Source organism: Saimiri boliviensis, chromosome 2, assembly GCF_048565385.1.
Source record: "Saimiri boliviensis isolate mSaiBol1 chromosome 2, mSaiBol1.pri, whole genome shotgun sequence".
NCBI classification, from domain to species: domain Eukaryota; kingdom Metazoa; phylum Chordata; class Mammalia; order Primates; family Cebidae; genus Saimiri; species Saimiri boliviensis.
Genome location: NC_133450.1, coordinates 98,310,563 through 98,422,765, shown reverse-complemented (window position 1 = coordinate 98,422,765; position 112,203 = coordinate 98,310,563). Strand labels below are relative to the sequence as shown.

General features: G+C 41.5%; 1 protein-coding gene and 1 pseudogene across 8 annotated transcripts; one reads left to right on the top strand and one right to left on the bottom strand.

The window, feature by feature from the left end:
• Window positions 1-201: 201 nt before the first annotated feature.
• Window positions 202-111,898, bottom strand: NIN (ninein). Of its 8 annotated transcripts, none has more exons than XM_074393943.1 (31): window positions 111,883-111,898; window positions 110,892-110,945; window positions 102,459-102,662; window positions 87,385-87,466; window positions 73,673-73,842; window positions 59,728-59,767; window positions 57,600-57,790; window positions 51,931-52,077; window positions 51,293-51,460; window positions 50,361-50,497; window positions 49,857-49,997; window positions 49,409-49,583; window positions 45,059-45,169; window positions 44,581-44,670; window positions 42,206-42,344; window positions 40,248-40,369; window positions 38,329-38,831; window positions 35,275-37,416; window positions 33,549-33,674; window positions 33,371-33,440; window positions 31,337-31,552; window positions 27,946-28,059; window positions 23,485-23,607; window positions 22,390-22,503; window positions 20,855-21,001; window positions 18,875-19,054; window positions 17,730-17,873; window positions 15,772-15,873; window positions 10,573-10,773; window positions 7,004-7,117; window positions 202-4,077 (listed from the first exon to the last, which is right to left on the bottom strand). In XM_074393943.1, the coding sequence occupies exons 1-31, from the start codon at window positions 111,886-111,888 to the stop codon at window positions 3,868-3,870; spliced, it is 6,483 nt and encodes a 2,160-aa protein (XP_074250044.1). In that variant the 5' UTR covers window positions 111,889-111,898; the 3' UTR covers window positions 202-3,867. The 8 variants fall into 8 exon arrangements, with proteins under 8 accessions (XP_074250044.1, XP_039324920.1, XP_074250045.1 ...); XM_039468986.2 differs by lacking the exon at window positions 111,883-111,898 and adding an exon at window positions 111,427-111,443; XM_074393944.1 differs by lacking the exon at window positions 20,855-21,001.
• On the top strand, window positions 93,925-94,431 carry LOC120363948 (non-histone chromosomal protein HMG-17 pseudogene; annotated as a pseudogene).
• Window positions 111,899-112,203: the final 305 nt, after the last annotated feature.

The window sequence follows — 112,203 nt, the reverse complement described above, 5'->3', positions numbered from 1 at the left end:
CTCTAAATCCTACACAAATCACTTGAGGAATCTCTCCAAAATGAAGACTCTGATTTAGTAGGTCTGGAGTGTGGGCTGAGATTCTGCATTTGCAGAATGTGTTCAGTGAAATATTTTGATGCTATCATTCTAAAGACCAATGATAAATACTCTGAAACTTCATTAAAATGTCAGTGTAGGTATATATAGAAAACAAAAGGCTTGTTTGCAAAATTATTTATTTACATTTTAAGCTCACATTCAAATCTTGCTAGGATAGAATGGCTAAGATGAAATATACAAAGCTGATATAAACACATACTCATTAGTCTTTATCTGAACAGAAATATAGAGATGGCTTTAGATAATCTGTTTTTCCTTCACACACCAATGTTCCCTTAAGTCATGCCATGATAATGTCTCCCCATTAAGAACTTAACTTGTATTGTCCAAAAAAGCTGAAAAGCAAAAAGCTAACTTTGATTTGTTAAACAACTATTCATATGCCACAAAACCAAAACTACAGTGCTGAAAGGTCCAGATAGGTCCAAACATGATGATTTTAAAATGAGTGCTTTGGTTAATTAGGCTTTGACTTGGGTTTTAGCATTACTTGTATAATTACATCATTCCAATGAGTCATTACAGGTAATCCATTCAAAACATGACTCGCTTAATACTATCACAAAGCACTTAGCCTTGCCTTGATTGTAAATACCTTTAAGATGCTGACAATAGCAACAATTTATCTTTTCCTTCACTCAGCAAAAAAGAAAATCATATAAATCACAAAATAAAAAATTCATTTCTCACATGTTAAAAAAACACAGTTTGCCATAAACCCTTATTTTTGAGAGAATAAATAGTTTGTCACATCTGCCCTGGGTATTAGTGCATTATTAAAATACTAGACCCGTACTAGCTCTTCCTATGCCTTGAAAGCCTATGACTTCGTGATCTACTTATGTAAAATACGCTGAAGGCTAAATAGGCAACGGATTGAAGTTTCTGGGAAGAATTCACACCTAAAACAGTTTTAAAAATCTGGATTTAATAATAATTTTAGAAAAATAAATAAAACACTGTGGTTGGTTCTACTCTCCCCTTCTACTCTTCCCTCCACAAATCTGAGCTAAAGTGCAGGCTTCTAAAAAGCAGAAGAGAGCAAAATAGGATGACAGGTGGATTTTGCTATCCACATTTCTTTTTTCTTAGTGTAATGTATTATGACAAAGGCAAACTTGATTCCCTTTTCATGAAATGAAGAACCCATCTTTTAAGACTATCTTAAATAATTGTTCTTAAATCAAGAAGCTTAAAAATCAGTGTTTTTAATACACAAGCAACTAAATGCCTATAAAATACATAACTTAATATTTTGAAGAGTGCTATTGTAAAGTTTGAAACATCTAAATATAATTTTCAGTTTACATTTAATGTCTTTAAAAGGTCTTTTAAAAGCTGTAAGCTCTACTATAAATTGTGAACTAAATTATAAATTGCCACTCAACTTCTCAAAAATGGTTGCATAAATGTATACATTTAAGGTATCTGTATATTTCTCATATTGACACTTTTCCCAACCTCGTAAGTCAGGTAAAATGAGAAATTAAGCACCTATATGTTGGTTAAATTCACTTTTGAGCAGCATTTTGATTTTGAATAGAGACTCTAAATGTAGTCTAAACTTTCCAGAAAGTCATATTTACATTCATTGTACATTTTATATACACATAAATACAAATTTATAGGAAATAAACAAATTAACCTACACCTCTCATAGTATAAAAGACAAAAATTAAAAATACAACAAATGTGATCACATGCTAAGGCCAGCTATCTGGGAAATATTGTTCAGTTCCAACAGCAATAACCTGGAGTAACTTGACACATTATCACATAAATACACTACAGGTACTTAGTTAATTTTTGTCCTTAGCCTAAGGCCAATTCAGAGTTTTAAGTGAAAGCTTATGCCATACAAGTAGTTAAACACCTACTAGGAATGTTTGCATCGCAGAAGAAAGATCTAAAGAAGGCATGAGAGCAGATGTGCAAGATTTTGAAGTGTAATTATAGGGCAGGATGAAAATGACCTCTTTATCTAGGGGAAAGTCAGGGCTTTCTGACGAGAGCTGCGCAAAAACTGAAAAGTCTGCTTCATCAGTGTGAACTCCCAGTCCCACAAAAAACAGTGCCTTGTCAAGGCTCTTGTACTGTGAGGTCTCCTGGACTGACTGGTGAGACTGAGAAGCCCCAAGAAACCCTGAAGTTCCCTGATGGAAATTACTTTGTTGAGATTCAGTTTCTGACATTATGACCTCTTGGGCGGTCTGCTTTCTGTTGTGTCCTGCCCGTAAAAGCAGTGCCTGATTTTGCTGTTAAACCTTTTGTAAACAGATGGGCTTGGCCCTCCAGGAATATATCAAAGAGAATTTTTCTGTCTCATGAAGACAAGCAGGTTGTTGTGATGAGCCTGAATAGTGCCCCTGCACCTAGTGAGTCTTCCACCGACTGCTGGCGGAAGTGGATAGAAGCAGAGACTGTAACTGCAAGAAAAAGAAGGTTACCGAATCTAAAGTGGTTACTCTTCTATAAAGTTTTGATCTTGAGCATGAGTGAGAAGTCCTATTGGGCACTCCTTCACCTAAGATGGCATGCCAATGCTTATGAAAGTAAGAAATTCTTCGAATCAGAGTTGAGGTTTAGAAGGAATAAGAAACATGGAAAATTTTGACCTATATTAAATAAACAAACTCTTCCATAAATCAGGTTTTTTAACACTAAAATCAAGGCCTTTTCCCCCAGAATATTAAATTTACTAAAAATGTAGAAATAAAAATTCTACTATGGCTGTGAATATATAACACAAATAAATGAGGTCACATGGTTTATACTTTTCAAATTCTTAGAGAGGCCCTACAGTAGTTCAGGAAGACCGTTTAGAATATTGTTCCCTGAGTTCTTGAGGCAACCACAAGTAAGTTCATGAACTCCAAGATTTCAGAGACGGAAAACCTACATGGTCTGCTTAACCGTCTTTTCTAAGAGTAGCTATTTACTCCAAAGTGGTTTGTTCAGTGCTTTCCCTACAGTTGAAATGCTTTAATTATGTGGCTTTATCCATTTCTTAGAAGACCAGCTCCCAAATGAAACTTCTAAGAGAAAGAAGAAAAGGCTGTTTAAAGCAAGTAAAGCTTTAACATCAGTTAAGAGTGCAATTGAGTAAATCAGTTCTAAGTTTATAATACAAAAAGAGTGGCAATACTGTCACAGGCGTTAGAAAGTTAGAATTCTACAGATTTGGGCTTGTCTGACTTCAGTGGCTAATAACCACTTAAGAAGCCCTGCCTCCTAAGCAAACAATTATATTTTACCAATCAATTCAGTCTACCAATTAATTCAAAGAACCAAAACTATTACAATGACTTTCCAGTATTTAAATGTGTAAGAACACCTAGATTTGGTTTTAAAATAAAGTTCATAACAACCATTCTCAACAGATCTCAAACCTTAAATACCTAGACTTTACACACAGATTTGTAATCATGATTAAAAAAAAACCCAAAAAACAAAAACTCATTCAAAACTGGAATTGTAAGGTGATTGAATTATGTCCACATTCTTGGTGGCTATTAGAATTCTAAAATAAATTCATATCTTGGGAATAATTTACGCAGTGAAGTATGTGAGTGTTTATTTTCAAACTCCCATAAGGGTCTATTTAGAAAAACTATTCTAAATGGAAACTCCAGTTCTGTTGCTGGCAGTTGAGGTTAGGCTTAATTTTAACTTTAAGCCAATAAAGGTTACAAAAGTTGAGAATCTACTGAAATGTCCCATCTATTTCAGCAAAGTGCACAAATATGAGTGTACCCTTTGGTTTGGCTATGACCTCAAAGGAGGTGTAGAAGTCAGTGGCGCTGGTGTCAGATTCCTAACTATATTACTGAGGCTGGCAATCTTCTCTTCCAGGAGGTAGTTTTTCTTCTCGGCTGTTTTCTGTCGCTGTTCAGTCATTTCCAAAGCTTTCAACAACTGGGCATTTTCAACATACAAATCCTTCACCATCGCGTCTGCCTTAGTGTTCTTGCAGAGCTAGAAACAGAACCAGAAACATCTTGACTCCATTTCTGTATCTCTTCTTAGTTGAAGGTCTGACATAAGGACAGTTATTTCATAAAGGCAGAACACTTCTTCTAATTATATTCTTTTATTTTACAATATAGCTTTATCATCAGACATGGCATCAGGGATGCCACTGGAGCAAATCCACTTTTTCCAAGCTATTTCTTTGCATGTTTATGTAAGTTACCAATAAAAAGAACAGATTGATATCAGAGAGCTCCAAAGGTTTTCTTCTACCTAAATAGGCATTATTCCTTTATTCATTCTTTAAAAATATGAAATACTTTTATAACTTAAATTCCTGAGGTGTCAGGTGTGGACTGTAACTCTGCTTGTAACTGAAGATGCTTGAACTTCCCCCATTCATAACTACAACCCACTGATTATTTTAAAATTTAGCTCATATAACAGAGGTAAGATTTGGGCAGTTACTTTTCCTGAAATTTTTTTTTTTTTTTTTTTTTTTTTGCATGGGGCTTTGTTTAGTCTAATCTTTATAGTAAGAATAAATAGTCTAGGCCAGGCACAGTGGCTCATGCCTCTAATCCCAGCACTTTGGGAGGCCAAGGCGGGCAGATCACCTCAGGTCGGCAGTTTGACACCAGCCTGAGCAACGTGCAGAAACTCCATCTCTACCAAAAATACAAAAAATTAGTTGAGTGTGGTGGCGTGTGCCTGTAATCCCAGCTACTGGGGAGGCTGAGGCAGGAGATGGCTTGAACCTGGGAGGATGAGATTGCGGTGAGCCGAGATTGCCCCATTACACTCCAGCCTGGGCAACAAGATCTCTGTTTAAAGAAAAAAAACCCGAAAGAATATGTAGTCTAGGTTGAGGTGGGAAAACTTGATAGCAGCGCCTTGGGATAATTTCATTGTCATTCTGGTTAATATTTTCCAGTCTCCCTTCCCACGTTACATCTTTTAACTGTTCATTTTATACCCAATTTCAAGTAGGGCATCTAAAACTATAAAGGTTTATGAGAGTAAAAAGCAACTAAAAGAGTGGCTTAACAACTTATTAGCAAGGATAAGGATAACAGCACTCAGCACCTACATGACAGGCAGCTATCACTAATATTTCAGAACCTAGTCTCTGTTGAACTTCCTGAATACAACTTTTTTTTTCCTTCCTCTCTCCCTCCCTTTTCCTTTCCAAAAATAAAAATAAAAAACAAAACAAAAACCACTGTGATGGCTCTTCATCACCGACAGAATAAAACTGAAGCTCCTTGGCTCAGCACTGGAGGCCAACTGTCCTGTTCCTCCTTCCTCTCTAGTCTCCCCTCCTGCCTCTCCCAGGACAATGTGAACTGTCAACGCAGACGTGATGATACATGCCCACACCCAACATGTGCCACAACTCCATGATGTTCCCACAGCCTTGGATGCCCTTCCCACAATTTCTTTTTTTTTCTTTTTTTTTTTTTTTTGAGACGGAGTTTCGCCCTTGTTACCCAGGCTGGAGTGCAATGGCACGATCTCGGCTCACCGCAACCTCCGCCTCCTGGGTTCAGGCAATTCTCCTGCCTCAGCCTCCTGAGTAGCTGGGATTACAGGCACGTGCCACCATGCCCAGCTAATTTTTTGCACTTTTAGTAGAGACGGGGTTTCACCATGTTGACCAGGATGGTCTCGATCTCTCGACCTCGTGATCCACCCGCCTCGGCCTCCCAAAGTGCTGGGATTACAGGCTTGAGCCACCGCGCCCGGCCCCACAATTTCTTAACCGCTGAAATCTTACTCAACCCTCAAGATGCAGCTTAAGAGGCCTTCAGGAAGCTTTCTTTACTGGGCTGGATCAAAATCTCTTCTCTTGTGTTCCCGTCTACTGAAAACTGACGGATCCTATTTATTTCTGAACCTACCGTTTGGCCAAGCTGGGCAGGGACTTTGTTCACTGCCATATCCATGTGTGTACAGCAGGACCTGGCCCACAGTAACTATGTGTTGAATGCTTGAATATGTAAAGAACTGAATGGATAAATGCTCACTCAGCAGGACTTTTTCTTCTCTGTGTATTAAGATACAGGTCAACAGAAAGTTCCTGTCTACAAATGAATTCAGACCCTCTCTTGGGAGGATTATTCTTAGGTCTTAAGTATCTAAAGAACTAGGTTGGGCAATTTCTGCCCCCTCTACCTGTCTGTCTCAGTCTCAGTCTCCAGAGAGGCTACAACACTCTCCCAGAGGGTAGTACTTTCTGCATGTCTCTTCAGGGGATGTGCAACTAATTTCTAAACACCAAGGCCACATCTGCCAGCAGCGGATGAAAAGGAACAGACCGATTAGTGGTCCTCTAATTCAAAGTATGTCTTTCTGGAGTCTGGTTGTAGCAGTAAGATACTTTTTTGAGGTTTTCCAGAAGCTTTTGGGAACAGGAAAGCTAAAGTTCTATTTATTCCCTCCCCGCTTTTAAACCTATGTCATTTTTTTCTTTTTTCTTTTTTTTTTTTTTTCCAGTCTTCAGCCCCTCATACCTATGTCATTTTTTTCTGATTTAAATAGGAATATATTTCCTGTCTTGGGCAGAAGAAAATCTATTGGTTCACATGGACCTAAAACATAGCCATTCACATGCTTTAGGTCCATATGAATCGACAGTTTTTTTTTTTTTTTTTTGATCTGTAAAATCTTAGGTCCATGTGAATGTTAGCAAAGATTTACACTTTTAAATTGTGAACAAACATGCCTTAAACAGAGCTTTGGAAAAAAGAGTTCATACTTTTGGGGTGATATGAGGGAGAGCAAATCCTAAGTTCTTGTAGACACTTAAAAAAATAGAATTTGCCTTTATTAGACAACATAAGTTAACGAGTTAATAGCAATAGAGGGATGTAAAACTGGAGTTAAAGCTGGAATGTGAGGTGAGTGAAGAGAGATGACCGGGGAGGCTCACTTGTTCTTTGAGCTGATTCACTTTCTCTTGAAGAAGCCTTTTCACTAGTTTCAGTTTCTGTTCAACTTCTATCATTCGTTCTTCCATGACAGTTACCAGTTGTTCCTGGTTTCCCTGAAGGGAAAAAAAGTGCATTATCATTTGAAAATCACGTCACACTGAAAAGAAAACACTGGTTTATTTTCCCCACAAGATGCCTAGAGAAAGGGCAGCAAATGTTTTGCCTTTGTAACAGGAAGGATGGATTTCTAATAAAATGGGAGTTGTGAGCCCTGCATGGATTGCATATGTAAGAAAAGTAACCCTATCAGACAAAGAATCAGATTAAAAAAAAAAAAGAATCTTACCTGTGTTACCATCGTCCCCCTGATAGAAACCAAAATTATTTAAAACCCATAATTTAATACCTGTGTGTACTTCTAGTAAAATGGACATCCAAGATAAAAGAGTTAGCACCTCCCATCTGTGATTTGGGTCTTTGCAATGTTGTGGGCCTCTCAACAACAAAACAAGCACTGACTGTATTCAGGGTTTCCTAACGTTCCCAGTCAGCTTGCAATAGGCATGTCTGTTTCTCCTCTGAAGCAGCTGATGGCTGTGAGGGTGTTAGAGTTTCTTTCTTCATCATAAGCAGCCTCTTCCTGCCAATTTTTCTAGTCATCTGTTTCCCACTTGTAAATGTGAAACACACATCTGGATTGGAGGATGGGTTTATTACCAAAGCGACTGAAAATTAAAAATCTCCTCTTCTCTTCTCACACAATAGTGATAGGTTAAGGAGTAAGTGGGTCTTGGAGAGCAGCAAGACCTAGAGAGACCAGAATGCAGCCAACCGCCTCCCACCCCCCATCCCTCTGCAGTCCACCAAAAATGTCCCCATGAGGAATTTCAGATTTCAAAAAGGTGTTAACGGGTGATGGCAGTTAAGACATACTTTAAAAGCCATGCAGAATGACCAAGTTTAAGTCAAAGACAACCATCTGTTTGGATATTATTAATCACACTTCATCATCAAACCCTAAATCATGTAGGTAGCTATCCTGAGGATAGAAACTGTAAGCAAAGGTCTAATGCAGGAAGTAAATTATAAGAAATTGGGCCTGGAGAACATCTAGCTTTTGAAAAGGCTGACATTTAAAAAAAAATAGCTTTTTAAAGTTCAAACATAAATACTGTAAGTCTGATAACTACTTGCCCAACAAAGCAAAACAAATAAGAGAATTCACAGAACAGAGAGTTGGCAAAAGAGTGGAAAAACAGGAAAAACAAAGGCAGTCATATACTTAAAATTTATTTTATTTCATCAAAATTTTCCTGTCAAAAAGTTTCATACATCTTATACAAAACAGTATAAATACCCCTGATTTTCTTCAAATTCCATATATAAAAGTAGTACCTTTCGTTAAAAATAGTTACAACATATGGAATGAGAAAATAGATAGACTACATCCTTTCAAGAATCTTAAATTCACACTCTTTAAAGGGTAGAAATGATTTGTAACAAGCTGATGTTTGTGAATTTGATTCACAAGATCTGTCATTTCTACATAAATAAATAAGAGACATAATACTGCAAAGGTTTAACAGTAAAAATAAATAATTTAAAAGAGCACTTGATTCCAACATAGCTTAGCTTATGCCTCTGTGTGTGGTGTGTGTGCATGGGTGGGTGTGTGCGTCTGTCTGCCATGGTAAGAAATGTCATCCATAGCAGCCCAGTTTTCACAGGTGCCCAATCCTTCTGTAGGAATCTGCATGCACTGCTCGCTGCTCCGGTAGCAAGGCCTAGAGAAAGAAGGCAAGTGGTACACTTCACCCTCATGTCAGGATGAGTTTTTAGAGGGAGTCTAAATTCACACATTTATGATGCAAACACTTTTTAAAAGCACACACATCAACACTACATAGGCAAGCAAAGCAACACAAACGCAGAAGAGATCACATCACTCCACACACACAAACATGCAGATTCTAATAATCTATATTCTTAAAATTAGTGTCAGCTCAGCAGCAGGAAATGGGAGAGCCTGCAATAGCATGCTGGTGAGACTAATAGGCAGTCTACCCTTGTCAGCTGGTTGGAGGATTTTTCTTTTTTTCCAAAAATCTTAACTGTTTTTCCTCCGATTCCTTCAGGATTAGATAAAAGGATCCTTTTTAACATAGGTGGGTGGGTTGGGAAGAGCATGCTTTGAAAATAGTGTGTAAGAGAGTAATGAGTAGAATCTTGGCAGGATCATTCGGTTAGAAGGTCCACTAAAAACTGAGATCAAAGTTTTGTAGTTCAATTACTTAATGAAGAGTTAAAGCATCTAACACTCTACCATCACAATTTAAGACCTTTAATATTGGGAAGTTGAAGAGATATGTATAAAGCTTTCAAAAACAGATTTTGAAGCTCATAAGACAAAAAACCTTCTAAAGCTGATTAGAAATAAAGGTATGCATGTAGAGGGAAAAGTTGATTAGAACTGACAGGTGATAGGAGTACTTCATAATAAAGCATAGATACCAGTAGAAGAAATAGAACTGCTCCTATGTATAGTTCCAGGGCTAACATGACTTTGCAAAGCCACTCTGAGGGGATTTAAAAGGAGATGGGAAATTCCTTATCAAGTATTAACTGAGAGGAAAGGTATCTGAAAACACAGTGCATGCAAACCAGAAAAAATTAAGGTAGAATCCCACAAAGAAGGAGTTTGTTTCTTTATTCCTAATTCTGAATTAACGAAATGGGCGAGTCCTGAGAGTTAAACTTCTGAGAAAGGATGATGAATGCACTAAAGAGAAATAAACCTAACACAAGATTGGATGTGGTGGTAAGCTGGGATCATGCTGATGGAAACAATGAGAAGATCTTGATCTTCTTAGTTTTTTGAACTGGGTAACTTAAATGAAGTATGTCAACTAGAACGATGTCACAGACTACACTATTTGTTGTGAAAAGTCCTCGCTTGGAATTTCATGGAATGCAGCAGGCTGCAGGGCTCTGGCACAGGAAAGCTCAGCGTACTTTGTTAGTAGCGCGTATCCTAGCCACATTTAAACTTTGTAATATTTATTTTCGGCATGGGATGGGAACATTAGGCCAATTGTGCACTATGTTTAAGTGATCCTGATACTTCATCGTCTATTACAAATGGGCAAAGGAGTCTCAGAACACTAAATGACTCAGCTTAGACGCTGAGAGCTCAAAAGTGGCACTGCACAACCCAAAAAAACGCACTGCAATTCTATGGATTTGTCATACAGGTAAAATATAACTCTCCGAAAGAAGATTTCGGGTCACGATTTAATTTTGTTTTTTAAGTTTAAGAGATGGAGTTTTGCTACAACGCCTAGGCTAGAGCGTAGTGGTTATTCACAGGCATGATCGTAGCTCACTGCAGCCTTGAACCTCTGGCCTCAAGTGATCCTCCTGTCTCAGTCTCCCAGTAGCTGGGACTACAGGTGTGTCCCACCAGATTTAGGTTCTTTCTCTCCACCTTTGAACTGGTATAACTTTCAAATAATCGGGTAAAATTAACAGATGATCTGAGTTTACTACTAGAGAAGAGAGAGCTTCATACCTGTGGTGTGTTGGTTTCGGAGATCCTGTTTTCAAGTTCCTCCTGCAGGTGCTGGTTTATCCTTTCTGCCTGCAGCAGCTGGTGTTGAAGCTGCAGAAACTGCTCCCTGGGCACCATCGGACAGGCTTGCTGCTGGAGCAGCTGCAAATCCCAAGCGTGAGGGGAAGGGCTAGGCATCGCAGTGGACCTCAGGTGCTGCATCTGAAGGACAACGGCAAAGCGCCGGTCAGCTGAGGGCCTTCAATCCCAGAGCTGCCCTGGATGGTGTCCGGCAGTGAGGAATGAAGGCTACAAATTCATTCACAACCTCGGACCCACTGAAACTTAGAAACAGGACAGTACTTGGGCCTGAGGAAGATGGAAATGAGAAGAGCTATTTTGCTTAGTAGAGAATATGCTTAATAAGTAGACTTTCTTAAAAGTTTTAGACTTAAAAAAAAAAAAAGCACTTCCCGACAAGGGCATGATGTACATAATACATCTGAATTCCATCCCTTTTTTTTTTTACATTGGAAAAATTACCTCCCTCCTTTTTAAAACTGGGGTTGGAGTAAGGAAATCGAGGGAGAAAGTGGTTATGCTTTAGAGTTTTACCACTTCATTTACCATTCATAAAGATGCTTAAAGATAAATGTTCAATGACTACATTTGTTCCAACCCCGAGTTAGCAAGTTTTCTGAAGAACTTCATCTTGGATCTAAAATTATTTTAACCTACCTTTAGTTTATCAATATGCAGTTACACCCTTAGGTGAAACGGCACAACAAGACAGACAATTCTGATGCATAGAGCAATAATATCCTAGAGCATCTGGGAACCGGACAACATGGAATGGGAGTATTCAAGACCGTGAGGAAATGTGCATCAACATGCCAGTCCAAGTCAGGGAGAGGAAAGGGAGGAGGATACGCGGCATTTGGGTCAGTGAGGCAGGCCACCTCACGCCTGTAAACTCGCTGAGCATGCAACAAACATGATCAAGGACTAAGCTCAAGAAGCGGCACCTCCAGGCTTGTGAGAAGGTGAAAAAGGACCTCTAAGACTGGGCTGTAATGAAATGTCGTGAAACTGCAGAGCCACTATCCATTTCCTTAGAGCGAAATTTCTAGGTGGGGGTAGGGGCATGGCCCACTTCCCACTTTGAAAATACTTTATTTTCATGATAAAAATTATGGAGAATTATCCCAAAATTTTATAGCAGTGGGATAATTTTCTTCATACATAATGCTTTAAATACGGAGGAAAAGTCTGAGGCAAACAGACATATTATACCATTAAAACAAAATGAATACTGGCTCTTATCTTAAATTCTTAGTAACTGTTATGAGCAACAGAAAGGATAACATGAGCAAGGGGTTGAATGAGATGGCTCCATGCTATGAAAGTTCATTGAAAGAGAAAGGTCTACCTTCACACACTATCTCAGGCAGAGAACTGCACCCTTCTCTGCTACTTCCAACCACTGAGTTCTAGGTACAGGTTAGCCACAGACAAAACAAGAAGAAAAGAAAATTATAGGAGTTATAAAAAGAGAAAAGTATGAGTTATAAAAGGAAAGAACAGTACTAATTAGGTATATACATGAACAGGAGCATATGAAAGACCACCATTTACATTTTTTCGTGTATAAATTTTAGACACTAAAATGTCCTACAGCTCTAATTCTGCAAGTGCGTCTGCACTTACTATATCCTCTTTGTACTCCTCTCAGTATAATGAATTAGAAGATTCCAGATCCAGGCCGGGCGCAGTGGTTCATATCTGTAATCCCAGCACTTTGGGAGGCCAAGGTGGGCAGATCACTTGAGGTCAGGAGTTCAAGACCAGCCTGGCCAACATAGTAAAACCCCATCTCTCCCAAAAATAGAAAAATTATCCAGGCATGGTGGCATGTGGGCCTTTAGTTCTGGCTACTTGGGAGCTGAGCAGGAGAATCGCTTGAACCCATGAGGCAGAGGTTGCAGTGAGCCGAGATCCGCACCACTGCACTGCACCCTGGGTGACAGAGTGAGACTTTGTCTCAAAAATAAATAAAGATAATTCCAGGTCCAGTATGGAATGGATCTGATGTTAAATCTTTTGCCACTTGGAGGTGCAGAATACAGTATAAACCATAAGTCATTTTTCTTGTTCAAGTGTCTGAACTGTTGGCTATCACAGAGGTACACAGCAGACCTAGGAACTGCTGATATAGCCTGTAACCCTTTTGTTGAATGTTTAGAACAAACTGTTTATTGAACTGCTCACAGTAGAAAAAGCCCTGAAGTAGGAGTCAAATACTAGCCCTATTTTTTCATTTTCCTAGTCGAGTAATTTGTGATCTTTAATTATAGTGGGGGATATGTTACATTAGAACTGTGACTGTTAAACTAGTATATACAGATGAGGAGAGCCTACTTCCCACAAGGGAGTGCGTATGTCAAATCAGAATCATGAAGAGAGCTTTGCTTAAATTCCCTGATTCCAGTTCTGATGCAGAAACTTGTCCCCACCCAGCTTACCACCCGCTGCCCCAATGAGGTAAGAATCCCTGCCAGAGTGAGAAGCAATGTACCTATCCCTCTGGTGAGCTAGGGCACAAAAGAAGGTATGAAAACCACTGTGCATCCCCCAAATTAACCTACTCTATAGGTATCATAATATAAGTAAAAAGCCAGTTTGTAGGGCTGGAGAGGGGGAATGGTTAATGCTTAATGGTTACAGCTTCTGTTTGGAGTGATGAAAAGGTTTTGGAAGTAGTGGTAATGGTTGTAGGATGTTGTGAATTTAATGAATGCCACTGAATTGTACATTTTTAAATGGTTAAAATGGCAATTATATGTTAGGTATGTATTTATCACAGGTTAAAAATTAATACACAAAAAAATCATTGAATTGTACACCTGAAATACGTGAAATATATACTATGTAAATGATACCGCAATAACGCTGTTTTTAAAAACTCCAATCTGGAGTAATGCAGGAGGGATGAGGGAACTCCCAATACTTTGGGAGTCGGAGGTGGAAGGATTGTTTGAACCCAAGAATTCAAGGCTGCAGTGAGCTGTGATCATGGCACTGTACTCTAGCTTGAGTGACAGAATCTCAAAAAAATAACCAGTTTGTATAAATAAAGCATAATAATTCATTTTTAAAAAAAAATAGTCTCGCTCTGTCACCCAGGCTGGAGTGCAGTGGCACAATCTCTGCTCACTGCAACCTCTGCCTCCCGAGCTCAAGCGATTCTCCTGCATCAGCCTCCTGAGTGGCTGGGATTGCAGGCGCACACCATCATGCCTGGCTAATTTTTGTATTTTTAGTAGAGACGATGTTTTACCATGTTAGTCTGGCTGGTCTCGAACTTGTGACCTCATAATCTGTCCACCTTGGCCTCTCAAAGTGCTAGGATTACAGGCGTGAGTCACTGCATCCGGCCAATAATTCAGTTCTATTTCCTAATGAAAGTTCCATTAGAATTAACAGGTATAAGATTTCACATTAAAAGTCAATACTTGGTTTTTAAAAGCTACCTTTGCATGTGGCCAGCTTCATAAAAGAAAATACTTAAATATTCCAATTTCTTCTTCTTTTTTTTTTTTAGATGGAGTCTCACTTTGTTGTCCACGCTGGAGTGCGATGGCGCGATCTTGGCTCACTGCAATCTCTGCCTCCCAGGCTCAAGCGATTCTCAGCCTTCTGAGTAGCTGGGATTACAGGCACCCAACACCACACCCAGCTATTTTTTTTTTTTTTTTGTATTTTTACTAGAGACAGGGATTCACCATTTTGGCCAGGCTGGTCTCAAACTCCTGACCTCAGGTGATCACCTGCCTCAGCCTCCCAAAGGGCTGGGATTACAGGTGTGAGCCACTGCGCCCAGCCCCATTTCTCATGATTCTGGCTTAAAAACGTGTGTATACATAGTACTTTTTAAGAGCACAAAAAGGCAATTTCTAAATGTTCTTCTCTGCCTTACCTAAGTCTTATAGTTCACTAAGTGTTATGACTAATTTTATCTAAAAGGTCTGTCTATCAATGAAATTCTTATTAAGAAGGATTTTTAGCCTGGCCAATATGATGAAACACCATCTCTACTAAAAATTTAAAAAATTAGCCGGGTTTGGTGGCACATGCCTGTAATCCCACCTACTTGGGAGGCTGAGGCAGGAGAATTGGTTGAACCCAGGAGGTGGTGGTTGCAGTGAGCAGAGATTGTGCCACTGAACTCAGGCCTGAGTGACAGGGCGAGACTCTGTCTCAAAAAATAAAAAGAATTTATACATAAGTTTCTTACATACTATAATTGAACTCATTAATCAGAAAGCAATCTAGAAGACTGGAACCCAACATTCAAGCTAGTAAGTTAGTTTTACAAAGCCTTTTTTTTTTTGAGACAGGGTCTTTCTCTGTCACCCAGGCTGGAATGCAGTGGTATGATCTCGGCTCACTGCTACCTCCAACTCCTGTGCTCAAGCAATCCTCCAGCCTCAGCCTCTTGAGTAGTTGGGACTACAGGTACACACCACCATACCGGGCTAATTTTTATAATTTTTTTTTTTTTTTTTGTAGAGACAGGGTTTTGCCATGTTGCTCAGGCTGGTCTTGAACTTCTGGACTCAAGCCATTTGCCTCCCTCAGCCTCCCAAAGTGCTGGGATTACCGGTAGGAACCACTATGCCACCACAGATACATTTTCATAGTTATCAGCTATGTCTCTCACAAGGCAGTGCTGAGTTTTAAATGTAGTAATGAAGAATAGAAGCACTTGAAATTAAAACTCCTAAATGTCAATGCTCTCAAATTTCCTGCATGGATTTCCCAACTGAAGAAGGTGCTAGACACCAATCATATCTATAAAATCCTGCAATATAGGAGGGATCAGGGAACTGATATAAACACAGTGATGGTAAGGGTGCTCAGCGCTCCTTGGCTAGCATCAGGGAGTCCCTGCCAGCTGCTTTTGCAGAGGTACACAGGTCTTTGCATTTTAGGTCGGTCACCGTTATTACTTCCTCTAAAAAGCAGTATGGCTTCCTATGGCAGTGTAATTAAGCAAAGTTGTCTATTAAACTTAGTAAGACAGACCAAAGAATTCAACTTGGCAGTGTACTGACAGTTTCACAACAGGAATTCAATGCCATGTCTAGTCTCTACCAACAAATGGCTCATTCATGGATTAAAATATTCTTCATAGCTAAGGCCATCTGCTGAGAAACTTACCTCCATGAGCTGCTCATCCAGTTTTACTTGTTTCTTTTTCAGGCCTTCATTCTCCAAATGAATTGTTTCTAATTCTTGCTCAAGGGAATTCATCTGACTGACCTGTTTCCAAAAAACAAAATATTCCCTTTAAACAAAAAAACACTTGAGTTGTTCTATTTTATTCTGACAAATCTGTGCTTGTCAGAAATCTCAACTCTTGAAATGAAACCAAGTTAATTCAGTGACAGAAAACAAATAATACAATCAGTGTATTGCTTATATTGAAGTAATCTAGTTTTAATCACCTGTCTTCACACAGAATGGATTTCTTAAGGCAGCTGGCTTTTAGACTTGGATGCCACCCACTGTAAGAAATGCATTTTATCTTACAACACAGTACACACACCCACACATATGTACAGTAAGTACATGTCACTGAAATACCCTTACCATGGGCCATGTACTCTGATATTTTGTAGTATATTAATAAAAATGCTGGTTTCCATTAAATTGATTTGATAATCTTCTACTATGGATCTGCAGTAGGAAAAACACTGTCTTGAGGCAAAGTTAAAGGCTTAAAATTGAGGGTACATAAAACCTGATTTATATAACTTCTCCATTTTAACGATTTTGAGTACTCATTCTTATATCTCTGTACTACAGGAAGAACCTAGTCAACTAGATGACAAAATATTGCTCAGTTAAAAACATACACCATTATCTTAGAAAGCTGATTGCTTTTATCAAAAAGAGCTGGGAACAGCAAGAATTATGAAACAGAAGTGTAGTCTTCCAGGTCCATTTTAAAATTCAGCGTTATTTAGAAGCGTATCACAGACTTTTTTCCCTGCCTCGTGAGCAGCTAGATAAAACCCATTTTCTTTCTGCAAGTTTACTTGAAAGTTTCTGAAATTTTGGCTTTAGAGCACAACCGACCTTCTTACTGCAAATAGTCATAACTTACACACACAAAAAAATTTGAGTATTTTCTAATGAAATATTTTTCTCAAATTTCTAAGCAAACCATATTTTATATAAAGAGGTAATAGTGAAAACTGAGTTTCAGTGTAGAAAAAGAAAAGTAACTCTGAGAAGTCTGGTCTTGAACTCTAACTTTGTGGGATGAAGTACAGAAAGCAAACTGAGTGGCACTGCAGAGGTGTGACCACGGGGTAGCCAGTCTCCAAGAGGCCCCAAAGAGCCCCACCTCTGGTATTCACACCCTCATACAGTCCCCTCCCACACTAACCTAGGGTTAGTCTGTGTGACAAACAGAATGCAGCAGAAATGTTAGTATGTCAATTGCAGGATTAGATCATACAAGGGACCACAGCTTCAATCTTGGTCTCTTGGCGTCAGTCTCTGTTTCATCACTCCTTCTTGCGGAAGCCAGATGCTATACCCTGAGAAAAGGCCCAGGTAGTGAAGAGCTGAGGTCTCAGGCAAGCAGCCAGCAAGGAACAGAAGCCTCTTGCTAACAGCTGTATGAATGAGCTTGGAAAGTAAATCCTCTAGCCCCAGTGAAGCCTTCAGATAATTGCAGGCCTGGCCAATATCTAGCCTGCGTCCTCAAGAGAGCCCTGAGTCAGATCACCCAGCCAAGCTGCTTCTGACTTTCTGATTTGTAGATAAGACAACAAATGTTTGTTGTTTTGTTATATAACAATAAAAAATACAGCTTATATTAAAATGTTTCTAGTATTAGGGTGATAAATATTTTGCCAACTTATAAAGGTTTATAATATCAGAGATGATTAACTGTCTTTAAGAAAGCTTAATTTGTTCTTCATTCAACCATTATTCAATCAAAAAGAACCATAATGCTGTTTTGACAAGATAACAGCATAAAGAGATAAAAGAGCCAAAATATGCCACTGTCATCATTTCCTTAGAAGTACACTTGAGAAGAAACACCCTTAGTAACACATTATAATGAAAACATAGATGCATGCCATATACTCTCAAAAACTCACCTTCCTGTTAGTAGATCTTTCTTTCTGAAACTGATCACACTCTCTCTTTAAGCTCAATTTTTCTTGCTCTGTGGGTTTCACAGCACCTGATGGATTTAGATGTTTTTGGTGCTTGGGAAGAAGGTTGGATTCCAGTTGACGGACCTAACGAGAACAAATATAAGAGGAAGAAATGCTAATACGTCACCCAGCCAGTAAAAACAACCAACAGGGAAAGTTTTAATTCAGCACTTGGGTCCTGTTGTAACTTCCTGTTCAGTCCAGCCTATAAATACTTGAAGCTTATTCTTCCAGATCTCAAAAGACCATCTGGGTAAATCTGCTTGGGTCTACAAACCCAACACTGTAGGAACGAGACAGGGAAGAGGGGGACTTGTGCATCAGGAGTCAACAGTGTATGTGATGTGACTGCCAGGAAAACAGGCACAGCAGTCCCAGGCCCCTTTTTTCCTGACATGAACATTACTTTTAGGAGAGACTGAGCTAACCGTCCCATCTGCTCTGTATTGGACTTTTCACATCTAAAGCAGCTCTATGAGGACATGAACCATGTCTGTCTTGCTCGCCACTGTCAGCAATAGCAGAGTTTCTGGCATGGAGTAGGTGTTCTGAGTATCTGTGACTCTTGAGAGTTCCTCCTCAAAAGAGGTGTTAAGCGTAAGCTAAATATCATTGGGGACTATGTAGCAGAGGTAAGGAATTCAAGCATCAGGGTGGTGGTTGGAAAAGACCTTTGAAGTTCATTCTAACCTTGAAATGTTGTGTTTTAAAGGAGGCGCCTTTTTCTCTCATAATGAGTTACCCAGACCTGCAAGATCTGAGTCTAGTTTTGCCGTTTCTTACTACTAATCTTAATGGCCAGCCAGTTTGAATGAAGAATTTATGGTTCACATAATTTCCATGAGTCTATATTTTGGATATGAAGATTAAAATCACAAATGTATTTTAATATAAAACTATTTTATAAACATCAGGATAAAATTATATGTGAGCAAATGATAAATCACATGTTCTTAAAATAAGTCTGCCATAGCAAGATACTGAAATTCCTACCTTAGAACCATTCCAATCACATCCAACATTCATTTTCATATCAAGCTGATCATTTGCAAACATACGCCACGACGTGCATCTTCTCAAGTTACCTTCTCCCGGGAGTGCATGAGTTCAGCTTTGGTGTTCTGTACCACGGCCTGGAGCCTCTCATTCTCTTGCCAAAGCAGCTGTTGTTCCTCATTCATCAGATGATCCAACTTGTCCCAGGACAGCCTTTTCTGCTGGTTATGGAGCCCTGATGGATGCGTAGCTATTTCTGGGGCCCAGCTCTTAAGAGAGATTGTAGAGTGTAAGCCTTAAAAACAAGCTGTTGGGTAATTTCTGTGTTGAGACAGGTGTCATAGTTATCCAGTGACTCCTAGTAAGTACTTTCCAATCGTCCCCTTGGTCTTCTAAATGAAAGTATGTGTTTGTATATATAAATATGAACAAAACAATATTCTAGAAGTTTGATTTTTTAAAAAGGTTTCGAGAGTCTGTGTTTAAAACTGTCTTTGACAAAACAGCCATGTCGTGTCCAATAGTGAGTATGTCTGTAGGGCAAGGCCCAGTTCCATAAAGGACTCAAGTGCATAGAGACTGGTGGCTTAAAAGTTGTCTCATTCTTAGGAAGTTATTTTTGAGTCCAGAAGATATTCTTTTGATTCACAAAGGACATAAAGAGAAAGCTGAAACGCACTGCCAACTTGAAAGCTTTCATAAGCTAAACTCTGCTTTCATTTTCACAGATGCAATCATATCCTTTTTTTTAGAATCCAGAGCACATATTGTCCATGTAATTAACATGGGTATTCAGAAATGTGCTTTCAGCTACCAAAGTGATTTTTTGGATCTTGAAAATGATTTTAAAAATGACAAAGATAACACAAATATATAAGCCTCCTGCCTTTTAAAACCGAACATGAAAAAAAAGGATACAATCTCATTTTGAGAAAAAGTCAACACAGAAGTAATTTTAAAAATGGAAACTTTTTTTTTTTTTTTTTTAGACAGTGTCTTGCTCCGTCACCCAGGCTGGAGTGCAGTGGCACGATCCCAGCTCACAGCGACCTCTACCTCCTGGACTCAAGCAATTCTCGCGCCTCAGCCGTTCAAGTAGCTGGGATTACGGGAGTGTGTACCACCACACCTGGCTAATTTTTACATTTTTGGGAGAGGCAGGGTTTAGCCATGTTGGCCAGGCTTAACTCTTGGCCTCCCCAAGTCCTGGAATGACAGGTGTGAGCCACCACGCCCAGCCAGAAACAACTATCTAATTTTTTTTTTTTTTTTCTTCAAAAAGTTCCACCAAGACGTAAGTGAATTAGTGTCTACTTTTACTGTAGGACACAATCTTAACATCTACCCCAAGACTGGCATCTATCACATTGTTCTTAATTTATCTGCACACAGATTAGGCAGCACTGTGATTTATTAAAATGAGACACACTTTCTACCACACCACTATCATGTGTCAGCCAGCGAACACTTTAACCAGCTCTGCCTGGACTTTCTAGTGCCACAGCAACAACTATTTGTAGCAGTGAATTATCTCCTGAAATTGAGTGCTATTGTTTTATGCCGAAGTTGTACTTTTTTGCAAGCTTATGTATCTGTTCCCAGATGAATTTCTTGCCGTGTTTCTCTTCACTTGATTTTTGTAGGGTCACACAAATACTTTTATCTACCATTTTAGAAAATATTTTAGTTTTGTTACTACAAAACTCAATTCAGCCATGGTCTTCTGACTTGCTCAATACAAAAAGAAAAACAGACCTGTCTTATATCACTATGGTTCATTTATGTAAAGTTTAGAAATAAGCATCCTTAACCTACAGTGGCAGAGGGCACAAAAGTGGTTCTCTTGGAGTTACCAACTGGAGGGAACACAAGAGAGCCTGGTGGGTGCTGGCAGTGTTCCGTATTTTTATCTAAGTGGTGGTTATACAAACAAACCTACATAAAGAGATATAAAATATGAATATTTATATATACATACATATACACATAAAAATAATCAAGTTATAGACTTAAGATGTATGTACTTTACCATAAATAACTTATACCTAAATAAAAAAAGAACAAATCACCTTGCCACCAGCATTCTGAAGTTGCTTATGCAAAGACATCACTTCTTGTTTTAAAGCCTCCTTTTCCTGCTGAGTCACTCGTAGGTCAGATTTAACCCAGGACATTTGCAGGTTTACATTCTGCAGGGTGTCTTCTAAATTCTGAACCTGTATCATGAGAACGATCTTTTACCACTACACAAACTCTGGTGGTCTCACCTCTAGCATGTTCAGGAATGAGAAACTTTCACGTCCCTTGGTTTCTCTTTACTAAATCCAGTTTTCTTGTCGGTAGCTTACTGGAAACTCAGGATAGTATGTATATTTACAGGATGTGAAATTATATATAGGACAATGTTGAGCCATGCCTGGAGCAAGGTACTACTGAGGGTCATCTGGTAGATTACTAAATGGTATCTTACAGAACCGATGGGTGCCAATTGGCATCACAAAAGATGGTTTCACTAAATTTTGAAGAAATTATGTTTTAGCCTGTGGTGTTGGATTGTAAAGGACCCTCTTAATTGAAAATAAAAATATGTGTTTGTAGAATCCTATTCTAGGCTAGGCATGGTGGCTCACACCTGGAATCCCAGCACTTTGGGAGTCCAAGACAGGAGGATCGCTTGAGCCAAGGAGTTTGAAACTAGCCTGGGCAAGACGGCAAGACCCCCATCTCTACAAAAAATGAAAAATTAGCCGAGTGTGGTGGTGTGTGCCTATAGTCCCAGCTACCTAGAAGGCTGAGGTGGTAGAATCCCTTGTGCCCAAGAGTTTGAGGCGGCAGTGAGTGGTGATCCAGCCTGGGCTACACAGGGAGACCTCACCTCTTAAAGAGGAATCCTATTCTATGCTAATATCTCATATAAATTCCAATTTAAAAAATTTAAATTTATAAACGGAATGTTGATATAGATCTTTAAAACAGGGCACAAACCTGCCTTAGAAGTCCTGTTTATACATTAGGAAGAAGCAGTCATTTGTATGCACTCTTCTCAAGCCTTCATAATTAATAAACTTTGAGGGAAATAATAAATTATTTTGCTACAATATATTTGAAATATTATTTAAATAATTTTGTCACACTATATTTACTTTTTTTCTTGAGATGGAGTCTTGCTCTGTCGTGCAGGCTGGAACGTACTAGCGTGATCTCAGCTCACCACAGCCTCTGCCTCCTGGGTTCAAGCTATTCTCCTGCCTCAGCCTTCTGAGTAGCTGGGACTACAGGCACATGCTACCACACCCAGCATTTTTTTTTTTTTTTTTTTTTTTTTTAATTTTCAGTAGAGACGGGGTTTCACCATGTTGGCTGGTATGGTCTCGAATTCCTGACCTCAAGCATCTGCCCACCTTGGTCTCCCAAAGTGCTGGGATTACAGGCGTGAGCCACCACACATTGCCATGCTATAAATACACATCAATTATTGGTCAAATTGAATCATTTGGAACCCTCTTATGCTACTTCCACCTGGAACATTCTTTTTACTGGGATTTCTGGTGGAAGATCTAGGAGAATACTAACTGTGAAGATGAAACTAGAATTGTCCACATACCTTTTCCTGAGAAGCCACCAGCTGTGACTTTAAGCTCGCACTTTGATGTTCCCATGATTTCTGTTCCTGCTTCATTGTCTCGATTCTCTGCTCTAAAAGACTTGATTTTGCCAACTGTTTCAGGAAGGGAAAAGAGGTAAAAGGGATTTTTTGCAATATTATCTAGCCTTAATTTATATGCCTGCACTTACATTGTCAAGAGCAAGTACCATCTATTTATGTGGGGGAGCAGGGCAAGGTCAAAGAAGGAGATGGTCTTCCTGGCTCCCTGTTATACTCAATTTTGAGGAGTTGCTTCTTTTTGGAAATTGCCTATTTTTCTTTCCTACTGCCTCATGTTTTGAGGGTGGAAGATGGTAAGCTGGAAGGCAATTAAAAATCTCAAAAGCATACCATGGGAAGAAAATACAGAATACCTACTGAGGCAGGTGGGGGGAAAAGGCAGTGTTTTTGGATCTGCTAAAGGTAAAATAGAAACTGTCTATGAAATTGATCTCAGATTATTAAACCCATAATTTATAACAAAATAGCATTATGAAGTTGCACTGTGATATGATGATGAGACAGGCCAGGTGCAGTGGCTCACACCTGTAATCCCACCACTTTGGGAGGCCGCGATGGGTGGATCACAAGGTCAAGAGCTCGAGACCATCCTGGCCAACATGGTGAAACCCTGCCTCTACTAAAAATACAAAAATTAGCTGGGCATGCTGGTGCGCACCTGTAATCCCGGCTACTCAGGAGGCTGAGGCAGGAGAATTGCTTGAACCAGGACCTGGGAGGCAGAGGTTGCAGTGAGCCAAGATAGTGCCACCGTACTCCAGCCTGGGCTACAGAGCGAGACTCCGCCTCACCAAAAATAAAAGACAAATTTTATGTTATTGAGTTTAATATAATTAGTAAACAACTAATTTAGACTTTATCACAGTCTTGGCTGCAGGAAACCTAGGGTCAGGGAATGCCACAGATGCTGCTCCAGGACACTCCTGCAACAACAGACTAACACGGGAGGCCCCTGTGCCACTGTCCACAGAGAAAGGCTCATTACGGGGCACATTCTGTATGATGATGGCAAAGTTCTATTATTTTTACTACCTTATCAACACAGCTATTTAATTCCTCACTTAGAGCCTCCTTTTCTTTCAGCAGTTTTTCGTTGTAGCTTACAACACTCGAGATTTTTTGCTGGAAGTCAGAGAGATCAGGACATCTGTGCAGCTGTAAGAGACAAACAAATGAGTCCTTCCATCACATCTCCTGGCTGGGTAAGTACAAAGGGGTATTTCTAAATAAGGCATTTTTACAAGCTGCTGCTATTTGCCTATCTGTAGGTATTTCAGAAGACAAACTCTAGCAGACTATAGTAAACTTCAAATACTGTCTCTGGCTTCTCTCTGTTCCCCAGTTGACTGCTGAAATGTCTGCTTAGGTAGACTCAACCAGACAGACATTGTTTAATAATGATCCCAGCTCTCCATTTTACCTTCAGGGCAAAATAACATACTGCCATTCTGTCATCAATTTAACACATGTAGCATATTATATTTTCCTCATGCTTTTTAACTAGAAAACTATTTTTCAAAAAATCTCAGTCAAGATTATAGAATTGGGCTAGTTGGGGTGGCTCACTCTCATAATCCCAGCACTTTGGGAGGCTGAGGGTAGGCGGATCACTTGACATCAGGAGTTTGAGGTCAGCCTGGTGAACATGGTGAAACCTTGTCTCTATTAAAAATACAAAAATTAGCCAGGTGTGGTGGTGTGTGCCTGTAATCCCAGCTACTTGGGAGTCTGAGGCAGGAGAATCACTCAAGCCTGGGAGGCTGAGGCTGCAGTGAGCCGAGATGACTGCACTCCAGCCTGATGACAGAAACTCTGTCTTGAAAGAAAAAAAAAAAAAGACTGTAATTGGCATGAACTGAACCACATACAAGGTAACACCCAAAGGCAAGTTTAAAGATAAAATTGTATTTTTCAGCTTGTTCCCTGTGCTCTTCCTTTCAGAAGATGCCTATGCTGGCTGGCCAGTAAAATGTTGTTGGTGTGGACACACTGGCTTTTCCTCTCCATTTTATCAAATCAAGAGAAACCGACGAGTGTTCTTACTCCTCCTCAACATCAATGTGGGTACTAGTCTCATTTTGGGCTGGATAATTCTTTGTCGGGGGTTGGGGGTTATTCTGGACATTCCAGATGTTTCACAGCATCTCTGGCTTTACTCACAAGATGCCAGTAACCACTCCCTCAGTTCCCAGTTGTGAAAATAAATAATGTGCCCAGAAACTGATAAATATTCTGGGGCAGGAGAGCATTCCTCACTCCCTCACCCTGTTGAGAACCCATGCTTTAAAGAGGCTGTTTCTTACACTTCTTAACCCTTTCCCATAATTTATAAGTTTGTAACTTTCCTCTGTTTTCACCTGGCTTTTCAATTCTTTATTATCATTATGATTTCACAACCATCTTTTCTGCTTTGTGAACCTGAAGTTCTTTTACATTTAGCTGTAAGAATAGTAAGACAAAACAGACCTTCAGGGTTGAATCTTGTCTTCAACTGGCAACAAATCCAGCATACCTTACAAATCTGAACAAGTCAGAGGAATATAGGGAAATGTATTTTCAAGTACCTGGGCACTGGTTTAAGAAAGGACTTTCTACTTTATCCACTGTCTTGCCTTCCCACCCTCCAGACACCCAGAAAGCTTGGTACCACTTGGGATGTCAGTAGACTGGTTCCTTTCAGTGCAATAAATAACATGTAAGAGTGCTTTGTGAACTGTGAATCATGCTGCCATACAGAGTAGCACATGCCTCCTGGGCCCATGTTGTATAACAGCAATGATGGGCTGACACTGCCCTCTTGGGATCCAAAAGGGTCCAGGTACCTGATGAAACAACTTTCTACCAAAGGCAGACCAGGCTAGTTCTCCATCACACTATTTATACTGCCTCTGTTTTTTTTCTTAAAACAATATAAGCCGGGCAATGGTGGCTCAAGCCTGTAATCCCAGCACTTTGGGAGGCCGAGGCGGGTGGATCACGAGGTCAGGAGATCGAGACCATCCTGGTCAACATGGTGAAACTCCATCTCTACTAAAAATACAAAAAATTAGCTGGGCATGGTGGCGCGTGCCTGTAATCCCAGCTACTCAGGAGGCTGAAGCAGGAGAATTGCCTGAACCCAGGAGGCGGAGGTTGCGGTGAGCCGAGATCGCGCCATTGCACTCCAGCCTGGGTAATAAGAGCGAAACTCCGTCTCAAAAAAAAAAAAAAAAATTTATATATATATTTACATTTATATATATATAAAGGTGTTGAATGATGTCCTCCTCATGTTATTTTTCTCCTAGCTCTGCTCCTTTCCTTCTGTTCTTTAGCTTAGCAAAGCCACAAAGCACACATTTACAATACTATGAATTTGAAATCAATCATTATCATCCTAAAGGCTTTCAAAAAGTCAAGGAAAAATGGATTCTCAATTTTTTTTTTTTTTTTTTTTTTTTTTTGAGACGAAGTTTCGCTCTTGTTACCCAGGCTGGAGTGCAATGGCGCGATCTCGGCTCACGCAACCTCCGCCTCCTGGGTTCAGGCAATTCTCCTGCCTCAGCCTCCTGAGTAACTGAGATTACAGGCACGCGCCACCATGCCCAGCTAATTTTTTGTATTTTTAGTAGAGACGGGGTTTCACCATGTTGACCAGGATGGTCTCGATCTCTTGACCTCGTGATCCACCCGCCTCGGCCTCCCAAAGTGCTGGGATTACAGGCGTGAGCCACTGCGCCCGGCCAGATTCTCAATTTTTTAAGGATAAAGTTGGTAGTAATAGCCTTGGAATACTTCACTACACCACAGAAAGGCCCTATGAGTTAAGACTTCTGTTATGTTTATTGGGACAGACAACTTCTCAAGTCCCAGCAGAACAAATGCATTCTGCATAGCAGTAGTTGACTTGAAAACGTTCTTAGAAAGCACCTGTTGAGAACCTGTACAGTACTAGGCATTATGAAAGACTTAACAGTCTTGCTATTAAGAAAGCAAGACTCAGGGGTCAATCAGATCAACAGTAATACCAGGTGCTACAGACTGAATGTTTCGGCATTCAGGGAAGGACAACTTTGTGCTTACAGGCTGAAGAGACAGATGTAAGAAAGACAATTTTATAAGATATGAATGCCATAATAATCTGATGCTGAAGCAAACAAGTAAAATGGACAACTAATTTTTCCTACTATGAACCAGGACTGTTCCAATGGAAAGAGTCCTGTAAATAATGAAAATTAAAACAGGACAATATTTAGGACACAATTTTTTTACCCAACAATGCATTTCTCCATGAGAGGACATATTTTTAAGGTGAGACCTCTTTCCTATTTTCATATTTAAAACTAACCCTTTTTTGTTTCTTTCTTTTTTTTGAGACAGAGAATTCTCTGGCCCAGGCTGGAGTACAGTGGCACAGTAGTGCGATCTCGGCTCACTGAAGGCTTGACTTCCTGAGCTCAGGTGATCCTTCCACCTCAGCCTCCCGAGTAGGTGGGACTACAGGTGCACGCCATCATGGCCAGCTAATTTATTTTCGTAGAGATAGGCTTTTGTCCTGTTGCCCAGGCTGGTCTCAAATTCCTGGCCACAGGTAATCTGTCCACCTTGGCCTTCCAAAGTACTGGGATTAAAGGCATGAGCCACTGTGCCTGGCCTAACGTTTTAAGCCTTTGTTTGAAACTTTGAAATAGGCTTCTGAAGGCCAAATTCATAAGTGAGACTGCATGCATGCCGTCATGCTCTAGAACTGATGCCTCATACTTGTTACAGAAAAAGGGAGAAGGACCAGCTACATCAATGTCTCACAAATCAATGTGAACAGAATTATAAAAGTTCTAAGCAAAACAGTCCCCCTCCTTTTAGACAAACATATGTTACTTTATAACCTGGCTAGGTGAAAGTAGAACAATGATTTCTTAAACTGAAATGGTTGGGATTCATTTATGATAACAGAGTTTTAGAGTGGGCCAGGTGCTGGGGCTCACGCCTGAAATCCCAGCATCTTGGGGGGTTGAGGTGGGTGGATTGCTTGAGCCCAGCAGTTTGAGACCAGTCTGGCCAACATGGCAAAACCATGCCTCTACTAAAAATATGAAAGTTAGCTGGGCATGGTGGCAGGCGCATGTAATCCCAGCTACGTGGGAGGCTGAGGCATGAGAACTGCTTGAGCCCAGGAGGTGGAGGTTGCAGTGAGCCAAGATCACACCACTGGACTCCAGCCTGGGCAACAGAGGAAAGAAGGATACTGTCTCCAAAAAAAAAAAAAAAAGACTTCAGTGCGTACAGCATACACGTTACCTAACTAGAACGACACATGGAGAATTAGCAATAGCTTTATGAATAGGTTTTTGCACTTCAGATCCTCAACTATGCCAAGCAGTTAAGTCCTCAGCTACCAAGTTAGTTGACAGGACTCGATCCAAAGGACAACTGGTGGCTAGAAACCCCAGCCCACCAGAAGCCCTCCAGGTACATACTGTTCTGTGAACCCCCATAAGCTGCACACAGCCTCACCTGTTTGATTTTCTCCAGTTCCTCTTTGAGAAGGAGGTTTTCCTGTTCCACAATATGGGTCTGTATTTTGACTTCAGAGAGTTCTGCCTCCAGAGAAGACACTAAAGTGGAGGACTAAGAGAAATATCAAAAAGTCAAGTAATAGACATAAACGTTTAGCCTGGGGGATCTTACTAGGTTCACAAAAAGCCATATTAAAGAAGCAATAATATGAACTCAATGACACACTGTTTTATGACCATTTTTTATCCTTATATGTAAAAGACTTTCCACTTAAATGGCATGAATATGATTTCTAAGGTAGGTTTTGCATGTTTCTCCTCTGTAAAATTACTGTCTTTCTTGGGGGAGATACTTTGAGACTATACAAATCCTGTTTCTCCTCAAACTTCTGCTTATTAATTTTATCATCTATAAATGCATGTTGTCTACAACTGTTATGACTAGGGTGTTTGCCTAATGATGATTTTCTATTTTCTTCTTTTTTTCTTTATTTATTAATTGGAATTCTACTACAAGAAAGGTAACCCCCCCCCCACTTATTTAATTTTTTTACATCAATATGGACTCATGTTTATTTATTCAGTAATTTTGGGAGGGAGACAAAGTCTCTATTGCCAAGGCTGAAGTGCAGTGGTGTAATCTTGGCTTATTGCAGCCTTGACCTCCTGGGCTCAAGCGATTCTCCCATTTCAGCCTCCTGAACACCTGGAACTATAGAGGCATGCCACCATGCATCACTAATTTTTATTTTTGTATTTTTTTTGTAAAGATGGGGTTTCACCATGTTGGCCAGGCTGGTCTTGCACTTGTGGGCTCAAGTGATCCACCTGCCTTGGCCTCCCAAAGTGCTACAACCATAGGCATGAGTCACTAACCCTGGCTGATACTTACTGCAGTCTACGTTTACTTGATAATTATACTTATTTTATTCTATACTATCATTTATTTCGTTGATCAAATTGTTTCACCTTTGGCCATTAGCAGCCCCTTCGACTAGGGGCGTGTGCCATTTTGACATGCCTAATCTTTTTTTTACAATACTTTTTTCTTTTGACTCCATGAGATGTTCCAGGCTTATCCTATATTTTCTCTGCTCCAGACCTAGAATCAATCATTTTTCCAAGGAACCCTGGTTCCTTTTATAGGAGAATGGTGCTTAGTACCAAGATCTGGGCACTCCATGCACAGACACACATCTATGTTTCTGTATCTATCTAGCTTTGCATGTATATTAGAAACCAAGAATTTATATAAATATCTCAGATCTCAATCTAGCATCAGAGGGTTCATCTTAGCATTTCTCATTGCCCCACGGGCCACTTCTTCTCCAACTTTGAGAAATCTAGTTCTTAGTGCTTACAACAAATTTACTTATTTGTTCAATTTTAGTAATACATAGAGTAGTTTCAGAATTACTAACCCATACCTCTCATGAGAATCCTGTTTACTGACTAGATTATCATAGCATGTAGGTACAGTTCATCTTGTCTTTAGCCTGAATAGTATCCACTCAAGATAATAATTTCTGAATTAGTTGTTTTCTTCCCCAGTGTAGTTATATTATCCATTTATAACACAGTTAGGCTCATGTGTTCATGCATGTGTTCCCTTTGGGTTTCTTCCCCCACCATTACCATATTGATTGGTTTTACTTGTGCATTTATTTTGGGGGTAAGTGAACAGTATGTGAAACATTACTACAGTTCTACGAGTCAGAGCGATATGAAAGGATAAACTCGGAGAAGCGTCACTGCCTTCCTTGTCCCTTCTAGCACATTCTCATTTCTCTGTTCCATCCCTTTCCCACCCTCCCTCTTTAGTTTCTGGTTTATCATTCTTGTGTTTCTTTTGCACAAATGAGTGGACATGAATTTTAAATATCCCTTTCTTACATGCACAAAGGCATTCTATACTTTTTTGCACTTTTTTGCTTAACAGTCTATCTTGGAAATCATTTCATATAACTATGGATTTCTTCTTCTCCTTTTTCTTTATCAGCTGCACAGTACTGCTTTGTGGTATGGACGTACCACCACATTTATTCACCTACTCTCCCACATATCGGCATCTAGGTTGTCTCCACAGCTTTGCAAATATAAACAGTGCTGCCGTGAGTAACCCTCTGCATATGAGTTTTCATATTGTTGGGGTGGTATCTTTTGGGCAGACTCCTAAAAGTGAGATTTCCAGAGCAAAACCTAGGTACATATGTAATTTTGTTAGGTATTGTCAAATATACCTGCAAAAAGGCAGGATGAGTTTGCATTCTCCCAGCAAAGTATGAAAGTGTCTGCTTCCCCACAGCCTTGCCAACAGAGTATGCTATCGTATTTTAAAATTGTTGCCAGTCTAATAGGTGAGAAATCATGTAAGTCCTGTTTTAATTTGCATTTCTCTAATTGAGTGATTATGAACATTTTTCTATAAGTTTGAGAGTCATTTTAATAATTCTATTATTTAGAGGTAGGATCTCACCCAGGCTGGAGTATAGTGGTACAACCTCAAGCTCCTGGGCTCAAAGGATCCTCCTGCCTCGGCTTCCTGAGTAGCTAGGACCACAGGTGTGTGTCACTATGCCCAGCCAATTTTTAAACTCTGCAGAGACAGAGTATTGCTATGTTGTCCAGGCTCATCTTGAACTCCTAGGCTCAAGCTCTTCTCCTGCCTTGGCCTCCCAAAATGCTGGGATTACAGGTGAGTCTCCACACCTGGCCCATTTTTATCATTTTTATGTGATTTATTTGTTGGTATGTTTTTCCCATTTTGCTATCAGATTTTTGGTCCCATGTCCCTCCATTTTTAAGAGTTTTTTACTGTTAGGGATTAGACCTTCTCACTGTGGTATGTGTTGTGAATATTTTCTCCTGGTTTGTCAGCTGTCTTCTGACTTTATGATTTTTTTTTTGCCATGTAAAATTTTTAAAAAATATAATCAATTTTTTTTATTGCCTCTGATTTTTGAGTTAAATAGCGTTTCTTTACAACAGGGTTAAAGAAACATTCATTCATATTTTCTTCAAGTATTTGTATAGTTTTATTTTTTATATTTTGCCTCCTAATCCAATTGAAGTTTATTCTTGTGCGTGGAATGAAATATGGGTCTAATTTTATCCATTTTCAAATGTCTACCCTGTTGTTCAGGCATCGTTAATTAAAAAGTCCACCTTTTTACCCCAGTGGTTTGAAAAGGACCTTTGCTGTATACTACGTTTCTATTTGTATTTGGGTCTAATTCTAGCCTTTCTATTCCACTTACCTGCTTTTCATGTGCCAGGACCATACTGTTTTAATTACTAAGACTTTATATTTAAGGAAGTTTATTACAAGGATTTCTTCTATTTCTTGGGATTTCCTCAAAAAAAAGCTGTTGGGTGGCTACAGACCATACCTGGACTTTACAACGCTCCAGCTCTTCTTTCAGATTCAACTTCTCTTGTTCCCATTCCTCCAATGTGCTGCTTTCTGGCTCTTCTTCCTTCTGGCATTGCATTTCTGTTAGGCGTTGATTAAGTTCTTGCAATTTTTCCTGATTTTGAGAATTCTTTTGGCTAAGTTCTGTATTTTCCAAATCCAACTGCTGGTTTTTGATTTTTAATTCTGAAATCTAATTAAAATTGAAAGAAGTTTTTAAAACTTGTTACCCTACTTGTGCTAAAAAACAAAAACAAAAAAAAAACAAATTTGGAGACATAATTGTCTTTTCCCTCTCTATGCAAAGTTTAAAATATACATATTTCATAACAAATACACACTCATTATTACAAATGCAATCAATTCAGAAGTATATGAAGAAGTGAGACCCTCAGTCTACTCCACAGGGGAGCCCAGTTGCCCACAGCTGGATACGTATCCCTCCAGATCATTTTCTGTGTATATACAGAACTCATACACACATACAGATTCTTTTCTTCTCTTCAGTTTGGATGGCTTGCTTTTTCTTCTTTATAGTATCTTAAAGACTTTCCAGGCTTGGCACGGTGGCTCACACCTGTAATCCCAGCACTTCGGGAGGCCAAGGTAAGCAGATCACCTGAGGTCAGGAGTTTGAGACCAACCTGACCAATATGATGAAACCCTGTCTCTACTAAAAATACAAAAATTGGCCAGGGTTGGTGGCATGCGCTTGTAATCCTAGCTACTCAGAAGGCTGAAACAAAAGAATTACTTGAATACAGGAGGCAGAGGTTGCAGTAAGTCAATATCATGCCATTGCACTCCAGCCTGGGCAACAAGAGCAAAACTGTCTTAAAAAAAAAAAAGCAAAAAACAAAACAAAAAAAACGACTCTTCCCAAGTCAGTGGGTTCAGCAAACATCATAGCTCTATTTTTTATTGGCCATAGGATATTCCATGTAAGATATTCCATAATGCATTTATCCATTCCCACATAGACATAAAGGTTTTTTTTTTTTTTTAAATTCTTGTAAATAGATCTTTTAGAAAATCTATTTATACATAGTAGCATTTTGTATTTAGAACTTTTTAGAAGTAGGATTGCTGGGTTAGAAGGTGTGTGTGTGTGTGCACGCACACACACATTACTGTTTCAACAGATATCTCCAATATGTCTTCCTCACAGTGCTACCACCTCATAATCCTAATAACAATGTATGGGCACACTCATTTCCTCACATCCTTTTAAATACTAGATGATATCAATCTTTACTTTTTGCAAATTCAATAGGTTAAAAAAAGAAACATTTAATTTGTACTTCTCTAATCACTAATAAGGCTAACCCTTTTTTGTGTTCTTTTGTTCTGTTACTTGAGCACTCACATAGATTGCCTATATTTCAACTGGGTTTTCCCACTTATATTTAAGAGTCCAAAATACATTTTGGATGTTAACACATTGTCTATTTGAAGTGCTGAAAATACTCTTTCCCAGTATGTCCTTGTCTTTTTACTGCTTCAGACAGATTCTTAAACGGCCTTCCCTTTTTTATAACTACATGTTGTAAGATTATACAAATTGAGCACTGAGCTATCTGAATAAATTGTAATTCTGTGAAATGATATGCTGATTAGCTGGCATTCTGTATATGTGAAATTCTGTCCTTAAGTTTCTGCTTTCAATCATGGTGAGGAAAAAGGGCTAACATTAACTGAAACTGCACAAGGGCTAGAGCTAGTATTTCATAGGTATGGTTTTAGAGGTATCACCTCCTTAATCCTGCTTATTATAAAGCTTTATTAAGCACTTAGGGTCTAGAATAATATATACATTATTTAATATAAAATAGGAAGCTAGTATAGAGTATGAGGTAAGTTTCCATTTTCAAATTCAGAATTTACAGTGCAGTGTAATTTACTGTCATTAGCTATATGCTATTCATTAGCGTGCGCTGTCAATTTACAAATTTCAAAAGAAGGGAAAATTTTGGAATCAAAAAACATTGAGAAATATTAGATATTTCCTTACCTGTTTCTTTAAATTTTCAACCATCATCTGAGCTGCAGCATTTTCTTGTTTTACAGTTTCTGTTTTTTGCCTAAAGGAATGATGAAAATAAAATTCAATGGCAAGGCTTTAAAAGTTGATGTAAAAGAATTTCAGTCTTTGCAAAAATGTCTTAGGAAAATTTAAGTATATGTCTCACCACATTTCTTCCTGAGATCCATTTAATTTCTCTAATTTCAGGTTAGAAACGCTATCTTCTTCACTTAAAGTAGTAATTTCATTTCTCAAAATAGAATTTTCCTCTTGAAGCTTTTCAGATTCATATCTGAAGCACAGAGATTTAAAAAAAATAGTTACAAGGCAGTCATCTGGCATCTTTGGAAAATAGTTTCTAGTAACTTCCAAAAGGATGAGTAAACCATGCCAATTAAAAAGAAAAGTCTAAATTAGTAGTCTCTTAGTACTTGGAAATCAAGTTATGACATATTGACACATTTCTTTTGGGAAGAATTTCACTAAAAGATGTTAGAGAAGTGTAGCTAAAAAAAAAACCTTAAGCCTGGAGAAATGAATCAAGACTCAGTGCTCATTCTGGTTGCTGATTTTTCTCAATGGCAAGCATACTGCTTTGAGCAAATGACTTCATTTATCTCAGTCTCAAGTCCTACCGGTTCTGAATACACATAAGCCACGTTACAAAGCTGTATTAGCTTAGTTTTAGGACCCTGGGTACCTAGAGAAAGAAAATTCTCTACATAAATCAAAGGGCCAAAATGAAATATGTACACTGTTTACTTTGTGATTTTATTCATCTCATTATATTCTAATTTTTAGGACTAAAAATGGTCTGAAGAAGAAGAAAGACTACATTCAGAATTAAATTATTTCAGAGAAGTTTCAGACATGCTGTAATAGTTTACAAGGTGTTTTTTTTGCAAAATCAAATTTGCTAGAAGACTATGCAATTATAGTTTATAATGTCAAGTGGGCAGTGGTTCAAATTAGTTCTACTTTTATCTTTGCTCTTCAAGCATATTTATTAGAATCTGGTAGTTCCTCAATTAAATGTTTTAAGATAAATTTCCACTGTTTTCTCCTTTTTTTTTTTTTTTTTTTTTTTTTGGTGAAGACAGGTTCTCACTCTGTCACCCAAGCTGGAGTGCAATGGCATGATCACAACTCACGGTAGCTTCAACCTCTCAAACTCAAACAACCCTCTCACCTCAGCCTCCCAAGTAGCTGGGACCACAGATGTGCACCACCATGCCCAGGTAACATTTAAAAAATTTTTTTTGTAGAGGCAGTCTCGCTATGTTCCCTAGGCTGATCTGGAAACTCCTGGCCCCAAGAAATCCTCTTGCCTTGCTCTCCCAAGGAGTTGAGATTGCAGGCGTAAGCCATGGCGCCTGGCCACTGCACTGGTTATGGGTTATCAGCATGTACTTCAAGTGATGTGAGTACAAAACTATAAGACACAACATTTTTTCTATGTTAGCATAATAAGTGAGTTCTTATCTACTGAGTTACTAATACACGAAAAGGCAATCATTCTCATACAACATGTTTCCTCAAAATGAGGAAAGTAACACTTAGGAAAAAAAAAATCCCTATCCATCCAAATGAAATAAGTGCTAGAAAAAAGTGAAGGAGGTACATTGAGGATGCACGTGGTTAAACAGCAAACACTCGCCATTGTGAACTTTCATATCCCATATGAACATTTATTTGCTACAGAGGAAGGGAATGCCTCCTAAACAAGGTTATTTTATTTGTTAATACGGCACAGAAGCAAAAGGACATCTAGGGAGTACTGCTCTCTTCTTGAAGGCTAATAGGTTAGTTTCTCTAGGCACAGCAAGCAGCGGAAGTTAGATTTGGTGAGGTGCGCTGCGGGATTCGTGACGCCAACAAGGTACATACATTACCTCAGAAGTTCAACTTTCTGCTGCATCTCACTGCACGTGATCTGCAAGTCATGCATCATTGCCTTCAGCTCTTCTTCCTTTTCTCCTTGAGAAAGTACATCTTTTTGCTTAACTAAAGTAGTGACTCTCTCCTTCAACTTCCTAGTCAGCTCCTGTAGCTTTGTTTTCTCCAGTTCTAATTCTGCTATTGTGGCCTGATGCTGAAAATGTCTGTCTTGAAAACTTAGGAAAGTAGTGTCTTCCGCCAGTATAACTTGATTCTGTACTCTTGGCCTTTCTTGATGTGTCTTAATTGTTCTGTGTAACCAGTCAATTTCATGTGCTTTCACTTTTTCCAAGAGCTGTTTATTTCCCTGCTCAAGGTACTGGTTTTCTTGCTTACTTTCTTCTATGACATGATGTACCCTCCTAACCCTGGGCACATACTCTTCCAGTGTCTGATTGAGCTCAAGTGTATTTCCATCAGGTTCGACTTCCAGGTTCTCTAAACTGGCTTCCCATAAGCAGCTGTCACACTGCTGGACCACACTTTCCTGCAGCTTCTCAATTTTTCCTTGAAGTCTCAAAACCAGAACATTCAGCTCCTCATTCTCTATTCTGACCTCATCATAACTCTTTTCCAGGCTAAGGAATGTTTCAGTCACTTCCTCCATTTTCTTCAGCTCATCCTGCAACCTGAAAACCTCTGCAGTGAGTTCTTTATTATTTTCCAGTGCCTCATCGAAGCGTGTCTCCATTACTCTCAGCTCTTCCTGAAGGCAGTCATTTTCTCGGCTCGCATCTTCATACAACAGCTTATACTTGGGCAAAGCCTCAGGGATTCTCTCAAGCATCTTCAGTCTCTTTTTTAGCACAGAAACATCAAAAAGTAGGTCCTGTTTCTTTTCAGAAGCTCGATCGCAGTCCGCGCATAACATAATCAGCTGTTCCTGAAGCTGACTAATCTGATTCTTCAGCTCCCAGGATTCGGTCCTGGTCTCTTCACTGTTTTCAAGCTCAGAAAAACCCTCTACTGAAGCTTCAGACTCCTCTAGTTTGACTCCCTGTCTCTGAACAGAGCTTGTCCCTGTACTTCCCAGGTCGGGGACCTCATCATCTCCCAGGTCACTTAGGACACACCGCCTGGTCACACCTTCTACTTGCTTCATTTGGTTTTGCTGTAAAAACGGCTCTGTTTGCTCCACAGTATTTCCAAAAAACTCAGTAGTTGGCTCACCTAAGCAGGAAGACATCACTACCCCTGGCTCCAGCTTTTGCAGCCTCTGCTGCAATCTAGAAATTTCAGTAGCCATTTTCACATTTTCCTTCACTGCTCGTTCATGAGCTCTCTGCAGGCTTAAGAGGACGTCTCCATTTTCTTCCAACAGCTGCTCTCCTTGCTGAAGCAGGGACAGGGCTCCATCTCCTTCCACCTCCTCCTCTCCTATCACCTGGCAACCACTATGAAGAGTGGAGAGAGGAGATGCTGCCTGCTGCATTTCCTTTATTTTACTCTGAAGTCTGGAGATTTCTGTGCTCATCTCAGCTCTTTCTCGATCTGCTTTCTCACAGGTTGCTTTGTGAATGTTCTCCATGGCCAGAAGCTTGGATATCATTTCCTGCCTTTCCTGGTCATGTTCCATTTCTAGTCTTTCCAGCCTCTGGCTAGCCAGCTGCTCCGAGGCCCCTGCTTGGCAAAAGACCTCCTCATGCTCCCTCAGTTCTCTTTCGTGACTGCTCTTCAGCTCGAGTATCTTGCTGGACAGCAGGCTTTGCTGGGTTTCAGATACATTTCTTAGGTCTTCCAGGTCTTGGAGTAGCTGCTCTCTCTCGATGACCATGCTGTTCAGATGTTCTTTGTAAGTTTTCTCCAGCATCTCCCTCTCCTGGGTCAGGACCAGAGAATTTGCTTTCTCTCTCTTAAGAGTCTCTTTCAGCAGCTCCTGGGCCTCCGCACACTCCTGGGTGAGCTCGTCCTTCTCAAACTCCCACTGGGATTTCTCCTCGCGCTGCTGTTCTTGGAGGTCCTTCAGCTCTTGGCGGTAGCGCCCCTCCAGGCTTTGCAGAGCGCTTTCACACCTCTCAGTAACTTTCTGACAATCAGACTGAAACTGGGCTTCTATCTGAGAGGTTCTTCTATTACACTCTGTTTCCATTTTTTCCCTAAATGTAGTCAACATACAGCATTATTGAAACTGCCAACTCCAGAAGCAAACAAAAACCATTTTCCCATGCACTGAGAAAGCTGCTAAGCAGACAACTGAAATACTCCCTAAAAATGGTCTTAACTTACTCCTATATGATTTATTTATACTGGAAAGGGATGTCATTTCTGAAAGCTAAGACTGGCAGCCATAATTCACTTAAGAGACTTCTCTCTCTCTGGAGTCAGGGGAAAACCTTAGAAACTAATTTCTCTGGCATACTCCTGGATGTATTTGTTTATGGATTTTTAAACCAAAGACTTAAATGACGAAAGGCACATTAATCTAATCCCTAACTTGGGAAATATATACCATTCCTTCATTTTAATTAAGCATGCATTATAGGGTATCAGTCACATAAACCACACATATTAACAAATTCATTCTGCCTTTGCTTCTTATTTAACCGAGTAGCACCAAGTCAATCAGGGTGTGATGAAACGAAGCCCTGGGATTTCACATGAGGAAGGTAGGCACAAAGTACTGTTTCTTAACTCTGGGAGGAAATGTAATCTTGCCTGGAATCCAGTTTATTAATAGCTTTTCTCGGAAAGCAATAGGATTGAGCGAGGAAGGAACCACTTTTGGGATAATCTCATCCTCCTCTTGAGCCTTGTAAGGTATAATAAATCTTAATACAAGGAATACTTTCCTCTTTTACAAACAGAATGAAACAAAAACAGTTCCAGTCAACCCAAGGTAGGCTCACATTAAAACATTAGCAAAAGCCGTCAAAAATATTTCAAAGAATCTCATCAGTCAATGAGCTACTAGCATGCCTTCTAATTTCTCCAAGTCTCTTAAGCAACTGGCACTTCTAATGCCCCAAGAGATGGCACCCCAGGCAGCTCCATTTCCCCTCACTGCTTACCTTCCCTCCTGAAGCTCCCTCTGGTGCTTTTCCAAGAGCTCTTTTCTCAACTCCTCTTTCTCAAGAGTGTGCCTCTCCCCCAGGCTTGTTAGCTGCTCCCGGTGAAAGCGCTCTAGTTCCTGAGTCAAGCCTCTCACCTTCTCTTCTGTCCAGGCGCTACTCTGAAGGGCTTCCCTCTCCCGCTCAAAGCTGGCCTGAGCCTGCGCCAGTCTAGCCTTGAGCTCCATCTCATGTTCCAGCCTCAGCGTCTCCTGCAGGTGAGCCTTTTCCTCCTCAAGCTTCACTTGCAGCTGTTTTTTCTCCTTCTCATGCCTGCAGGTGGCCTCACGATGTGCCTCCTTGAGCACCTCAGCCTGCCCCTGAAGTTCAGCAATTTCATTTTTAAGGTCACTTATTTGTTTTTCCAAGGTGTGCATTTCGTTCTCATGCCTTTGCTTCATGTTTTCCTGTGCCTTCTCGCAGCTGACCACGGTTTCATCCAGCTGCTTTTCATAATGGCGCACCTGAAAGCAGACAGTGACACCACCACCAGATTACTCAGCTCAGGGCCACTGCAAGGGAGGTAATGAAGCAGCAAGTACTTTTTTTTTTTCCCCCTACAAGACATTTCTCAGTTTCCCCATCTTGTTTTAAAGTAACTGAATTTAACACTTTAAATAAGATATTTAAGTCAAGCATAGCTTACATAACTCTTTTAACTGATTGAATTTTATTAGTCTCTGAACAACTCTATTAAGAACTGAGCAGCCATTACACACAGATACCCACTGTCTTCCCATGCATCCTTTCCAACTGTAAACTTGAGTCGTGAAACATACAAATTTTTTGAGATAGGTTCTTACTCTGTCACCCAAGCTGAAGTGCAGTGGCATGATTATGGCTCACTGCAACCTCCTCCTCCCGGGCTTGAGCAATCCTCCCACCTCCCCCTTCTGAGTAGCTAGAACTACAGGCACACACCACCATGCCCTGCTATTTTTTTTGTGTGTGTGTATTTTTTTGTAGAGATGGGGGTCTCGCCATATTGCCCAGACTGGTCCTGAACTCCTAGGCTCAAGTGATCTGCCCCCCCTTGGCCTCCCAAAGTGTTGGGATTACAGGCATGAGCCTCTGTGCCCTACTGGGTCTTAAAATATTTACTTCAATTAAAATATTTATTGAACACCTATCAGGCACCTGAAGGCCTCAGAACACAACGCTGGGTAAGACGTGGTCCCTGCTATCCAGGAGAAACCAGTCTAGACATGGATATGACAACTATCAGTACAGCAGGAGGCAGAAAATAAAACGTAGAGAAAAAAGAGCTACAATATAACCCAGGGATTCAAAGGAGGGAAAAATCACATCTTTTTTTGGAGAAATTCAAGAATGGCTTCATGCAAGGGGCAGCATTAGCTATAAACCCTGAAGGGTAAGTAGACTTTCAAGAGGCAGAAAGAAACTAATATCAGCATAGTTTGTAATAGCACAAGCAAAAGAGGACACAGTTTGATGGACAACTGGGAACTGTAGCTGGAGGAGAAGGTCACTCAAAAGAATGGTGTCAGAGAAGACTGGAAACGTCAGTTGAAGCCTCCTGGTAAAGAGTTTAGAGGCTAAGGTTCAGAACTTGTACCAAATTTAGTAGGTAATGCAACATGAAAGGGCTTTTTTTTAGTTTCATTGAGATTTTTTTTAGAAATAAATTGGAGCTAATATAATGGCTTTCAAGCTTCACGTTCCATGATTGCCGGGCTGAAGATACATTTTGGAGAAACTCTCTCTCCAGAAAAAATTAACCTACAAAACTATCCTGAGGATGTGGGTTCCCAGCATAAAATATGCTGCTCTGTGAGAAAAAGAACTGGAAATGCTCTCCACACATAAGGTTGTCAGAGCACATAAGAAATTAGAGAAGTGGATTGGTGGGAAGGACTTACTTTATCTTCGAGCTCCAGTTTGAGGCAACATATGTCCCTGTGATGTTGTTCTTTCATCTGTTCAATGACCAGCTCTGCCTCAATGCTCATATTCAATGGGTTGCATTCTTCAGAACCGAGCCCTGAAAACACATGAGACCCATTGATCCTGTGGCAGGTTCTTTCAGTAACACAATGTGGCATCTGAGGAGAGACATCCGATTTAACTAAGGAATAATTTCCAGCCTGAATTGCCACAGATGTGAACTAATAGGAAATAACAGAAGCCAAGAGAAGTCTTTTCTCTTTTCAGGCATTAGGGCAAACAAGAAGAAATGAAGGCTAATGGATTATTTCATGTACAGGCAGTGGATGAAACCTTTAATAGAATCCATCTCTCTGAACAGCAGGTAGTGGTGGTGGTGGAAATTCTTGCTTAAAGGTGACTACCTCCTAAGGAAAATGCTGCAAATTGAGGTAACAGCATGAGGTAGTTTGGTCAAACCAACCAGACTCCTACCCATCCAGCAAATACTGAATGACGATGTGGCAGGAAAATGAATGGCCAGCATACTTGTTGCTGTGCCTTGAGGAGTTACCTTCATGGGTCACGCTATCTACAACCCATCACTCCACATTACAGAAGACTGGCTATTTCCTATGAATTCCCTGGAGTGTGGGTAGATCCCTATTTTAAATTAACAGCTAAATTAAAAAAAAAAATAGGGCATAGGTTAGGAACCAGGATAGAGGCAGTTGTGGGCAGAAATTCTCAACTCATGCATGAGCTCATCTCTGCAACTGCCCATGATAATGACTGAGAGTAACACTGAAAATATAAACCATAAGTTGGGGGCTAAGCTTATACATAGATGCAAAGATTATGTCTAATCTCTTAAGGCAATGGGACCCAAAATAGCTTTGTATGTGGGGCTGCACAGGCAGATGGGAGAAAGGGACTTTTCTTGGGTACAGGTCTAGCAGCTGAGATTGACAAACTTGCTTTGGGCCTTCTCTTCATATTCGATGGTATATTCCCAACTAAGAAAGTAACACCCAGGGTGTGAGCCACACCACGATCGTACAGCTTCTTGTCCCCATGAGGAACAACCCCAACACCTGGCCATCTATGGAAGAGTCCGTAACAGCTGCCAAGATATATCACATTGTGAGAGCCTCAGACTAGAATGAGCTAAGAATCAGGAGAGGTCTTAAGGCCTCTTTGTCTCCTCCCTCCCCAGTCTGTTAATTATTCTACAGTAAGAGGAGGAATAAACTACCCATGTCAGAACAACACTCCTATCCCTAGTAGCACTGAAAAAAGGTACTTATAACAAAATAACTGATTATGGGCGCTCTCTGAAATCTAAATTCAGCACACCAAGAAAAAAGGCAGGCTATCAGGAGAGAGGAAAGGCGCTCATAGTTAATGTGGGAAGCTCCCAAACTCTGCCTTCCAAACTTGCCACTCAAAATCTTCCTCAAAGGCACAGGAGGCCAGCCCTTATTTACCTTCTTTGTTCCGCTGAGGCAATACAGACATTCAGCACAGCCAACATAAGAAAACCAGCTATGGATTCTGTAGTTTCTGGCTGGGCCTGCTCTCTAAAACCATCTTCATACCAGTTAGGCGCGCTCTTTGAAGGGGACAGCAAGAGCTCAGTGCCTGGATTATAATACTCCCAAGGCCTAGATTCTCAGATTTTCAGCCAGTTTTTTGTTTGTTTTGTTAAACAAAGCAAATACCCTTGTGGTTTGATTCTTCCATTCCTTTGTTGAGGCATAACAAAATCAGATGGAAATGTTCTCATAAAAACTTCAAGGACAAATGAAAAACCAGACCACGAGTTATTTAAGAGTATGGCCAAAGTCTTTTTTTTTTTTTTTTCAGGTTGCCAAAATGTTGCAATTTTATACTGAACCATGGTTCTAAAAGCAAAGGTAAAGGCTTAATCTAAAACCTGTCTGAATGTGTTTACCCTGGTTGGGCTCAATGCCACCGCTGTTATCATCAAGTTCTTCTGACAGTGAGTTCTTCAAGGGAAGCCTGAGCACTCTGCCTTGTGCATGATATTCTTCAAGCTCAGACTGGAGTTCATCTACTTGGTCTTGTAATACCTGGGGTTTAAAAACCAACACAGGTCTTACATGTGACACCAAAAGCATGAGCAACAACAATAACAACAACAACAAAAAGGATAAATTGGACATCATCAAAACAAAATCTTTTGTGCTTAAAAGGACACCATCAGGAAAGTAATAATGTTTTGCAAATTATCTATCTGATAAGGGACTTGTGACTAGAAAATATAAAGGCTATTACAACTCAATAATAAGACAATTTTTAGAATGGGCAAATTATTTGAATATTTCTCTAATGAAAAGATACAGATGACTAATATATACATGTACAAGATACTCAATATCAGTATCTATCAGGGAAATACAATTCAAAGCCACAATGAGATAGCATTTCACGCCCATTAGGGTGGCAAGAATCAAAAAGACTTACAATAACGACTGTTGGTGAAGAAGTGGAGAAATGGGAACTATCAAACTAGTGAGAATATAAAATAGTGCAACCACTTTGGAAGAGGTTTAGCAGTTCCTCAAAAGGTTAAACGTAGGGTTACCATATGACCTAGGTGTATGCCCACACAAAAACTTGCACACAAATTTTCATAGCTGCGTTATTCATAATAGCCAAAGACCCCCAAATGTCCATTAACTGGTGAATGGAAAAACAAAATGTGGTCTCCCTACACAATGGAATATTATTCAAGAAATGAAGAACTGATACATGCTACAACATGAACTTTAAAAACATTATGCTAAATGAAGGAAGTCGGTCACAAAGGACTATTAGAAGATTCCATTTCTATGAAACGTATAGAACAGGCAAATCTGCAGAAGTAGATTCGTAGTTGCCTAGGGCTGGGGACATGAGAGAGATTATGGCTAAGTGGAGTAGGGGTTTCTTCCTGGGGTGATGAAAATGTTCTAAAATTGAATGCGGTGATGTTTACAGAATTCTGTCAATACAATAAAAGATTGAATTTATACCTTAAATGGATAAAATATATAGTGTATAAAGCTGTTAAGAAAACAAGTGGATGAGGCTGGGCATGGCGGCTCACACCTGAATCGCAGCCCTTTGGAAGGCAAATCACTTGAGGTCAGGAGTTCAAGACCAGCAGGGCCAACATAGTGAAACCCTGTCTCTACTGAAAAAAAACAACAAAAATCAGCCAGGAGTTGTAGTGGGCACCTGTAATCCTAGCTACTCAGGAGACTGAGGCAAGAGAATCGCTTGAATCCAGGAGGTGGAGGCTGCAGTGAGCCAACATCGGGCCACTGCACTCCAGCCTGGGTGACAGAGCAAGACTCTGTCTCAAAACAAAGAAAGAAAATAAGTAGGGGAACTGGGGGAATTTCTGAAGGTAGAGCTGACAAATTTTACTGATGAATTCATTCAATTTAAAGACATTTAGAAAATACCTTTGATTGGAACCATCAGCAGTTTAATTATGAAAGCAGTAGAAATGTTTCTTAAACATGCACATGTATTTCCTGAAAAGGAGGGCTGCAAGTCACTTCATATTATGATTGTTTTCCTCATCTCTGCACAATTAAAGTTTTTATTGTAGCAGCTGGAACTCAGTTATATTTGTTTTATTAAAATGAACACATGTTTCTGGTTTAAGAAAAATATTCAAATTCCTAACTTTAGGGGAACTTTTTTTAAGTCAAAGATTCTTGTTATTTGTAAAAATGTTTGTGTCTCTCCTGGCAGAAATTGGGAATGGTTGACTAGCTAAGACTTGAGTGGTTTCTGCTTCATTTGCATTTTATAAATAAATGGAGTAAGGAATGTATTCAGAAAAAAAACCCTCAGGACAAACCCAAATCACATCAGATTAGGTCTGCAACAATCAATCGGGAAAGGCTAATTTTTGAATAAGCACATCACCATGCCCACATATTCCTCCATTTGGAGTAAAACCACATTTTCCTCTCAGCACCAGCAATTTCTGACATAGACGAAGCAGACTTAAATGCAGTTTGCATAATTTCCTATAGTTCAGGATATTGAATAATAATGTTAATAGCTAACATTTATGTAAAGGCTTACTCTATCCTTGGTTCTGTTCTAAGCACTTTACCTATACTCACTCATGGAATTTTCACTACAACCTTTTGTGGTGGGTGCTTTTATTTTTACCATTTTATGCATGAGGAATTGAAGTGCCCACAGATTAAGTGACTTGCTTAGGGTCACAGAGCTAGGGAACGGCAAAGCTAGGATCTGAACCCAGGCACTCCCGCACTTACTCGGTGTTCTCTGTCTACCTACCCTGCACTGCTGCTCATACTCATTTCTCATCTGTGTCAGTCTCTCCTCTTGCAGGAAAAACTCGGCACTGCTGGGATCGAGGTCACCAAACTAGAAGGGGAAAAGGGTAAAGCCGTTATTTTTCCCCACCCCAGTGCCCTTCTTTGACCCAGCACAGCAAAGACCCAGTTTCGGGTATTCACCCAGTCTCTTGAGTATGACAGGCATGTGACATTTAAGCAGAAACACCACCAACTGAGTGATGGGGAGAACACACTGAGTGATGTGTTCAATGAAGGCAGGGATCATTTCGCAGTGCCAGGCAATGTTCTCCTTCATAACCAACTTAGTAAATTATATCCCTGCAAAAGTTAGACCTCCCTTTAGCTACTCCAGTAATTCCCTAATAAAAAGTGTTCTGGTGGCATTGTTTCTGTTCTTTTGAGTAAACTACATAAAGTAGGCTGCCTATCAGGAAATTAGATTTCAACAGATTTACCTTTTCTGCTAACACATTTTCCAAATTTCGCTGAAGTTTGTTCGTCAGATTCTCATATTCTGCCAACTTCTCTGCATTTTCCAGAAGCTCATTTTCCAGACGACTGTTTTCCTGAACAAGCATGGGGAAATTTAATGTGGCACAGATTAAGTAATTAGCAAACTGTGGTACCATGTTATATATAGCATAAATCAGTACTGTAAAGATGTTTATCCATCTTAAAGGTTGTACACTACAGGAGGCAAAAGTAAATATAAAAGGTTGATATCTATTTTATAACAAAAAAAGTTTGCCTTTTTGTTTCTGATCACGTAGGACTGTACAGTCCAAAAGAGGTAGCTGCCAGTAGCCACACTGGGTACTAAGCCCCCGAAGTGTGTCTAGGACAGACTGTAAGAGTAAAATACATACCAGACTTTGAATAGTCCCAAAATGTAAAATAGCTTAGTAATAATTTTTGTACACTGATGTGTCAAAGTGATCATCGTTTTGAGATACTGGATTAAACAAGATGATTTGAAATTGGTTTCACCTGTTTCTTTTCACCTTTCAATGTGACTACTTGCAAACTGAAATTACATTTGTGGCTTGCATTATATATCAATTGGACAGCATTGCCATAGAATATAAAAATATTCTCAATAGACAGTATTGATAAATGAAAGAAAATGATAACAAAATACCTTGTTCAGCTGCCAGCAAAAGAGAACTCAGAAAAAGTATAAAAAGTAGAGTAACTCTAAAATAAATTTATTGATATGATTTGGTTTTTATTTAACTTATAAATTTATTTTGGTTTAAAGATGGCAAAACTGCACATATAAATTGCTCATGATTTGTATATGTTTGTTATAATAAAGTAACACAGCAACTAAAACCCACAGAAGTTTTCTTAATTTAAAAGGATCTGTATATATAGTATTCTCAAGAAAGATTTCCAACCACATTTGCTAAAATACACACGCACGCACGCACACACACACACACACACACGCCATTTGACATTTTTCTTTTCCAATGTTAAAGGCTGATTGGAAGAACACCATTTTCAAAGCACATTTTGCCAAAAGAATACAGAGCCAGTATATTTTTAGTATATTCTAGTTCACACCCTCATACACTGACGTAAATAAAATATAATGTACCTGGAGCATTTAAAAAACACTACCTTCCCCTAAAATGCCAATTCTGTAACATCAATCTTTCAAAGTACATCTAAATGTAGAGGCTAGAATAACATGGAGTAATCTTCTTGTATCAGGCAGTGCAGTTTACTTGCTGCTCTGGACATGGACAAATCAGATACTGTGATTATCTTGGGGAGGGAGGTGGATGTGGATACAACTCTATGTGACCAAATGGGAAATGTGCTATCTCTTGGCAAGAAGAAAGTAAATGTAATGGGAATGAAAAAGTAATTTGGACTGCAGTGTTGGGGAAAGCAGTGAAGGTGCATAAATGTGCTCTGCCCTCTGGGGCATGGAGAGAGCTGAGGTAGGTGTAGTGGGGTCGGGGAGGGCATGGCACTGGGACTTGCTGGCAGGAGCTCAAGTTTGAAAGGTATGAGGACCTAATTAAACTCCAGAGCTTCTGCACAGCAAAAGAAACAATCATTAGAGTGAACTGGCAACCAACAGAATGGGAAAAAAATTTTGCGATCTACCCATCTGACAAAGAGCTAATACCCAGAATCTACAAAGAACTAAACAGATTTACAAGAAAAAAAAAAAAACAAATCCATTCAAAAGTGGGCAAAGGATATGAACAGACACTTTTCAAAAGAAGACATATATGAGGCCAACAAACATGAAAAAATGCTCATCATCACTGGTCAGTAGAGAAATGCAAATCAAAACATTGAGATACCACCTCACACCAGTTAGAATGGTGATCATTAAAAAATCTGGAGACAACAGATGCTGGAGACGATGTGGAGAAATAGGAACACTTTTACACCGTTGGTGGGAGTGTAAACTAGTTCAACCATTGTGGAAGACAGTGTGGCACTTCCTAAAGGACCCAGAAATAGAAATTCCATTTGACCCAGCAATCCCATTACTGGGTATATACCCAAAGGTTATAAATCATTCTATTATAAAGACACATGCACATGTATGTTCACAGTGGCACTGTTTACAATAGCAAAGACATGGAACCAACCCAAATGTCCATCAATGATAGACTGTACAAAGAAAATGTGGCAAATATACACCAGGGAATACTATGCAGCCATAAAAAATGATGAGTTTGTAAGTTTGTATCCTTTGTAGAGACATGGATGAATTTGGAAACCATCATTCTGAGCAAACTGACAAGAACAGAAAATCGAACACCGCATGTTCTCACTGATAGCTGGTGTTGAACAATGAAAACACATGGACACAGGGAGGGGTGTATCACACACTGGGGTCTGTTGGGGGGGAATAGCAGAGGGATGGGGGGGTAAGGAGGTTGGGGAGGGATAACATGAGAGAAATGACAGATGCAGGCGATGGAGGGATGGAGGCAGCAAAGCAAACCACATTGCCATGTGTATACTTATGCAACAATCCTGCATGATCTACACATGTACTCCAGAATCTAAAGCACAATTAAACAAAAGAAAAAAAAAGGTATGAGGATGAGCTCCCTTTCAGGAGCCTGGACTGCTGACACATTGTTTTTGTTGTTGTTTTCTGCAAAGGGTGGTAACTGCACGACTATAACTGATCTTTAGTTAGGTAACTGGCAGCCATATGGAGGTGGGAGAGATGGAAGAAAGAACTGATCAAGACACACATTAATTAACTGAGACATCATAATTCTGAACCTAATCCGAGGCTGGAGAAATGCAGAGGAAGGAGATAAATCTGAGAGTCACGTTGAAGCATCAACATAACTTACAGACTGACAAGTAACAATGAGGGAAGATGACGAGGAACTTTAGCTTCTGAGACTTATACCTCATGGTGTTGATATTGATTAGGGAGAAATTCATGAGAGGAAACAGACGGCTAGGGAGTGAAAACTAGCTCAGTTTTTGATGTGAAGAGTTTCAAGAACCTTTCACAACAGCAATAACAGCAAACATTTCCCACACACTTACTACTTTCCAGACACTGGATGCGCATCATCTCATTTAGTCTCCCCATCAGTTCTATAGGGTAGATATTATGGTGCTGCCCATTTTTAACATTAGGAAACAGACTGAAGAACCTGATCAAAGTTTTTCAGTAAGTGGTGGTACCCAGATGTGAACCAGGCAGCCTGACTCCAGAGCCCTTGTACCTTATTACCTGGTGTAAGAGTCCAGGAAAGAGAAGGGCCACTTCCTTCACTGAGGCACAGGAAAGACGGGAGGATGTTTGAGAGGCAAGGTATATTTGGAGGCCGAGGTGGGAGGACTGTTTGAGGCCAGGGTTTGATACCAGCCTAGGCATCATAACAAGACCTCATTTCTACACATTTTTTTTTTTTAAGACACAATCTTGCTCTGTCATCCAGGCTGGAGTGCAGTGGCACGATCTCCACTCACTACAACCTCCATCTCCCAGGTCCAAGCAGTTCTCCTGCCTCAGCCTCCCGAGTAGCTGGGATTACAGGAACCCACCACTACACCCGGATAATTTTTTGTATTTTTAGTAGAGACAGGGCTTTACCATGTTGGCCAGGCTAATCTTGAACTCCTGACCTCAAGTGATCTGCCCTCTTTGGCCTCCCAAAGTGCCGGGGATGCCAAAAAAAAAAAAAAAAATTTTTTTTTTTTTTTTTTTTTTAATTAGCTGAGCATAACAACATGAGCCTATAGTCCCAGCTACTTGGCAGGCTGAGGCTGCAGGATCACTTGGGCCTAGGAGTTTAAGGCTGCAATAAGCTATGATTGCACCACTATACTCCAGTCTGAGTGACAGAGTGAGACCCCATCTCAAAAGAAAAGAGAAGAAAAAGCACATTTGGAGGCTGAGAGAAACACGCATCCATGTAGCAGGAGGCAAGACCATCTGCTAAGAATGAGGGGGGCGGGCAGGCAAGGAGAGAGGGCTCTGAGGGCGAGAGCCAGGTTTGGAGGAGTAGCTGGAAGAACCAAGGGGTCAGCCAGGTGCCAAACAGTCCTGAAGACCCAGTGCACCCACAGCGGGAGAGAACAACAAGATATGCTAATCAATAGTATGAGCAAACCAGGAGACTGGGTAGCCCTGCTGAAAACCAGATTCTAGCAGGGCTCTGCCAAGTCTTGGGGAAGACCCAGCTGGGCGAACTTAGAGGATTTTTGGACTGAACTCTGTGCAAACATGTCCCCTTCCAAAGCTGTAGTTTTCCACATGGTGTTCCCAGCAGGGACGCAGACCACAGAACTAATACGATGATTACCTTTAAAGAGAGGGCCAGGCGGTCCCGGATATAGTTTTCTTCTGTTTTTGCCTTTTCGATTTCCTGTTCAAGTTCTAAACGCTGCTTGCCCGCCTGCTGCAGGATCTGCTCTCTCTCTTTTCGGAGTTCATTTTTTAAGGCTGCTATTCGCTCCTTGTACTCTTCATCCAGTTTCCTGTAAGGAAGAACAATGACAAGCTGCCCTCACATCTTTCAGAGGTCCCAATAGTGATCCACCAAAAATGCAAACACAGAAACACAGAGATGAAAAGCACCTGAATAAAATATCTAGTGTGTCCTGCTTTCCCTTAGGGCTTGGCCACACCTAAGTCACTCCAGCAGGTGTGGCCAACAGGCTGGCCAGCAGAGTTCCCTACGCTCTGTTCTGCCCCTGCAGCTGCAGGCACCACTGCCCTGGGCCAGGGTGGTGGGTGAGGAGGGGCCTCACCTGAGGTTGTACTCATTCCGCCGCTCTATGGCTGCATGGTGATCATCTACCTCTGAGGCCATTAAAGACTTGAGCTTCTCGGCCTTGTCCAGATCAGATCGTAGCTTCTCTTTTTCTCTGACCACTTGATCAACTCGTTCCCTAGGATCAGAAATACACTGAGTTAATGGGAAACTGTTGCTAAGCAACAAGCAGACCCAGAAAAGCTCTCATCTGGCTTGCATCAATACAGAAGCAAAACCAAGACAACCAAAACCTCCCGAAACAAAAAGGCACTTTCGCCCTTCCCTTTGAAAGCCTGCATGTCCATCTCAGTTCTCTGTAATTTTCCTACAGTTTAAGGAAATGATAAACTGTAGGAAACAAACTGATTCCTGCAGCTGAATGACAGAAGACGAGCAACATTTGCATACAGAATAGAAGGACGTCTATCCACGGCATCTGAATGACCTGCTGGACAAGTCAGAAAGGGAATGGGGCAGGCGAACCTTCGCCTCAACTCACAACAAATGCCGAATTTCAGCCTTAAAGCTGGCCAGAGCTGCCTGGTGAATGCTATTCTTAGTGACCAAAAGTTCATTTTCAAGAGCCAGTGTTAATTCTGTCAAGTTGATATTTCCATCAAGGCTGAAATCCAAGGCCTAGAAATCAGAACAAGGCATAAGTTCAAAAACAAATCACTCATTCCACCCTCTGAAAGCAGAAAACATGAAGATTATACAAACTCTGAGAGTTGACAATGATCTAGAAAGCAGACAATTCCATTTCTTTAGTGATTGCCTAGAAACAGCCATCAATCTAGAACACAGTTAAGTTTTCTCTAAAAAAAGCATAACATGGTTATTTGCATTAAAACAAAAAAAAAAATATCTTGGCCGGGTGCAGTGGCTCATGCCCATAATCCCAGCATTTTGGGAGGCCGAGGTGGGCCTACTGAGGTCCGGAGTTCAAGACCAGCCTGACCAGCATGGTAAAACCCCGTCTCTACAAAAAATACAAAAATTAGCTGGACATGGTGGTGAGCGCCTGTAGTCCCAGCTACTCAGGAGGCTAAGGCAAGAGAATTGCTTGATCCTGGGAGGTAGAGGTTGCAGTGAGCTGAGATCATGCCCTTACACTCCAGGTTGAGTGACAAAGCGCGACTTCGTCTCAAAAACAAAAACAAACAAAAAAACACACCAAATCTAATGGCACTGGAAATAAACACAATTGTAAGAGTATTTCTCATGTCAACAATTTGGGGGTTAAACACACAGAAAGTGCTTAACAGGCTCCCGGTTAAAAGGGCTAAAAAAAAGTTACCTCTTATCTTTGAGACCTGGTGAACAGAAGAACCATTAAGGAGAAATCAAATCGAATCACAGTTTAAAAAAAAAAATTGAAAATGTTCAACCCTTCTCCGGTTTGTCATTTTTCTCCCGTCTTAGCTGCCCCACCTTCAGGATCTCCTGGCTGTTCTCAATGCCCTCTTCCTGCCAGGTGTCCAGTATTCTCTCCACAGATGCATGGCCCATCCCATCATCCAGGCAGGAGAAGACCCGAAAGCCAATGGAACTCGTCATTGCCGATGGGGTTGTGGTACGTCGTCCGCTTTCATCGAAAGACTGGAAGAAGGAAGAGACTTGGGTAAGCCTAGCTTGATTCTGGGCATTTCAACAAGACATTGGTGAGTCCTGACCACAATGGATAGAAGGCATGTTTCTCTAATTTACAGTGCTAGGAAGGAAGTCATGCAGCCTCTCTGATCTCTGTTCCCAAGTGAGTCAAGTCTACAGAGATTATCAAAACCAACTGTTTCGGTAGAGAGTTCTCTGACATAAAATGAGCTGTGTCCCTAATTAACACCAGATTTCTTCTGACCTAGAGCTGACATTACAAGGTATCCTTAGTGGTCTTCCCACTGTAATTTATGGTCATTTCTCAAACCCAACCTTTCCTTCCTAATGGTTAAGTCTTTCTAATTCTTCTTTTGCTTTCCTCTCTTTCCTTAGTATTTTGCTTCAGACAACAGATTAATTTATTAGACATTACTCAAATGGGTTCTAACTTTTATTCACTTTTGCTTATGTTTTACCTGCATGGAAAGGTGCCTTTTTAGTTGTCTGTATGGAGTAGATGCTGATGGTGTCAGGGATTTTCCGTTTTTAAACAAACCATAGAAAAAGTCTTCTACACTCATTGTACCATCAGGATCAAGATTATGGAATACTTCCTCGAGCATCTAGAAGAGAGTCACCACATATTTTAAATACTTCACTCAAAACAACACAAGGCCCAAAGCTGACTTCTGGCCAATAGGAATCAGCACCACTGTGGGTTCCAGGACTACAGAAATCTAATTATGCCCCTTTATTCTCATTGTACTGATTCCCCTTACCAGCAATACACCCTCCTCCTTTGCACAAACTAAAGTCCATTTCCAACATCTCTATCATCTTACGCAATTTAGCATAAGACTCTTCGTCTCTTTTACTCACACTCCTAAAATAGGCAATCTTTAATGTTGTTACGCATTGTTTTTACAAATTAAAAAACAGTTACCTAAATAATATAAAGATACAGCTTCCCAGTGTCATAACAGTAAAAAGTGGTCGGACATCTGTTATACCTTTGTTTGTTTGTTTTTTTTTTTTTTTTTTGAGACAGGTCTTGTTCTGTTGCCCAGGCTGGAGTACAGTGACATGATCTTAGCTCACTGCAGCCTCTGCCTCCTGGGTTCAAGTGATTCTCCTGCCTCAGCCTCCTGAGTAGCTGGGACTATAGGCATGCACCACCACACCCAGCTAATTTAGTAGAGATGAGGTTTCACCATGTTGGCCAGGATGGTCTCAATCTCTTGACCTTGTGATCTGCCTGCCTTGGCCTCCCAAAGTGCTGGGATTATAGGTATGAGCTACCATGCCCAGCTCCATTACACCTTTATACTGTGGTGACCCTATGTGATATTTTCTTTATGTTGAATTTTTGAAATTGGTATGCTAGCACAGCAGAATTTGGTTTGGGATGGATTACAATGACATGACTACAATTCAGATTTGGGGTCTGAAATCCATAACCTGGGGTATAGAACATACTTGCAACAATTACTGTGTGTGTTGGCTTTTTGTTTTAATGTTTTAGCACAGGAGAAACAAAGATTAGGTGAGAAGGATTTTATGTGTGTGCTACAGAAGAGTTTCAAGAGATGCAAAGCCAAGGGAGTTCTGGCTGGCTATTCTGCACCCTCTGACGGTAATCAAATAGCCTTATCCTGTAATAGGGAAGGGGAGATTGGGCTACAGCCCCATCTAGAGGCTTGCCTGGGAATGGGTTGTTCCCTAGTTCCACAGAGGAAAAGGAAGGTGAATAGAGCAACGTGAATGACTGAAGCCACAGAACAAAGAAGAAAGGCAAGGTCCTGGGAAAGGCAAAGCCCTCCTACTAGCAGTCAGATTCCTCTTTATTCTGGGGGCGAAAATGTTTCTATAGAAACATGCCTCTAACATACAAAACGGAAATCTCTAAAATGCAGACTCCAATATAGCAAGTCCAGTGGTGGGGACTCAGATTCAGCATTTCTAACAAGCTCCCAGTTGAGACCCATGCCACTGAGCAGCAAGGAGAGAGAATAAGCAACAAATTGCTCTTGTTGCATTTGAGCCTACAACTGGAGCCCTTCTAACATAGGCCTAAATTCTCTGCAAAACATTCTCAAAGTTTCAGAATTCATTTCGTAAATCTGGACTCCTGCTAGGATTGATACAATCTCATTACTGTTGATTTCATTCTTCATGTAAGAGCTTGAGGCAATTGTTTCATCTCAAATGCTTTTTTTTCCTTCCCAATTCATATCCAGTAGGAAACATCAGTTCCCATTCTTGCTTTCATATTACTTCCCCTGGAGGGAACTCTGAAACAAGAAAACCATTCTGAAGAGTGGAAATGTTTGTAAAAAGCAACAATTCCTAAAAGACAATCCTCTGATCAAATCAATGAAAAGATATTTGGGGTTGCCAAGATCCCTTAACTTTTCTGGTCCTGTTCTTATCAACCAAAATACTGCTTTCCTAGAGGACAAGGCTTTCAGGACCACCATACCAGAAACTACAGTCAAGTCCAGGTGTGTTGACTGAAGTTAAGGTTAAGAGTTTGGCTCTAACCTTAGATCCACACTGCTTGACCTTGTGACATCAGCCAAATCAGTGCATAGCTTCCAGACTGCCTAAAGACCTAGTACCTGCAGAGTCCTTCCAGTTATTTTAGATGGTGGAGTGGCCAAGTGATGAATAAAAGAGTGTGGATTCAGAAGATGTGGGGGGGCCAGGCAGAAAACAATGCCTGTTAAATGAGCAACTGGGCACACCCTACACTTTGAGCAGGAGCTATCTCTGGAACTGTGAGGACATTCTTATTCCCCGGGATACATGGACTAGGTCTTTGGATGGTTGGTTTACTGAAGTGTAAGTTGGAAAATAATCATAAACCCAAACGCTAAAAGAGGCCTGGAAGGTGATGTCAATGAATGAGGCAAGATGAGTTTAAGACATTAGAAAGTAGCTGGTTGGGCGTGGTGACTCATGCCTGTAATCCCTGCACTTTGGGAGGCCGAGGCGGAGAGATCACCCAAGATCGCGAGTTCAAGACCAGCCTGACCAACACGGAGAAACTCCATCTCTACTAAAAATACAAAATTCGTGAGGCAAGGCGAAACCCTGTCTCTAATTACAAAAAAATTAGCTGGGCGTGGCGGCACTCGCCTGTAATCCCAGCTACTCAGGAGGCTGAGGCAGGAGAATTGCTTGAGCCCAGGAGGAGGAAGCTGTGGTGAGCCGAGATCATGCCATTACACTCCAGCCTGGGCAACAAGAGTGAAACTCCATCTCAACAACAAAAAAAGTATTGAGTTCTGGGAAACTGGACACAGGAGTGCATGTCCTCTCTAAAGGAGCGCATGTCTCTCTAAAGGAGCGCATGTCTTTCTAAAGGAGCGCATGTCTCTCTAAAGGAGCACACGTCCCCTCTAAAGGAGCGCATCTAAAGGAGCACATGTCTCTCTAAAGGAGTGCATGTCCTCTCTAAAGGAGCGCACGTCCCCTCTAAAGGAGAGCTTGTCTCTCTAAAGGAGCGCATGTCTCTCTAAAGGAGTGCATGTCTGTTGAAAGGAGCGCATGTCTCTCTAAAGGAGCACATGTCCTTTCTTAAGGAGCGCATGTCTCTCTATAGGAGCGCATGTCCTCTCTAAAGGAGCGCATGTCTCTCTAAAGGAGCACATGTCCTTTCTTAAGGAGCGCATGTCTCTCTATAGGAGCGCATGTCCTCTCTAAAGGAGCGCATGTCCTCTCTAAAGGAGCGCATGTCTGTCAAAAGGAGCGCATGTCTGTCGAAAGGAGCGCATGTCTTCTCCAAAGGAGCGCATGTCCTCTCTAAAGGAGCGCATGTCCTCTCTAAAGGAGCGCATGTCCTTTCAAAAGGAGTGCATGTCTGTCGAAAGGAGCGCATGTCTCTTTAAAGGAGCGCACATCCCCTCTAAAGGAGCTCAAGTCCTCTCTAAAGGAGCACATGTCTCTCTAAAGGAGCGCACGTCCTCTCTAAAGGAGTGCGTGTCTCTCTAAAGGAGTGCATGTCTCTCAAAAGGAGCACATGTCTGTCAAAAGGAGCGCATGTCTGTCAAAAGGAGCGCATGTCCTCTCTAAAGGCTGCATCTTACTGCCCACAAAATGGAGCCAAATCTTTAAGTTTTTAGAAAAATCTCCTGATTTTTTCCTTAATATAGCAAAACGTTCAATTTTAACAACACTGGGCATGACAAATAAAATAGGCTTGGGGCCAGCTTTGGCATTGAGCATGCCAGTTTGCATCTCTGCCCTGTCACTGTTCTTGATTTTGGAAAGGGGTGTGCTAGTTATAGGCGTAAGATAGTGACTCTAGTTCCCCTTCATGAACACAGAGAACAGCCATGATTTCACTCTATCTATCAAATGAGAGGTGACTAAATCTAAAATGGCTTTCAGTTGTAAAATTTTAGGATTCCAAGTTAATGAGATCATCTTGAACTTCCAGCTCCTCTGTGGTTTAGAGCTTGTAATACTAAGTACTACAGTATTTCATGATTTTTCTTTAGCAGGAAAAACACTAAGTAAAAGCTATATTCAATAAGCAATCCTCTGCTTGTCCTCAGGCCAGAGGAAAGTAACTAAATGTGCTAATTCTTTTCCTGAGCTTTGGACACTCCACCACAGAAGAAAATACAGCTCTCCGCAAATGGGGACAGTTTATTCCAAGAGCTGGTTTTAGATAAATAATCCAAGTTTGTGCCATATTTTTTGGCAAAAACAACTCAAGATTCCGCATATTGTGCTGATTTATATTCAGGAGAATAAATTTAACTTTATGACTCATAGTCACCAATGAAAAATAAATTACCACTGAGCCATTAAACAGGTAAACAGAGTATATAATGATCAAATATACAAGGAAGAAGGAGAAAACAAACAAACAAAAAAAGATTCTGTAAGCTAGGCTACTCGGAAGCTTTTGATGATAAATCAAAAGCTATTATTTGTTTAGAAAAATAATACCACTTATCCCCTGAGCAAGCAGAAAGCATGGTTTAAAATATCATTATAATCAAGATTCCCAAAGCTACAACTGTAGCCCTAATCTAAGTCTCTCCAATCCTTATTTTCAGCTCACTGGAAGGAATATCTTAGAATTATTTATATTCTTTTGTTTCACAGCTATTCATGCACCCGGTTCTACCAGTTCCTCTCTTAATTTTTTAGAAAACATAAAGCCCAGAGTTTCACCAAAGAAGAGTCTTTTGGGGGCCCCTTCAACACTCTTCTTAGTATTTTCAAAACAACAAATCTACCCGTTTCCATTTCCCCATGACCAGAATATTGTGATGGCTGCTGGCTGCTCTTACCCAAGGTGCTCTTCGTGCCAATATGTAAAAGCAGTTTAGCTCCTCGTCAGCAAGCAAGATCTTTCTATATATTGCTCAATCTGCTTAGGAACTCAGGGATGATACTCAATGCTCTTTCCAAAAACTTAAATTTATCATTCTGGCCTTCAAAACACTCCCCCAACTCAAATCTACTGAAACCCGTGCATAATTCTTAACTCCACATGTTTCCCACATTTTATTCTGTGAATGGCACCTCTACAAATACATCTGACATCATACTACACAGAGCTAGTGCCTGACAGTTGCACATGGGATAATATGCGTAGCACAGTGAGCTTACAAAAGCTCGTGTCAGCTCTTGTCACTTTTTTCTTTTCTTTTCTTTTTTTGAGACAGAATCTCACTCTGTCACCCAGGCTGGAGTACAGTGGCGTGATCTCGGCTCATTGCAACCTCTGCCTCTCGGGTTCAAGTGATTTTCCGGTCTCAGCCTCCCAAGTAGCTGGGACTACAGGCACGCACCACCATGCCCAGCTAATTTTTTTATTTTTAGTAGAGACAGGGTTTCACCATATTGGCCAGGATGGTCTCGATCTCCTAACCTTGTGATCTGCCCGCCTTGGCCTCCCAAAGTGCTGAGATACAGGCGTGAGCCACCGTGCCCAGCCAAGTTTTTCTTTTCAACAACACAACAAGAGCTCCTCAGTGACAGAATCTTCATGAATGACTTCTTAGAAAAATAAGAAAATGGAGTCTAATAAGCTGCAGAGAGCCACGCTACAGCTGTTCCTAGCCTGTGGCCAGCTACGCTTTTACCATCATTATCATTCCTGAGTAAATTATACTATGAGGTTTACCTCTCTGTCCACATTCTGTAAACCATACTGCTCACAGATAGAGACCAGCTTCTTCCGGTTCAGGTGACCATCCCGGGTGATCCCCAAATCTTCACACACTTCTTGCAGTTTCTCTTCTATCCAGTCTTGGGGAGGCGAAGATCCGCTCTGTGAAGCATTCAAGTCATCTGGGTTCCAAAACCTTAACTGGCCTGAGACAGAAGCATATGTGGCAAGGTTTCCAAAGGAATTGCAGAAAGAGAGGTACCTATTCTCCAAGAGAACTGTGCTTTTTGAAAATAAATATCATAAGAAAAAGACAATACATGTCAATTCCATTTTGATTTGGTCCTGAAGCTTATACGAAACAGAATCACTGGTCCTAAGACAGCAAGTAGAGCAAATGGGCACTTTTTTGGTCCCTGACAAGTCATACCTGTGTAATAATTTCCTGTGTGATACCGTGAAGTTCTAGGCTTGTTTCATTTCAACTAAGCACATCACAAGCTTAGGCTGTAGTGATCATAAGAGAAGGCTGGTTGAGGGCCATAATCAAAAACTCTATATGCCCTATCTCAACTATAGCTACCAGAACGTGTTACCTCCACTTTCCTTCCAGTCTAAGTACTACAGCATCTTTTGCTGAGAAAATAATTTCATGATAAAATTCTCAAGACTAGACTGTTCCCAAATCTTTGCACATGAATGTTCTGACATACAGAAACCAACAGTCCGAGTGGGAAAAAAAAAAAAAAAAAAATCGTTGGTTGCAAGTTGTTAAGTTCCCAGTTATCTATACATTAAGGTAAATTCCATTTGAAAACTTAAGGATTAAACTACTTATTTAAAAATCAAAAGTGCTTATTTATTTTCTATTAAAAGTCCTCACTTATAAATTTTGCACTTACACATTAGAGATTCTGTAAAGTCATTACTTAAACATGAGCTAATTACTGGCACAATTCTGTGTGCCTGGAAAAACCTCAGAGGATTGAAAGGCACATTTAGTGCTACTCCCACTCTTTACTAACAGGAATTAAGCCCATTACTGCTGTGTTGCTCCATGCTGGCGACCTAGAGAACAGGTTATAATTATACCTTAAGTACAAGTTAATCCACAGAGGGCTGTGAAGCGGGCCGAGGTTCTGTTAGCTGAACCACAGTGCCATCTGGTGGCCAGAGGATCAACGTGTTCTGATGCTGCTGTTTTTATTTTTTGTTTTTTTCTTTTTGAGATGGAGTCTTGTTCTGTCACCCAGGCTGGAGTGCAATGGTGTGATCTCAGCTCACTGCAACCTCCACCTCCCAGGTTCAAGCAATTCTCTGCCTCAGCCTCCTGAGTAGCTGGGATTACAGGTGCCCACCACCACACCCGGCTAATTTTTGTATTTTTAGTCGAGATGAGGTGTCACCATCTTAGCCAGGCTGGTCTTGAACTCCTGACCTTGTGATCTACCCTCTTCGGCCTCCCAAAGTGGTGGAATTACAGGCGTGAGCTACCGGGCCTGGCCCCGATGCTTCTTAAATACATGTGAAACTTGTCAAGGGATGCGTTTTTAAAATGTATTATTTATTCTTATTTTTTGAGACAGTCTCTGTTATCTAAGCAGGAGTGCAGTGGCACAATCATGACTCACTACAGCCTCCAACTCTCAAGCTTAATGAATTCTCCCACCTCAGCCTCCTGAGTAGCTGGGACAACAGGCACATGCTACCACACCTGGCTATTTTTAGTAGAGATGGGGTTTCGCCATGTTGCCCAGGCTGGTCTTGAACTCCTGAGCTCACGTTATGCTCTGTCTTGGCCTCCCAAAGTGCTGGGATTACAGGTGTGAGCTACTGTGTCTTGCCAAGGGATGCATTTTAGTAAGTCACTATTTAGGACTGTTAGAAAATTAATTCAAAGTCTATTTAAAAGAGAAATTAGCCCAGAAGTAAAATTAGACATCTTAGTTGCCATCTCTTGCATAATATTAAATGCTAAGGTTTTAAAACTAAGAGCTATCAATTGGGAATAAATTTTTTGTTGCTGTTGTTCTTAACGTTAATTCCCAGCTGGCCTCCAGCATAGGAGATCAGAAAGACGGGGTGTGGAGAGTATCCGGCAGCCCTTCCCTTCCCGGCACCACCTGACACACTCAGCTCTTACCTTCTGCTTCATACTCCTCACTCCGTTGTGTCTTCCAGTGCTAGAGAAGGTGAGAGAAGATTAGTATGCTTTAGAACGTATTCAGAAAGAACTGTCCTAGCTTTTCCTAGAGGAGATCACTCTCTGGCTCTGAAATCATCATCTAAGTGAGTCACATAATTTCAGGACTCTAGCGTATCTATCTAGATGAGTTCTCTTCAGTTAACCAGCCAATCAGGACGAGACTCCTAAGAAACGCCACACAGCCTTCTGCAGCATTTCACCAAGGGCTTGTCCTCATTTGCTAGGTCACTTATTCAACAGCAAAACCTATCACAACCAATTAAACCCAGCCAAGGCAAGTATCCAGTATCCATCAACCAACAAATATTTGTACACATGCATTTCTGCATTTATTCTTCAATGTGTACTGAGTGCTTCTTTTTGTGCTAGGTACTGTGCTAGGTCTTGGTAATACAACCATGAACAGGACAAACATATTTCCTGCCTCAAGAAGTTTATATGCTAATGAAGACATGCAGACAAGAAAACAGGAAGTACAACAGGGTAGTATTTTAAGTGCTATGACAAGAAAGTTCAGGATGCCATGTGGCTTCCCAAATGGGATACTTGAGACTTGCTAGATCGGGAAGAAGCAATGTCTAAACTGAGACCTGAAGGATAAACTGCAGAGAGCCAAATGAAAGAAGGGTACAGCTGTTATTTACTGAAGCAAGGAAGCAAGAATGAGCTTGGTGTAGCTGTGGCATAGTTAGGAGACAGATGCAATTTAAAGTGAGTAGCCTAGAGAAAGTGTGAGTTAAGTAAAATGTACATTACATTACCAGTAAATTACATTAAAGGCAGTTCAATTTACCTGAATTGGACTATTTTGGCCCTTCTCATGCTTCATTATTCCTGCCTCTTCTCCAAAGTCACAGCATACAGTTGCACTTACACATGTGTGTACTACACAAAAGTGCCCTGCTAAGGGCACAAGTCAGGACCAAAATCCAGCCCTCCCTCCACTGGCCAGGCAGGTGCGGGTAGTCTTTTGAGCAGCTGCAACAAGCAGGTCCACCATGGCTGTGGCTTCTAGTAAATGGCTTTAGCCTCTCCAGCAAGATGCCTAAAAATAATCACTGTTATCTGGGGTTACTATAACCATTCAAGAAAGCCCTGCTAGAAAAGGGGAATCCCCCTTTTAAAGCTGGGCTGCTCTCATAGCAATGATCCAGCTTTCTGAATGAAGGTGACTTTGATAACAAATAACCAGCACATTTTCTGGGTAGCTGAACTGTACAAGGCTAGCTGATTTCTTAGAGTCCAAAAATAAATTCTACAGGAAAGTCAGCCTAATTAATACCTGTCTCTAGAACTGAGATTCCTCATGGCAGATGGTGTGCCAGGTAAAATGTTTAGATGAAATGTTGTTGTTCAGTAGTTGGTTCAAGTTAATATGAGTTGAAGTTCTTCTTTCAGGCAACTACACTCATCTACTTTATTCTCCACACTCAACCAGTGGTAGTTCTCCCCCCTTAAATGAAGGCCCACCACTGATCACGGTTTCACAGGTGCGTATTTGACTTAGAAAGATATTTAAGATAGTACCAATTCAGAGAGTTCATCTAATTTTGCCATACGAAGCTGAGAATGCTGAGATGGGTTATTGTGAACAAACAGAAGACACCAAAAGGCTGTAACTCAAAATGTTTTAAGTTCACTACAATTCATTCAGATTACAATGGAAAGTCACTAATAAACATGGTATCAATGAAAAATGAATTAGGACACCGTGTGATTTTTGCTTGTGATAACAAGTTCATCAGCTCACTCAGCCTACATTTTACATAAAGATGTCTCTCCGCCGGGCGCGGTGGCTCAAGCCTGTAATCCCAGCACTTTGGGAGGCCGAGGCGGGTGGATCATGAGGTCAAGAGATCGAGACCATCCTGGTCAACTTGGTGAAACCCCGTCTCTACTAAAAATACAAAAAATTAGCTGGACATGGTGGCGCGTGCCTGTAATCCCAGCTTCTCAGGAGGCTGAGGCAGGAGAATTGCCTGAACCCAGGAGGCGGAGGTTGCGGTGAGCCGAGATCGCGCCATTGCACTCCAGCCTGGGTAACAAGAGCGAAACTCCGTCTCAAAAAAAAAAAAAAAAAAAAAAAAAAAAAGATGTCTCTCCAATCTAGTGGATGTATGAGGCACGGTGGGGACAGGGAGTGAGAGGTAAAGTCAACAGTCCTTCACAAATTGTCTTACATTCTCATTTCAGGTCAGAATTAAACTTTTTGCACAAATTTTAAATCAACAAAATCATCCTGCCTGTCTGCCCCTCCACATTTATTTCCCTATTCAACAGAGCATACAATTTAAATGCTCATACTACTCTGACATCCAAAATTATGAAAATTCACTATTTAGCATACCAGTTGGAAATACCCCAGAACTAAATACACTAATTCCAACTATGACAAATAAAACAGAGTTTTGTGGTCTCAGAGCCATTGGTCAAAACCTACCAAATCACAAGGGGAGATGATTTCTAACAGCAGAAACGAATGGGAGAAATGGTAGAATATTTTATCACTGGCCCCAAACCATAAAGATAGTCCCAGTTGGAATATACAGCTGTAAAAATGCAACACACACACCTTCAAAAAATTCTTCTCATTACTAAACCATTGGCTCATTTACTTCTCAGTTCATTTGAAAATAGCAAGCACAAAATTCAGAGAAGCAAGATGCGCCAATATACTGTTTCCAACGTCTTATGAGTCCCTGGGACTGGGTGCCTATGTCCGATTCACTCTCTGGGACAGTACTTTGCTGCTCCCTTCTTCCCTGGATTCTTATATTCCTAATAAATAAGGGATTGAATATGAAGTCCACTACTGCATAGACTCAGGAGCCAGAGTGCCTGGTGCTGAATCCTGGCTCCCTACCACGCTGGCCTTAGGCAAGTTTCTTGACGACTTCTGCCTCAGGTTCTCTGACTATCAAATGGGAACAAAGTAGTACATATTTCATATAGAGTTATGGTAAAGTGCTTAGAATTGTGCCCGGCAAATAATAAGTTCTATACAATTTTGTTATTTTTATTAGACATATGGTTATATGATTCATGTAGAATTTTCTTTTAATTCCCACGTATAAACTGAAAGCATTCCATTGGGTAGGCCTGGGTAGGTATCCGTTATTCACACACATTTGTAAGAAAAATGCCAAGTCTCCCCAGCAGAGAAGCAAGGAACAGAGACAATTCACAAAAGAAGCAACATAATTTTTTTTTTTTTTTTTGAGATGGAGTCTCGCTCTGTCACCTAGGCTGGAGTGCAATGGCACGGTCTTGGCTCACTGCAACCTCTGCCTCCCGGGTTCAAGTGATTCTCCTGCCTCAGCCTCCCAAGTAGCTGGGATTACAGGCGCACGCCATCACATCCAGCTGAGGCAACGTAATTTTTTTTTTTTAAAGACACAGGGGAAGTTTCATCTCAACAACTATCAGAGAAAGATTAAAACCAATAAGTCATTTTGTTAAAAAAAAAAAAAAGTCATTTTGTTCCTATTAAATCAGCGAAGTATTTATGATATGACTCCTACTACCATCAAGGTTATGATTTAAAATAGGCCTGCTTATATGTTATGGGTAGCACTGTAAATGATCATTATTCTTTTAGTAACGTTAATGGCTTTATGTATGAAAAGCAATAAAAATGTTCATACTTTTTGATTCAATAATTTCACTTGGTATTCAAAGACAATAAAATCAAGGAGAAAGAAAAGCTCTGTGTAAATATGTACATCATAGCACTTTTTGTAACAAGAAAGTACTGAAAACAATTTAAATATTCAACAATAGAGCATAAAGTATAATGATACATTATAATGTAGTCATTAAAAGTATAATTAAAAAACCATTTAGGAACATGGAAAAACATCTTATGAAATGTTAAATGAAAGACCATTACAAAAACGCTATCTATATACTATGATTACCATCAGCAGAAATATTTATACCATTAGACAAAGACCGGAAAGAAAGAGAGATGATAAAAACAGATGCATCTTGGTTGAAAGATCACGGGAAACAATTTCCTTTTATTTCCTTTACTGTCATAAATGTTGTTTATGTGACAGAAATAGGTACAACTTTCACTATTTATTTGCCCACTAAATTCTCACTAAATTTATTTCCTGTGACTTAGGGGTGGGAGAAAGGGAAGTTCCCTCCTTTTGGTAAAGATTGCTCTGCAGCATCTGCAACGTCTCCCCCTATTATGACAGATGAGAAGGTTTGGTGGGAAGCCCAGGTGCTGCTTAGGCAGGCGGATGTTGGATGCCAAAGCCTCCTGAATTTGGCAGACTGTGTCAAGATCAGAGACACTCAACTGAGACCTGCCACATGAACTAAGACCATCCCAAAGAGGCATTCCTGGGACAGTCCAACCCAACAGTGCCAGATACAGCACGGCCTTCGAAAGCCCAGGCAGCATTCTCATCTTTAATGATTTCACACAAAATCTTAAGGCAAGTTGGGGTGGGGGTTGGGGGAAAAGGACAGTTTAAACACGGTTTTTGTTTGTTTTTTAAGACAGAGTCTCACTCTGTTCCGCATCCTTGACCTCCCAGGCTCAGGCGATCTTCCAGCTCTCCCCACTGACCCACCCACAGGTGCCTGCTACCACAACTAGCTCATTTTTTTTTTTTTTTTTTTTTTTTTTTTTTTTTTTTGTAGAGATGGGGGTTTTGCCACGTGTTGCCCAGGCTGGTCTTGAATTTCTGGGCTCAAGCAATCTACCCATCTCAGTCTCCCAAGGTGCTGGTATTGTAAATGTGAGCCACTACACCCAGCCAGTTTAAACATGCTTTGAAGTCTTCTGGGAATAGTAGTATCCCAAGCATTCCTCCTATGATCCTTTTTGAGAAACACAGATCCAGCCAGGACCACCCTGCTAAAAGAAGAAGCAGGCTATGCTGTTGGCTACATCTTCATTCCAAGACCACCTTATTTGGAGATGAGGCTTACTACACTAATGTGAGGTATTCTGCTTTTTCCTACCTAGCCTCCATCAAGGGTCTATTCCCTCAGTAAGAGGGAGAAAAGCACAGGGTGGCTGAGCATTTGTTATTAAATTGCTATTTCGGCGGAGGTGGGAGGGGGGAGATTCCATTTATTCACAGCTCATTTATTTTCATTCTCACTGCCTGGAGCCAGTAGTTCCAATTAAAAAGCAGGGAGAGAAGGAGGAGAAGGCAGGTCAGAAGGTTGGGGGGATTAAATCATTTCCTTGCTGATGGTGGTCCAGGGAGGCATCACTCTGGAAGAGGGTCCTTTAACTGCTGATGGCTTAGCCAGCACAGTGGAAGCCTGGCAGGTGGCCTGCAGACACAGATCTGCCATGAGTACTAGGAGGAATATTATCACAAAATCTTTGGAAAAGTAGTGGGGAAAGTGAGAGACAATTGCTGAGATGTGTTCACAAGACTGAATTCATGAGAAAAGATTTTTTTTATTTCTTCCCTTGAAATCTATGTAGCCTCTCATTAGAGAAAGAATGGATATTAACACACACAAAAGCATTCTGTGCGACTTCAGTTTCTCCCTAATCTGGAGGCACAGTTGTAGACAGGTAAGTACAAGAGTTTGGCAGAGAGGCTGTCTGGGTTGTTTGGCTACGCCAGTTTCTGCGACCTCTCAGTGTGTTACAAAGCAGGGAGGACACTCCAGTGTACGCAAAAGGGAAACCTTAGCTGTTGATCTTATTTCAGTCTGAAAAATGATGTGGTTAGGCGTTTGAACTGCAGAGCCATACTCGAGTTCAATTTCAGCTCCACCTCTTACTTGTGGTGCGACCTTGGGCAAGTTACTTAACCGCTGTGTGCCTCAGTTTCCTCATGAGTACATGAATGAAAACACCTAGCTCTGACGGCATGCTTCATATTTGGAAAGCACTTAGAACAGTGCCGGTAAGTGCTAAGCATTTGTTAAGTAAATAAATATGACAATTAACATTCTTACTACCTGGATGTGTAAGACTCGGACAAGGGGAAAAGAAAGAAACAGCAGACAGACCAGTGCCAGCTTTAAAGAACAAGCCCAGAAGAGACTCTCTTTAAAAGCTATAGCCTTGATACGTTAACTGGCTTGATTTAATCATTTCGCAATGCATCCATATATCAAAGCATCATGTTGCACACAGTAAACATACATGACTCTTATAATGATACCTTAATAAGGCTAAGGAGAGTCCCAGGAACCACAGCTTTGAGCATGATGATTGTGATGAAGCAATGAACTTCCAATTCAACTTAAGATCAGGGCTTCCCCTGGGTCCCTCCATGCAGACAGTGTCCCCTGCACACAGTGCCCAGTAGGCAGCTACAGAATGACAGGGGCTACCTTGTCCTTATTACTATGCCAGTGTACTGGCAACAGCCCTATTGAGAGTTGGCAGAGGGCAGAAGGTCAGATGAGGTTGTCCAGCCCCAAAATGATTGCTCAGAAGATAGTCCCCACCCCCGTCAGGCAGACAAAGGGAGTCCCCTCCGAATCCACTCCGTGGGCCATGCATCTCAATGTCATGCTGGCCATTGTAGCCAGCTCTTGGGTTGTCCTACAGCTGGACGAGGGTGCGCCACACATGTCAGCTGCACAGGCGGCACCGATTTCTGGAATGCTTTCTTTGGAGGAACACCTGCTTTGTTGGACTGCAGAGCAGATGGCCCCAGCCTCCTGGATCTCCAGCTTCCAGCCCTGAGGCCAGGCCAGCATCTGCAGCCTCCAGTCCTGGTGTGGCCCCTGCCCACAATAACCCAGCCGCCACCCCTACCAGCCATCTGCTTCATCGAACACCTCTGCGCCCTGCAGAATGTACAGCTAATTAAAATCATTATGGGGGCAGACTCGGGCCATTCTTTCCCAGCAGAGGTTGCTGAGCTGATCTCAGTAGCCTCAGAGCCTGAAGTAGAATATTTTTTTTTTTTTTGGAAAGGAGAAAGCCCTGTAAACTCCGAGAGAGGAGGAAGGAAATGCACTAGAATAACATAGCTCCCCAAACAAACTGAGTGTAGTATGCATTTAGAAGAGAAGCACACTCAGCCAAGCACGTGAAGTATCTGAAAAAAAAAAAAAAAACAAAAACAAAAAAAAACGGAAATCACTTTAAGGAGAGTGCTCATGAAAGAAACTTTTAAGACTTAAAAAAAAAATACAGCATCCATGGCATATTTCACTAATAGTCCTCAGTATTTATAAAAGCCTGTGCTCTGAGCTGGGGAGTGGAATCTGAGTGCACCCGGCAGGGCTCGCTATTGTTTCCGCAGGGACACACTTCCTGGGTCTACGGTTCATTTTCCACTATGCCACCTTTGAAGGCAAGGCAATGGAGAGCCTGACAGCCCAGCTCCCAATCTTTCCATTCTGAACTCTGGGACAAGCTCCTGAGTCCAGGGTTGTCACGACCAGAATGCAAATCAGTGCCTTTATCGCTAAAGGCAATTAAGTGCTGCAAGAGCATGCAAATAACAGGAATTAATACGATTTTTAAATGCACACACATTTAGATTAAGTCCTACTACACTGAAGGCTAAAAAGCCTTTGGTATTGCTGGTGGGAGAAAATGTTGAATTTAAGAGTTTGGGCCTCAAGCCTCCTCTCCTACCAAGGTTGGGGACTAGTCTTGGTCCACTGGATTTTAAAGTCCTTAAAGGAAAGAGATTTTTTAAAATACCTCTCCTGTTTCTCAGAGTTGCTCAGTAAATACTGAATACTACTTTTCTGTTGGAAGGTATTTTAAGATATGTAGGACAGAAAATGTTACTGTCAGAATGAAAATTAATTCTCGATTTCTTGTCTTAGTTTCTACTTAGAAAATAAGTATCAGAAATTGTTGATATGGAAGGAGGTGGGGGTGGGGTCTGGTCTCCAACAGAATTCCTGCTGGGATCAAGTCAGGAAGGCTTACCAGGACACCAAAGCCTAAAAGTATGTGTCAGAAAAAGAGACATTTCATAAGCTTTGAAGGGGCTTCTTTCTATCCCTTTCAAGTGATCTACAATTGCATCTTGAATGAATGTTTCATCTCTGGGAATAGCCAGATGATCTGATAAGTCTTAAGGCATATAAAGGAAAAGACTGGAATTCCATTAAAAAAAAAAAAAAAAGATGTCTATCCTGAAGATATCATAGCCTTTGGTAGAATAAATGGCATTAACCATAAAACTTCTTGCACTGTCAAAGACTGGAACAGAAAATTTCATAAGGAGTAATAGCAAAGTAGGTGCACTTCAGCTACAAAATATCTTGGCAGAACTTTTCTCGGCTATTAAGTTTATTTCAGAATTAAATATTGACTCTGTACGATGTAAATGAATAATTCATAAACTGCAAAGTTATGCATACATGAAAATGAACATAAGGGAAAAGATAAGCCAGTTTCACACTTCGTGAAGAAGTCTGATCTTATGTAGGGTAGTAAAACCAGTTTGTCTTTTTTAAAGCTTTTTAACAACCACCTTCCCATCCTCCCGCCCTGAGTCCCAACACAAAGACTGGATTTGCTTGTAGTGTGGTCATCGGCTTTAACTTTTCTCTCAGGTCCTCACTTAAACCACACTGTGTAAGCCAATGGTTTTGGCTTACACTACTATTGTCTGCAGCTGGAGAAATGATTGTTTAAACACCCCTTGCTGTTGATAAGAATCTTACTAGACCCGATTTATTCCCTGTGGAGGAAAACAGTTAACAAGGTGTACCCTGTGTTCAACCAGGGCAGAAAGCAAAGTGGCCCTGCCCCAATTGTATTAACTGCACAACCTTTTCTACCGGGTCTGAGGAATCGAGAACAGCAGTGAGAATCAGTTCATTTTGTTTGTTTTCCCTTCCACCTACCCTCAGAAGAAACACGAGCGTAAGATTCAAGGTCAGTTCAGTAGTTATTAATATACAAGGAAAAATATGTCCTCTTCTGAATCTCACTTGTTTCTTAAGGAAGGAAAGCAGAAACAGTGACAACCAAACCTTTTCACTAATCACATCTTCGGTTGGAATCAAGAAGATGTCCTTTGTTAGTCTGGATTAATTCAGAATAGAAATGGCCAACTGAATTGACTTGAGTGACAACGATCCCATAAAAAAAGAAAATAAATCACCACTTTCTTTTCAATATCACTCAAGATGAGAGGTCAGACTCCCAAGGGATCCATTTGCCAGATAAACACATGAAATTGGAAGTCGTGTTAGACCTTTCACTTGTGAATTAGCACATTCTGCTTCAGGATTTCCAAATGAAATTCTGAAGCACATCTTTTAGTGCTGAAAATTCACCTAGGTTACAGTAGCCTTTCCCTGCAGAGTAGTTTTATTGCCCTGTAAACTAAACTTGGTAGGAGAGACATGCTTAATAGCTAGGTTATATATTTGCTGTTCGGCAGGAAAGAATCAAAGTGCCTGATAAAAGCACGAGGTGGGGGAAGGGATGGAAACTATTAAGATGTTCACAATTTATGTTGGGGCTTTAACATATATGAACTAAAATAAAAGTAAAACATGATCAAAAACAACTCGTAATAAGATTTCTCTTCATACCTTCTACGAAGGGTAGGAGGCCAAGGTGGTGGAACATTTGCTACCCCCTAGGAACGACACGGGCTCTCCCACCATGCCACCACACCACAATGCGCACTCTGAATAGGAACCAGAAGAGCTCTGAATAGGAACCAGAAGTCGCTTCTAAGTAAGGAAGCCTGAAGCTCCACAGTGGACTTACATTAAATATAAATTTAGTTGCTTCAAAGCAATCTCTAGAATAGCTTCCCTCTCACATGCCTATATTTCTAGATGTTTTCTTGAATGGGAAATGAAGGGTGGAGTTGTAAGTAGACTGCAGTGAACGATTTTTAGTAGTCACTGAGGATGACCCATAATTTGGGTTTTCTTTATGGGCAAATAGGAAAAGGCCTTCCAAATAAGGATGGTGAGAAAACACTGTGAACCACTAACCCAAGAGCCTAGGAATGAATTCTGGCTGACCTGTGGAAACCTCTCCTACTGTGAAATCACCTCAGAGGCAAAAGAGGAGAAATTATTATTATTTTTAAGAGATTTCTTTAATTCAGATGAAGATGCTTACATAGAGAAATTATTATTTTATCTTTTCAGATGACTGTCTGCTCACTAACCCCTATAGGATGAGTTCCTAAAAAGAAGCCAGTCTCCTTGGGGACAGTTTTTATAGGAGTTATGACAATATTCCATTCCACTGCCCACCCCCTCCACAGTCCTCAGAAAAATAAAATTATTCTCTGATGCAACCTAGAGCTGAAATTAGTCTTCTGTCGAGTAGCAACAGTCAGATTTTCCCTCTCTTTAACTTCGAAGGATGCGTTTGGGCCCTTTTATTGTCTTTATCACAAAAAGCAAAAGTCATTTCAGGAAATCAGGCATGTCTGAGAGCAGGGGAAACCGCAGTCCAAAGGTGAGCTGAGATTCCCCTGCTTCCCCTCAGCCCCGATCCAGAAGTCAAAGGGAAACTGCAATCAAAACAAAGGCGGCCTGGATCCAGCTCCCCATGTTACTACTCCTTAGGAAATAGTCATGTCAGAGGAGACTCGGGCCCAGTCCCTCCTTCCACATTGCCTGGTGGCCCCAAGGAAGAAATTTCCAACATCCCCAGAGAGAGGAGACAGAAGAGCTTCTGGCAACCAAAAGGGAGAAAAAAGCAGCCAGCAGTATAATAAACAACTGTCAGATTCAGAACGGATTATAAGAAGAAGAAATCAATTCCATACGTCCTTGAGAATTTTTTCCTCCCTACACTCCACAGCTGGAGGCCACTCTAGAACGGAGAAGATCACTTGGGTCTCCTAAGAGACTTGAATAGCTTCTGTAGAAGGGAAGAGGGGTTCTAGAACAAGCTTATGCTGCCCATTGCATGAACTTCTGTAGGCCAACAGATTGGCCCTCAACTGCTGAGGCTAATATGGAAACTGGCCAGAAACAGGAATGCTGTCTTGACACGATAGTAAGTAACAAGACAGATGCATTGACAAGGCTGAGCCACAAGATTCCTGCATACACAGAGTGTGACCCATAACCACAGCTGCTGCGGGAAGCAGGGCTTTGCCCTTTTAACTGCCAACAGGAACATCAAAAATGTCTCATGTGAAGCTGCCATTATTGGTATTATTATTTTGAGACAGGGTCTCACTCTGTCACCCAGGCCAGAGTACACTGGCTAGATCTGGGCTCACTGCAACCTTTGTTTCCCAGGTTTTAGCAATTCTCCTGCTTCAGCCTCTGCAGTAGCTGGAACCAAAGGGCTCACCATGCTCAGCTAATTTTTTTTTTTTTTTTTGAGATGGAGTCTCGTTCTGTCACCAGGCTGGAGTGCAGTGGCATGATCACAGTTCACTGCAACTTCCACCTCCCGGGTTCAAGCAATTCTCCTGTCTCAGGCTCCTGAGTAGCTGGGATTACAGGTGCGTACCACCACACCCAGCATATTTATATATTTTTAGTAGAGACAGGGTTTCACCATGTTGGCCAGGATGATCTCTACCTCTTGACTTCGTGATCTGCCTGCCTAGGCCTTCCAAAGTGCTGGGATTACAGGCGTCATCCACTGTACCTGGCCCTAATTTTTTTTCAGTTTTGTAGAGACGAGGTCTCATTATGTTGCCCAGGCTGGTCTCAAACTCCTGGGCTCAAGTGATCCTCCTGCCTCGGCCTCCCAAAGTGCTGGGGTTATAGGAATGTGCCACCATGCCTGGCACTAAAACTTATTTTTTTAAGGAGATGAAGTGATTCGAAAACTGACAGGCTCAATTCAGCTTATGAAACATTTTATTTTTGGACAAGAAAGCAGTTGGATGAGCTTTGGTTTGAAAGCCTCTATTTGCAGTTCTATTGATGAAGGGTGGTGAACACTGCTGCTTCTGTGTATAGCATCAAGAGGTCATATCTAAGAGGCTTCTGGAGGAGTTAAGAAAAGTTGTAAGTACATCAAGGGTGAGATGATTCTCCCAAAATATCCTTTTACTGTGACATAAGCCACAAGATTTTGCCCAAGCTCAAGCCTCAACTCTTGTCTTTATTTATACATGAAACAAGTCTCACTTTATAAACAGTAAATCTTCCTGGGCACCATTAGATAACATAAAACAACGATATAAGAAATAAGTTGCCAGCAACAAAGTCAGCTCTGCCCAACAGCTTTCAGGGTATTTCTAGGTGAGGACTAGAAACTCACGTCAAAAAAGAAGTAACCATTTGCTTTCCTAGTACCAAATAATAATACCTTGGGGACTGAAATAGTTGGGGAAATGAGATATTAAACTTAAAAGTGTTTTCCAAATAACAAAAATTTACTCCCTAAAGTACCAAGACATTTGAACCATTTTTTTCATAAAGAAGTGTCTCAAGTACATTCTACAGCACTCAAGGTTATAGAACAGACTTTAAGATACCCTTCCTGACAATAAGAAAACTATTATGAACACTGTACTAACTGAAATATGTAAATAACCTGCATCCCTGAGATTATATATGTAAAATTTTTGTGTGTATGGAGTACATGTGTTTTACTGGGGAAAGACCTGTGTCTAAATTCGCAGAGACCCAAGAAAGGGGAAGGACTCCTGAAACTGTTCTCAGCTTTTTCTGGTTTTGGCTCTTTGCATTTTCAGCTGTCACTTTTCTTCCACGCTACTCTTATACTACTTTTGTGGGGGGTTTTTTTTTTCTCTCTTCTCTCTTCTAGTTGTTTTTCTCCCTCTCTTCTCAATAACATTTCTGCCACTGCTGCTTCACTTGTGGTGAGGACAAGTATCATTTGTTTTTTAAAAAAACTGAGGCACACTTCTGATCAACAGACTGCTCATGTGCCCTTGTAAATTTCCATACTTACTGCCAACACTTGGCCTTAACACTTGGAATCTTTTTAGTTACTTTTGGGTTTTGGGGTATTCTGGAAAGTTGAGGAGGACACTGACATCTGATTGCTGGGGCCATTATTGGGAGCAAGCTTTCTGTAGATTTCAGTAAGCTGAACATGGAGGTTAGACTGCCATGAACACACAGGTACACACACACATACACACACACTTTCAGAAAGTTGAGGCGCTTTGTCTCTTTTCCAGCTTATATTAGTATCTGAAATAACTGCAGCCCCAGACTGAGCTAGGATTTGCAAGAAATATTTACAGCTTGCTCAGCATGGCATTTTCAATCACGTTCTATAAATGGGATGCTGGTAAATGAGCCATAAAGAAAGAATAAAGAAAATGTTACTGAACCTCCTTTATTGGTAGATTATGGCAATCTGCAAAATGAAAAGATGGGACATGAGGGAGGCTGGCAACTCTGCATGCTGGAGAATGAGAGAGGCTCAGGTGCAAGAAAACCAGCAGGAAGAACCATGGCAACTGCCAGGCACTGGAAAGTGCCCCGGCTCAGTATCTTGAGGCAAAAACCAAGTGTTTGAGCTGCTTTACCACATACGGAAGATAAGAGGAGGCTCTCAAAATGCCTGAACACGTGGCTTTCATTTCCTGCCATAGATGCTGTCTTACAGTTTGGGGCAGGGGAGAGGGAGGAGCTGGTTAGCTTTCTAAATAACTAAAAATAGTCATGCTATAGAGGAGAGAGATATTCCTAAAGAAGAACTAGAAGTGGGAGACCTCAGATGATGTGGAAATACCTGAATTCTAAATGGACACATGACGCATGCACAAGAACTGTCAACTCTCCAAAAGCTGAAACAGGTGAAACACAGGGGTTTAAAAAAAAAAAAAAAAGAAACATTAACTGTATACATCCAAAAGGCAAGTGATAAGATTAGCAAGGAGTTAGTAACTTAGAAAAGCCCGCATCGTGCCATCAACCCCCTCAGCTTTCCTGTCTCTGTGCTGCACTGACGTGGGCTCCACACTCATGATGCAGATGAATGTGCCCAACTCCTTACCTCACTACAGTCACTGGCTGGGATGTGTGAAGGCTGCGCTTCTTCATCTGGTGGCTCAATCACCGTCACTTCAGCAAACTCCTCCACGGACTCCTGGAACTCCGGTAAGGACCTCCGTCCGTAACGCTTCCCACCTTTAACATATTTGGGCTGAGCTTCTAGTGAGCAGTCTGAGCGAAGAGACAAGAGGTGAGGCCACATGACATGAGAATCTCAGTTCTGAGCTGCCACTCACAGCCATCCAACCCAGCCTCTTATACCAGCCTCAGAATAAACCACCACTGTTTGCCAGTTGTGGTGGCTGTGGGGGTATGTGAGCCATCAGGTCAGATGGAGAGCACAGCTTCTAATTCTGAATGATTTATGCCACCCTGAGTATATAGCTGCAGGTGATGGGAGCAATCCGATGATGGCAGCAAGGGATTTGACTTAATATACAGGATTAAAGTCAGGAAAAGGAAGGGGTCACATTTGTTCTTCTGTTTATTAAGCTGGGTTTTCCAGCAGGGTGGGGAAATATCATATTAACCAAGAGACACCTTGGAGGAAGTCTTAGAAAATGGTAACACAACAGACACCAAATCAGCACTGTAAACCTAGTATCCACACCAATTAGTCTGAAACACCCTCCCTTACCTCAATGATTCCTTTGCTAACCATTCCACTCTCTGATCTATCAGACAAGCAGGATGACAGAACAAAGAAAATGACTTAACAGATTCAAAGTGATTAATGACAGCTAGTTATTTATATGAAACCCAAAATCAAGATCTCATTGTAAAATTAAAAGCAGTAAAATAAAACAGCAAATGTGAAACCACAGTAAAAAAAAAAAAAAAGTGTATTATCTCTTTGTAAGCATCAGTGTTATATACAAAATAAAAAGGAATGTGTGCAAGGAGAGAGTCATCTCTTGACCTTAAAGAAGGACTTCAGCATTCTGACATCACAAGTCTCAGGTTCAACATTCATCACGTTCCCCATCACCATCACCACCACTGCGGCCATCACCACCACCACCACCACCACCACCTCCACTACCTCCACCTCCACCGCCACAACCACAGGCTAAGCTTTTTCTACAACTGGTAGCTTTAAAGCGATAAAATAAATACTTCACTCTTTCAAATGTTATCTCAGATATAGATTTTCTTTTTTTTTTTTTTGAGACGGAGTTTCGCTCTTGTTACCCAGGCTGCAGTGCAATGGCACGATCTCGGCTCACTGCAACCTCCGCCTCCTGGGTTCAAGCAATTCTCCTGCCTCAGCCTCCTGAGTAGCTGGGATTACAGGCACACCCCACCATGCCCAGCTAATTTTTTGTATTTTTAGTAGAGACGGGGTTTCACCGTGTTGACCAGGATGGTCTCGATCTCTTGACCTCGTGATCCACCCGCCTCGGCCTCCCAAAGTGCTGGGATTACAGGCTTGAGCCACCACGCCCGGCCAGATATAGATTTTCTAGTACCTGGTACAGCATTAGAATAAAATGTTTCATGAAAGCACAAAAGATGGCAATGCTTTGACTTCTGTTGCCTTACTGTCCACACGCAGACATACTCTCTTGAGAGCAAATATGTATTCTATTGCAGGGTATGTCTGAACTCAGACATGTAGATGTTTAAATGAGATTATGTACACATATAATAAAAATGACAACAGTTGATAAGAACTAAAAGAACGACTATTTCTTTATCACCATTGAAACCACGTTGGGGTTTAGCCATTACTTTGCAGTTTCCCAGGGAGGACTGACGACCCTCTGTGACTAACCACCTCCTCACCGCGTCCTTCCTCTGGGACAAGCTCAGATTTCACTATATTCAGAAATGTGGCCAGACACATGCTGAAAATGCTCAGCCAAGCTCAGAGTGAAGTATTTATACTAGCTATATAATTTCTAGTGATATTTATATCCAGCTTTTAAAAAGTCCCAGCCAAGTCATTTTATTAGGTCGAGCGATTCTCTTACAGGAAGTGTTTAAGCATACAAAATTTATACTGAAAACTGCATGCATATTTGAAGGTACCTTTTATCAGAAGACAGTGTGTCAGCTTGTGAGCATTCAGGAGCGTCCCAGACACCCGAGCTACTTGTTGGCAGCTGACACCCACAGATGCTAGTCAGATAAGAGGCAATGCAGAACCATCCTTAATTTACTACGTATCATTAAATTTTGGTGGCAGACAACAAGATACACCGTTAGTGACTACTGGTGTTTGGAAAAGATTAAAAGGAACACTCAGAACCTTGGATAATGGACCACAGTATTTTCCCAGTGTAAGAACAAAGTCACCTCCTGGGGATGGAAGGGCAGAGGAGCTCTTATTGCATGCTGCACTTTTTCAGAGGTAAAAAAGCAGCGGGAGAAAGCAACCATCTTTTAAAAATCTACTGTGGTTTAATCCCAAACCTACCAGTGGATGAAATGGTTCCCTAGTTGTTTAATACTAACTACCCCATGTAGTGTAGACTCAGTGATGGATTCAAAAGAGCTCTTTTCTAAGCAACAAAAGGTAATCGACTGTTAGCCAGCAGGGACCTTGTGGAGTCATGGTTTATTTAGCTATATATTTTTGCACTGCCAGGCACTAAAACTTTTATATATCTATCTTATTATGATTTGAGCACATTTTAATATCCTTCATAGAATGTACAAACACGATAAAGTCAATTTCTAGAGACATCTATTAAATTGTGTAATCTTTTTGGAATAAAGACATGAGCACATGCAAAGAAAAATGGGTTAAAGGTTTCTCATCACTTTATTTTCCAAACCATGCATGTGACCAATAATGACGTAAACTAATCACACCATTTAAAACTAGTCACCTCTTGGAATGACACACTCACACACACATCCCGCTCCCATTTAGAGCATCCGCCTCACTGCACTTACCATGCATGATACGACAGGAACAGAGACAGCAAAGGTAAGGACGTCCAGAGAGAACATTCAAAGTCAACAGCCCTTGCGGGGTTAAGCACTGAAAACTCTATGATTCTCCTTCTCAATCTCAACCAGAGATTTCGAACTGAACAGCAGCAGTCCACAGAACCATGGGAATTTTAAGACACTCTTCCCCACTCAAGTTAAAGAACGCCTTGAACCTTTCTGACCATGCCTAAGGGAAGAGATCCAAACCTGCAACCCTGGGACTAAGTTTATTTGCTTCACGAGCACATCCAGATGGAACCTTTATTTTTTTCCGGATGTCATTTTGGAATCATCTTATCTATGTCAGAAAAAAATGGGCAGTTTTGGTTTATTAAGAAATGAAATTATTGACATCGCAGAGCTTCCTTTAACACAGGTGAGAGTAACTGTTCCAATCACCAGCTCCAAGAAGGGACATGAAATGCTTGGCCAATATGGCAAAACCCCGACTCTACTAAAAATACAAAAATTAGCCGGGCATGGAGGCTCGCGCCTGTGGTCCCAGCTAGTTGGGAGGCTGAGGCAGGAGAACCGGTTGACCCTGGGAGGTAGAGGTTGCACTGAGCCAAGACTGCACCACTGAACTCTAGCCTGGACGACAGGGTGAGACTCTGTCTCAAAAACAGAAACAAAACGAAACAAAAAGAAATGCTATCAAAACAAAGTATAAAGGACTGCCATGCTTTCAGTGTTTGATTTCCTTGAAAGTGTATTGATGATTCTCTCTGGATTATCAAGCTTCTCAGTCATTTTTCCTTCTTTCACATTTTCCATTTCTCCTATTTGGCATCACTACAAAAATTAAAATGGGCTTCAAAGGAAAGAAGACAAGCCCGACCTGCCCAGAGGTGTCTCAGACCCCATCCCTGGAGAGCTTATTATGAGACACACCAATCAGAGGAAGGTGGCTTTGAGGCAGTCCAACGTGACCTAGTATAACTGTCTAGGTTTTATTCCATAAGCCAAATGCTTGTTATGAGCAGGGGACAATAGAGAAACCTTGCTTCAATCCTCTGCTGGAGTAATGTGGAAGTGAGTGACAGTCTCTACAGAGCATGTGGGAAAAAAACCTCTGATCGAGGAGTTAAAAACATGAATACTATTCTTTTTGGCCTGAGAAATTGCAGTCTGGATGCTCACACACTACATTTGTTACTCTACATTGCATCTGTTCCAAGAAGAGAAACTCCAGAGCTGTAATAATGTTCCCCTTCCAAAGCAGGATAAACCACCATGCGCAAGTATGATGTTTGACCAGAAGTCATGCACTCATAATAAAAAGAAAATTAAAATATGTTGTCAGGGAAAATGACCACTCTGAGTAAATAAGCTAGTTGCAGGCAGGGGAAATAACCAACATCCACCTCATTCCTTTCCTGATTCCTTTCCCAGCTGCAGTGTAGAGGGAAGAAACCCAGTCTCCAACGCCAGATTTCAAGCAATACAGAGTATACTTTTTGCTCTCCCTTAAAACTGACCACTGCGTCAGATTAGTGCATCTGCAACAGATGTGATGAAGGTCACCGCTTAAAATGCTCAGCTCTCCTAAAACCACCGCATGAATGGCCAAAGGCAAAGCGATGTCAGCTTCCCTTAGGAAGCCTAAACAAACACAGTCAATTAGGCAAAAGCCTAAACAACACATAGTCAACTGAATACCTTCTTCGCAAAAACACAAACTCAGGACCTGGAATGAAGTGGCAGCCATTAACTTTTAATCTCCTTTAACTTTTATGGACGTTAAAGGAGATTTTTCAAAGATGCTCCCCAGTGTTAGGCACATTCATTTAACGCATAAGCGTATTTACCAAACACCTGCCCGGGCAAAATGTTATGCTGGCCCTATTGAGGGATATGATGACTATTTTAGCATTTTTTAAATCAAAATTCCCTGTTCCCCAAAATGACCTGAGGCTATTTCCAAGGATGAAGGAGAAAGCCCTGCTCTTAGGATGCTGGTATTCTCATTTTGGAATTCCTGGCATAAGACTTTGCTTTCTAGGGCTTTGCTTTCTATGTCCCTTCCTGACCCATTTAGTGAGCCTGGGAAATCATTCCCAGAGACACCACCCCCATCCAAAGCATCTCAGCACAGGAGTAATGCCAGCAGGAGAACCTTCATGGTACATGGCTGCTGAGCTCACAGGGATGCTAAAATCCATGTGAACTTTTCACAAGGAAAGGTAAAAAATGAAACATGCACAAACCTCAAGACAAGCACCCTCCAGAAGCTTTCTTGGGAAAAGGCAGTCACGCAGCAAATGGGTCCCACCTAGCCCCATTCTACATCCCACCTCCTCCTCGCCTATGCTGAAGGCACCATCACACAGGGATTACACAGTGAAAACGCACACCCACACCTGACTCTAAACAAGAGAAGGGAAGAGAATCAAAGGGAAGACAAAGACCAAGAAAAACACAGAGCTCAATGGAGACTGACAGAGAGAGACAGATGCGGAAAGAGAATGAGACAGAGACTGAGACCAAGAAAGGGAAGGAAGTGGGTGGGGAAACAGGAGACGATAGGGACCTGGAAGCCTAGGGTGGGTGGGGAAAGGGAGCGAGAGAAGTAGATGTGGGAGGACCACCAGGTAGGGAAAGAGGGGAGCTCGAGACTGAGAGGAGATGAGCTGGGGTGGAGGAAAGAAGGGAGTGAGGAGGGGAACGTTTCAAGGACAGGAAGCGAAAAGGGGAGGCCAAGAAAGAATAAGCACTATTAGAAAGCCATCAGCAAAAGCTTTCTGACTGATCTGCCATTCCTTTTGCTTCCCAGTGCACTCCCTGCCTCCAGGGCCATCACTGGTAAGCAGCCTCAGCACACTTCTGTGTGCACTAAGCTCTTTCCAAGGCAGCTGCTTGGGAGGGCATCAGCACCCTCCTCCCCAACCACTCCTCGCTTGTGGAACCTCCACACAACATGCAGATGTTTCATTAGGTCTTTCAGTTCTTCCCTGTACGCAGTGACAGAATCTTAGGTGCCGTCTCCACCCCGGTTCTTACCCACCTAAATGATGCTTCTGGCTGGAACACAGGGGCTTCTGAACAGAAAGGGTAATGGGGTAACTTCGATTAGCCTTGCCCAGGAGGAAGGCTTCGAGGAGAAAGTGACCCCCCCCACCCACCACCCCCAGAAGGTGTCGAAGCTGCTGGATGAGTTGGCATGGCAAGCCCCAGGGCTGACTGGTTTGACTGGATAGTCTAAGTCCTAATGCAATTGAAGATCACTCAATAGGAAAAAAATCTTTGATTGATAATGATTATATAATTGTTTCCCCAACCTTTTCACAGGAGGATCAGCCAGTGGATCCCTGTTAGGATGCCTGCATCTACAGCCATTTTTGGGAAGAAGGATGAGATTCACTTTTTACCTAACTGAACTTTCCCCATTGTTCAAGGGGAACTCAAAACCCATTTCTTTCAAGTAATTCCTTGCACCACTGTCACGGAACCCTTTCTCCTCTGCATTTAGTGCGATGCACACTGTCTGTAGCTCCCAATTTAATCATAACTATGGTCACATTTTTCTAAAAGCATTTTACATGGCTGGATTTCCTACCCAGGTAGACTGTAACACTTTCCATGGGAAAGAGTTGTGCTTTGGAATCAAACAGTCCTGGACACCCAGTCCCTATCAAGGTTGGGAGCACTGAACCTTATGAAGATTTAGTTTCCTCCCAACTGGAAGGAGGGACAATAATAGGAGCTTCATAGAGTAAGGTCAACATCAGTCTAGCAGCTCCTGCCCAGGGAGCTCCAGCCACACTCTGGTCCATCTACTGGGACTCCTGTGAAGCCAGTGGTGGCCCAAAGCCATTGGGCCAGGGAGAGGTGTCCAGCATCAAGTAACCATGGGAGCAAACTTAGCGAGAGTCTCTTAGCCCTCAATCCTGAAGAGTCCCTCAGCCTCGGTTTTTGGTAACAGGTAAGATTACTGGTAAATGTGTAATGACGTTATCCAGTTCATCGCCTCAGAGACTGGAGCTGCTCTGATCTTGTGCTTGCCCCAATTTTCTCATTAGTCGCTTTTCCCTGCGTCAGTGAGCTGATGTGAGAGGGACACACTCATACTCTAGGACTCCCTGTGGGAAACTGTCATCTTCATGTGCCTTGTTTGGAAACCTTCTTATACATCTGCTGAAGCTGACATAAAATATAGACATGGCCAGGCACAGTGGTTCATGCCTATAATCCTAGCACTTTGGGAGGCTGAGGCAGGTGGATCACCAGAGGTCAGGAGTTTGAGACCAGCCTGGCTAACATGGTAAAACCCTGTTTCTACTAAAAATACAAAATATTAGATGGACATAGTGGTGTGCGCCTGTAATCTCAGCTACTTGGGAGGCTGAGGCAGGATAATCACTTGAACTCAGGAGGCAGAGGCTGAAGTGAGTGAGATTGCACCACTGCACTTCAGCTTGGGCAACAAGAGCAAACTCTATCTCAAAAAATAAAATAAAATAAATAAAATGGACATAACTACCAAATAAACTGTTTCATTATCAAAATTTCCACCAACCCTATTTATTTAATTTTAAATGATATGGGTATTTCTTGCACATGTACATATTTTTAAGTTGCCTTTTACCCTTAGTATATTTACCATCTAAATATTCTTTTATAGCACAGTTTAATAGCTGCTTAGTCATTGATTATGTAGATATAGTATGATTTGCTTACAAACACACTGTTCAGTTTCTTCATTTGCTTTATATAGGCTGAGTATCCATTACCTGAAAGTCCTGAGATCAGAAAGAAGCGTTTCAGATTTCAGACTTTCTAAGATTTTAGAAAATCTGGAGTATGCCAGTTGAACATCCCAAATCTCAAAATCTGAAATGTCCAGTGAGCATTTCTTTTGAGTATCATGTTGGTGCTTAAAAAGTTTTGGATTAGGCCAGGCACGTTGGCTCATGCCTGTAATCCCAGCACTTTGGGGGTGCCGAGGCTGGTGGATCACAAGGTCAAGAGATCGAGACCATCCTGTCCAACATCGTGAAACCCCGTCTCTACTAAAAATACAAAAAAAAATTAGCTGGGTGTGGTGGTGCATGCCTGCAGTCCCAGCTACTTGGGAGGCTGAGGCAGGAGAATTGCTTGAAAGCGGAAAAAGGAAGTTGCAGTGAGCCAGGATCATGCCACTGCACTCCAGCCTGGCGATAGAGTGAGACTCTGTCTCAAGAAAAAAAAAAGTTTTGGATTTTGGAGCATTTCATATTTTTGGATTAGGGATGCCCAACATATACATATTTTTACTATTTTTTAAATGACTAACTTTATACACACATTTTTATGCACATCTGTAATTATTTACATAGCGTAAAATCTGAGAGTGGCACCAATTAGCCAAAAGCATTATTATAGTTCTTGATGACTATTATGTAACTCTAGAAAGGATTTTACACAACATCAGTGGGCATGGGTATTCCAATTTCAGGATTATAAACACAATCCTAATACCCTCTTTTGTTGTTGTTGTTGGCACTGCTGGTGACAGTGGTTTGCCATGCTTTTGAGAATCCGTTTCAAAAACAAACGGAACGCTAAAAATGCTCTATTGCCCAGGGTGGAGCGCAATGACACAATCTCAGCTCACTGCAACCTCTGCCTGCAGGGTCCAAGTGATTCTCCTGCCTCAGTCTCCTGAGTAGCTAGAATTATAGGCACCCGCCATAATGCCCAGCTAATTTTTATATTTTGTATTTTTAGTACAGACAGGGTTTCACCATGTTGGTCAGGCTGGTCTCGAACTCCTAACCATAGGTGATCCATGGTCTCAGCTTCTCAAAGTGCTGGGATTATAGGCGTGAGCCACCGTGCCCGGCCTGTTTTGCTTTCAACTCTTGGAGAAACTTCTGGTACTTACTGTTAGCATTTCACTGACACCAACAGAACAGAGACTAAGTTCTTACTTACCTTAACCAAGAGAGGACAATAGAACAAGCCTCTTGGGCCATCTGTGTGTAATATCTCCTAAAACAGGGACTTCAGCCAGACTTCAGTGCCTAACTCAAGGCCTTCCTGAACATAGTTATAAACATAAATCTTCAATCACTGCAATCAATACCTAGCCCAGTGACAGTCCATAAAACCTGACTCAAGGCACAACTGCTGAGTAAATGAAACATTATCTACTAACTGTATGTATCACTTCTTCAAAATATAAAGAAAATAATTACAATTATGGCAGTCTTTGAAATTAGGGATGTCTGTTACAATAAAACATCTCTACCAAAACAATGCCTGGTCCTATTTTTCTAATGAGTTGGCCTTTTCAAATCTGAATTTTCCCCACGAATAAACAAAGAAGAGACATTTCCAGTGAATCACATCAAGGAAAAGGGCTGCCTGCATTATGCTAACGTCTACTAAAGAACAGAAATCTAATGCAAGATGCATCAAATGAGGACAGAATCTCTGGAGAGAGGATCCAGCTGGCACGTTGATGCCATGTAGCTTGGAGCCTGTGCCAGCATTTCCATTACAAAAATCCTATAATCCAAAGCCACAGCAAATTGAATAAATAGCTAATAATTAAGTTGTTGCCCCTCTCCTATTCCAGAAAAATAATTTAAAAATTAAATTGTATACATAGATATGGGAGAATTATGCCACTGGCGATGCTATTGGGTTTAGAATGTATGAAAGACTCCCTACCTCCCAATCCATTTTTCTGCCTTTATCTGAATTTCAGTATCTTTCATTGTGGTGGTGTTATTATAGAAATTGCTTTTTAGGGGGAAAACTCCAAGAGTCTTACAATTATAAATATCTGAGTTTAAAAGATGCTGAAAAAAGTCCGTATCTTCTGATTCTAAATATAAAGAAACTGTACCTCAGAGGAGTTATAAATGGCAGAGCCCAAGACTATGGAAATAATAATTTAATTTCATCTCCTCTCAAATCCTCTTAGAGCTTTGTTTTTATAGAATTTATATATAACTGCCTTTTATTAGGAGACTATGAAAACATGAAATATACTATGCATTTGTCCTTAGGAAGAACTTTATGGTTTCAATGAATGTTAAGTAAAACCTTACAGAAACACGAGGCTAGCATTTTTCACAGATACAGATGTCATTTAGATAATGGGAGGCAATATAATCAAATCTTGGAGCTGGAAAGGATTTTATGTATTTTCCAGCACAAGTACTTTTACATACAAGGTAACCAAAGACTATTAAGGTCGTGATATATAAGATCACTCAATTAGAGGGACAGAGCCAGCGTTTCCTAACTCCTCACTCAAGGGTGGTTCTATTACATCACACTGACTTGTCTATATTATGGTCTGGTACAGTATCTGGTATTTTAATTTGTAAAAATATTTGGTGTTATAAAGTATCAGTTCATGGCCCTCTTGGTTTCTAAGGCTGTGCACTATGGCTCCCTAATTATTTTCAGTCTCCTTCTATAGCGTAAAGGTAACCTTTTCTCTCAAGGACTACCACATCCACTGATTTCAAAAAGGAAAGACAGAAATAACACAGACCTGGCCCCTTCTGGTATGAGCAGCCAAATAATGGAGAGGACACAGGCATCCCTGTCCCTCAAGATCAGGTGAAACATGCTTTTGTTCATTTCTCCTTGCTGCCTCTGGTCACCTGTCAGACCCTTTTAGCCAGGCTGCACTGAGGACTGGCTCATCCATCTGAAAGCTAAAATCCTAAACCTAAAGCCTCCTTGAATCACAACCCTCGGTGATACAGTGCAAGCACCCCTCCTCTGCCACTAGCTGTAAGACTTCAATTAAGCTACGTCCGTCTTTGGGTCTCTATTTGCTCATGGATGAAATGGCAGGGTTCTCTCCAGCCATAAAATGCCATGATCTATGATTTAAGGGATAATTACTCCCATAAAGGGAGAGGGAGAGGTAAATGAAGGTGGCCTCTTGATGTACTGCATTTGAATCCTGATCCTACTTCCTCTGTCTCTGCCCAGCCAAATCAGTTTGCCTGCAGGCGGGTTGAGTCACCTTTATTTTTCAGATGGAGTCTCACTCTGTTGCCCAGGATGGTGTGCAAAGGTGCAATCTCAGCTCACTGCAACCTCTGCCTCCTGGGTTCAAGCGATTCTCCTGCCTCAGCCTTCCGAGTAGCTGGTGCTACAGGTGTCTGCCACCACACCTGGCTAATTTTTTGTATTTTTAGTAGAGATGGGGTCTCGTCATGTTGGCCAGGCTGGTCTTGAACTCCTGGCTTCAAATGATCTGCCCACCTCAGTCTCCCAAAGTGCTAGGATTAGAGGCGTGAGCCACCGCACCCAGCTGAGAATCACATTCTAGAGTGGGTGGAAGAATGTTCGAGTGGAAAGAATTGCATAATCCCCACGAACAACTGGTGGGGCCTAGGAGACATTGGCAAAAGACAGAAAAAGCAGAGATGCTCAGGAACAAAGCAGGGGCTGTGGGAGGAAAGGCTGACTCATGTCTCAAAGCACAGGCTGAATCCTAGATTTCATCCTGCCAGGACAAATGTTAGGGAAGTCATAAATGCTACAAGAAATGCTATCGATAAGTACTTTCCTGCTGCATTACACTGACATGGGGCAGTTTTGTGACAAAGACTTACTGGCTACCCAAAGGATGGAGCACACAGCAAAACATAAAAATCCCTTCCATGTGTTGCCCCGAAAGACTTGTCCAAATTACGATCTTTGCCTGCATAGCAGTGAGGCAGACACGTAACTATGAAACCACTGTCTGGAGCTAGATGTATAAACTTCACTTCCTGGCTGTGGCTAAGCTCAACCAGCCATTGTCTAGCTCAGAGGTATTCAATCTTTCGGTTTCTCTGGGCCACAGTGGAAGAAGAATTGTCTTGGGCCACACATAAAATACACTAACACTAATGATAGCTGATGAGCTAGGAAAAAAAAAAGGTCCATGCATAAATGTCATAATGTTTTAAGAAAGTTTACAAATTTGTGTTGGGCCGCATTCAAAACCATCCTGGGCTGCATGAGGTCCATGGGCCTTGGGTCGGACAAGCTTGATCTAGCTCAACCTACTGCTTGGATCCCAACAACGTACACCTCTGGGCAGGGACCCTTCACATCTGTAGTCACTACAAATCTGTATATTTATTATGATAGTTTTCTGGCAGGTGACAGTGACAGTACAGGCTTTGAAGAAATGGCAGCAGGAGGATCATGCGGATTAGTGCCAGGATGGCCTGTTCGCAATCTACATAAAAGCACATTATCAGCACACAAAACCCTGAATGTATGATTATGTTACCTAGGCTCACGTTAACTAATATTCACCACGGCAGCGATGTCACCATAGCTCTATTTGGGGTCCCCAGATCTTGCAAAATTGTTATCAAGATGACAGACAACCTTTAAAAAGTGAAAACACCAATAAAACAAGACTGCATAAAAGGTCCATTTTCTAACAGTGGTCACCTGTGGAAACTCTAATGTTTTTCTGGAAAATTTCAAGAAAGCAATGACCTCCCTCTCAGGCTCATGGCGGGGCTTCCAAAAACCTCTATCAGTGTCAGAGTTAAGAATAACACTGTTAGGGGTGTCACCACGAGTGAAAAAGGGGGAGACTCGATCCAGAATCTAAAACACTGCTGAAGGCAGTGTCCGTACACACAACACAAATCTGGAGCACTTCAGAGGCTAGGATGAAGAACTAGATCACCCGGCAAGGGTGGGAAATGAGCTCCCATCTGTGCCTCACCTAAATAGGTCACAATGAATGACTCCTTGTAGTGGCAAAATGTTAATGATTTATCCTCCGTTTCAAAACTGGACTATATTTTTGATGTGCTCATTTTTAAAGTAGGGTTTACTGAGGTATAATTTACACAGAGTAAATTTAATCCTTCTAGTGCACTAGTCTCTGGGTTGGAAAAACTCACACAATCCCGTAACTAACTAGCACCATTGAGATACAAAGGTTTCATCGTCCCCGAAATTCGTTCATGCCCCTTTGTAGTCAACTCCTACCCCTAGCCCAACAACCACTGATTTGATAAAACCAGACTGTGTTTAGATTCCACTCTACACATCTACCCTATTTCACTGATTTGAAGACACCCCCCACAACACACACCAGAAATGAACACTCTGAAATGAGAATGTATTTCACAATTAATGTCATTTCCTATTATAATTGGCAACAATTTTTGTTTTTAGAGATACATGAAATAACAGTGTGTCTTACAACCTATGGTGCTTTATTAAGTCTTTTATTTCGAAACATTCATTGCATACTTATGACATGCTAAGCATTCTTTTAGGCACTGCAAATACAAAAATGAACAGCATGGTCCTCAAGGAATTATCACTTGAGAGGAGGAGATATAATTATAATGCAATGTGATTATGTCCACAGTAGAGCATTATCTGCTCATTACGACTAAGTAAAATTATCTCTACATTGGCCATTCTTCTGCCTTTGGGAAAAAACTTCCCCAAAATCATGTCCTTCCAAGTACAAGGAAATAAGAATGAATGTAGTTACCATTCAGCTTCATTCTACTCATCCCAAGAATGAGTTATTGCCATACCATCTGACATACTGCCTACAAACAATCCAATTATTTTCTCCATAATACTATGCTGCTGTAGTAGAGAAGTCTCATTTTAGTGTTCAACAGCTGCAAAGCTGTTATGATCATATTGAAGAGAAGTCACTGAAAATAACTACTCAATCTGTGAAAGGCAGATGTCCCCAGTCTTTCATATACATGCTTCGAGGTCCCCAGACTCTTCCCTGGACAACTTTTAAAGGAGAATGCAGAGAAGAAAAGTTAGTGCCCTTACCTGGTTCTTGAAAGTGTTCTTCATTTGATAGAGTCCTGGACAAAAGGAGTATTAATGCTTCTTTAAATTGGTCAAAATGTACCTAGAAAAAAAATTAAAAAATAGATTTAAAGTAATTTCCACAGCTCTAAGAATGCAAACCTATGTACAAAGTACCAGAACTGTTTTCTTTCCATCCTGACAGCCTTGAAGTGAGTCATAATCCAATTTGTTGCTTTTTTTCTTCATTTCTCTATAGACAGAAGGGAAAACAGGCTGATCATTTTGATCCCCAGTGTCATAAACATTCGTATCAATACTCACTTCCTAGGAAAAAAGCTATACAGCAAATTCATCTTTATAAACTCAGAAAAAGATACATTTTAAACTCTTAGTTCCTTTTATTTTTCTGAACAAGACCAGAAGAGGAAGATGTTAGGCTATCCACTGGAAGAGCCTTGCCAAGCAAATGAGCCAACGGAACGGTGCCCCACAGATGCTTTCGTACCTTGAGATATTCTAGAAGGGAGTGATTTGTCTTTTGAGGATGACTTGAATATAGTCTTGCTTGGGGGCAGGCATATAATATATATTTCCCAAGGCCCCTATGATTCCATAAATAAGCAAAAACCAATACGAAATTTACAAAGGATAAAAGAATCTTGAGAAGTATTTTTCGGAATTCTTAAAAAATAGAATTATATTGACTGAAGTTGGAAAGTACCTGAGTTTTATTTAAGTAAATAGTCAGAACTAGGATATTTGTTGAAAAGGTAAAAGCATTTTCTGTATGGCCATGGATATTCTCTAACTTAAATGTATGTCATGGGGTTTCTTCTCATCACAATTCCAGTTTGATAATGTGGCACCTATTGACATAGAACCTCCATGTAAACACAAAATTGGTAAATTTGTAATTCGGATTGCTATGGGATAAGTCTCTTTGGATGTCATTACAAAACACTGCCTAGAGGTTTAATACAGGTGACAGATAAACTTCCAAATCAAATTTACAAAAGTAGCAAATTTGATTAGTTATTGAAACAGTGAACCAAAAAAATCATATCATGTCTTATCTGTGAAGATCAACACAAAATCGAAGAATCCATTGAGATTTATATGTCATAAAATTGTATCTCCTTGCAATATGCCACACTCTCCCAAAGTATATGTGATTTCTCTACCATGTTAGTTTTGATTGATTGGAATTACTTCCTGAAATCATTAGATTATATTTCATATATTTAAGGTGTACGACTTGATGATTTGATATATGTATACCATGTGAAATAATCACCACATTCAAGCTAATTAAAATATATATTACCTCACAGAGCTACCTTTTTACAGACTTTAAAAATCTACCTAATCTAAGGAGCCAGAGCAGACGTCTGTCAAGGAAAACCAGGCATCTGCGAAAGACCCAGGGCGGTACAATCCATGAAAGGGTAAAAGGCTGTAGAAAGGTAGGCTATGTTAATTAGGTTTCACAGTCAAACAGCCTCGGGGAGGGAGGATGACCAGGTCCCGCTACTGTCCCAGAGTCAGAGACAGGCTCCAGCTGACATGGTCAAGGCCATCTTCCCAACACCCAGTTCACAAAACACCACACACTCAAGAACTCTGCCACTCAGAGCCCCCTGACGGGCATCTCCGAATTTCCACGGAATCATTCATTCTTCTCAGGGCAGCTAGAGAAGGGTTAGGAGGACACACACAGGCGCTACAGCCAGGGGAGCCCCGGCTCTAACCCGAGCTCTTCCTTTACTTCCTGATGTGAACGAGTGACATTACAACGCCTCTCCAAGCTCTAGTTTGTTCATCTGGAAAACTGGGGCTATCTAACAACAGATACCTATTATTCATTCAATAAATATTTATTGAGCAGTTGCTCTTTACCAGGCACTACATGTGGCCCTGAGGACACAGTAGTAAATGAGAGTGACAAGGCCCTGTGCCATGATGCTCATAGTCTCAGGAAATGTCACAGAGAGTCCAGGCAGCTGCTAAGAGCACTGCATGTATTTTATGGTATTTATTAATACCACCTCCCTGTGTTAGGAAGATAAAATGAGAATTAGGTAAAGTATCAAGAATGTCCTGGAACTCTCAGATACCCAGCAAGTGGTAGTTAATTCTACCAAGGAATAGTAAAAGGGGAGACTGATTGTTCCCATCACTTTTATAAAGAATCAGGGCCAAGGCTGGGCATGGTAACTCATACCTGTGATTCCAACACTTTGAGAGGCCATGGCAGGTGAATTACCTGAGGCCAGGAGTTTGAGACCAGCCTGGCCAACATAGTGAAACTCCACCTCTACTAAAAATACAAAAATAAGCTGAGCATGGTGGCGTGCACCTGTAATCTCAGGTACTTGGGAGGCTGAGGCAGGACAATTGCTTGAACTCAGGAGGTGTAGGCTGCAGTGAGCCAAGATCGAGCCGCTGCACTCCAGCCTGGGCAACAAGAGCAAAACTCCAGCTCAAAAGAAAAAAAAAAAAAAAAAAAAAAGAATCAGGGTCGTATTTTCAAGCAAAGCTAATAGCCATGTAAGTGACCAAAAGAGCCAAGTGTGAGTGGTGAGGGGTGGCAGCAGGGAGGTCAGAGGGCCTGCCTTCTCTCCCAGGATCTGTGGAGTTGCCCAGCATCAGAGACACTGATTCAGTCTGCTGTATTTAGGGACTTGTAACTCTAGGTTTCTTCTATCTCCGAAGGATATTAATGGAGGGGACTGAATGAAACCTAAGTCTCTCATTTCAAGAATTACTAGTTGAATGTCAAGACGGTCTCTTTCAAAGTCAGGTGTTTGTCTGGAGGATCTCAGATCCTTTACACTTGACTCTGTGAGTCTCCCCTGGGTCTTCTGAAGGTGTAAGTTTTGATGGAGACCACTGGAAATAACCTTCCTGAATTTGGTCCTGACATAATTAAATCCATAGTTCAAAGGTCACTCAGAAGTCGATCTACCTCAATTTTACTTTCTCTGACAAATGACAAAGACAACTATAATCTGGAATTAAGTCTAATAAACTTCCAAGGCTTTACGTGAGGCCTAAGTATCCTTTGAATATGGTATGACAAACACACAAGCTTTTGAGACAGTGTAAGCTTCATTTATATGGAGCGTGTTTATTTCACAGCCTCACCTATCTGGAGTACAGCAGACAACCAGGAAAGAAACACACAGGGTCAAAAGCTGAGGGAGGTGTCATAAAGTCCAGGCACTTCTTCCCATAGAAAATGCCACAGGAACAACTCAGGATTGCTACATTCCTACTCTACCTGATTATTACAAACCTCATGATCCTGCTTCCCAACTCTCTACAGATCGGAAGCAGCAAGTAAAAGACAGCGGCACTCCAAGTTGAAAGTACAAGGAGTAATTACTGACATATTTGCCAGGTGTGGTGACATGTGCCTTTTTTCATCCCAGATACTTGGGAGGCTGAAATAGGAGAACTGCTTGATCACAGGAGTTTGAGACCAGCCTGATAACACAGCAAGACTCTATCTCGAAAATAAAAAAATAAAAGAAGCAATTATTGACCTACTGAGATTGAGGAAAGACATTAACCATCCTCCTTCAAACAAAAATAAAGTATAATGCTTTTCATACTTTACAAAGATATTTTTAAAAATCTATTAAAAACTACATAAATTATAAAAAAGACAACAGGTGCATTCAAAAACTGAATAGACTGGGGTTGTTTAGTGTTGGGGCAAGGATTCATTCAGTGAATCCTGAGGGAATTACTCTTTTTCTTTGTGGTTGTTTTTTGTTGAGACGGAGTCTCACTCTTGTCACCTAGGCTAGAGTGCAATGGTGCAATCTCAGCTCACTGCAACCTCCACCTCCTGGGTTCAAGCAATTCTCCTGCCTCATCCTCCTGAATAACTGGGATTACAGGTGCCTGCCACCACATCTGGCTAATTTTTGTATTTTTAGTAGAGACAGGGTTTTACCATGTTATGCATGCTGGTCTCAAACTCCTGACCTCAGGGGATCCGCGTGCCTGGTCTCCCAAAGTGTAAGGATTACAGGTGTGAGCCACCACGCTCAGCTCTGAGGGTATTACTCTTAAGGACAGAAGAAAAACTGATGGGCCAGGAGATTTTACATGATCAAGAACACTCTAATTGTGTTTAATACACTCTTGTACAGGATAAAACTAAAATTCTGAATCCTCGAGGGTATTATTGTCGGTTTATTCTTTCCTAGACATTTTGTCATTTGAATCTCACAATATCCATGTGACTCGTGGCAGAGAACCTACCTCAAGAGTGAAAGGAGAGGGGTAAAGAAGGCAAGCACCAGGCCTTCTGACCAGACTCATCAGAGCCCAGCAAGCCTGCCTGGCTCTGGCCTTCTTCCCTCTTGGTTTGACCTCTCAGTAAAATCCCTTGCTGCTGCTACAAGTCAAATCCTCAACTTCACATGAAGCCACCAGGTGTAAAGCACACATCGGGTATAAGGCAGGATCAGGAAATGCATAACCTCTGCCCTCAAGGAGTTTATCAGGTACACCATAGCCTCCAGAAAGTGGAAGGGTGGAATGAGGAAAAAAGAGAGGAAGGTTTATGAGTAACTACAAAATAGAAGCTGGTATGTGCCTGACGGAGACAAAAGCTGGTAGGGGCCTCTGATAAACAAGCATGTCCTACTTGGCCAATAGGTAGGAAAAGGGGGACAGTTTTGCAACGCTTGAATTCTCTAAGATCTTCACAGACAGAGATGAAAGGTTTCCAAAATGTACTTGTGATGCAGTAAATCAGCCTCATTTTAGATGAAAAGGGGCTCTATGAAAGATTAAACATGACTATTAACTCAGAGGCTCTTCACAGCCCGATAATATCCACTTGATTGAATTCCTCTTTTCCCAACAAAAAGTCCGAAAATTCACATATCGCTCAGCAGCTGGTCCAAACCATTAGAGGAGCTTTAAGTCTTACATTGATCTTTATTTCCCTTCTTGCAAGTGGAGACACTGGGCCCTTGGATTTAAATAGCAGTAAATGCCTCATCTTAAAGAGATAGTTCTCTTGTGGAGGACGAGACTGCTATTTTCCATCAATGCTCATGAATAGTGATGTAGTGGAAAAGCCCCTTAGGGCACAACCCGAAACCAAAATGCTGATGAGCGCCTCTACCGGTGGGCTATGTTCAGTGACTGGAATGTTTAAGTACCATTTTTCCCCTTTCCAAGGGAGCTTTACTATTGCATTTTGTTAAAAATTAGAAATCTCCACAAATATACAATACAATTAAGTCTCACAAGGTAACAAGGTTCTGAGTTGTGCATACACTGGTTGGTACCTCCTCATCTGAATAACAACTGCTGCCATTCATTTTACAAGCATTCCTGTACCTTGTATGCCTCAAAGGGCAGTTTGCAGCAATGGGAAAATTACATGACTGATGAAACACACACATGACATTTAAACTAGATTAAGTGGAAGACCAGTCAAGTCTGATATTTTTGTCATGTGTCACCACCTCTTAGGAGAAATTTATCTCATCACTCTTCCTCTCCACGTTTCATATGAATGTTTTTTTAGAAACACAATTTGCTTTTTGTAAAAAAAGAACTTAAGTACCACAGAAGAAACAAATTCAAACCACACACACACACAAAAGCCCGGTAACAGGAAGTAGAATAAGGAAGCTAATGTTGCATAAACTCATCTCGTGCAATTGTGGAGATCAAATGCAGTTTCCATATGTGTACAGGCACTACTTGAAATAGACCCAAGGTGGGAGAACTCAAGCAAGTGCTAAACAAGGTGAGTTTATGAAACAAGACAAAGGTCTATGTAACTAATACAAACTTATTAGGTTGGTATTTACTAATGTAAAGAGAAATTAATGAAAGAACATTCAACACATTGTGTTAATTGAAATGGCTGCAGAAATATGGACTTATCAGAAGGTCAATGCACAGGAAATTGCTTACGGCATTATGCAGAGAAATGACACAGACTAAAAAGGAGGCAGTTTTGTAATGAAAGATACACTTATATTTTATTTTAAATAAGGTATTCAGGTTATTGTAACTTAATATTCATTTACTGCAGACAATACAGAGAGAGGCAAAGGCTATTTTAAAAGGTAGGTTTATAAAACCTAAAGCAATTATATGAAGCTATACTCCAGACTGATCCAGGGAATCCTGTTTACAGATGGAAATGAATTCAAACCACCACCGCACAAGAGAACTTCTAGCAAATTTACTTTCCACTCTAACCATGTTTCTTGGTAAACCATTCCTAAGAAGACACCATTTATCCAAAAGTCATTCTGGGTATGTAGAAGGTAGAGGAAAGGAGCATACAGCCAGACACAGCAAGTTAGCTGTGTCCTTGACTCTATGATAAGCCTTTGATACACACAAATCTCAGTCCACCTTCATCACAGTCTTGTAAGGAAAGTATTCTCCCCATTACACTGATGAAAAAACTGAGGCTCAGAGTATTTAAGATAATATGTCGGAAGAAGAAGAGGCGAGAGAGACCCCCCGGACCGACCAAAGCCCACGTGCCACTGCATCCCGCGCTCAGCGCCTACGTCCCGCCGCCGCTGCCACCATGCCCAAGAGAAAGGCTGAAGGGGATGCTAAAGGAGATAAAGCCAAGGTGAAGGACGAACCACAGAGAAGATCCACGAGGTTGTCTGCTAAACCTGCTCCTCCAAAGCCAGAGCCCAAGCCTAAAAAGGCCCCTGCAAAGAAGGGAGAGAAGGTACCCAAAGGGAAAAAGGGAAAAGCTGATGCTGGCAAAGAAGGGAATAACCCTGCAGAAAATGGAGATGCCAAAACAGACCAGGCACAGAAAGCCGAAGGTGCTGGAGATGCCAAGGGAAGTGTGTGCATTTTTGATAACTGTGTACTTCTGGTGACTGTACAGTTTGAAATACTATTTTTTATCAAGTTTTATTAAAATGCAGAATTTTTTTTTTTTTTTTTTTTTTTTTTTTTAAGCTATGTTGTTAGCACACAGAATACTTCATTGTTGTTTTGGGGGAAGGGGCATATGTCACTAATAGAATGTCTCCAAAGCTGGATTGATGTAGGGAAACGCCTTTCCCTTCTAGTTTTGAGAGACTTCCTCTTGGCTCCCAGGAGGGATTCCCTGACTGTGACACACATGGCCACCTTGGCACACAAAAGCCTTGTGGTATGGAAACACAAATTCGCTTTTATGTCCTCTTCTCTCTTTCCGTCTTTCAGCATAGACTTAACTCCCTTAAGCCCAGGCATCTGTTGGGACCTGACCCCCAGTCATTGGTTACCAGTGTCAGGCAATCTGGACTTGCCAGTGATGCCACTGAGATGGCACCTGTCAAAAGAGCAGTGATTCCATTTCTAGATTGTGGATCTTCAGATGAATTCTGCCATTTTCATTTCACTTCCTGAAAGTCAGGGTCGGCTCATGAAAAGTTGTTAAACAACATGCAAAATGTGAAATGTCAACCCTCACTCTAAACTTTCCCTGTTCAGAGCATCAGATGAAGACTTCATTGGGTTTTATAGTGGCTTTCTGATTTTTGGTAGTCCATCAAAGAAGGGAGTTTGAAAGTTGTTGTATACTGTTCATGATTGTCTGCCCATGTCCTGCCTGAAATACCATGATTGTTTACGGAAAGTATCTTAATAAAGCTGGATACAGTTTGGCTTGGGGAAAAAAAAAAAAGATAATATTTCCATATAGTCAAAAAGCGGCAAGAACTGAATAGCCAAGACAATCCTAAGCAAAAAGAACAAAGCTGGAGGCATCATGCTACCCACTTCAAACTGTACTACAAAGTTAAAGTAACTAAAACAGCATGGTCCTAGTAGAAAAACAGACACATAGACCAATGGAACAGAATAGAAAACTCAGAAATAAGACTGCACACCTACAACCATCTGATCTTCAACAAACCTGACAAAAACAAGCAGTAGGGAAATGAGTCCGTATTTAATGCTGTGAGAACTAGCTAGTTACATGCAGAAAACTGAATCCCTTCCTTACATGTTATACAAAAATTAACTCAAGAAAGATTAAAGATTTAAATGTAAAACCCCAAACTATAAAAATCCTAGAAGAAAATCTATGCAATACCATTCAGGACATAGGCATGGGCAAAAAATTTCATGACAAAAATGCCAAAAGCAATTGCAACTAAAGCAAAAATTGACAAGTGAGATCTAATTAAACTAAAGAGCTTCTGCACAGTAAAAGAAACTACTGTCAGAGTGAACAGACAACCTACAGAATGGGAGAAAATTTTTGCAATCTATCAATCTGACAAAGGTCTAATATCCAGAATTTACAAGGAACTTAAACACATTTACAAGAAAATAAACAATCCCATAAAAAGTGGGCAAAGGACATGAACAGGCATTTCTCAAAAGAAGACATTCACGCAGCCAGCAAACATGAAAAAAAGCTCAATATCACTGATCATTAGAGAAAAGCAAATCAAAATCACAATGAGATGCCATGCCAGTCAGAATGGCAATTAATAAATAGTCCAGAAACAGCAGATGCTGGTGAGGTTGTGGAGAAAAATGAACATTTTTATGCTGCTGGTGGGAGTGTAAATTAGTTCAATGATTGTAGAAGACAGTGTGGTGATTCCTCAAAGATCTAGAGGCAGAAATACCATTTGATCAAGCAATCCCTTTACTGGGTACATAACCATAGGAAAATAAATCATTCTATTATAAAGATATATGCATGCGTATGTTCACTGCAGCATTATTCACAATAGCAAAGACGTGGAATCAACCCAAATACCCATCAATGATAGAATGGATGAAGAAAATGTGATGCATGTATACCATGGAATACTATGCAGTCGTAAAAAGGAATGGAATCAGCCAGGTGCAGTGGCTCACACCTGTAATTCCAGCACTTTGGGATGCTGAGGTGGGCAGATCACAAGGTCAGGAGTTTGAGACCAGCCTGGCCACCACTGTGAAACCCTGTCTCTACTAAAGATACAAGAAATTAGCAGGGCGTGGTGGTGCATGCCTCTAATCCCAGCTTCTCAGGAGGCTGAGGCAGGAGAATTGCTTGAACCTGGGAGGCAGAGGTTGCAGTGAGTGAGCTGAGATTGTGCCACTACACTCCAGCCTGGGTGACAAGGAGACTCCATCTCAAAAAAAAAAAAAAAAAAGGAATGAAATCATGGCCTTGGCAGAACATGGATGGAGCTGGAAGCCGTTTTCCTCAGGAAATTAAAGTAGAACAGAAAACCAAACACTGCATATTCGCAAAGTGGAAGGTGAACAGTGAAAACACATGGATTCATTGGCAGACAGGCAGGGGATGGGTGGGGAACAGCACACACTGGACTTGAGAGGCTGGGGGAGGGAGAGCATCAGGAAGAATATCTCATGGATGCTGGGCTTAATACCTAGGTGATGGGTTGATCTGTGCAGCAAACCACCGTGACACATATTTACCTATGTAACAAACCTGCACATCCTGCGTATGAACCCCAGAGCTTAAAATAAAAGTTGAAGGGGGAAAAAAGTGGCAAGAAGTGGAACTTGAATCCAGGACTGATTTCAAAGCCTGGGCTCTAATTGTATACTATCTCGATGTAGTGGTGGTAGTGTTTTGTGGGGCAGGGTGCGAGAATGGAGATTCACTTTTGCATATTTGGAGTTAGAGGAAACTGTGGAGATATATATTCAAATGCAGGGGCTGGGAAATCCAGGATACCATCCTGGCCCTGACTCAAATGAGTCATCTGACCTTGCAAAAGCCAAGGTTTCTCTGTCAGACAGATAAACTCTGAAGTCTACAATCTGAGAAAGACACTGAAGAACTTTAAGTCTCCTCTGTCCAGACAGGAAGCTACTCATAAAAGTATCCATGAAATAATGATGAAATCTAATGGGCATCCCTAACCATAGAAATAAGGTATTATGGGCCGGGTGCAGTGGCTCACACCTGTAATCCCAGCACTTTGGGAGGCCAAGGCAGGCAGATCACAAGGTCAGGAGTTCAAGACCATCTGGCTAACATGGTGAAACCCCATTTCTACTTAAAAATACAAAAATTAGCTGGGCATGGTGGCCCATGCCCGTAATCCCAGCTACTTGGGAAGCTGAGGTAGGACAACTGCTTGAACTGGAACCCGGGAGGCAGAGGTTGCAGTGAGCCAAGAACACACCACTGCACTCCAGCCTGGGCTGCAGAGCGAGACTCTATCTCAAAAAAAAAAAAAAAAAAAAGAAAAGAAAAGAAAAGAAAAGAAAAGAAAGAAAGAAAGAAAGAAGGCAATATGAAATCAGGTTGGTAGAAGAGAATGGCCATTTAGTGACTGTTCCTCCCTGCTGTTCTGAGTCCAGGCCTTCCCTACAGCTCTTCCCTCTTGATCCCTGTCACACTAAATATCGTTGAGAGACTCAGTGACTTACTGTACACAAAAAACACAATTCTGCAATGAGTTTGATGAGAAAACATAAATACAGAGTAAAGGCAACTTTAGCAGTCTCCTAATAAGGTCTTCTTTTCTAGGAATGGGAAACCACAGACCCTGAGGAGTTCAAACTTGAAGACTAGATCCAAGTCTCCATACGCAAAAAAACCTCCTCCCAGCTATCTTTTCTCTCCCACACCACAGACCATTGTCCTCCACGGGTTTAAGCCTCCCTAGGCTCCCTTCCACAAGTCAGAGACAACCAGTCTGACTCTTCCACGAGTTATATTATGACAACACCGTCAGCAGCACCACTATTACAAACTAATGGCAGTTAACATTAAATGTAATTTTGCATACAAAGAACAAGTCCAATTCAGCACTATGGAAAGTACTTCTCCATTTTCGACTTACACTTCAAATGATTAAAATGTGTAGAAGAGAAAAAGTCATAAAAAGCTTTCAAGTTGGAAACAAACCCACTACATCAAATAAAGGAGTTTAGAGAAGAACCTCAAACTTTCTGAAATGTCAGAAAATTGAGCTAAATTATTTAAATATTTGTACAGCTATCAAACTTTAATACTAAAAATTTCAACACACCTTTGATTACCAAAGTCCATGTACCTATGGGACTTTAGAAATCAACGGTGATTTCTGCTGCCTGGTGGCTTATTTTCATTTCAAAGCATGCCAGGGACACACTATTTCAGCATCCAAATTCATATTAAAGAATATAGCACTGAAACTCTTCAGGACTTCAGGGGGCCATTTTGTCTCAAAGTTAGTATACCGCATAAGGAAAGAATGGTTTGTTTTGAGACGGAGTCTCGCTCTGTTGCCCAGGCTGGAGTACAGTAGCATGATCTTGGCTCACTGCAACCTCCACCTCCCAGATTCAAGCAATTCTCCTGTTTCAGCCTCCTGAGTAGCTGGGATTACAAGTACCTGCTTCAGTTTTTTGTATTTTTAGTAGAGATGGGATTTCACTGTGTTGCCAGGCTGGTCTGTACCTTCTGATCTCAGGCAATCCACCCACCTCAGCCTCCCAAAGTGCTGGGATTGCAGGAGTGAGCCACTGTGCCTGGCCAAGAACACATTTTTAAAACTGGATATAACTAAATGTTTCAATAAAACCAAGGCAAATTATCTTCATGTCCTGATTTCTAATAAAAGAGATAGAGAGGTATGCAGAAACACTTCATTTAAGCATCTACAATTAGTATAATTGCTTGGATAAAATTTGGTTCACGGTTCCCTTAGATTTTTGTAGTATTTGCTCCCTGCGCTATTCATTTGCCACGTATATTACCCGACTAGATTGTAAGTTTTTCAGTGTCTTGAGGAGCCCCTTGTAATGAGGCCTCACCTAGCCGACAGGTGCTTAACTGATGACAAAGATATGACAGAAATCTTTTCACAACCTAGTGGTAAACACGTATCAACAATATCCCTTTTCCTTCAAATCAGGGATCCACAAGCCTTGGGCATTTCAAACACCTGCACAGTAACCACCTTGCTCAAGTGAATATGGTTTCCAGCTATAAAGCAAGACACATGAATGGAAACATAATTTGGGGGGAAATGACCTATTGGTAAAACGCATAGAAATGGCAAATTGATTTAAGTCACTGTCATTAACAACTGCTAAAAGAAACATTAGCCCTTAAAAAAACCAAGTTATTGAAGATGGGTTGTAAAATTTAAAAATAAATACACAATGTTCGTATTCCTCATTGACAGAGACAATGTGTTTCATCTTACTTCTTTTTCAAGAAAAAAAGGATTAATTCAGCCCAAGTCCAACAGAGGTAATGTCGAAGTAGTATCTGATTTAAAAATTATATTAAGATTTAAAAGACAAAAGTAAAGCCAGAAGCATCCAGGAAGTTGATGGAAACTAATGCATCCAAAAGCCAATTTAATGGAAAAGCATAGTTTATAGTAAATTTAAATATAAATAACTTGGACCCCAATACAGTTTGGCTGTGTCGCCACCCAAATGTCTTGAATTGTAGCTTCCATAATTCCCACGTGTTAAGGGAGGGACTCGGTGGGAGATAATTGAATGGGGCTGGTGGGGGTTCCCCCATACTGTTCTTGTGGTAGTAAGTCTCACAAGATCTGATGACTTAATAAGAGGTTTCCCCTTTGGCTCGACTCTCATTCTCTCTTGCCTGCCACCAAGTAAGGTATGTAGCTCATCTTCTCATACGCGCTCACCTTCCACCATGATTTTGAGGCCTCTCCAGCCACATGGAACTGGGAGTCCCTTAAACCTCTTTTTCTTTATAAATTACCCAGTCTCAGGTATGTCTTTATCAGCAGTATGAAAACGGACTAATACAGAAGAACCTATCCCGTAAGACGGCAGGAATGCCTGGCACGCAGGACACACAATGCACATCTGTTGAATTAAAGAATAGGTGAATATATTCAGATTCGTTATGCTACCGTTTTTTTTTTTAATTATTAAGCCAAGCTGCTAACCCTTACAAATTTTTCTATAAATATTGTCTAAAGAGAAGAAAGATGACTGGGAGTAGAAACCACTTATAATTTTACAACTATAATCCCTACTGTATGCATCATAAAAATGGTAACACTTGGATGACTCCAGTAAATCCTACGGAATTTCTTCCTTGTAATTTAAAATTACAGACCACGTAGAGTATCTTAACAACATATGGCCAAGTTTGTGATCATCTGAGGAGAATATGTCAGTTTCATTAAAAATGCAAATTTAACAGTAGTGCATTAATTCATGCCAACCCCCACTCTCAAGACCATCACCAGGGACCTCTCATATGAAATCAATATGCATCCATCTATTTAACTTTGATCACTGGCTCACAAAGCAAATATCACGCTATAGACCACTTAAGTATTCATCAGGCAGGCAAATAGCAAGTGTCAAAAGCAGGAGGGTAGTAGTGTCAAGTCGCTAACAAATCAATCTATAACTGTTCCCTGTTCGAGTCTACCAAATGAGGGTAAGTGTAACACCTGGAGAGCAAACTGTGGCCCTGCTGCCAAGGTGCAATCGGTTTATGGCGCAGCAGACTCTAAGGACACCGCTCAAGGAAACCTTAGTTCTATCATGCCTTTTCAGGCTTTAATGAGCATTAAAACAGATCAGCCCTTTGATACTATCCCTTAGACACCAAAAGTCTTGAGATCCCCAAGGACCACACAGGGAGATGGCAGGTTTTTTGCTCCCCACAGTGTCTAAGACTGAGGCAGGACTGAAAAATATGTGAGTGCATGATGTGATAAGGAACAAATGGTTCAATATTCAAAGCTTCATTTTAAGATTATTAAAGCAAGATTTTCAGCATTTTATGGGGACCACATGTATTTATAGACAGCTAATCCTGTCCCCACAAGAGGCCAAGAATGGCTCCGGTGTCTGCAAAGAATTCACATTTTTTTTTCAAGTGTGTGTCCTATTTAACATCACACTCATGTGCCAAGTGCCTGAGAATATCATCTTTTGCACATTAATTTCAGGATGACTGCTACTCCTGTCTGTCTCAGGTTACAGAAAGCCAATACATGGTACTATATCTGAAGTAACTTACCTATCTTGTCAGATAAAAGACAGTGAAAATGAAATGAAGAAAAGGAAGTTCAGTCACTGGAGTAAAGTTAAGCCTCAAGAATGGTTCCTCAATTTATATGTGATTAAAAACCAGAATGAAGCAACAGAGTGCAAAAAGTGTTGTCCATCTTTTTCTCCCATCATTCCAAAAGCCAACAGCAAGAAACTTGACTCAGCCATATAAATGAAGCTATTGATTACAAATAGCTATTAATTATAAATAAGGCAAATAATAAAAGCTATTAGTTATGAGACTAGAAGGCAATCTCAGGTAATGGCAGATCAAACATTCACCACTGGCAAGAAGAAAATAAGACCCTCTCTCACTCCTTACTCACATCTGTGACTTATCTATGGTAATAAAATGACTATTTGCTGTCAAACACAGAAGTTAACATTGGCGTGTGCATCTGTGACTTATCTATGGTAATAACATGACTATTTGCTGTCAAACACAGAAGTTAACATTGGCGTGTGCATCTGTGACTTATCTATGGTAATAACATGACTATTTGCTGTCAAACACAGAAGTTAACATTGGCGTGCGCACTCACATCCCTGCTGGAAGCAAATCGTGCTAGGTTTTAAATGAACCTGCACTCTATTTACTTACACTTTTGTCTTATTTCCTGAGTAGAAGGTTTAATTAATACGTCACCCAGAAATAATCCACACAAGAAATAGCTTCATTGGGGGTAAAAGTCATAACAGTAGTTTTCTTATTGCATTTTCTTTCTCTTCAATGGAAATCTCACCCTCCCCCTTTCTGGCCCAGTGGTAAATGTAGAGTCAATAAAATAAACACAAAGAACAAGACAAAAGCTGGCAAACATCTTTTCATTACCTCTTTTTCCTTATCTAAGATGCTCACCGTGCCCTGTAATTCAAGAGCACAAATTAAAGCAGGCCCTCGACACCTGAGCAAACTGGACTGTAATGTCACACCCATCACATTCTTCTTTTTATCATAACGGCTAGGATGCTAGAAACAAGTTGCAACATGTGTGGTCTGCCCTGCCCCCAGCACCCCAGCAGGAACCGCACCCCACTTCCCACAGCCCATGTTCTTCCCCAGACCTTACCCTGCCCAAGAGGTTGTCCTGAAGTAACGTCTGCTGCAGCACTGGGGCCACCTCCTCCAAGCTCAACATGTGGCAAAGGTCGGTGAGCTCCTCCTGCCCCAGGGACCCTGTGCCCGTCGTGTCAAAACTGTCAAACAGCTCCTTGAGTCGGGCTTCATGCTGGTCCTGCTCCACCTCATCCATCCCATAGCCCACAGCGCTCACCTGTGTAGGACAGAGACAAGGACAGGTTGTGGCAGCCTCTCCAGTCCTACTGTGGTCGCCCTCAGCACATTCCCCTTCTCTGCACCCCACCAGTGAATGCTCTGGAACAGCCAGTTTCTGGTGCACCCCACAGCGAGACTTCCCGGTCTCTGCAGGACCAGCCCTGGCCAGTGATGCTCCCGCATGCACTCACACCAGGAGCATGTACGTAAGCTCGAATCATGCTGAGAGCAACATTACCAGAATGAGGGGGTCAAGTAGGGTGGAAGACACCCTCCTCTCTTGCCTGGTCCTGAGGGGGACAGCCAGACTGCCAAACTCAAGGCTGAAGGTAGTTCTCTCTCAGGTCTTCTAGCCCAGGATTTTAAGAAGGTGAAAAGCCACTTTGACAGCAAGACTGTTCAAGTGAACTAACTGTTAGCACCAACAGACTACACGGTCTGAGCTTCCATGCTGGTAGGCGAGCTTTAGACAACCTGTCCAGATGTTGCAATCGGTCCACGTGGCCAACTGCATTCGTTCTACTTCATTCAGCTTAAATGGCCCCCATCAGAGCTAGACGGGAGGGCTGCAGCAAGAGGCACTAGATGAACAAGACGTCTGCTACAAAAGCACCTCCCTGTTTACATAAAACCAAATGCCTTTTACAGCAGCTCCTCAAAAAGCAGCTCAATTAACTTCACTGGTGCAATTACATAAGGTGTGACAGAAAGAATATTCCCTGAGGCTTGCTTTAGTCCCAGCGAGTTTTAGGTAATGCTTAGTTGCCTAGAGAAAAGGGAAGACGCTATTTCAACCTTTCAGACAGTGAGTTTTAAAGGAGCCATAAACTGATTTCTGAGTCATACAGCATCTCAGGGAACCTCTACGCAGCAGAGCATCTCTCCTCTTTATGCCTGGTTAACCTGTCTTCTGTCTCTCTCACCTACCTGTACTCCAGGCTTTCCATTTTACCACCTTTCTTAGGATCAGTAAAAACTTGGAGACATCAACAACTGAGTCATTTTTGTTAAAAATATACATCACAAAATTCCAGGTAGCTGGTATTTTACAAATGAAATCTGTTTTATTTTCCTTGTATGATAACTTATTTTTAACGTGCTGGATTTTCTGATGAAAACCTGAAATGTGCACATCATCTGAAGGTGTCTTCACCATGACGCAATGGATGCCAAACACCACGTATACCCTTGGGGCGGTGACCTCAGCCATCTGCAACAAGGCTCTCAGAACCAGTCCTTTGACTATTGGAGGAAAAAAAAAAAAAAAAAAAAAAAGCAGCACCTTTCACTAACCAAGCATCTTTAATGCAAGCCAAATCAGAGAACACTTTCTGAGAGGTGATCGTCTGTAAGGCAGATCATTACAACATGAAAAATGTAAGCTAAGATGCTGAACACAGCCAGAACTGAAAATAAAATAATTTTCTTTCTTTTTTTTTTTTTTTTTTTTTTGAGACGGAGTCTCAAACTGTCACCCAGGCTGTAGTGTAGCGGCGCAATCTCCGCCTCCTGGGTTCAAGCAATTCTCCTGCCTCATCTTCTCAAGTAGCTGGGACTACAGGCGTGCACCACCCATGCCCAGCTAATTTTTTTTGTATTTTTAGTAGAGACAGGGTTTCACCATGTTGGCCAGGACGGTCTTCATCTCCTGACCTTGTGATTTGCCTGCCTCGGCCTCCCAAAGTGCTGGGATTACAGGCATGAGCCACCTCGCCCAGCCAATAAAAGAGCTTTCGAAAACAAATCAGTGTTGCTCTAGGTTGAGTTTGCTTTTTTTCCATAGACAGTTGTTTCAAAGACGACAAGCTAGAACAGAGCCATGATCCTGCCAGGGGTTTCGGCAGAACTGAGTGGACACAGAGGATAAATGTGCACAGCTCACTGGACAGCTCAGTTTTTACTGGGGCCACTCATTACAACGACATGCTGGTCCAGGTTCCTGGTTTTGGACAGGTCTCTTTTCCTAATTATCAGTTTTTCTGTTACTAAGGTGCTGCAAGCTCTGGCTGTGTTCCCAGGATTGGTCTGTTGGGTTAACTAATCACTATGTAAATGTTTTCAAAATAAGTTGAGAGTGCTATATAAACAACAAAGCCTCAGAAAAGAAACACCAAGTTGTTATGCAAAGCCACAGGAGTTAAGAATGTAGACGAGGCCAACACTTGGCTAACGAGATTCACTTAGAGTCCACCAGTTAATTGTCAACTAAGATCTGCTGGGAATCCCCAAGATGCTCTGGGATTTTCTGGGCTGCAGCAGCTCTCTAGACTCACTCTTGAGTTTTACAGTCCCCTGGGCTGTAATCTGACCGACTTCATAAAAGCAAGACTCTTCTTTTGCTTGATTTTGCATATACATTTAAAAACTCAAAAGTGAAACAATTTTAACACTTCCCTTTTTAAAAATTCTTTTTAAGGGGCGGGGATTTGTCCATCTTAAACCAGTGAAAGAGAGGAATAAAACACTGATGTACTGAGAAGCCCTGATCTCATACAGGTGTCAAATTTGATACACTATCAGGCCCCAATCTTTGGGAGGTCACTAGATTTTCACTAAATCAAACCTCTCATTTTATGGCAGCTTTCTTTTCTTTATCTATTTCATCTCCTTCCTTCTCAAAACGCTGTGCTTGACTGAAGAGGAGAAAAGTACCACCCCTGGGGAACAAACGCTCACACTGAAACATCCAGGAGATGTTACACATGGTGACAAGTTGTCCGTGCTCATCTGGCACAGAAGGCATTTTTACTGGGTGATATTATTTCCCAAATGTTCATCAGTCATTTCACGTACAAGAATTTCTTTTTCTCCCCACTTGGCAGAAATTTCTTCAACGGTAAGATCCACGCTCCTATTTCTTTTATATCTTCCCCCAAATGCAGAGTATAGTCAGTCTGTTCTTCACACCAGGGATTCAGTAAGTATCATGCATTGACTTCCTGTATAGATCATTCCTTGAGAGGAAACATACCCTAAATGAAGTCTCCAGAAATGGGCATATGAACATTTTGGAATGCCTATTCCTTCTGCATACACACCGCCACTTCCCCCATCCCACCCTTTTTCAAAGGCATTTTCAGCCTTAGACATAAGCAAGAAGTAGAAAGCCAACACCAACTGCCAATCTGTACTGTGTAGAGCTGTCTGAAGTTTAATTCAATAGGCTAGTAATTAGGTAAACGTTTCACAGACTTCAGCTGCAATGTCCTGCTTTGGGATGAAACTTTGGAGAATCCATACTAAAACCTTTCTCAAGTCTCCTCGATTACAGCATGAGAATAACAGTATCTATCTGGAAGGTTGTTCTGAGAGTTAAATGTGGCAAGCAAGCAAGAGTGGCTAATCCCAGAGAAAGCTGATACAAGAGAGAATTTAAAATAACCAAGAGAACATTTGCAGCTACAAAGGAGTGGTAAACCGGAGAGGAGGTAACAAGTGAATCATCTACAGCTCTACCTCCAAAGCAGCAAAGCAGGAGATGTGAAACGCTATGGAACAGACAGTGAGAACGGGCAGGGACTGTACTATGTATATAAGCATCATTATATTACTACATGAGAAAGGCAGCACATCATGTTCAGAGCTTTCTCTATCTTTAAAAGCAGGTTATTGATAAATTTAATGTCAATTAAAAGCAGAAAGCTGAAATGTAGTTGGGAATTACTTCTGAACATTTACTGAATCTGGCCTAAACTAAGTACCTTATGTATATTACCTCATTTAATCCTCCCAATTCTTAGAAGTAGATGTTCTCATTTTCCCACGCAATATGTAGAAATTGGGGCTTGGCAAAATTAAGCCACTGTCCAAAAATATAGCACTAATATCCTTGGACAAAATGGGGGTGGAGTCAAGATTTGAACTCTAGTGCAACACTCAATATTTTATCCCTCAATCCTACACATGCACAGAGAACACATAAATGAGACCTCTGAAATGATGTCACTGGCAAACCATTTATCTCTACCTTTATGTGTTAGCCAGTTGAACAGTACTAAGCAGCAGAAATCACCACAGAACACTCCATGCCCACAAACTTTTCCAAATTGGAATTGAGAGGCAGAGTTCCTTCTCCCTACCTTCCTTGATCCATTTATTGAATAATTATAGCCTACAAGGCACTAGGGACATACAAATAGAATACACATTCCGTTTTTTTTCTAAAGCAGCTTTGAGATTTAGGGCAAGAAAGAAATAAATTCTTACATAAAAATAATCACGAAGCATCCCATATCTCCAATAACGGGCATTGTCCAGGAATTGATAATTCTTAAATTATTTCCCCTGAATACTTAAGTGTGTATAATCTGTGCAATCCAATGTTTTTCAGAGTCAAACCCTAACTGGTACCCACCAGAGGCAGGAATCTTACTCAGAGATTAACAAAGTGGTGTTCTGAGTGAGAAATTACCCTTCAAATTGCAGAGAAGAGCTCCGATGTTGTGAAGCCTGCCACAACAAACCTGGGTCTCTCCTCACCAGCTACCTTTCTAATCAAATTGTTAGAAGGGTTTATGATTTTCTGGAATAAAAGAACCAGTATGGGTTATATTTTGGAATTCTAACTGGGGATGGTGAAATAAGCAGCAGATGCACAGAACCATTAATCAAAACATTTACCACTCAATAACCCCCATAATGAGAATTATTCTGAGCATTTTCCTTCCAAATAACTCAAAACAAGCCTGCCAAAATACTGCCGACTCTCACAGTGGTGTTCATTACCCCAGCTGATGAAATCACAGTGCCAAATAGGACTGCAAGCCAAATAGGTGGAGGTGTGGCTAGAATCATGAGTAGATATATGAATTTATGAACTTTTCAGTGTTCAACCAAGGTACAGAAAGGAGCTTGTATGAATGACACCCCAGCCAAAGGGGATGTCTGTTCTGGGCCAGAGGGAGTGAAAAGCGGACAAAGTCTGGCAAGTGAAAACCAAATAATAAATATGCACGATGCCAGAGCCCCTAGCCCAGGCCTTTTATTTCCCCTCCAGATGGTCCAGCAGCTGAAGAGCTCTGTGGAATGCCTGCATGCCCCTCTCTGCTCAGCTGCTTTCCTTGAGAGGGCATCATAATAGATGCTTTTGGACCTGTGTGCAGACATAGCTGATGGGGGTCCACAGACCAGGCAGTGACCACGAGTGACTCATTTACTTACTGTACAGCTAACGTGATGCACACCAACAAACCCCACTTGGGCAAAGCTCTTCATTTATGCCTTTGGCTTTCACCCTTTGGCAAGTCAGAGCTTAATAATGCAAATGATCAAATTAAATAGTTTCTTTTTCTTCTCTCTTTTCTGCAAATACTTTAATCTGCTGTAAAGATTTTCAGGTTCACCATAGTGGACTAATTTCGGTATAAAAGAAAAGAGTGACAAGAATAAATTCAAGTTTAGTAAAAGCTGAATAGAAAAAGCAGTTGCAGCCATTTATGAGTTTATATAGGAGAACACTTCTGCCAAAAACTAGTGCTGCTTAGCAGCAAACTGATCACTGTCAGAATGCCTCCTCTCTGCTCAGTGTCTCACTTATAACTGGATACCAAAAGCACACCAACATCACTGTGAATGAAATCATGGTATAAAACACAAAAGCTTAAATCCACAGGAAAAAAGTTACATTAAATAAATTTGAAAAAATAACAATCTTTGCCAACTACACTATAGTATTTAACTAAGGGAATCCTATTAGCATTTATTCGGAAATGTTTTATTATTTACTATCCTGAAGGATGTAATAAACACATGCTTTTGTTCAATCTAATAACTGGTAGATTACCCAATCAAGTAGTTAACTCGGGTTAGCTGCAGGAAAAACAACATTAGCCTGGCACAATGTGCATTCAATAACCTGTAATCAACTACCAAGTAGATTACAGAAAGAGAAAACAGGGCTTCACGTTTGTTACTTTAAAAAAAAGTGGGGGGTGGGGGAGAAAGCTTATAACAACTTCCACTTCTTGAACCATATTGACTCACATTAATTTAGGATGCCTGAGGCTATGAGTACCGTACCCTGAGGTAGAAGTGAAGATGACCTTCTCTTCTCACACCTATGAACAGTATTTTCCCAACTTTGTTTTTCAAGTGAGCATTAAAATACAGATAGATGATTTGTAACTTTTCCATCCAAAAGCTTGAATAAATGGTTAATTGCTGACTTAAACTGCAGTAAGGAAGTGTCCTAATTTCAAACAAAGATATTCACCTTCAGAATCTCATAATCTTTTCAAAATTCTACTTTATTCATAAATACGATTAAAAAAATATCTTTCTGCAAGCTTCACTACAACACGACTCTCCATAAGCCCCGGCCTAACAGATGCCAGTTCAATAGCCAGAATTCAAACCAGATAATTTATTGGTTTACAAATGAATTGGCTTCTATAAAAATAAACCTTCTAAAAAGGCTTTATGCTTTTTAAATCCTTTTAAAATGCTCTGGCTAAACTTGCCAACCGTTTATCAATGTAAGACTGATAAAATGTATTTTCATTATCAACACAAAATGGAAGCATCAAGATTGGTAAAATGTTAGTTTAGAAAGTCATTTGCAGTGACATTTAAAACAATTTATTTGAACACTGGCCTCATGATAAGAATACTGCCTATTAAATTAAGATTGGCTGCTCAGAATTCACTGGAGCCCTATTTTCTCCCTCTGTGACAGTTAACATCTTTTGGTATTAAGGGTCATTACGCATCTAAAATGAAAAAGAAATATGAAGAAAGAACCCCATGCCATTCTGAGCAAGTGCTTATTAAAATGACTGTTCCTTGACATTTTAATGCAAAGACTGTGAGTATGATGGCTTCCTCTCAGTTGTCCCCTGTGAAGCCTTTCCCTATGTTGGCAATGACTTTGCTGATGCCCAATGCTGTGGAACATCCATCCTACCTTTTACTCACTCTGCAGAATGCCTCCTTCTAAAGAATCACCAGAGAACAGGGAAAATAAATCTGCAAACAAATTCCTGGGCAGTTCACATCACCTCCCAAAGGACACTGGCAACAGCCGAAGAGACCACCACACACAAACTCGTTTTTCAGCCAGCCTGTAATGTTTCTCTTATACACACTCCGGAAATCCTCACAGCTCCTCCACCTTCAGACCAAGAGCTACCAATATTCCAGGTCAGCCACCTATAGAATATCCTCACCACAAGAGAAGACTCAAAGTAAAATTAAATTGACAGAAAAAAGCAATTTTCCTTGTTAGATCATCAAGTCTTCCGGTGTTTAAGGGGACCCAACTGAGAAACGTTCGTGGTTTCAGGAGCTTCCCTCCTGTGTCAGGATGGAGTTTATCAGAATTCTCATCCTACAGAGCTACCACGTCAATCACAGAAGATAACTGCGCAATCTATTTGTAGGAATATATTCAGGAGTTGAGCAGTATGGCAAACCCCTCCTAAGAAGTCGTCAACACTAGGAGTGGATCTGCCCTAGTTAGGTGCAGAAAGCAGATCTCATAATATCCAAGTTGCCGGGAAACATGATACGTGGTAGGACAGTCTCCAGCTCCCATTCTGTTGATGCCTTCACCCCGGGTAGACAGGGCTGGGGTTAGCGAAAATACCTCTTTTGACTCTACCTCTTTTAACTTCGCAGCAACAGCTGTAAGCAGTGACTGTTCCCATCACCTAGTGTCCTTCTGTCAGGGGCCGCTTCGGTAGCTGCAGAAGCGTAGCTGCTGGAAGTTTCCTTCCCCGACACTCCACACCTCCATGCCACACCTTTTAGGCAATAACCAAATGTCATTCTGTTCTTTCCCCTTTCCTGGGCAGAACACTGGGAAAACTGTCCACGCGCATCGAGCCCACACACCTTCCAAAATCTCCACTTTCCGGGCTCCAGGCAGCTCTCCGCTACTCAGACAGCCCAGGCTAACACCTTGGGTTTCCCCACGCAGCTTCCTCTTCAGCGTCTCAATCACAAGGCTGTGCGGGCGGCACATGCCAACGGAACCACCACCCTTTCTGCTCCCTAGGGGACAGTAGCGGCTTTTAGCTCCAGGCAGTCGCCCCGGGCACTAGTAGTGCCCTAACCCGGCGGTGTTCTGGGGCGGGGAAGCGGAGGCGCGGCCGCAGAACCCGGGCGCCTCCCAAGTCCCTGGCCACCTGCGATGCGTCCCCAACCCGCCTGCCCATCGCCACCACCAGACACCTCAGACACCCCACTGTGTGGGCAGACAGCACTCCCCGGCCCCGCCGCCCTCGCCTACCTTCTGTCGGCCTCTCCGTAGCGCCCGCACAGCCGGCCGCCCGCCTCCAGCGCTCTGCAAAGCGAAGGAGAACGCTTTGTTAGGGGTGGAGAAGCCGGACAATACTTCGCAGCCGGCGCCGCGGTTCCGGGAGGGCGTCCTTCAAAAGGACGCGAATGGAGACCCGCGCGAGCGTCATTTCCATATGTAAGGAGCCAGCTTTTACAAAAGCGCGGCTCTCGGGGGCCTCCGGCTGCGGCGCGCATCCTCCCCGCCCCCGCCGGCCCGCCCCCAGCCAGCGCAGCCCGAGCCTCGGGACCGGCCCCTCCTCCCACCTCCGAAGCCGCCCCCTCCCCGCCTCGTCCTCCGCCCGGCCGCTGCTTCCTCCCGGCCCGCAGGGATTGCGCCGGCGCCGGCCCCCGAATGGGAAGACCCCGCGTGATCTGATGCTCAGTTCGCCCCGGGCGCGCAGGGCCTCGCCGACAGCGCGGGGGCAGCGCGAGGCCTCCGCACACCCCCAGGCCGTGGGTCCGGGTCTCGGGATTGCGCCACTTACCGCGTCCCGGGGCTCAGGCGCCCGGCGCCGCCGCAGGAACCATGGCCGCTAGCGCACTCTGGGCTTGGCGGCGGCGGCGGCGGCGGCGGAGGCGGAGGCGGCGGCGGGACGGCCGCGCCCAGCGCGCTCAGCTCCCGGCTCCGCCGCGGCCACCCGGAGCTCTGGTCGCCGGGGAGGAAGGGCCGGGCCCGCGCGGGGAGGAGGAGTCAGGGCGACGCCGGCCCGGGCGCGGCTCCTCCTCTGCAGCCCGCGCGGCTCCGGCTGCCGAGGGAGGAGCGGGCGGCGCAGCCTGGGCCCTCGCTGACGCGCCCTCCCCCTTCGAGCGCCCGCCTCCGAGATCTGAAGTTTTGAAGCGCCGGGGCTCCGGGTGCGGGTGGAGGAGGCTGGCGCCCCAAGGTCGCCGCCGATCTGGGGCTGGCGCTGCCACCCTCTCCTTCCCAACACGCCTGCACTCACCAGCATCGCGGACACTCGGGCCGCAACGTTTCCGCGCAGAGGAAGGGCCCCAGCCTTCAGCCAGCGGGACTTCCCCGTGCCTCTTTTGCTCCCGAGCGGCCCTGATTTCCCAGCCCTCGGGTGTCCATTGGCCGTCATTGGAAAGGGTGTTCAGGAGTCGGAAGGGCTCTGGAAGTGACTCCAGATCCTGTAGAGCAAGCGTGACCCTCCTGCCGGGTCTACAATGGCTTCCGCACCTGCCCACCACGTCCTCAGTGGCTCCCGCCCCTGTGCAACCTTCTACGGGTGAAGCCAACCCTCGACCACAAGCCACACAGGAAG

Excerpts from the sequence above, each read along its gene's own strand:
- NIN (XM_074393943.1), bottom strand. Across the intron at positions 21,002-22,389 it reads TGGTGGCTTCTCAGGAAAAG|GTTCAGAATTTAGAAGACAC; the intron begins GTATGTGGACAA and ends CTCATGATACAG. Across the intron at positions 7,118-10,572 it reads CCGAAACCAACACACCACAG|GGAAACCAGGAACAACTGGT; the intron begins GTATGAAGCTCT and ends TTTTCCCTTCAG.